Source organism: Erpetoichthys calabaricus, chromosome 8 (assembly GCF_900747795.2).
Source record: "Erpetoichthys calabaricus chromosome 8, fErpCal1.3, whole genome shotgun sequence".
Lineage (NCBI taxonomy): Eukaryota > Metazoa > Chordata > Cladistia > Polypteriformes > Polypteridae > Erpetoichthys > Erpetoichthys calabaricus.
Window position 1 is genome coordinate 168,349,285 of NC_041401.2, and position 144,179 is coordinate 168,493,463.

The window sequence follows — 144,179 nt, forward strand, 5'->3', positions numbered from 1 at the left end:
ATAGAAAAATACAAAGAAAGGCTCACAAGAGCATAAAGAATCAGAGAAGAGTTGCCTGAAAGGAAATCTGCAGAAAACAAGTCCCAGTACAATATCTGAAAATCTGAAAGAAAGATACAGAAATGCAGAAAATTCAACCCAGAAAACACAGCACTCACTGAAATTTCAGTAAATGAATGATTCCAACTCCTGAGCCTTCACAGTCCTTTTAAATAGCCTGAGGAAGGACTGAGGTGTGGTGATGTCAGGGTGGTCCCGCCTCCTACAGTACACCATTACAAGATTGCATAAGAAATTTTATAAAAAATAAAATTTATACATGAAAAGTAATAAATCAAAATGAACATAAACCCCAACAAAACAGAAAATACACATAATTGTGAAAAGATACATAGCAGAGCTTTTTCACTCTACTGAATTGGCATCACTTCTTTAACATTTAATATGTTGATTTCTTTGGTTATTGATTTATTGATCTGATTTAGACCCTTAATGTTGTTTTTGTCACTTTTTTCTTGTGGTATCTTTCCAGAGCTTTATTCTTCTTCTTCTTCTTACATAACTTGCCAGTGGCTTCTTTATTTCAATTCTACAAGACAACATATTTACAAAATTATTATAATCAAAAATGCCTCATACAACAGTGTATGACAGAGCAGATTTCTGAACAAACAAAAAAAAAAAAGACAGAACGAAAAACTGGAGAAATAGAGGAGAGCTGAAAATGAGAAGAGTCTGAATTGGGAACTTGGAGAATGCTGCCAACTCAAACACAACAATATGATTTTGCTCTGTTGTCCTAGGAATCCAATTGCAGAAGTCTGATCAGGCAGGCTGGATGACTGGCATGCAGGCCTGGAGAACAGGCTGCTTTACAGATGATGACAGAAACTGAAGACCTGTAGAAGTATGAGCTAACAGGGTGTCACAATGTCACTTCAAGATTTAATTTAACTTTGCAGAGTTCTTACATACTGTGCAATAGACTAAATAAACCATCATTACCAAAAAATGGAATTGAATTATACATATTTGCTCAGGATTTATAACACTATGCAGTGTAAATTGAATTGTAGAAAGCAAAACTCCAAAACTGCCCAGTTGTCAAGCATGCTGACATTCTTCTGAACAAACTAAAGAGCTGCATGCAGGCAACACCTAAGGAGACTGTTATTCATAGAGAAAGAAGTAATGACTTTGATTAAAGACCTAGGTTCTTTTAAATGAATGTAATCCTGAAACGTTAACTTGATTTTTCTGACAATATGGTCAAGTGATTAACACATTGGACTTCGGTATCCGAGTATGTCAGTTTAATTGCCAGTTGCTTTGTGATCCCAAAAAAATCACTCACCCTACCTGTACACCAAATTTTAAAAAATATGCAGTCCCTTGAGGGTGATGGACAGGTGGCCCTGCCTCCTGAGGAACTAATAAAAAACAAAGAACAATGCAAATAATGAACATAACTTAGAATATCATTATAAATACGAACCCTGACTGAAACATAACAGAAACATGTCCTTTTGGGCTCTATAATAAGTCAGTGAAAGAACGTTTTTGTTTCACAGGCTATTATATGGGTCAGAAAAAGTGTATGCTTTTTGGTACTTTACCACTCTTTTCCTAAGAGGTTCCATTGGCATGTTTAGTAGTTTCCGAAGGTAATATTTCATTTTTAGTTTACTCATGCCAAGTGACTTCCTCCTTATTATTTGCCCATGCTTGCCGCTCTTGTTTTATATTATCCTTACAGCAAACTCGGAAATATTGCAATTAACCAGTCCAGGAGAGGCTCGTAGACATTTCATTATTACTCTGGGGTTCTTATTGACTTGCTCTTGATGTGAGGTTTTGTTTGAAGTCTGCTCTCTAGAAGAACCACAATAGCGATGAATGTTCTTCATTTATACACTACTATGATTTTACAGCCTAATGAATTTACAATTCATTATTTGAGCTCCTTGGAAATCTGCTTTGATTGGAGTATGATTCACTTCTCAATTTTTTTTAATTGTGGAGTGCCCCTCAAACCTACACCTGAGGGTGCAATCAGTATGATTTTAATCATTTTGATTACACCATCTGATTCAAATTACTTCTGTGATTATACCAAAGGCTCACACACATTTTAAACAAAGACTATGATTTTTTTTGTCTTTCCCAGGATTCATGTACCATTCGTTGTGCCCAGCTACAGCCATTGATACTCCTGCTTTATAGACCAAAGGTATAAATATTAAGAGGATCACTTTAAGATCCTATCAACTTAAGGACAAACCAAAACTGGATGTATTTTGGAAAATTTATTTTTAAATTAACAATTTTAGTCATTATTATTAAATCATAGACCTCACTGACACTTTCCCTCATTCTTAATTGAGTTTGGAAATATTCTATCTGAAGTATTGTAAACTCTCTGTGATGAGAATTGCCAGGATTGAGAAAGTTATTTTACCTGATTATGTTATGTTCTTGATGTTGGTTTTATTATTTACACTTTTATAGTTTAAGAAAAATCTTCAGTCTTGTATTGTCGTAGGTTTATTGTAGGATTATCTTATTGTGCAGGTAAAATGTTCTGGTGCTGATGCTTTAGATGCTCTGAGCCACCAGGTGGCATAGTCATTCAAACTGTATTGAAATGGAAAACATAAAACAGACCAAAGGTACCTCCAGGGTCAAAACATGAGGTTCCAAAGTAGTCTGTGGTCTCTTTCTGACAAATTGGAATGTATATTCAAAATTTTGTGACTGGAGATTGGACCAAGGCTTACACCTCCTCCAGACCACGAGGGGGCAACCGCCCTGATGGCTTTGGGGACCACGGGAACAGAGCTTAGAAGCTCAACCCTATAGGGGCCCGTGGTCACCAACAGGGGATGCACCGGTTGCCTGAAGAGCCCTGGCCCCCAGCACTTCTGCCACACCCAGAAGTGCAGGGGGGACAAAGACCAGGGACACCCGGAGTGCATCCGGGTGCGCAGCCGGTACTTCCGCCACACCAGGAAGGGTCGGCGGAAGCTCATTGGGAGGCACCTGGAGCACATCCGGGTGAGCTTAAATGAGGCTGCCTCCCTCCATTTGATGGCTGGAGTCAGGTGGAAGAAGGACGGAGCTCGGAGGAGTGGAGGCAGTGAAGAAAGGCATTGAGGAAAGAGGCCTGGACTTTGGGGTGATTGGTGCTGTGGCACTGGATTGTGTGTGTCATATTTGTAAATATTAGTTGTAAATAAACGTGTGTGGTGATTAAAATAATGTCTACCTATCTGTGTCCGGGCTGTTCCCCACAATATGTATATATACTAAGGGGCAAAGCCACTTCACGCTGTGAAGAGGGGGGCTGAACGCACACTAAGGAGATGCGGATGGATCAGCTGCTGGTTTGCTGCTGCTGCTACCGAGTTGCGTGATCTGCATGTCATGCTGTGCATCGATCATTTAAAAGCCTGTACAGTAGCTGCTGCTGCCGTGCTGCATGATCTGCATGTTGCACTGAGCATCGATCATTTAAAAGCCTGTGCAGCAGCTGTCCTTTTGTCTCACTTCCTTGTCTCGTGGGACGTTAAAGTGTCTCAGAGAAACTGTTTGTAAGTAGGGCGTGATGTGCAAGTAGTCTCGCGGGACTACTCGACCCAAGATTTTTTTATATAACAGATATACACATACAGTACTGTGCAAAAGTTTTAGGCAGGTGTGAAAAAATGCTGTAAACAAAGAATGCTTTCAAAAATGGAAGTATTAATCATTTATTTTCATCAATCAACAAAATGCAGTGAATGAACAAAAGAGAAATCTAAATTAAATCAATATTTGGTGTGGCCACCCTTTGCCTTCAAAACAGCATCAATTCTTCTGGGTACACTTGCACACAGTTTTTGAAGGAACTCGGCTGGTAGGTTGTTCCAAACATCTTGGAGAACTAACCACAGATCTTTTGTGGATGTAGGCTTCCTCACATCCTTCTGTCTCTTCATGTAATCCCAGACACACTCGATGATGTTGAGATCAGGGCTCTGTGGGGGCCATACTATCACTTCCAGGACTTCTTGTTCTTCTTTACGCTGAAGATAGTTCTTAATGACTTTGGCTGCATGTTTGGGGTTGTCCTGCTGCAGAATAAATTTGGGGCCAATCATACACCTCCCTGATGGTATTGCATGATGGATAAGTATCTGCCTGTATTTCTCAGCATTGAGAACACCATTAATCCTGACCAAATCTCCAACTCCATTTGCAGAACGTTCAAGGAACCTCCACCATGCTTCACTGTTGCCTGCAGACACTCATTATCCAGCCCTTCGACGAACAATCTGCCTTCTGCTACAGCCAAGTATTTCAAATTTTGACTCATCAGTCCAGAGCACCTGCTGCCATTTTTCTGTACCCCAGTTCCTATGTTTTTGTGTATACTTGAGTCACTTGGCCTTGTTTCCAGATCGGAGGTATGGCTTTTTGGCTGCAACTCTTCCATGAAGACGACTTCTGGCCAGACTTCTCCGGACAGTAGATGGGTGTACCTGGGTGCCACTGGTTTCTGTCAGTTCTGAGCTGATGGCACTGCTGGACATCTTCTGATTTCGAAGGGTAATAAGCTTGATGTGTCTTTCATCTGCTGCACTAAGTTTCCTTGGCTGACCACTGCGTCTACGATCCTCAACGTTGCCCGTTTCTTTGTGCTTCTTCAAAAGAGCTTGAACAGCACATCTTGAAACCCCAGTCTGCATTGAAATCTTTGCCTGGGAGAGACCTTGCTGATGCAGTAGAACTACCTTGTGTCTTGTTGCTGTGCTCAATCTTGCCATGACATGAAACTGTCTTCCACAACCTCACCTTGGTAGTAGAGTTTGGCTGTTCCTCACCCAGTTTTAAGCCTCCTACACAGCTGTTTCTGTTTCAGTTAATGACTGTGTTTCAAACTATGTGTGGCATTGATGATCATTAGCACCTGTTTGGTAGAATTGGTTGATCATACACTGGACTATAATCCTACAAAATCCCTGACTTTGTGCAAGTGTACCTATAAGAATTGATGCTGTTTTGAAGGCAAAAGGTAGTAACACCAAATATTGATTTGATTTAGATTTTTCTTTTGTTCGCTCACTTTGCATTTTGTAAATTGATAACAATAAACAAATCATTATTTATTCTGAAAGCATTCTTTGTACACAGTATATATATATATATATATATATATATATATATATATATATATATATATATATATATATATATATATATATATATATATGTATATATATATATATATACACAGTATATATATATATATAGTATACATAAATATATATATTGTAAGACACTAGGGGTCATTGTTGCCCCTTTCAACCTAACAGACAGACACACTGAACACAGGGTAAAATGACTAAGCATGCTTTTAATTCTAGTTCTTCTTGTTACAGTGCCCAGAAGCTCCTCTGCCACCATAAACAGGCAAAACTAATAATAATAACCCAATCAACCAATACAAATCTCTCCTCCACACCTTCCAGCAAGCACAAGCAAACCACAGTATATATACCATTTTTACTTGTGTACCACGCGCCCTTGTGTAAGACGCGCACCCTAATTTTTACAAAGAAAATCGCGAAAACCGTTTTGCCCCGTGTACGACGCGCGTTGTGATTGTATAGGAAGCGTTTAGGGCACGTTTTCTGTTTTTGTTGCATGACGAATGTTTTTCTTTCTTCCGGCAAGCGAGAGAGAGAGAGAGAGCACGAGCGAGCGTGAGAGCCCAAGCAGAAGAAGTAAACATTATAGAAAAAAATTTCCTTGTGTATGACGTGCACCTGATTTTCTAATGCTAATTTTCGGGAAAATGTGCGCGTGATACATAGGTCTGAATCACAATCTGATTGTTTTGGTGGTCACCTACCAGGTAACACTTGTGTTTGGTTGGCCAGACTGCAAACATCACCACACACTGTCATCTGGGAGAAGCAGATTATAGATATGTTATATAATACCTGACAGATAATACAAAGAATACATGACACGTTTCACCCTACTTGGGTCTTGTCAGGTGTACAAACTTTTGCTTCCCCTTTCAGGGATCAAACCTCAGATGTCAGCACCTGAGGCAGAATTTCAGTTGATGCGCCACAGTAGCTGCTTTGCTTACTTGACTTGATGATTGGAGTATTGTGTCTATAGGTCGTAATCACAATCTGATTGTTTGGGTGGTCACCTACCATGTAACGCTTGTGGTTGGTAGGGCAAAACACATGTCATTTCAGTTATTTTATTTTTATTAAATTTGCACAAGATGCTCAATGAGGGAAAAAATGAATTTAAATGATTTAGCACAAGACTGCAAAATAACAAAATAAGAAAACTTGAAGCCATCTGAATACTTTTTGTATTCATAGTACTGTGTAAAGGTCTTAGCATTTGTGAAAAAAAATGCTGTAAAGTGGGAATACTTTAAAAACAATGCCATGGATACTTTTTATTAATCAATAAACTTCCTAGAAGTTGTAGTAAACAGACAGAAATGTACATGAAATCAATATCTTCTATGACCACTCTTAGCCAGTTCTCTTAGATTCACTGTCATGCAGTTTCTGAAGGTCCTCACATGGTCAGTTATTCATTTGCCACAGCTCCACTGACCTTCTTCTAATCCCAGACTGGCTCAGTGATGTTGAGTTATGGGCTCTGTGGAGGTCGTGCCAGCGATTACAGGTTTCCCAGTTCCTCTTTTCACTGCAAGTATTTGTTATGATTTTGACATATGTTTGGGGTCATTTTTTTTCTGCATAATGAAGTTGGGACCAATCAGATGCCTCCCTGATGGTACTGTATGAAGGCTCAGAAGCCTTTCTGTTGGTAATGCAGGATGGGTAAGAATCTGCCTGTACTCTTCGGCAGTGAGAGATCCATCAATATTGATCGAATCACATACTCTGTTTATGAAAATACAGACCCTCAAACCTGCAAGGAAAATCCACCGTTCTTCACTGTTGCCTGCAGACATTCAATCATATATCATTCTCTAGCCATTCAGTGGACTGTTAGAGACCACAATGTTGACTCATCAGTCCAGAGCAACTGCTACAATTTTTCTGCACAGCTGTCCTTGTCTTTTTGCACCTTAAAGTAATAGCTTTTTTTGGTCACAATTCTTTTATGAAGACCACTTCTGATAAATCTGTAGATGAGTGTACCAGGGTCTCTGTTCTTCCTTTCAAGTCTGAGTTGATAGCGGGTTGAGACATCTTCTGATTTTGACAGGAAGCAAACTTCATGTTTTTCTCATTTGCTGCACTCAATTTTCGTGACCAACCACTGCATTTTCAGTCCTCAGCCTGAAAACCCAAAAACCATTAGGACTGATTGAGATCATTTATGTTAAGTAGAATGTCCAGTTTGGGGCTGATTGGTCTCGTGGCCTCAGAAACCCTGCAGATTTTGTTTTTTTTCTCAAGCCCTTGGAGTTTTTTTTTTTGTTTGTTTTTTTGTCCTCCTGGCCATTGGACCTTACTTTATTCTTTGTTACTTAGTAGCTTAATCTTATTCTTATAATTTTTCTTTCTTCATCTTGTAAAGCACTTTGAGCTACATCATTTGAATGAAAATGTGTTATAGAAATGAATGTTGTTGTCTGTTTGCCGTGCTTCTGTACAAGAGCTTAGACAGGACATCTGGAACAACCTGTCAGCTTGGGGCAGACCATGATGATGCAGGATGGCCTCCTTCAACCTTCAATCTTCAATCTGAGCCTGGAACAGGGGAGAGTCCCAAGGCTTTGGAAAACATCTTGCATCATCCCAGTCCCAAAGGTATCACGTCCTAGTGAGCTGAATGACTTTCGGCCTGTCGCTCTGACATCACATGTGATGAAGACCATGGAGAGGCTGCTGCTTCACCACCTTAGGCCACAGGTTCAACACACCCTTGACCCTCTGCAGTTTGCATATCAGGAGAAGGTGGGAGCGGAGGATGCCATCATCTATATGCTACACCGATCCCTCTCTCACTTGGACAGAGGCAGTGGTGCTGTAAGAATTATGTTTCTAGACTTCTCTAGCGCCTTCAACACAATCCAACCTCTGCTCCTTAGGGACAAGCTGACAGAGATGGGATTAGATTCATACCTAGTGGCATGGATCATACTATCTTAAAGACAGACCTCAGTATGTGCGTCTTGAGAACTGCACGTCTGACATTGTGGTCAGCAACACAGGAGCGCCACAAGGGACTGTACTTTCTCCGGTCCTGTTCAGTCTATCTACATCGGACTTCCAATACAACTCGGAGTCCTGCCACTTGCAAAAGTTCGCTGATGACACTGCTATCGTGGGCTGCATCAGGAGTGGGCAGGAGGAGGAGTATAGGGACCTAATCAATGACTTTGTTAAATGGTGCGACTCAAACCACCTACAACTGAACACCAGCAAAACCAAGGAGCTGGTGGTGGATTTTAGGAGGTCCAGACCACTCATGGACCCCGTGATCATCAAAGGTGACTGTGTGCAGATGGTGCAGACCTATAAATATCTGGGAGTGCAGCTGGATGATAAATTAGACTGGACTACCAATACTGATGCTCTGTGCAAGAAAGGACAGAGCCGACTATATTTCCTTAGAAGACTGCCGTCCTTCAACATCTGCAATAAGATGCTGCAGATGTTCTATCAGACAATTGTGGCGAGCGCCCTCTTCTACGCGGTGGTGTGCTGAGGAGGCAGCATTAAGAGGAAAGACGCCTCACGCCTGGACAAACTGGTGAGGAAGGCAGGCTCTATTGTTGGCATGGAGCTGGAAAGTTTAACATTTGTGGCAGAGCGAAGGGCGCTCAGCAGGCTCCTATCAATTATGGAGAATCCACTGCATCCACTAAATAGTATCATCTCCAGACAGAAGAGCAGCTTCGGCGACAGACTGCTGTCACTGTCCTGCTCCACTGACAGATTGAGGATATCGTTCCTCCCCCAATCTATGCGACTCTTCAATTCCACCCGGGGGGGGGGGGGGGGTGTAAACGTTAACATTTAACAATCTATCTATCTATCTATCTATCTATCTATCTATCTATCTATCTATCTATCTATCTATCTATCTATCTATCTATCTATCTATCTCCTGTCCTTATTTTTGCTGTGGTGTAAGATTTCCAGGTTATACCACTGTATCTACCTGCCCTTTTTAATATGGTTGCCCCGTCCCAGTTTTATTCCTTCTACACTGCTGCTTCTGTTTCAGTCAATCATTTTGGCTCACTCTTCACTTGATGTCATTGATATTTAGCACCTGTTTGTTACATTTACTTAATCAAGCACTGGGCTTCTCTCACGTTTTTTAACTGGAAAGTCGTCTACTACTGTGTTAGTTTCATTCTTTGAGAGCATTCAGATATCTTTTTGTATTGCTTCACTTTTTGCAAAAATAATGATCGGAACTCGAAAATACACTTTTTTCTATCAACTTACTATTCCAGAATACCTCAAATAAGAATCTAGGCCAAATATTTTTGTGAACTATCTGAAGTGCCTGAGACTTTTAAACTTCTGACAATTAATGAATGAATCAGAATTAGTGAATTAGTGAATCCACCTTTATTTATTTATAGGCTGTAGGCTTACAATATAAGAAAGACAAAAACTTAAGCAACACATTTTGATTCTCAAATGGTCTCTTATAATCTCAAAATCTTTTCATGACACTCTCAGACATGTTTGAAGATTTTCAATAATTACAAGCATGTTGTTGGTTGTTTTCAGTAAGAGTATATGTTGGAAGGTGTGAACGACATGCTCATTTGTCTGAAAATAATAATAATAATACATTTTATTTATATGGTGCCTTTCCCATGCCCAAAGTGTATTTAGATAAAATTACAAATCAGAATCATACACTTATCTTGTTTCAGTGTAGGTGTTTGTGTAAGATAGTGTTTAGCTGATTGAATGCTACCAAAATAGAAAACTCTGAACTGATCCATATCTGTCTCGAGCAAACTTTGAGTGTGCGCTGTGTCACCTCTGCTTCATCACAGTGTCCTTTAGGAGATCTCACTCAAAAAAGTTGGCTTGACTAACTTCCCCAATACAGGATTCAACTTCACAACAATATGCTTTTGGCAAGTTGTATTTCACGTTGCTAGACAACACTCAGAACAGCGTAATAGCTCACTTTGCAAAAAATAACTATTTGAAACAAGGCTCACATTTACCAAGTGTTCTGTTTTGAAATAGTTTTGAAGTCTAATTCCAGTCTTCAAGGACCTTTCAGCGTTTCTCATGCTATTAACCTAAATTCTTTATGTCCAGAATATGAGTGGGATGTTATGCATAGTATAAATACCATGACCTTTGTGGTTGATGATGCCCCTGCTCTTTTCAATTTCTGTCCCTCCCTAGTGCTGACAGAACACTGAAGCTGTGCTGCAGTCATTATTGGTTGATCGTCACTGTCACAGTTCATCTCGCCTGGCTCAACATGTTTCTGCTGTTGCTCAGACCTGTTGATTACTGTTCATTTCAGGGTGGGCAGATTTACCAAGAAGGCATTCTGGGTGCGTGCCAAGGGGACTTTTTACCAAAAATCCCAAGCTTGTTTAAATAAATGAATATTCGTGAGTCAAAATGAACAAGGGGGATACTCCCTCTCTCACTCGATGAAATGATTGAGTAACCACAAGTCAAATTGAAAAAAGTGATAAATAACATGTTGGGATTAAACAATTGCGTGTTCATGCAGTTTTGTAAGATCAACACTCTGTTAAGGAGCTAAGTCACCCTTGGGCCAGTGGGGGTCTTAATCTGGCCCTGGCCAAAACATAGACCACAATGCAGGGGTTCATGCTAAGTTTTTTAACTTTGAAGAAAACATTTATTTATATGGATTTCACCAATTCAGATGCTAGCTAATCCCATAATGCCATTACATACGAAGGGGTACCCAAAAATAAGCGGAATCTGTACCTGGTGTGCAATCTCGACTTAGTTGCAAATTTCACCGCTTGGTGTAGCATACTTACAGCATTCTGTGGCACACTGCCAAGTGGTGTTGCTCTGTATTGTTTGTGTTCGCCATCCTGTGTCGGTTTTTCTTGGTGCTTATTAAACATTTTATATGACTTTTGTGATGGGTGATCTTAAAGAACAGCAAGTCTGCATTAAATTTTGTTTTCTCTTAGGGAAAACAGCTGCTGGAACTGTAATGATGTTTGAAACTGCTTTTAAAGAGAAAGCTTTAAGTAAAACACAAAAATACGAGTGGTTTTTGCGTTTCAAACGAGGGGAAATGTCATTTCAAGACCAACCAAGATCTGGCCGACCTTCCACAATTAGGAGTGACGAAAATCTTGAAAAAGTTTGTAATGCAATTTACAAAGATCATCGTCAGACTATCGAAGAAGATTTCTAAATTGACTTGTGTGTCTTGGAGTTCTTGCCACCCTCCCTACTCACCTGATCTTTGCTCCATGTGACTTTTTCTTGTTCCCGCCTTAGAAAAAAGAATTCAAAGGAAAGCATTTTTGTACCATGGAAGAAGTCAAAGAAAAATTGCTGCAGACATGGGACGAAGTTCCTCTTCAGCAATTCCAACGATGTTTCCACCAGTGGGAAAACTTTTGAGACAAGTGCATTCATTCGCATGGCGAGTATTTTGAAGGAGACTAAGGTTTCAGTGAGTAAAAATTATTAAAACCATTTTTTTTTTCAGTTCCAGTTATTTTTGGTTACTCCCTCGTATGTGAATATAAGCTTTATGATTTCTAAAAAATAAAAATACAAACTGTAATTTGGGAGACATACTTCTCAATTAGTGTACTTTGAAGATGTTGTCAACATTCCAGAAAGCTACTGCAAAGTTGAAAATAATAATAGTGGCAATCCCTTATGGTCAATAGCAGAGGAAGGTGCAACAGAGCATACCAATTGACTGGCATTCCATTTGGGATGAATGGTTCCTTTCCAGTTCAGAGAATTTCATAATAGATGGTTCCCATGGATGGATGGGCATCCTTTTCCCATTTTGGATAATACTTTAATGGAAGGACTAAAAGTGACTGCCTACTTAGGCCATGAGTTTCTTCAACAGGGTGAGTGAGAGAATCCCACTGGTGGACCTCCCAGGGCTGATTGGGAGTTGTAGTTCTGATGGACAGCCCTGCTGGATTCCTTGCGAGCCAGTTGGGGAGGGGGGAGTCTGTTTTAAGAAGGTTCTGCCTGACTGGAAAATGGGCTTCTTGATGGCAATATTGGTGACACTGGAAGTATTCCTGGTTTCAGTATAAAAGAAAATTAGTTTGCCTCGTCCAAGAGATTTGGAGTTAGGAAAGGAGGAAGAGGATAGTACTTGTCTGGGGAAGCAGAAGAGGATTGCAGTGTGGAAAGAAGAAGCCTTGTGTAAAGTATAAAGGAAACATAAATAAGTCTTTTGTGGTGTGAAAGAAAATTTAACTGCTTGCAAGCTACTAAGGGTTAAAAGCTGATATATCTGTTTTGCTATAACGGCAGGTTATTCATACAGGCCTCTGTCATAAGACAGGGTGCAATAAGCTGACCTAGGACAACTTCTTTATTTAGCATGCATCCGTTAGACACCAGAAAGATGACTTTTCCTTCTTTGGGGCCCCTCTTGATATGTACACAAAAAAGAAACGTTTGGGCGATTTGTGTAATATAAGATGAAATGCTTAGATGCTGTTTCATACGTAAGGGAAGAGAGAAAAATTAATATTAAAAGCCAATTGAAACAGGGAAACTTTGCTCTTCTGCCTTGCAACGTGGAATCCATGTACTCATCTGTGACTGAATAAAGACTGACTGACTGACTGACTGAATTATTCCTGTCTTCCACAGTGCCCAGAACTGCTGTGTTTAGGGTCTGGAGGTCCAAGATTTCCTCCCAGTGGTCACAAAGGCCATTGTGCTTGAGGATGTCATACATACAAAGGCTGAACAACTGAATTGCTTGCACTGTCACTACCAACTCCCCATAAGAATCAGGCATTCAAAAATCGTGACCTTAGCTCTCCAATCCACCCACTAATTTCTCTCGGCAACAAACTTGTTTATATTTTGTGAGGACATATGTGAGTAAAAAACACTCATCTATGACCAAAGATCATTTTCTTACTCACACAGCAGTTTTACTTCTAGACTGAGGTCCTGAGGTTCTCAAGTTCAGTCCTAGGGTGCCACTTAGGGTGATGGTTTCAAAATCAACGGGTCAGACTTTCTTCACTAATTACACTGGTCAACAAGCATTTTGCTACTGGTTGCTTTAACAGGTCACTGTTACTTTAACAGGTTTCACTTGCTGACTCCAAATCTGAAAACCGTTTTCATCGAGCACGTCCCATTTTTTAGTTATGATGTTCCAGGTCTTGGACAACTAGGGTGACTGGACAGTAAAGGCGGGTAACCATTTTGATAAATAATCGTAATTCCACTAGGGATGCCATTGAGATAAAAGAATTCGCCACACCTTACTAACAGCTGTGAGTTGTTTACCTTGTCATTATTCATTTTATTTAAAAATTGTTCATTTTTAATTAGCAGAAAAAATATTTGTTACTGATTACCAGGTCTTACATAACTCTAAAGCATAATGACACAACTCAGACATGACAGTGCATTAGGTAGAGGTTTTACTGTTAAACATAACATTGCATTTCAGGACATTTTGTTTGTTAGATTCACCATTACTTTGAAAATTTTGTCAAGGCGATGGACAGAGACGGCAATACTTTTCAGCATTTAGGAAATAAGTTTGGTCTCAAGAAAAGTGAAGCCAAAATTAAGGAAGGTGTTTTTGTTGTTCCTGAAATCCGTGAATTGATGCTTGACGATGAGTTCAAAATGAAACTGAAGCCCACTGAATCAGCAGCATGGGAAGCATTTGTGTGGGTTGTCCAGAATTTTCTTGCCAGTCACAGAGCAGAGAATAATGCTGTGCTTGTGGAGAACCTGCTGAAAGCATATCAGCTTATGGGAGCCAGAATGTCACTGAAGATGCATTTTTTACATTCTCATCTCGACTTTTTTCCACCAAATCTAAGCGATGTTAGAGATGAGTATAGGGAAAGATTTCATCAAGATATAAAGGTGATGGAAAACTGATATCGGGAAAAATTCACTCCGAACATGATGGGTGGCTACTGTTGGTTCTTGCAGTACAAGTGCAAAAGCGAGTGCCTCCAACATTTTTGGGCATGCTGACCTCATTTTCATATTGAAGTAAATTGAAATAAATATGTTTTAACGTGTCTCTGGTATCGTCTTCTGGTTTGTTTTCAGAATAAACACATAAAAAAAACTGTGGTGGGACATAGTCCAAACTCCAGTTATCGTGTTGATATATTATATTGATATTCAAAAGTGTCAAAATGTCAATGATGTGTATTTCAAAAACCTGACGTGCTAGCTTAATTCCGATTTCATATATGAAATCAGTGTAAAAAACTTAATAGAGAGCTGCTCCAAAGTTCCCAGTAGAAAATAAAAAATTTTTTTTGTAGACCAGTGTTATCAGTAACTGGACACAATTAAAATATCGAACTTCACAGAAAAAAGGTGTATTAAAAACAGAATGTCAAAATAAATTCAAGGTATAGAAAAAAATACAAATTTCTGATAATGTAAATGTAAATATTATAATACTGCATTTTTCTCAAAGAAAAAATGCTATCTAATTAAACAACTACAGTCGTGTTTCCGTATTCATGGGATCTGTATTTGCGGATTTGAGTATTCCCAGAAGGCAGCTGATGAGTTGACATCACTTCCTCAACACCAAAACCCTGCAAAAAGAAGAAGCAAAGAAACTTGGGTAGGATGCCAAACGCCTGGCAGACTTCTTTTATGAATATGACAAAAACTTAATTCGAGCAACGAATTTCAAGGAGAATCTGAAAGACATTTTAACACCTTACACAGCTTTGTTGAATGAATTAACAAAAGAAAAGTCAACTTCTTTTCATGATGTTTCTGCATTGTTATAAAAATACACCAACCGTGCAACTAGATATCTCAGCCTCGACTGATCCTTCTTCATCTACAGGAACACAAACTCCTACAGCAAGCAAAAAACCTTGGTGCGCTACATCAGGGTTTTCTCTGTTCATTCAAACTGTATATGTGTAATTTTTAGGAGCGTTAAATTGCATTTTCAATTCAGAAGAATTACTTATGTACGCTTTGAAATCAGTTACATTAAACATCAAGATTTTTGGGGTTCCTCTATATTTATGGCTCTGTAGACCCCAAAAGCCCTAACTTTTAGGCCATTTTTGAATCATGTTTTGTGCAGGAAATTACAACCTTAAGATAATGAGTAGCCCAATAGGTGTCTTCAGCAAAAAATGATCAGAAGGATTTAAAGTTCTGCATGTCACATTAACCAACCTAGGGGTTCACACCTTAAACGGATACGAGGGCTCAGAGTTACTCCTTTGCATGAAATTCAGAAAAATAGGGATCACTAAAATGGGCACATGGAGTGACTGTTTTACGCTGTTTCAAAATTGCTGATCATGAATATGATGATACTTTTGATATTTAAATAAAACATATCAAAATCAAATCTTTACCAGTGGTACTAGACTTCTAACAGTCTCTCCCAGAAGTCTAACAATGACTAATTTGGAACATGAGCATGTAGGGTATCACTTTAGTGTATTTCAAATTTATTGATTAAGAATATAATGGTTATTTTTGATTTTTGATCCCCTACTAGGAATCTAGCCCTCCATGGACCTCTATCAGAGGGTGAAAAATGTGAAATTTCTATTAGAATCGAGAATATTTAGACTTTTTCAATTGAAGCACAAATTTTAATATTTCAAATACATGGTGCAACTATTCTTGTTTATTATGTACTTATACCTCATGAAGTAAAGCAACATATTTCATATGAAAATCCTTAATTAATGCGACTTATTATTTGATTTTTTTGTTTTGTAAAATCTAAACGTTTAAACCTATTAAAAATGATTATTTCAAACACATCTATTAACTATGAATCTATATCTCTTTTACATAACTACAGTTCTTGTTTATCTCCTGTATACTAGTTGAATTCACTTTCGTGAAAATTTTTTAAAGTATAGTATAGTATTCACGGATTTCAGCTTTTTGCAGGTGCTACTGGCACATAACCTCTGCAAGGATGAACCCTTACTGTATAAGTAAGACTGACGCACTGATTTGAGAAACAGGTTGGAATTAAAAACCTTCAGCCTCAGTGGTACCCCAGAACTGAACTTGAGAACCAGTGCTTTAGACAGTGCTGATCTGAGCAAGTACATTTGTTACACCAAAGATACACTTGTTAGTTGTAATTTCATGAGGAAAAACATGATTTAAGACACCACACAAAACGAACAAAATCTGTTTATATCCAACTGTGCCATGAATGCTTGAAGCTACAGTACAGGAGACAAAAAAACAGTAATGTAGATCAGGTATGACATTCATGTAATAGGAATATTCAGTTCATACACAAAAGCATTCCACATGACTGGGTCACATGTTCTGGGCCTGCACCAAACTAACATCATTTTGGACAAAAATTTTTAAGTGCCTCTCAGACAGCCTTAGTATCACAATCCCTCCTAACCCACTAACAGCTGTGTTTGGTATTCTTCCAGATGGACTTGAATTGGAGAAGGACAAGCAAACGGTGATTGCATTCACTACACTTTTGGCACGCAGACTTATTTTGTTAAATTGGAAGAATCCTAATCCTCCTCTTATAAGTCAGTGGGAAACCGATGTTTTATATTATTTGAAATTGGAAAAAAATTTAATTCTCAGTTAGAGGATCTGTACAAAATTTTTTCAAAACCTGGCAGGATTTAATCAATATTATTTTAGAATAACAGAAATAACTATTACTGCATTTAACTCCCTTCTCCATCTCTTATTTACATAGATATTTGCTTCTCCCTTTCTTTTGTTTAATGTTGCCTTATTAAAAAGCCTTAAGCAATTTTCCTTTAGCTAAGCTCTCCTTCTCAGGGGTGGGGTTCGATTTGTCTTCAAATTTGTTGGGTTATAAATTGATCTGTTTGTATGGAATGATTACAATGAAAATTAATAAAAAAAAAAAAAGCATTCCACATGACTTCCACTTTACAATTTTATATATATATATATATATATATATATATATATATATATATAGAGTGATGGACGGCCTGCAGCTCAACCCGGCCGGGATGCCCCTGGAGTAAAAGGACGGGGGAAGGCAGCAACTTGCCAACACTGCTTCCCTCAAGACGATAGATGGCAGCTTCCCTGGACTGCAGTGGTGCCCCGGATGCCCACAGGACACTATGGGACTTGGAGTTCGGCAGCACAGCCCTCCGGGGTACCGTGGATGCCGCCAGGAGACGCTGTGAGAAGTTGGTGGGAAAATAAATTCTCCCCTAGCCCGGAAGTACTAATGGACTATGACAACGGAAACCCCGAAGTACTTCCGGGCTGATTGAAAACCTGACTTCTCCAGCTGACCCGGAAGTGCTAGTAAGTCACGTGGGAGGAAGAACAGAAGTACTTCCGGGTCAAGAACTATATATAGGACTGATGGGAACCCAGCAAGCAAGCCGGAGTTGGGAGGGAGTGTGACGGAACTGCTGGGAGGAGAGGAGGAGAATTATTGTATTTAGTATTGTGAAATTATTAGAATTATTACTTGTTTATGGTGGTGGAGGTGCTTTGGGGCACATTAAGGAAGAAAATTAAAATACTTCTGGGTGCTTTCAAACCTGTGTCTGCATCTGTCTGTTGGGTTTCACGGGGCAACAGAGCCCTCAAGCGTCCGTTTATTGACTATATATATTTTAAATAAGAATAGAATGTTATTCAATATTATCTGGATGAACTGTTAAACACCCACACACAAGTCACCCTTATCCGTTATAGCATATTCAAGGTCTTTCCCTATAGTACTGGGAATGAGGCAGGGCTCAACTCACCAGTCCATTGCAGGGCATATTCACTCACACCATCATACTCACTCATGCCAGAATGATTTTGCCCTGCCAATGAAACAAACACTCACATATTTAAATATGAGAGGAAACCAAAGTACCTAAAGAAAACGCATGTGGACATGGGGAGAAAATGCAAACTCTACACAGACAGCAATTAGTCTGGGATTCATCCCCAAGAGTCTGGACCTGTGAGAAAGCAGTAGCAACCAATGTACCACCATGCTGCCTCCTACAAATACTTACACAATTACATCAGTTCAGGTCTTAAAGGTTGGTCGGCGAGGAATCCTGACCACGTTGTATGTGTTGAGTCCTGGAGCATCAAAGCCAGGAGACAATCCCTTCTTATCAAAAGGATAAAAGTTGAACAGCTGCCCATCCTGAGCCTCCAGTGAGACAGAGGCCGTGCTGACACGTAACACACAGGGGTACTCTTTCTCAAATACCACTTGGAAGACCCTGTCTGCTAAGTAGTTGAGCCTAATAGTCCTGTACCTCTCAGGGATCAGGTCCTCAATATGTGGGCCAAACTGCTGCATGATGAGAACACCATCAGCACCCGATTTGATCTCATAGAAAGTTATGTTGCCATAAGTGTAGTATCCTGTATATGGGTTTGAATTGGGAGGAGGAGAAAGGATGCGATTTGCCTCACGAAAAGCAGCTTCCATGGCTGGGATAAGGTAGCTGTAAGCCTTCATTACCACATCCTCATTCTGAGGTCGCGATCCAGACATCAGAACAATGAAGCCAAGTTTAAGACGAGGGATAAGAGAGAAGGTGGCTGAGTAACCATCCAGGTCACCATCTTTGCGGATCACCTCATAGTTTAACTGGTCATTGATCTCCCAGGGGGTGCCAGTCCTATTGGCAAAATAATCTTTGGAGCAGCGGAAAACAGGAGTTAGCATGATTTTCACTGTATCGGGCTCAAGAAAGCGCCGGTGGTAAGACCCTAAAAAGATCATTGCCAGCTTGGCCAGGTCAGCTGCTGTGGAATACATCTGTCCAGAGGGTCGATACCAGCCTAAGTCATACAGTGGGGCAGGCTGTCCATTGCTGTAGAAACCAATAGCCATTTGGGCCCGAACAGCTGAAGTTATGTCAAATCCTGTATCTTCCATTCCTAAGCGATCCAGAATGTTTTCTGACACCCATCGCTGGTAGTTGGAGTTTGACACCTTCTCAGCCAAAACATGCGCTAACAGGGAAAATGCCAGATTGCTGTAATGGCATCTGAAATGCAGAAAGAGACAGTTGATGCTAAATGAGTGATTACATTTCTGTGTAACACATGCTATTTTTCTAGGTGTATAAATGCACAAACGTAATACAATTTCATTTTGCAAGTCCTGATTTTTGGCTGTAATTGAATAAGCGATTAGAACATTAGAAGAATCTACATCACAACAGGCCTTTCAGTTCAACAAAGCTTACCAGTCCTATCCACTTAATTCTTCTAAATAAACATCAAGTTGAGTTTTGAAAGTCCCTAAAGTCCTATTGTCTACCACGATACTCCGTCGCTAATTCCAAGTGTCTGTGGTTCTGTGTGTGAAGAAAAACCTCCTAATGTTTGTGCATAATTTATCCTTAACAAGTTTCCAACTGTTTCCCCGGGTTCTTGATGAACTCATTTTAAAATTACAGTCCTGATACACTGGACTAGCTCCCTTTATAATTTTAAACACTTCAATCAGATCTGCTCTGAATCTTCTTTTGCTTAAACTTCTCTTTTAATCTTTCCTCATCATTCATCCCCTGTAAATCAGCCTAGTTGTACTTCTGAGGACTTTTTCTAGTGCTGCTATGTCCATTTTATAGCCTGAACTGTGCCCAGTACTCCAGATGAGGCCTTCACCAGTGCCTTATAAAGTTTCAGCATAACCTCCTTGGACTTGTACTCTACACATCAAGGTGCTATATGACCTCGCGTTTTGATAGCCTTTTTAATGGCTTCTGAACACTCTCTGGAGGGTGATAGGTTCGAGTTCACTATGACTCCTAAATCCTTCTCATAAGGTGTACTTTGATTTTCAGACCTCCCACTGTGTATTCAAACCTAACGTTTTGTAACCAGTGAACATGCTGTACATCTATTTCATTACTTTGCTATTGGAACATTATTTAATTTATATTTAACTATTGCTAAAATACCACTACTCTTTTTTCAGTGTTTAAATTTTCAAAGGTAGCAATATTTTTGAGCAAAAAATGAAAACACACCACAATTATGGTACACCCAGAGGGCTACTTATTGGAAAACTGTGAATCATGAGAAGTTAGATGTTATTATGTGGTATGGCCAGTTTAGGCCATTTTTATATATTTTGTTTTCTGGATGACATCATACTTATTTTGTTTAAGTTTTAGACATCTTAGTACTGTTACTTCATTTATTAGTTACTTTTTCATTTTTATGTGTCATTATTGGGTCATCATTTTGTTTGCTATTTTCCAGTGGGTGCCACCATTTTTTTGATTGCATGGGTGCTGTCAGATAGTTTATAGGAAAGACAGTCCATTAATAGCAATGTGATTGGTGAGCTGTTATATCATCACACTTCCACTGTAAAAAAATTTGAGGCACTCAGTAGTTTACCTTGTTATGAACTGGTTTTATGTTTGAATTTTCTGAGAGGTTCCCTGCAATCTGTTTGTGGTTTTCTATCTATGTGCATAGCTATTGATGGCTCCTTTTATTTATGGTTGTCAGGGTGTTGCTACTCAAGGATTGCTGGGACACAAACACACCCAGCACACACTAAGGCCAATTTAGAATTGCCAATCCACCTAACCTGCATGTCTTTGGACTGTGGGATGAAACCGGAGCGCCCGGAGGAAACCCACACAGACACGGGGAGAACATGCAAACTCCACGCAGGGAGGACCCGGGAAGCGAACCCAGGTCTCCTAACTGCGAGACAGCAGCGCTACCACTGCACCACCGTGCTGCCTCTATTATACCACAAAGTGTATTATATTCGATAAATACTGAAGAAGACCTTGAAAAATTAGAAGATTCACAAGAGACTGTGATTATGGGATCACAGTCAAATCTTACACAAGAGGACATTCCGTTATCCCCTGCTTCTACAGAATCACCTATAGAAATACAAGAATTTATCGATAGTATATTGATTGAGGATACAGTTATGAAGAATATTCAGTTACCCTGCACCTCCAAGGAATCACCTCTGCATGTTGAAGAAGTCATCACTGAGTTACCCTCAACTTCAACAGAATCGCCATCACAGTTTCGTACAGAGCCTATAAAAAGGACTATACAAGACATGGTCTGTATTGTTTGCTCAAAAGCAGCATCAGGTGCTCACATGTGTAAATCGTGTGATATGTTTGTTCACTTAATTTGTGGTGAAATAGATCCTAAAGAGGAAGGGTATGGTAAGAATGTATTGTGCAACATCTGTAAAAAGAATATGGATCAGAAAATGCAGCGTGATGAAGCCAAGAAAGGTTTAGAAAAGCAAGCAAAGAAAATGTTAGCAGTTTCTAATGCAAAGCACCCAAATGTCGATAAAAGTGTCACTGTGAGAATTAAAGTACCCGAAGTAGACAGAGCAAAAACTGATGCCCGCTCGATTTTAGCTGTGGTTCTTAGTAAAACAGAGGATGGCTTTTATAAACTTGGTACTAAAACGGGTATTTTAAAACAATTGTATGCAAAATCTGAATTCAGTGTTTGCAAAGAAAGATTTTTAACGAAAGAAGATGTCCCTGCTGTAGAAATATCTTTACGTCAAACAGCAATAAAACAATCCCTTGGTACCGGGCAGGGTTTCAGAAAATGTGACTGCAAATCTAAATGTACCACAAATAGGTGTGCTTGTCGCAAAAACCAGTTGCTATGTAATTCAAAGTGTCACCAATCTTTAGATTGCACTAATAAGTAAGCATAATTTTATCATATGTTTTGCAAATTCATTTCCTTAATTGTAATAATATTTTAAACCGTTTGATTCTTTGTATTATAGTTTTTTAATTGATTGATGATTGATTCTATCAACTAATTTGTTGATTGTTTGATTGTATTGACTTGATTCTTTACATATCGAAAAATAAATAAATAACATTATGTTAATTTAAGCATACAGAAACGTTGCTGTTGTTCCAGCAAAGATCTTATTTTCACTCTAACAAGTGCCTAGTAGGTAATGTGCAGATTACCTAGGTAATTTGAGAAATGAAACAATTTTCAGCACTTTAACGGATCACCCTAGTTAATCTGCACATTACCTAGATAATCTGTAGAATAACTGATTTCTGCACTTTAGCGGTAACATATACAGCATAAATAACGAGTTATCTCTGCTTCTTGCCAAGTGTGCAGGTCGATCTTCAACTTCCACATCAGTATAAGAGAAGGAGGCATGTGCCCTATGCATGCATAATTAGTCACACACAGATAAAAAAACAAATTTTGAAGGCACCTGATGATCCCCCCCTATGGACTCTATGAAATAATAATAACAAAAGATTTATTACTATTTACAAGACCTTTCTATATTTTTGATAGAAGAAAAAATGCAACGCATCAACACAGACAGTTTGAGAGCTTTAAGTGCGACTTCAAAAAAACAGAATGAGCCAGCGGCTTTAATCATGACATGCCATTTTGAATTTTCTACTTTTAAAAGACCTACATTTTTTATGACTTTTGACTATGATTTTGGCATTTCTGCTTTGTTTTGATGAAATATATGATTGTGCATCTTTGACTGAGTTCTTTCTTCTTTGATCTCATGGAGGCAGTGGTTGGCAAAGCTGCCACACAGCTCAGGTCACCTTTGTGGACACAATAACCGCAGACATTTCCCTACCCCTCAGGGACACTTTAAAGATGATTGCACCATTATAATCCAGTCAAATCTAGCTCAGTTAGTCCTTCCCAATTGAATTAATTGCATTTCGCAGAGTTTGACGATATTCACAAACTCTTCTGTGATTTGTGAAGGAGAAGTGAACACCGTGGAGTTCGCTCATAACTAATAATCAAGTTTCTATGAAAGGAGGTTGAAATTTTTGAAATATTAAAATCTGAAAGTGTTGAAAGGGCTGATATTATTTTAGAACGTATTGCAAATTTTGGCTTCTCTTTGCGCCAATAAAAGATTTTCTCACTTGCAAAGAGGGTAACATTTCTATCTCCTGAGATTGGACATGAGCGAAGTTTGAATGATATCCACTTTCATTACTTGGCTTTCCTTCTTCAATTTGGGTTTTCTTGTACCGTCTACAGCAGTGTTTCTTAAATTTTTTTTTTCTCGTAACTCAGTTTTGCCTTCTTTATGTCTTCAAGACCCATAATTGGAGAATCGCCACCACAGGTCCTAGCGAGACAATGCCATTTGTTTAAACTGCCTGCAATGGCTTGTCGTGAGACATTCCACAAACTGTAGGTAACTCTTTCCAATTGAGTATGACTCTGTGCTACCCAAATTCAGACAACACACAACCTATAGTTTTAGAACCTACAATGTAAAAAAATGCTGTTAAGTTACTGGCTTTGGAGTGGATGTGCACATGACTTTGTGTCATGAAGACTAAAGCCCAGTGGATGCTCTACTTCCAACAATGCCGATCAACAAAATGGGATTTAAAAATAAATGGTTAATGCTAAGATTATTTTAAATTCCTATAATGTACACATTATAACAATAATTTATTTAAGATCTGCATGCCTTTACCTGGTGCCAGGATCAGCGACTAAAACATCATCTTGCAGTAAGTTGATGGCAATTTGGGTCTTGCCTTTCCAAAGCAAATTGGTCGCTCTCAGTCGTCTGGGAAAACCTGTATAACAGAAGTTAAACAAACCCATAAGTAAAAGACAAATTACAACAATATAAACATCTAAGCAGATTATCATGGGCAGATATCTTCTATAATGTGTGGTCAAGAATGTAAATCATTGCTTGTAATAAAGCAAATGTAGAGTATTGACAGCCACTGAGTTTCCACAGGGATGAGAGTAAAATGTGAGCTAAGCCCTGAATAAATTGCATATTTTAAGGATTCTTTGTAGGTGCCTTTAAATAGAGCAGAGGTACTGTGTATCGATTGATTTCTTGATTAGCAGACAGATTGATAGATTACGTTCTACCTCAACTTCCAGATCAAATGTACGTATTCAGGCCAAGGATAACTTTCCACACAAGTAAGTGAGCATGACTCTTGAATACCACACTGCCCGAACTCCCTCCAACTAGTTTGACCAGGAATTATCACTTGTGGATAGTCAGCCTGATATAAATGTTTATGAGCTGGAAAAAATGGTGAAGAGGTGAAGAAGTGTCCTAAAACAAAGCAACACCAAAGAAATTTGACCTAAAGAAGCCATTTAGAAATGAAAAGGGATAACATTTGCCTTGCCATATCTCTGATAAATGTATTAAGATCTATGGTATATTGATGTTGTGGATATGTATCAGACAGACAGACAGACAGACAGATGGCTGAGGTGGACTGGCCCCATTTCAGCTGCCACAATATTGCCTCCAGGAAACACTTCCAGGTGTGTCAGGCAGAATTTTAACAGAACAGGGGAGCCTCCTAAGAACAGTGTTCTCTGGCAGCACCCAAATACCCTTATCAGGGCTGATCTCCAGAACTGCAACTCCCATGCTGTCCTATGGGTGTCCAAACTGGAGCCATGCCAGAAGAACACTGACACTTAGTGCACTGGGGAAACACCTTGAGTGGCAGCCTGCCTTTGTCCATCTATTATCACAGCCCACCAGCTGAGGCAGGGAACTGCACCCTTCCTGGTCAGAATGCCCATCCAGCCATATTGTCCTTCCAAGGTGGCCTTCATTCCCAGACAGTGAGAGGCATACCTCTTGTTCAGGATGCTCATCCAACTCAGTTGTCCATCATAATCCATCATGGTCTCCCAAGTAGTTAAGGGGATCCTTTCCAAACAAGCTTTTCATTCACAACAGACAGATAGATGGTATTAAATGTTACTTGAGTACATGTTATTCCTTTAAGGTTTGGTTGTGTTTTTCATTTACACAAGAATGTCATCAGTCTGAGTCTTTCTGCACAAATAACATTACCAGTTATAAAGAAGCCATTTTTGTTTAAGTTGCTAACATTCAATATTTTAGAATCAGGGTTATCCCTTTATTGTCAATAATTTAGTTTAGGGCACTTCCTCAAATGATCAATACTGATTTTAAAATCCAGCATAAAAAGCATTCATGTGCATGAAAATTTGAAACACTTCAGAAATGCAATGCTTTTAACAAAATGACATCCCAAAAGTTTGCAGCACATACATAACACACGTGTGCACATGCATACACATGGATGGAGGAATGTTCATGAGAATACACACACATATTGTAAAACCTCTCACAATCTTTACACCGATCAGCCACAATATTAAAACCAGTGACAGATGATGTGAATAGCATTGATTGTCTCGTTGCAATGGCACTTGTCAAAATAGTGGGATGTACAGTATTAGGCCATAAGTGAACAGTCAGTTCTTGAAAGTGATGTATTGGAAGCAGGAATAATGGGCAAGGGTAAAAATCTGAGTGACTTTGACAAGAGCCATATTGTGTTGGCTAGTAAATTGGGTTAAAGCATCTCCAAAAACGGCAGGTCTTGTGGGGTGTTCCTGGTAAGCAGTCTGTTGAAAAAATTAACTACAATGGGCACATAAGCATCAGAACTGGACCATGGATCAATGGAAGAAGGTGGCCATGTCTGATGAATCATATTTTCTTTTAGATCTTGTGGATGGCTGGGAGTGTGTCGATTATTTACCTGGGGAAGAGATGGCAGTAGGATGCACTATGTGAAGAAGACAAGCCGACAGAGGCAGTGGGATGATCTGGACAATGTTAAGGATGGACAACCATAGGTGCTCAGACCATTCTGGCATCATTGGCTATAAGGAAGGAACCAAATCTAGAGACATTGCTGGTCTATCACAGGGCTTACTCATCCCCACAAGGGGAGCTCATTCTCAGTAATCAGCACATCACTAGGAAGCCTCCAGAGAAAATCTCCCAGAAGCATAAGGACAGTGGTTATACCAGGGTTTGAACACAGGACTCCAGGTCTGTAAGGTAGTAGTGCTAACTACAAAGTCATGTTGTTTTTATTATTAGTAATGTTACCACTTTCACTACTATTACTATTTATGGAGTTCATTAATTCACATTGTCATTGACAGTTACCATAAGAATCCTTTTAGCATTCAGTTCTCTTTCTGTGAGTCAGCTCATTGAATGCAATCAAATCATTGCATGCAAATTTGAAAGATTTTACATTTTAATATTCCCAGGATTTACATCTCTCACGTCTTTGTCTAATCTTGAATAATGTAGCAAATTAAACCCTCTTGTGTTTATTTTTCAAACATAAGTAGTTCATTAATTTTACATTGTGCTGTAAAAACCATCCTGTAGCTAAGAAGTTGTTCATTATGCTGATAAGAAGGATATGGGAAAGAATGGAACTTATACTGAAATGTAAGAAGTGGGCAGTGTGCCCTTGTGGCAAAGATATGAACTGTCCATAAGAGGGCTGTTGATTTAATCCTTACCACTGACTCAACAGACAACACTGAGACTACAGTATATGTTTTACCAAAGTAGGGTTCTAGAGTGATCCTATTCTCATACTATTTCCAGAATTTGTTATGGGTTGGCCTACTCGTGCACCCTAAACTCAAACACAGTCACTCATACAGACACAGACCCTCTCCACTTAAGCACCGTCAAAGAGTGATACCTGAACAGCCTATCACTCATACGTACTTCACAAAGGGACTCACTAGCTTTGGTGAGAACAACATACAATCACCAACACACATGAAGGCTTATGCACTCTCTGTTTTAAAATGTTTTCGCTCAACCTGCTAAACACTGTGGGCAAGAAGGAAGCAATCCTCTCACACCAGGTGCAACATAACTATTTACACACACATAGAGGCACACAAACTGGCAAACACTCAATCCACTTGAGAACTGATTATGAGTGATACAAACACTGCCAGTCACTCGTCAATACTCCACATATGGACTCACTAGCATCAGCATGAACAATACACTGGTGTCCCAGAGACACATGGATTCCAATACACCCTATGGTAGATTGTCTCCTTCAGCCTGCTAACCCCATAAGTAAAAGCAAATGGCAACCTCCCTTACACTTGTTGCCCAATAACCACTTAATACACACACACACATAGTCATTAAAACAACATTCACAAGCGGGCTGTACAACATGGTTACCCCAAAATCCTGCCGACTACACCAAGTGTTTTGTCGTGGTAGGGTTCTAACGTGACTCTGTTCTCACCTTTATATTTTTATGATGTAGACCTGATCTAATCGTCCCCCAATCCCAGTATATTCCTCATACATTAAACTACCTTTCATATCTATGACCTTAGGCAACCAGATAGAGTACCAGAACAGGCAGAAGGAAAAGTTAGACATATATTTATGTATTACAGATAGCATGTTTTAATTCTTAAGAAATTATAACTGGTGCCATAAGCAAAAGCAAATAGATTGTGGCTTTTCAAACCATACAACCTGATAGTCCGAACTGTGTAGCTTCAGTTGGTGCATAAACTTGTACTTACTCTCAACTCTCCTGGATCAGTTCATCTCTGGTCAGGTCATCTAGTCTGCTCTCTTCTTAGCCAGTTCACTGTCTGACTTTATATAACTTTTTTCCATAGTGGCCTGTTGCTGTCACATTTTCTGGGCTTAAAAATCTAAAATTTGTTTTAACTTCTTCAATCTTTCTTCCTGGACAGAGTGGCTCAAAGAAGTGTCCCTGGCCTACTCTCTCAATTCTTCCCTTTATAAAATGTTTTCGTCCGATCTGGTAAATCCTAAATGTCTCAAAGCAAGGACTAGCTAATACAGCTTCCTTGCAATTAAAAATTAGACATTGACTTTCCTGCCTGTGTAAACATTTTGAAATATGGTATTGTTGGTAATAAATGATAATATATAAAATATTATTAACCTATATATAAAAATATTATTGACATATGAATGCCATTACACTACTATAATCTACCAAGGTTTCACTTGAAAACATCTGGAATAATTGGATTTATAAGTCTCTTTGGATCAATTCCTCACTTAACTGCATTCAAGGTATTCATAACAATTGTCCTGTTAATGCACAAGACACTTTTAAATCAAATTGAAGCATCTATTTGTTTAAAATTTTGGAAAATCTACACTGGCCTTTGTTTCACAGGTCTAATGAGGGAAACAGGACTGACTTGACTAAGGTCAGCGTCATTTCTGTTGGCTTTTTAAGTCAGTGTGGGATCTTAGGATGAAATTGAAACTGCCACATAATGAGGCCCGTCAGTTTCTCCTAATTGTGAACTGTCAGTGGGTCTTTAGATATGTTACAATTTCTTTTTTTCTATTTCTGTGAGGTCTGAATATATCACATCTGAAGTTGAGTGATTATTGGGTTTCCTGTTGAGTCAGTCTAGCCCGCGATTAATAAAGTTGTAGGAGGCAGAAACATCAGAGAGGGTGAAATGGTCGGGTTTATCTCATTAGTTGCACAAATAAAGCACAAACAACTGGGATCGTACAAGAAATTTCTAAACAGAGCTTTCCTATTCTCAATAAAATATTCCTCTTCATCATACAAGATGTAGCATATAGTAGAATATAAAGAACACATTGATATATACTTTGCATATAATGGATTCTCACAAGCCATTCTCAAACCTAAAGAAAGCTAAACATATATCAACAACAACTGATTTATTATTGGGAAGGTTAAAATGTAAAATACAGCAGAAAAGGGGAAACCATAACGTAGCGTAGCTCTGGTCAGGTCATCTAGTCTGCTCTCTTCTTAGCCAGCTCACTGTCTGATTTTATATAACTATTTTCCATAGTGGCGTAGCTAGGGTTTTCAGCGCCCGGGGACAACTGAAGATTTCGCGCCCCCTCCTGTTTGCCAAAATGCAATGGGGAACATCAATTCGGCGCCCCCTGGATACTGCGCCCGGGGACAGATGTCCCCTCTTGCCCTCTCCTAGCTACGCCACTGGCTGTGTACCAATAATTCTCTTTCTGATCAGCTGCTGTAGATCTGCGATTCCCCACTCAGATACAGTGATATAAATACTCCGAGTGGTGCAGTGAGAGTAATATGGAAAAAGATGATCTGCTGTGGCAACCCCTAATGGGAACACCTGAAAGAAGAGGAAGAACGTGCAGTGAGAATAACAATGCTAAAGCAGCTATGGTATTTAGAATAGTTTGACCATTCTGTGGACCATTATATTGTTATAGGTTAATTACAATCAGATGCATTAAACTAATAAACAATATGCAGCTAATTTCAGTGTATTTATAAAGCCGCGTCAGGGATGTGGATCTAAAAAAGAAAGAGTAACCACACTGGAACAGTAGCAGTGCTTTGATGCTGGGTGCCGAGCGCAGACCTTGTGTATGCCAGTGTATGAGCTACTGTAGAAATGTGCGTGGCTTTATGCCAAGTTTAGGTTTCATACATCGCAATTTGAACGTGGAAATGTTCTTACGCAACATTTTTGTGCGTATGCACCGTTTATACATGAGACCCCAGGGTGCTCACACTGGGACTTCAACTTCCCAAGACTCTGACTCCAGCTGCCTTTTGTGGCCTTATGCGGCGAGCCAAACACCTTATGGTTGTTCCTGCACCTCTTAAGCACTCTGCAGGAGTGACCACTTCTTTCTTCCCCGAGTGTCAGCCGAACACTCTACTAAGGGGCTCTTCTCTCAGCTGCCTGTCGTTATTACATCGAGCCTGCTCACGCACCGGCTCCTTTGCATTCTGCCTTCTTCTCCCTTAACCTCCACTCTGCTCTTTTCTTTGTTCTCCCCTTAACCTCCATTATTTATTTATTTATTTATTTATTTTCTTTCTCCTCTGCACTTGCGCTTCTTCTATTTATAATGGGGACGTGGCACAGGTGTGGCGATTAGCAGCTCCCAGCATCAATCATGGACATGGGTGATCCCACACCTGTGTTCTTTAGTGTGAAAATGCCCAAGCCCGCATTGCGCCCAGGAACCGCTCTGGCCACACTATCACACCCCCACTTTAAGCTGCGAGTGTAGCGATTATTTATTTAAAAACTGGCCTTTTATTCTGAGCTGTGGACCTGCTATACCACACAGGTGTTCTGTTTTTTAATCCATTATTGACTAATGAGCATGTTACTGGATCTGATGCTGAAGAATTCACAGCCTTTCAGCATTCAGTGTCTGCTCTTCACATATTTATTATTCGGATACAATTAAGCGGGCAAACTACCTTGATAAAAGGCAAATTGATTGGAAAATAACAAAAAAGAGTTAAGTATTTAAATATGTTTACTTTATCAGTTTTTGGGTAGGCTGGTGGAGATTCTGACACCTACTGTTGCTTTCCATAATAGAATGATTTAGTACCATGCATGATCAGTCGATTTAATGTTTTTGCTTATTTTATTAGCTTCTGTTGTAATTTTATAGAATTCTTGGCTTATACTTTAGAACAGTGTTTCCTAAACTCGGTCCTGGGGACCCCCTGTGGCTGCAGGTTTTTGTTCCAACCAGCTTCTGTTTTTAATTGAACTCCTGGGCTAGTTAAGTGAACTGATATTTCCCAAGTTCTGTGTTTAGGGAACAATATAGAAATTAGAAAACTATATTTGCTAAAAAAAAATATTAAAATGTACCAAGCAGTTACATAGGAATAATGTATTTTTTTCTTTTTAACAGTATTTTCATCTTGATTTTCATTTTACTTTTCTAGGTCTTCTAATTATGTAATTAATCAGTTATTTACTAATTAGTGGGTCTGACTCGAAAGTAGTTGCAGCCTTTGATTATTCAATGTTCTTTGCTTGGGTGTCTGCTCTGCTCGTTTTAAATTGTCATTATTAAGATACAACAAAGGGGGAAAATCTGCACAGAGAAAGGGCAAAGTATAATGAAATAAACAAAAGAGAGTTAAGCATTTAAATCTATAGCAAAAGCAGAAATATTTCTAAATGTCTTATAAATGTAAAAATCATGCTGCTGTGCTTTTCTGAATGTTGAATAAAAGAAAAAAAAAACAGCTAATTAAATGAGATCAGTGTTATCAGGTGTTAGGAATCTGGTTGGAACAAAAACCTGCAGTCATAGTGGGTCCCCAGGACCGAGTTTGGGAAACACTGCTTTAGAGCATACTATACTCAAACAAATTAAACTGAAATGAACTAAAACATTTAATTTACATATATTTTTATTGATGACTTGCTTTAAAGTAAATAATCTATAAGCACTATCATCAATGAAGTGTGACAAGAAGAGTTCCCACAAACCTTCATTTGAAAGCAGAGAATTCCTATGTGGAGTGGGCTGCACGTAATGGAGCAGATAGTATTAGACCCTCTAAGGGTGGTCCTTCAGCTGTGCATTGGCGCTCAGAAATGCAAAGGATGACTGGGGTTGACATTTGTAGATGGGGCTTAAAGCTTACTCCATGCTAGAGGCCCAATAATTTTAGAGTTTTGAACAAATTGGAGCAGAAATAGAGAAAGTAGAGAATGATTAGTTTGGTCCTTGTGGCTCTCTCGTATTTTGGACAGTGTGTGTGCCACCCTTTGTCATGGCTAGGGGCCAGATTCTCTTTGGTTAGACCTAGTTGTACAGATAACATTTGCTCTTCTGGTTGTTTCCTTGTTACATACCAAATCCCCTCATTGACCATGATAAGAATTTATTCAGTTTCACTTGTTCACAAATTAAATGGAAAGGATCAGAAGATGAGATGTAGACAGAATAACAAGCCAAACGTCAGTCCCCAAAAGTCAATTCTATTTTACACCAGAGCTCGAAGATAATCATAGTCAAAATTTCATAGAAAGAAGTTTCTTTAACGGTAAGTCTTAAATGAAAAACAAAAGCACACACAAAGAAGTTTTGTTTACATCCACAATCTTGGATAATCAGGATGTGCACACTGCAAGCCATTTAAACCATCAGGTAGATAACATCACACACCACATACTCCTGCTCATCTCTGGGAACCAAAGCCATTGCAACTATAAAAATTACAAACAATTCAGTGGGTTCACTCATGGTAAACAATCATGGCATTCTGGTAGAAGGTCAAAGTCTTTATATACACTTCAAAAAAGTCACAGTAATAAATTCCCAAAATAAGAAAACCCTTAAGGAAGGAAATAAGGTCTAGACCAGTGGTCTCAAACTCCAGCCCTGGAGGGCCACAGTGGCTGCAGGTTTTCATTCTAACCCTTTTCTTAATTGGTGACCAGTTGTTGCTGCTAATTAACTCTTTTTCCTTTCATTTTAATTGACTTTGTTTCCTTGAATTTCTTCATTGTTCCTCTGAATTGCTTCATTTCTTTCCTTAAGTGGCACCCAAACAGAAATGACATGAGTGAGCCAACAGAAGACCAACTAAGTCAGGGCCTTAAATTCCAACCAATTTCACTTCAACCAGTTGCTTAATTATGGGCCGAGTCTTGTTGTTAATTAAACCCGCTCTTTAATTCCATGGCTTGTTGTTGCTCTCATTGTGCAGTAAAATACATTTCTGAAATTGTTGATTTTCTCTTTTCTAAGAGCACTGGTCAAATGTTTTGTCAACCGGAGCAGATCAACATTTCTGAGACCTTCACCTTTCTTTATTTTCAGATATTATATGATAGACACATTTTGCTGGTCATGTTTTGGCTTATTTTGGATCTCATTATTGTTTGGCTGCTAGTTTAGTAAAAAGAAACAATTAAGGGGTCTGAGTTTTCAAGAGCAAGTCAATTAAAATTAATTCAAAAGAAGTTAATTAGCAGCAAAAATGGGACACTAATTAAGAAAAGGGTTAGAATGAAAACCTGCAGCCACTGTGGTCCTCCAGGACTGGAGTTGGAGACCACTGGTCTAGACAGATGGAGAAAAGCAGTATAAAAAATAAAATAACTCCAGATAATTGAGTTGGTAGTATTCAAGCACAAAAGTCTTAGAAAAGTATCTATAGCTATTGACTGCACGATTTTATTTTTGTCTAGAATTTGAGTGGTGTAATGCACGTGCATTGGAGGATCACCTTCTAGGTGCGTCAAGGATATGTACTCCCACTCTGGGACAGGAGGGGCACTGTCACTAACAGTATCATTAATTTTCTCATGCACAGAACTGAGGAGATGTCCATCCAATCAGAGTCCTCGGAAAGAGGGCTACCCCCAAAAGACGAGGCCTGCTTTGGAACAGAGCTCCACCAAGCCAGACTTGCTCTATTCAGCCATTTTGAACCTGGTAGATGCCAACTATTGCCTTTTCATTTTGTGTTGTTTTTGTGCCATCGTGTACCTGTTTTCTTTTGTGCCAAGGCCAACAAATTAAATGGGATGAGCAGTCTGTCACCTCATCCAGTTTTGGACTTTCTTGTGTCTTCACTCAACTACAGTGGGCAGCAATGGTTGAGCGTTATGCCTAGTCTTTGTATTTATTATAATTAGCATTTTTGCACAGTATAGTCAAATCACAAATACTTGAGTTATAAAGTGCAAAACAGTAACGCCGCACACAAAGCTACCTGTTATCATCTTAGAAAGCTAACAGGGTTTTACCTTTCCTAAGATGTGACCCCAAAGACCCCACCTCAATCTCATAACAGATTGGTTTTAATAATGCTTTGCCTTTGCTCACACACATAACAATGCAGGGCGTTCCTCACAGTCATAGTGGGTTTTGACCTTGGAAGCTTCAGAATTTATAGAATAACCATGTAGAATAGCCAGTCTGTATGACTTGTATGACTGGATCTCTATAGTATCCCTTTTAGCTTTTCACTATTTTTAATGAAGATTTTGTTTTGGTGACTTTTGCTGTGTACAAGGGTGGAACACCATGGTAGTCCTATCTCAGAATATAAAGTGACTTCAGAATGTAGTCAGACCCCTCCTCCTTTTTTTCACATTTTATTATGTTGTAGCCTTGAGCAAAAATCATTTACATTTATAAAGCAACATTCAATACCCAACAAGCTCCACACACCTGGATTTGGGGATTTTCTGCCATTGCTCTCTGCAGATCCTCTCAACCTCTTTCAGGTTGGATGGAGGCCACTGGCAGACAGCTATTTTCAGGTCTCTCCAGAGATTGTGTTAAATTCTGGGCTCTGGGTAGGCAACCAAAGGACATACCCAGAGTTGTGTCTAAGCCACTCCTGGTTGTCTTTACTTTGTGCTTAAGGTCATTATCCTGTTAGAAGCTAAACCTTCAGCTCAGTCAGAGGTCCAGAATTTTCCATGCCAGTGAAACACAAACACGCAGCATGATACTACTACCCCTGTGTTTCACGCTGGAATGATATTGAGCAGGTGATGAGAGGTGCCTGGTTTTCTGCAGATGTGATGCTTAGAACTGACGCCAAACAACTCAGTCTTGGTTTCATCACACCAGCGCCCAGATCTAAGGAGTAGTGCAGTAATGATTGTCCTTCTGGAAGTTTCTCCCACCCCAACACAGTTTCTCTGGATTTCATCCAGAGTGACCATCGGGTTCTTGGTTGACTCTCTTACCAAGACCCTTTTCTACTAATTGCTCAGTTTGGCTGGGCAGCCAACTCTGCAAAGTAAAGTGATTGGTCCAAATATTATCCATGAAGAGTTATGGAAGCCTTCAATGCTGCAATTCTCCAGATCTGTGCTTTGACACAATGCTGTCTCCAAGCTCTGCAGGCACATCCTTCGTGTTCAAGACTTGGTTTTGGTTTAATACTCATTGTTAACTGTGGGACCTTCTACAGACAGCTATGTGTGCCTTTCCTGCTCACTTCCAATCCACTGAATTGATTACAGGTGGACTCCAAACAAGTTGCAGAAACATCTCAATGATCAGGAGTATGAGATGAACTAAAAGTGCTATAGCAAAGAGTCAGTATGCTTATGTAATTGTGATAATTCAGTTTTTTATTTTTAGCTGATTTTCAAAAATCCTGTTTTTGCTCTACCAGTTTGGGGTATTGACTGTTGCTTCATAAGAGAAAAACAATTAAATTTTTTTAGCATAAGGATGCAATACAACAAAGTGTGTAAAAAGTGAAAGAGTCTCAGTACTGAAGTCACTGTATATATGTATGTATGAATACAGGGAAAGAGTGAGAGAGATGCCAGCTGTAAAGTCCTCTTTTCCTGAAAGTTTGTTCAGACAGGGGTTTCTGTCTCCATACCTGAGAGCTGACTTGCCATTCGACGTAATGTGACAGAAGAGGATCACACTGGCATTTCTGCACTGTCTAGGAAGATGAGGCCATCTGTAATGTATTTGTGCTCTGAGTCTTTGGCCTTCCCCAGAGGATTCTTGATAGTGAAGTTCTCCACATACTTCTCTAGAGGGTCGTCTAAAGATGTCACTTTGCCTTCTTCCCATAACCGATACAGCATCAGAGTTGGGAAGATCTTGGACAGACTTGCAATCCTAGAAAACACCATAATGAAAGAAATTCAAGAAGCATTTTCTGTGCCACCAAATTCCACTTACACCAAACGCTGTTCTAGGATATCTACATCAAGCTATATTGGCTGTAATATGATTTTGTATAACTGTTTTACTTTCTCATATACATAGTATAGAGAAAGTACAGGAATTGTGAAAAAAATCGATTTTGATGAATCTTGACGTTTTAGACCTTCCTGAGTTTGAAAATACCATTTCTGAAATGATGTCTGTCTGTCTGTAAACACGATAACTCAAAAATGTTTTGTCCTTGGTCAATGAGATTTTGTACACCTGCTTCATACCAAAAATAAGGAACCCTGTCAACTTTTGGGCCACTTCCGCCAACCGGCAGTGGTGCTTTAACTGAATACTTTTGTGAATTTTCTAGTAAACTATGGTTATACAGATAGATGATTCAAATTTTGTATAGATATTTCTAATGATAAAAAGCAAACAGATATGAAATGTGAGAAAAATTACTCAACCGGAAGTAGTATTTTATTTAAACAACCATCTGAATTTTTTGTATCATGGAAATATAAAAGTGTACACAATATTAAAAACTGTTTTTAATATAATGCATATTCTTTCAATAACTATTATTAATTTTATTTTAATTTATACATCATCAATTTAACAATAACATTGAACATGCCATGTAAACATAAAGATGTAATGGGAAGAATAAGCTGCTACGTCCCCATCGTGTTTCTGGTCATACATTTAATTTTATGATTATTAATATTTTTTTATTTCTGCCATCATTATCATAATTAAATGTTGCTAAATGCAGTTTTACCTCTAGCAAATTATTGCAACAAATATTATATAATACTAACACTTTTTCCATGTTTTTAGGTGACTATAACTCTTTGTATTTTGCATATAATGCGTATGTAATCATGAAAAAATTCCACTACTGTTTTTGACCTGTGCGAAAATATAATTTTAATATAAAGTTTGATTATAAATAAAGATAAATGATTGTGTATCGATATTATCAATTAGTTATGTTGAAAAACAAAGAGATATGATATTTGAGAAATATTCTTAAACCTGTTTAATTCATTTAATAGACATTAAGCCAAGAGTCCATCATGGCAGTTCTCTGACATAGATAAGAGAGGTTCTGATTTAATGTCACACATTGATTAGCAGTTTGTCTTTTGATTTCATATAAAGTTGGCATCTTTTGCTGCTCTCCCCTTACATGCACATTCCAGGTTATTCACAGACAGGGTGGTGCCAGTTTATCCAAAGCTTGTAAAGATGTATGGTCTGAAGACACATCAAAGTTGATTGCAAATGGTGTGTGCTGTTATACCCATATCTTATCCCATCACTGACCAATAAACGTGTGTCCCTTTGATGAGTGGCATCTCTAATGCAAAAAGCTGGGGTATCTGGTTCATTTTTCCAAGTGGACCACCTGGAGAGAATTTCTAACAATTGGAGTAATTGGCTCCAACATCACAGATACCCATTAAGTTGAAAGATTGCAGATGCTGGAAATAAATTGAGAGATTTTAAAAATGGGATATGGACATGAAGCTCTTTTCATATTCTTGGAGGTGGATGTTGGAGTCAGTGGATGAGCAAAGGATGGTTAATTTCAGCTTTCTAATTGTGAACATTTTAAAAGTGATTCTTTTATTTTATTTTTTTCAATTTTTTTTTTTTATTGGCTACTGAATTTCCCTTGTCTTCGGGAATCAAAATTGGCCAAAATGGTGTGAGAACCTGACAATGATCATGTGAGTCTAAGTGTTATGCTATGGAAGGTGTTTTTCTTCTATGGAACTATTGAATGTCTGCATTAGAAACAATCTACAAAAGGAAAACACTGAAAAAAGTTAGAGAGGTAATGTTTGGGTGTATAGCCTTCATTAGGTGCGTAATAAGCACTGTACATCTGAAATGCTGTGTCTCTGAACCACAGCAGGGCAAACTGTGGTTGTTTAAGCAGATTCTGGTGAATCAACAAGTAATCATTATTTTTAAACTATACGCCAAAACCAAAATAAGCACTTCAAAAGAAAAAAAAAAGAACAATCAGACAACTTTTCTGGGATGTTCTTCAATGATAATGTGTGAGGCTTGAAGACTAAGCACCTGCAAGTGTTCACACACTTCCTTTTATTCCACAGAAAATCAGACAGACGGAAGTGCGGGAAAGTAAAATCCAGCTGTTACCTAGCAACAAGGCATACTGGGCAGTCTGAACCTGGCAATCAGGAAGTTGCTTGGAATCTCTTATGTATGATTGGAAGTAGAGTGGAAAGTAGAGACATGCAACAGACTTTAGGAAAAAAGTAAACTCCAAAAGTAGCCAGACACCCCAATTTAGACAGATCCCCTACTTGCAACACTTTATAATAAAATGCTACAATTTTTTTTGAATATATTTCATGTGCAGTTCTTGGAAGGATTTTTTGTCTCCGAAATATTTCCTCTTGAACTGATATTTAGAGTAGTGCAAAACACTAAAGGGTCCAATTTCAAGTGTCTTCATTATGTAGACACACATACAAGATTAGGTTACAGGCTCTTATCACCAAACCAATTGAATGACCGAGATAGATAGATAGATAGATAGATAGATAGATAGATAGATAGATAGATAGATAGATAGATAGATAGATAGATAGATAGATAGATAGATATGAAAGACACTATATAATAGATAGATAGATAGCTAGATATGAAAGACACTATATGATAGATAGATAGATAGATAGATAGATAGATAGATAGATAGATAGATAGATAGATAGATAGATAGATAGATAGATAGATAGATAGATAGTGTGAAAAATATTTATGTAAGTACATAATAAGCTTAACATACATACTGTATTGTGGAAGCTAAATTGGACAAATATTAAATTGTTCACATTTCATGTAAGCATACATGAAAGTATTGATAAGTATTGATTGATACATATTTGAGATAAGGAAACCCTCATTTTATTACTTTGCAGTTCACAGCTTTTTTTCAAAAGAGAGTAATCAAATGTCTTGTTCAAAATTCTCGATCTGGTTCAGTTTTAATGCCCGCTGGATTTTCTCCAGATACTACAGTCTCATTCTTGCGCTGTGCCCCTTAAGTCGACTCTAGACTGGCACAGTGTGGTGAGTAGATGAGCGCCTACTTTGAACTGGGTGTCCTTGCAGTCAAAGCTGCCTAAATAGGCTCTGGCCCACTTTAAAAATGAAATAAGATTCTATCCAAATTTCATGGACTCACTCAGGAGAGAATAATAAAAACACCCCTCCATATAATTGCAATGCATTACATAGGAAAGTTAGACTCTGAAAAGCAGTGGAGGGAAAACAAACCATTGAGTCTTTCTGACTGAGGGAAAACCATCCATTTATAATAATGATGTATTCAATTAGAACTTGAGCCATTTGATTGAAAAAAAAATCAGTTGAGGAAAAAGGCAGCTGACACTAATGGTTAAGAAACAAATGTGCTAAATCACTTACTGCTAAAGCTTCAGAACATGTCAATCTTTATTTTATAAAGTGATTATATTAATCCACATCTCCAATGTAAAACTCTTTAGGGAATTTCAGTATTGCAAATTATGTCACATGTCAAATGAAGGCTTGCAGCTCAATAAATAATTCTGCAAAGACTGACGTTACTTAAGAGCAAAGCACTTTCTAAATGATTAAATAAATCAATGTGGGTCACCAGGTGGGTGAAGATAGCACGCTCACTGCCATAATAATTATTACCAATAGCAGGTAAGAGCACTGGTACAGCGCAACTGACCATGACAGCACTGGTGCCATGCTTATATTAGTGCCTAGCATGGCATGACCAGACTGTCACCAAGATCGAGCCAAACAGGCATGGAGTTTACATTTTTGCTAGTGCTCTATTATCTCTGATGATGCAAGCTTTCAAGTAATTGTAGCAGGGATATGTTTACAATAATTGAAAGGATTCTTTCTCTCTACTGATCAGAGCAGATGGAAATGAAGCTAATGAGATGCTGACTACTTCTGCGCTGAATAAAAGTGTCAACAAAGCACAGCTGAGCGGTTGTGTGTCATTTTTAAAGCCATTATGCCTGTATTTATGGCCCTTACACCTGTAAGGATTACTAAGGGTATTGATATTACTTTTGTTATGTGATGTGGCCTGTAAGAGACTCTCACAAGACCCTCACCAGGCCAAATATTCATAAAAAGAAAGGGATTTAATGCAATAAAAAATAAACAGGAGGGTATAGGGTTTAAGAGATACAGATACAAATATAGTGATGACAATTTAATTAATGTCACAGTTAGTGATGAGTGAAGCAGCCCAGTTTTGTTGTTGCAATTTTACAAAATTGCCTCTCAAGTTCATTTTACAAGTAATTTCACAATTGCAAAATACAAAAAATGTAATTGTCATGGAGGGTTTTAAAGTTTTTTTTTGGTTAGAAAGCAAAGAACATTGCTTTCCATGGCCAGTGGCAGACTTGAACTGCTATGGGGTCCCCTTCACTATCAGCAACAAGGTGTGCATAACCAGCGTTATCTTCTTCGATGGGGTTGTTCCACGGCAGATCACCACCCTAACCCTAACCTTAATTTTTTTTTTATATTTTCACAACTGTTTCATTTTTATTTTAACTATTATTTTGTATTGAATTACACTACATTTTAATATTATTATTTTTAAAACCCATTCTCATATAGTAGACACCCAAAATCTTATTAATCATGCGTGCGGGGCCCATCCAGGATTAGGGACACTGAAATTTAACCTTCATTAGTTTAATGGTAGATCCACTCTGCATATGGGTGTTATGTCAGTGTGCTGAGTGAACCAGGATATGACCGTCTATTAAACAGGTTAAGGACAAAGCCCCGTATTTGTGAAATCCCAAATAAAAAACAAAAGTCGTAGTCAAAAATTTCTATTGCTAAAGTCCAGAAGAACGTTAAATAAATGAAGATAACAGTAAAGTGCTTTAAAAAAGGGTTTGTTATCTAAAACTCAGATGAAAAAATTAAAACTTGACCAATATTTTAACCAGTTGTGTCACGATTAAAATGTCACGGCCTACACGGACAGACCCCTGATGACCTGAAGCGTTACCTCAACAATGGGAACCCAAAAGGACAGCAATTCCAATATTCCAAAATGGCAGCCAATATGCACCAAAATAATCAATATCAAAAAAATTTAAAGGACACTCCCAAAATAAACATCAGAATCACATTCCATTACCCCAAAAACATAAAAAGGAGTACTATATCGAATTGTAAAAAATACAGAGAATTATAAAGTAAAAATAGAAGCCAGTTCACAACAGTGACGTATTCCGGATCTTTGATCACCAGCCTTGAATTGCTGCTGCCACTGCCCTGATCTTTAATGACCCCTTCTGTCCAGCTCCATGGATTGTTATCCAGCACATTCTTCCCACTTCATGCCACTCATTTGTCATCACAGTTAACATCATCTACACTCACATTCCCCAGCTCTGTTGGCTGATCCAAGCCAGGATCCTTCAATAATGATAAATAAATTTACTAATAACCGTAGAAAAAAGCTAGAGCTCTTCGCTTTCGTTTTCTTTCTTGGGTTTTTGAACTCTTAGCAGTCCTTCCTGACTTCTGTCTCATGATTCACAGCTTTGGTTACCATATTGTTTGTCTCCCGTTTCTGATGCACACTTTGTTTATTGATTACGTCCTTTTCTTCAAGTCGTCCTCTGGAATCTTGTGCCCAGAATACATACTTCCCCCTAACAACAATGACATGTTGTCCACTTAGACATCCTCCGGTTTGATTTCTGTCCTTAACTATTGCCGTATCACTGAAATTTTAGGCCCTGTACAGAACAGTAGTGCTGTGTTTCCAAATTCTTCCCTTGTCCGTGTTTGTTTTCTCCCACATTCCAATGACTTGAAGTGAGACTTTTGACCATACTGTATTGTCTGTGCATGAGTGGATGTTGATGTATTCATCAGTGTTTATCATCCTGTCCATGTTCAGCTCCCAAATAAGAACAGGTTCCCTGAAAACTTGTGATGAAGATGCCGGGCCCATAAAAATGGATGGATGGTATCACTGTGTTCCCGAATTATTTTTTACCTATTTTTATATCTATTTTAAAAGCAGAAATTAGTGTTTTTTATATGCTCTGGCTCCCAGCAACCCAGTAACGGAAAATGAATGGGTAAATGGATTATCTGTCATTTTAAAGTATTACAAATCCATGCAATTCTTCCAGATGCCTCATGAGTCATCACTATTGAACACTAACTCCCTTATTATTTCCCAGCCATTATACTAATAATGAGCATTATTCTACCTTATTACAATAATTATATCTACAGATATCAGGGGTCATTTTAGAAAGTATCTGATGTATGAGATAACAATCAAGTGGAAAACTGCTGCCACAGATCACCTTGTTCATGATCTATAAAAGACCAGGAAGGATGAAAGAAAGAGATGACATGTCAGTCTTCTTTGAGTTTTTGCAATAAAAAAAATGTATGGTCATGAAAGTACAGGGTTTATAGCTTTATAACTGATGCAGCGGGTGACGCTTTAGCTTTTCGAATATAATATTCTTTTATTAATTTTACAAAACAGTTTTGTTATTCTGACATCCCCAAACTATGTGTGTTGGGTTATTTGAGGGCTAATCATCCATGAATAAAAGACGATTTCTGCTGCTGTGAGCACTACTAAGAATTGGCCTTCCGTCCTTGCCTTTGAACTGATGAGAGTTTGATAGACTCTGGCTCTCCATGACTGCCTGATGACAAAAGATGGATTCAGAAAATAGAATGATGAATACTGTTTATTTAATGCAGCACAGTGGGTAGAGTGCCTGGTTTACAGACCTTGAACTCAACAATCGTATTCTGACCTGAAATACCTTCTGTGAAAGAACCGATTAAGACCCCCATGTGCAACAGGGTTTTGAAGTTCAAACTCCTAACATCCCTAACCTCATTACCCCCACTAGGCACACACATCTTCACACACTATGAACAACACATATGTCAATAATAAATCAGACACAGGGTATCAAGTGGAATAAAACCCATTTAAATTGTGTTAACTTTATTTTCCTTTTTTGTTCATGACTGTATTACAATGAATGAAACAAATGAAGTAATAGGTGCAAAATTGCATCTTTTTTCTAACAGCACAGTTACCGAATATCAATTAAAACTTTTTAAAATGGTTGCACCACTTTGTAGCAAAAAGGTGATATGTAACCAAGAGTTTTGGCATTGTATTCTTACACCAAATAAATAAAAGAATGAAAATGTGATCTTATGTTCAGGTTTAGTGTTTGATGTGTATATCCCCTGCGGTGGTTTCGTTCTCTACTGTAAACAATGCATTCTATGAAAATTCAATTATATTTTTATATATATATATTTATATTTATACATACATAAATATATTTATATATATATATATATATATATTGTGGAAGCAGGCCTGGACACAGACAGGCGGAAAACCGATGGTTCACCCACAACGCGCTTATTAAAAATATTTACAAGTGCACAACAACACACAGTGCCTTTTCCTTCTCTTCAGGCCGCCTCTTTCCTCTCTTCCCGAGCTCTGTCCACTTCCACGTCCGACTCCAGCCCCCAAACGGAGGGATGCGGCCCCTTTTATAATCACCCGGATGTGCTCCAGGTGCTTCCCAGCAATCTTCCACCGGCACTCCCCAGTGTGGCGGAAGTGCCGGCAGCGCACCCGGAAGCACTCCGGGTGGCCCCGCTTCTCTTCCCCCCAGGATTTCCTGGTGTGGCAGAAGTGCAGAGGTCCAGGGCTCCAAAGGCATTGGGGCGCCCCCTGGCAGTGATCGCGGGCCCCTACAGGGTTGAGCTTCAAAGCTCTGTACCTGTGGTCCCCATAGGTACCAGGGCGGTCACCCCCACGTGGTCTGGGGAAGGCGTATGCCCTCTTCCGGTCCTCCGGGGTGTCCTGGCCGGGTCACCCCCCAGCCACCTGCGACAATATATATACATAATCCAACGTCTGTCTGTATGTCTGTCCGCTTTTCACCAGAGAACTACTTAACGGATTTACATTGGTTTTTTTTTCTATAATTTGCTTGAACATTCCAGTTGATTTTGCGCTTTGTATCATAGTTCACTTGTAGTACCGATACTCAGTGGGCCAAGGGGAGGGGGCCGGGACCCTCCTCTCAAGCACCAGCCTCGGGGAGTACCTTACCTCCGCTTAGCTAGCGAACGACAGAACTACTTAACAGAGTTAGATCGGGGTTTTTTTTACAGTTTGATTGAACATTCCAGTTGATTTTGTGACTTCTCACTAAGTATCATAGTTTGCTTGCAGGAGAGATTTATTTATGTGAACCTGAGAGACATGCAGTACGAGGAAAGTTCGAAGAAAGAAAAAACAATTACAACGTTTCTGTATGGGGATCGTTGTGCACAACTGAGCTGCGACCACAGAACTAACTGCTCTGTGAATGATTCATTCAGGCATTTCAAGGTGTTTTGCGCACTTCATTGTAATGAAAGCATCTGCTGAATGTATTTCGTAGTAATGAGATTTCTATAGACTTGTGTCATAAGGGGAAACTGTCAGGACCATAAAAATACTTCAGGTAATGAAAATTTCGTTGTTAAGATATTCATTGTAACGGAATTTTACCTGTAGTAATATTTGTTTTGATCACAACTTTCCTCTATGCACAGCTACAGTATTTCTCTCAATTTTTAAAAAGTAGTATACAAATGCACTGGACAAATCCTTAATTTTTTGGGTTTACTTCCCTTACCAAAGTTCTGCCTGAGGTGATCACCTCATCGACTGGCTCCATGTTTGACATAATATTTGAGGTTAAATGACCCCCTAGAGCCTGGCCTGCTGACATGGTCTGGTGATCAGCAACTGCGGTTGGCAATTCTGAAATACCCCAAAACTAGAAGTTGCATAATGGGACATTGGCTTAAAGCTGCTAGAAGAGTTGATATCAGGCCTCTCCTGACAATCTGTAAGGTCACTTCAGTTAGTCTCAACTGCAGTATCTATGGCATGTTCATCTCATCATTTGGATTCAGTTTTTGGAAATGTCGGGTATACTGCAGTTTGCAGAAAAACAGTGTGTTTTATTCAACAGTTTTATTTAGAATCAAAATTTCTATTTTTTGCACAGCTATTTTAACACACATGCACACACACACATACACACCAGTATAATCTCAAATGACTGCGCTACAGTACCTGTAGATGGTGTACTCATTTGGAGGAGGTGACAGCGGGTCTGACCCATTCCTCTTCCCAAAGTTGCCAGTCCACAGGACGGTGTCATTGTAAACTACTATTGCCGACAATGATGGCAGGCTGGTGGCATGAATGGTGTGCCGCAACAGATTATCTACCTGTTCAAAGAGAAATAACAGAAAAAAAAGATTTCTTTCAGAAAGACAGCAAGCATCATTTGATAAAAGTTTTATAAAACCCTAGCTGTGCAAATGACAGATTTTATATGATGCAGAATAAAGGCATTGAAGTAAACAACTTCAGAAAATAAAATGGCTCAAAGAAAGTCAGCAGGTACATGGGTACTGGACTAGTGTTGAAAACACCTTTTTGAGCTTGTTGAGAATCTGATTACTGATTACTTGAATACAGTAGATAGATAGATAGATAGATAGATAGATAGATAGATAGATAGATAGATAGATAGATAGATAGATAGATAGATAGATAGATAGATAGATAGATAGATAGATAGATAGATAGATAGTACTGTACTTGTCCCATTAACCAGGCAAATTATATATTTGTTTTATCTTAATACAATACATATCCTAAATATTGTTGTTTGTTGATTTAAATTAAAAGATTGAGAAAACAAGTTTGTGATGCATTCAATGAGCATGGAGATGCCGTTAACAACTAAAACTCTTTGTCACATATGGTATTTTTTTCTTTTTCTTTTACATATTGGTGTTGCCTCCACTATTGTCTGCTTCTCAATTAATGTGTTCATTTATATTAAGAAATAAAGTGACAACACTTCAAGTTGACATCCCTAACTAGTCATAGTCACCTTCCATCATTATATATCATTGTATATAGTCTGATGTATCAGGACCTTAGATTTTCAGCCGCAGTGCTAAACTCAGCAGGGTCATCACAACAGACAGGAATGATGGGAAGGTGATATGAATGTTGAATGCAAATCTGCTGCCCACTTAGCTGTTTAAAGTATGAAAGGTCCTTAAGAGAAGGAACATATGGGTGCTGGTTGTGTTGTGATGTGTTATGTTGTATTTTTCCTCATTTCCCCCAATGGTAGTCCTCTCTGTTTGCTAAAAATAAAAAGATATTGCATATATTTTTTTTGTTGGTGTCTTGTGGAGTCACTGTACCATACATCTATTTATTTTGTTTTCTCACTTCACAGAGAACTGGAGCCTCTTCTGGCAGCACAAAGCACAACTTAGAATGGAATGCCAGGGCAGTCAGTACTCTATTAGATATGTGTATATATCCATATATTATCACATTTCATTTGAAAAAAATGCTCATTCAAGGTTGTTAGACTCAGATTTCACTTGGTGTTTAGCTTTCTTACAGAGGTCTGTACCTCCTTTCTGTGCTGCCCTCCTCTGCATGTCTTCTCTGCATGTATGTCTGCCTATTCAGCAGTCAACACCCCTAAATTGTCATAGTCACCTTCCATCATCATATACACTTTATTAGCTGCATAAAAATGCTTAAATGATGGTGCCACGACCCTACAGAGATCTTGGATGCTATTAGCTTTTGGGATTAATTGCCCATAAAGGCTAAACAAATGCATTAAAAAGTTAAAATAATAGATTTCAATTGGAAAAAAGGAGTGGAAGGTAGCAGAGCAGAGAATTCACTCGAATTCTATATGCGCAAAGCATAGAATTATTCAACTAAAAATTATATATTGAGCTCATCTGTCTCGCTTAAAACTGTCCAAAATGTTTCCAGGGCAGGATCCAACCTGCGAACACTGCAACCAAGCTCCTGCCTCTCTGGGTCACATGTTCTGGGCCTGCACCAAACTAACATCATTTTGGACAAAAATTTTTAAGTGCCTTTCAGACAGCTTTGGTATCACAATCCCTCCTAACCCATTAACTGCTGTGTTCGGTGTTCTTCCAGATGGACTTGAATTGGAGAAGGACAAGCAAACGGTGATTGCATTCACTACACTTTTGGCACGCAGACTCCATCCATCCATCCATTGTCTCCCGCTTATCCGAGGTCGGGTCGCGGGGGCAGCAGCTTGAGCAGAGATGCCCAGACTTCCCTCTCCCCGGCCACTTCTTCTAGCTCTTCCGGGAGAATCCCAAGGCGTTCCCAGGCCAGTCGAGAGACATAGTCCCTCCAGCGTGTCCTGGGTCTTCCCCGGGGCCTCCTCCCGGTTGGACGTGCCCGGAACACCTCACCAGGGAGGCGTCCAGGAGGCATCCTGATCAGATGCCCGAGCCACCTCATCTGACTCCTCTCGATGCGGAGGAGCAGCGGCTCTACTCTGAGCCCCTCCCGGATGACTGAGCTTCTCACCCTATCTTTAAGGGAAAGCCCAGACACCCTGCGGAGGAAACTCATTTCAGCCGCTTGTATTCGCGATCTCGTTCTTTCGGTCACTACCCATAGTTCATGACCATAGGTGAGGGTAGGAACATAGATCGACTGGTAAATTGAGAGCTTCGCCTTGCGGCTCAGCTCCTTTTTCACCACGACAGACCGATGCAGCGCCCGCATTACTGCGGAAGCCGCACCGATCCGCCTGTCGATCTCACGCTCCATTCTTCCCTCACTCGTGAACAAGATCCCGAGATACTTGAACTCCTCCACTTGAAGCAGGATCTCGCTACCAACCCTGAGAGGGCACTCCACCCTTTTCCGGCTGAGGACCATGGTCTCGGATTTGGAGGTGCTGATTCTCATTCCAGCCGCTTCACACTCGGCTGCGAACCGATCCAGAGAGAGCTGAAGATCACGGCCTGATGAAGCAAACAGGACAACATCATCTGCAAAAAGCAGTGACCCAATCCTGAGCCCACCAAACCGGACCCCCTCAACGCCCTGGCTGCGCCTAGAAATTCTGTCCATAAAAGTTATGAACAGAATCGGTGACAAAGGGCAGCCCTGGCGGAGTCCAACTCTCACTGGAAACGGGTTCGACTTACTGCCGGCAATGCGGACCAAGCTCTGGCACCGATCGTACAGGGACCAAACAGCCCTTATCAGGGGGGCCGGTACCCCATACTCTCGGAGTACCCCCCACAGGATTCCCCGAGGGACACGGTCGAAAACCACACTGTTCCTCCTGAATCCGAGGCTCGACTATCCGACGGACCCTCCTCTCCAGGACCCCTGAATAAACTTTTCCAGGGAGGCTGAGGAGTGTGATCCCTCTGTAGTTGGAACACACCCTCCGGTCCCCCTTCTTAAAGAGGGGGACCACCACCCCAGTCTGCCAATCCAGAGGCACTGTCCCTGATGTCCATGCGATGTTGCAGAGGCGTGTCAACCAAGACAGTCCTACAACATCCAGAGCCTTGAGGAACTCCGGGCGTATCTCATCCACCCCCGGGGCCCTGCCACCAAGGAGATTTTTGACCACCTCGGTGACCTCAGTCCCAGAGATGGGGGAGCCCACCTCTGAGTCCCCAGGCTCTGCTTCCTCATTGGAAGGCATGTTAATGGGATTGAGGAGGTCTTCGAAGTACTCCCCCCACCGACCCACAACGTCCCGAGTCGAGGTCAGCAGCGCACCATCCCCACCATATACAGTGTTGACACTGCACTGCTTCCCCTTCCTGAGACGCCGGATGGTGGACCAGAATCTCCTCGAAGCCGTCCGAAAGTCGTTCTCCATGGCCTCCCCAAACTCCTCCCACGCCCGAGTTTTTGCCTCAGCAACCACCAAAGCCGCATTCCGCTTGGCCTGCCGGTACCTATCAGCTGCCTCCAGGGTCCCACAGGACAAAAGGGTCCTGTAGGACTCCTTCTTCAGCTTGACGGCATCCTTCACCACCGGTGTCCACCAACGGGTTCGGGGATTGCCGCCACGACAGGCACCGACCACCTTACGGCCACAGCTCCGGTCAGCCGCCTCAACAATAGAGGCACGGAACATGGCCCATTCGGACTCGATGTCCCCCACCTCCCTCGGGACATGGTCGAAGTTCTGCCGGAGGTGGGAGTTGAAGCTACTTCTGACAGGGGGCTCTGCCAGACGTTCCCAGCAGACCCTCACAACACGTTTGGGCCTACCACGCCTGACCGGCATCCTCCCCCACCATCGAAGCCAACTCACCACCAGGTGGTGATCAGTTGACAGCTCCGCCCCTCTCTTCACCCGAGTGTCCAAGACATGTGGCCGCAAGTCAGACGACACGACCACAAAGTCGATCATCGAACTCAGGCCTAGGGTGTCCTGGTGCCAAGTGCACATATGAACACCCCTATGCTTGAACATGGTGTTCGTTATGGACAATCCGTGACGAGCACAGAAGTCCAATAACAAAACACCGCTCGGGTTCAGATCGGGGGGGCCATTTCTCCCAATCACGCCCTTCCAGGTCTCACTGTCATTGCCCACGTGAGCATTGAAGTCTCCCAGCAGAATGAGGGAGTCCCCAGAAGGTATGCCCTCTAGAACCCCCTCCAGGGACTCCAAAAAGGGTGGGTACTCCGAACTGCTGTTCAGTGCATACGCACAAACAACAGTTAGGACCCGTCCCCCCACCCGAAGGCGAAGGGAGGCTACCTTCTCGTCCACCGGGGTAAACCCCAATGTACAGGCTCCAAGTCGGGGGGCAATAAGTATACCCACACCCGCTCGGCGCCTCTCACCGGGGGCAACTCCAGAGTGGTACAGAGTCCAGCCCCTCTCAAGGAGATTGGTTCCAGAGTCCAAGCTGTGCGTCGAGGTGAGTCCGACTATATCTAGCCGGAACCTCTCAACTTCGCACACTAGCTCAGGCTCCTTCCCCTTCAGAGAGGTGACATTCCACGTCCCAAGAGCCAGCTTCTGTAGCCGAGGATCGGACCGCCAAGGTCCCCGCCTTCGGCCACCACCCAACTCACACTGCACCCGACCTCCTTGGCCCCTCCCATAGGTGGTGAGTCCATGGGAAGGGGGACCCACGTTGCCTCTTCGGGCTGTGCCCGGCCGAGCCCCATGGGTGCAGGCCCGGCCACCAGGCGCTCGCCATCGAGCCCCACCTCCAGGCCTGGCTCCAGAGTGGGGCCCCGGTGACCCGCGTCCGGGCAAGGGGAAACGGCGTCCAAAGTTTTCATTCATCATAGAAGGTTTGAACCGCTCTTTGTCTCATCCCTCACCTAGGACCAGTTTGCCTTGGGTGGCCCTACCAGGGGCATAAAGCCCCGGACAACAGAGCTCCTAGGATCATTGGGACACGCAAACCCCTCCACCACGCAGACTTATTTTGTTAAATTGGAAGAATCCTAATTCTCCTCTGATAAGTCAGTGGGAAACCGATGTTTTATATTATTTGAAATTGGAAAAAATCAAATTCTCAGTTAGAGGATCTGTACAAAATTTTTTCAAAACCTGGCAGGATTTAATCAATATTATTTTAGAATAAGAGAAATAACTATAACCACATTTAACTCCCTTCTCCATCTCTTATTTACATAGATATTTACTTCTCCCTTTCTTTTGTTTAATGTTGCCTTATTAAAAAGCCTTAAGCAATTTTCCTTTAGCTAAGCTCTCCTTCTCTGGGGTGGGGTTGGATTTGTCTTCAATTTTGTTGTGTTATAAATTGATCTGTTTGTATGGAATGATTACAATGAAAATTAATAAAATAAAAATATAAAAAAAAAAATAAAAACTAAAAAAAAAAAGATTTCAATTGGAAATAGTGAGGGTGGCAAACCAACACTAAGCCCCAAAACAAAGATAACATAAATATGGTATCTTCAAACTACAGTGTATTGCACAGCCTCCATAAAGGTTGGGGGACAGTAAAATAAAAACAGAACTCCAGAACTAAGTCAAGATCTTGTACCTTTTCCAATGCCTCCTTGAGGAAAGGGATGGGGTGTTCCAGTGGTGCTGGCTCTGGATATCTTGGACACATTGGCTCCTTATTATTTTCACTCTCTGATGTTGTGCCTGTGAGGAAATTCCATTTATATTTACTGAAAACATGAAGCCAGAAAAACAGACCCATCTGCTGGGTTACACAGTAACACAAAGTGTACCATTTTGCTGCCTTATAGTCTTGGAAGTGCAGTTTTGTTTTTTTGTTTTTTAAGTCAGTGGCGTCAATGAATTATTTGCATGTTCTTCCCACGTTCTTGCGTATTTCAATGACAAACGTGCCATCAAGCCATCTGGCCTCTCCAAACTCTCCTATTGAGTTGTTTTTTGACTGTGTGGGACTATCGAATCCATGTCTGATAAAATAAGGGGCTGAAACATATGGCTCTATACCTATACACTTTATTTCTGTTCTCGTGTGACTCCATATCAAACATGTTCATAAACATCACAACTCTATTCATTTCAAAGTAAATTGATGTCACTTAACCTACCAGAGAAATTTTGACCCTGAAGTGAACTGATTGTGAGGTAATGGAAGTAAGAACAGAATATTACTTATTATATATTTACAAAAAATCGGAAATTTCAGAATGGTACTAATGAGTAACTTTAATGGGTATTGAGAAGTGTTTAGGGTATGTGTTGCAAATATAAGCACCCATATGGTAAAAGCTGTACTGTAAGCCTGATGACATATGCATAAATGTAGGACAGTTCTTGATGCACCAGACCTCGGCAATGGCAATGGGATTTCAGATGTAACTACACTGGTATGGAGAGAGCCAAAATTCATGCAGGAGCTTAAAAGAATTGCCTGGACCTAGCCAGACTTCGTAATGCATGCGACATCCTTCTGGGATTGAAGCTTTAGCGATCGACAATGGTCTCTCTTCTACTCTGAAGTTCCTGCTCAGGTAGATATGGTGGCAACTCCTAAGCCCCTAGTAGATATTGTACAGTTTAAAGATTGCACCAGAGGATGTGCTGGTCACCTCAATGCCAGTTTAGGTGACAAAGGGAAAACATTGACAGCTGTTTGCATGTGTGTACCTAGCAAGTATTTAGAGTGTTTAGTCTGTTTAGTGGCAGTTGGTGTAGTCTTTGGAAGGGTTCTACTTGTGCACTTTGTCGTCCTCCTGTAGGGCTTAAACACTCACATTATAGTGGCAGTCCTCAAACCCGTGATAAATGATTTCATTAGTGTGAGAAGGAGAGCTTCTGTGTGATATTAGTAAGAGGATGGATTCCTAAATGTGAGAGCATTTTAGTTAAGGACAACCAAAGACCAGTTGACGACTCAATGCACAGAAAAGACATCACCAAAGCCACTGGTTTCCAATGCCAGTCCTGGTGGACCCCTATGACAATAACAAATATTCATATTTTTAAATTTCATATGAATGTAAATCTCACAAAACAACTGCTCTCTAAATGCAAAATGAAAAGAAATAAAAGACAAGCCAATTAAGCAATGAGAATAATTTCCAGGTGAATACAGAACTGAAATTGGAAACTGTTGACATATTTTATTTTAAAGAAGGGTGGGAAACATTTACTTTGACAGGGGATACTGATTTTCTTAAGAAATGGAAGGAGGATTTTTGAGAATCACCGGCAACACGCTATCAGTGCATGCTCCCAACCTAAACCTTGTGGATTCAGCCCTTTGGAAGCACTGAATTGTGGGATATCTTGGTTGGTGCACCTCTTGGTAGGAACAGCAGTTTTAAGAAAGGCAGAGTGAGTGATGGACCTCATTTCTAAAACTGGAAATAAGTGGGTTTGTTCTTACTATTCAGCGATCGTGTTCTGCATTTTCCCCGGGAAAGTCTAATCAAGGGTATTAAAATGAGAACAATGGCTAATACAGTACCTACACCTTTTGTGGAGGTGGTAATGCAGAATTACTGCCATGATGATCCGGCCTTTGTTTTTATTCATTTTTTTACAGTCATTTTCCTTGGCATCTAAAAATAATGTTTGAGGTTTTTAGAGATCAAGGAATTAAGTGGTGTGTTCTCTTTTTTTTTTTGGATTTAGGACATATTTGAAGACATTAATTTTGAAGTTTAGCAAATCGTCATTTTGTTTTTTGTTTTGGTAGTGCCATTGTTTGCTGTTTTATAATGTAGGGTTGCCAGGCTTCTCATATATTTTAATGAGATTGTAAGTCAAATTTGCCAGACTATAATTTATATGAAACCTTATGGGGCTCACCTTCCATAATCTCAACAATCCGGGTGGACTACTGTGGTGATTATAGAAATAAAAATTCATAGCTGACCACCCTTGTCACTTCACATAAAGCTGCATTATTATGAAGATAGCCAAAGACCCAAAGCAGAAGGGAGTGGAAGGAGTGGACAGGAACCATTGCTAACTGCCTAGGTCTGTGGCTTTGTTGAATACTCTTTCAAGAAGAGGCGTTAAATGTTTAATCATTTGTGTTGACATGTTTAAAGCTGGTTGCTAGTGTTGGTCAGAAATGTGACACTTAATTCTTTGATCAAGTTCTCCAAGACCATTCTGAATAAGAGGAGATATAGGCGACTGTCTGACATCCATTTTGTGTACAGATTGTGGCACCCGGCTGGGGTTCATGCCCGTCCGGGATGCCCAGGAGGACCGGAGGAGGGCTTGTGCCTCCTCCAGAACACGAGGGGGAGACCGCCCTGGTTGCTTTGGGGGCCACGGGTACAGAGCATGGAAGCTCTACCCTGTAGGGTCCCATGGCCACCGCCAGGGGGCGCCCCAATGCCTTGGGAGCCCTGGACCTCAGCACTTCTGCCACACCCGGTAGTGCTGGGGGGAAGAGGAGCAGGGACATCTGGAGTCCTTCCAGTTGCACAGCCGGCACTTCCGCCACACAAGGGAGTGTCAGCGGAAGAGTGTCGGGAAGCACCTGGAGCCCATCCGGGGTGTATAAAAGGGGCCGCCTCCCTCCAGTCAATGGGAAGAGTCGGGTGGAAGTAGGACGGAGCTCGGTGGAGAGGGGTGGAGGCGGCCCAGAGGCTGAGAAGGCATTGTGTTGTGTGGCCAAGGACTGAAGGGGTGATTGGTGCCGAGGCACTGGGTTTGTGCACTTCGAACTTGTAAATAATAATATATAATAAACGTGTGTTTGGTGGAACCATCATGTCTACCTGTCTGTGTCCGGGCTGTTCCCCACAAGATACATGAAGCCATTCAGGCTAGGGAGTCCAAGAAAGCCTAGACCAGTGGTTCCCAAAAATTTCTATGCTCCTCACAGAAAATGTTTAATTTAAGTTCGCACCCCCTACAAAAGTAATATCATATTTGAAGATGAAGAAGTTATATTTCTATATTTTGAACCACAAATTGAATCGCATGCAGTATTGCGGATGAACGAATTAAACTCAAGAAAATAAGTTTTTAATTCAGAGAATACAATTTAAATATAAACTGAGCAATTTACCTTTAAAAATCTCAATAATCTCATTAGTCTGTCTCCCGTGAACCTTAGACACTTGAGTGACAATCCAGGGTTTTGTGGTATCCTGCAAGCATCACAAGGAAATGACACACAAGCAATGATTTAGGGGTTTGGGGGATTGGAGACTTTGTCCCCAAGCTTTGTCCCTGATGACACCAGCACAGTTACAATTGTTGTGCGACTGCCAGGACCACCAGCAGGAGAGATGAACCGAGTGTAAGCAGCAGGTGTTGCATTCAATTCAGTCCCCCTTGAATGGGCAAAAATGTCAACCAAGCTTCAAAAACAGTGACTTCATGATCAGGGCTTGCTCAGAAAGCAATACTAGACCTTACCCTTCTCTACAGATCATTGCAAGGTCCACATTCCATTCTCTTAAAAAAAGTTATTCACATTTAAGAAAGCCCCGCATACAGCCAGGAACCCACGAGAACACACATTTCTATGGCTCATTCACAGGTGACAATTGTGTGTGCAATGCTTGATTTTTTTCATATCATAGAGCTGGGACACTAACTAATAAAAGACCTACAAATAACGGCACACTGCAAGACTCCAATTGCACCAGGATAATATCGGACAAAGCACCTCACTCAGTTTTAGTGAATGCTGACTCAGTCTTCCTCTTTGTGGCACCACCTGGGGATGCAGGCACCCCAGGCTGGGAACCCTTGGCTTAGAGCAGGGGTGTCCAACTCCTACCCTATCCTATGCAGCTAATTAACTTCTTTTGCCTTAGTTTAAACTAACTTGACCCCTCAGACCCCTTGTTGTTTCTTTTTTCTTAATTACTATATATACTCGCGGATAAGTTCTCCTGTGGATAAGTTGGGACTTGATTTTAACGTATAATTTCTGATATTTTATAATGTTGGTCGTATGAGTCGAATGCGGAAAACTCACGCAATTGGTCCAAGAGATTATGATATGCTATACACCCACCTGAGAGAGTAACCACGGGGCACACAGCCTTTTTTTTCTATGTGGGTGCAGCAATGTGCTCTATCAGCGTGTGCTCCTAATCTCTCTGTCTCTCTGTTGTGCCAACGTGACCACACGGTAATACCCAAACTACTCCGAAGCGACGTTTGCACTGTTTTGTGTTTTTTGTATCTCACACCCTTATACACATTTATCATAACAGCATCCCTTATCTACGATGGAGCATTTGATCAGAAGAAAATATGAAGCTGGATTTAAATTAAAAGTCATTGAAGTGGCGAAAGAAGTTGGTAACTGCGCTGCTGCAACAAAATTTGATGCGCCTGAGAAACTGATGCGAGATTGGAGGTTGCAAGAAGATGTAAAAAAAAAAATAAATGTAACTGTCGCATTTTTGAACAGGCGTATTTTATCAAATTTATGATCGATTCTTTCGGGTTTCAAGACCCGACTTATGCTTGAGTATATACGGTAGCAGCCAAACAACAATGAGACACAAAACAAACCACCACATGAGCAGCTAACCACAGTATCTGAAAATAAAGAAAGGTGAAGGTCTCAGTAAGGTTGATCTGTTCAGGTCACCAAAACATTTTGAGTTCAACAGTTTTGGAAATGTCTGCTGTGGCAGAATGAGAGCAGCAGCAAGACATGGAATTAAATAACGGGGTTAATTCACAGCAAGAATTGGCTTCTCATGAAGAAACTGGTTGGAGTGAAATTGATTGGAGTTAGAAGCCGTGATTTAGCTGGTCATCTGTTGGCTTGTTTCATGTCTCATTTCTGTTTTCCTGCCATTTAATGAAGAAAAGAATCAATTCAGTGGACTGAATCCCTTAAAAAGGGCTATTAAAATGAAGGGAAAAGAAGTTAATTAGCAGTGAAAACTGGTCACTGATTAGGAAAAGGGTTACAATGAAAACCTGCAGCCACTGCAGTCCTCCAGGCCTGGAGTTAAGAACCCCTTGTTTAGAGGGTAAATGTGAGCTCACCATGGGGTCCAGTAAGTGAGCCAGCAGCTCTTAGGGGAGACTGAGAATGAAAACAATTGTTGTGATATATATTTAGCCCCAAATGTAAAAGAATGATTTAAGTCATGGTAGCCTTGAAGCAGAGTCATTACTCCCAACGATTGAGGAGGGCCATTTGAGATGTTTTGGCCATCTAGTGATGATAGGCCCAGAGTGCCTCTTTGGATAGTGTAGATGCTAAATGGGCTGGACGGGCATCCCGGCCAGGAGAGGGAGCCAGAGTCGGGTAGAAGGTAGATGAAGCTTGCTGAGGAGGAGTACAGGAGAAAAGAAAAGAGAAGACAAGGAAAGTAAAGTATTGTGGGCTGTTATCGCTTTGGACTGTGTTGTACTTGTGGGAACAGGGAAGACTTTGCCCACAAGTGAAGAAACAAAAATAAAAAAAAACATTTGTGTTTTTTATTAGTGTGCCTCCTGTGTCTGTCTGTATCGGGTTGGGTGGTTGGCACACCCCCGTAGAGTTATCACAATAATTTATCAAATGTCCCAAGAAACAGTCGAGGGGTTTACGTCTGTCACATGACCTGAACTGTTCAAGGTAGACTGTTGTTGAGATTTGAGAAATTTTCCAGCTGAGGGTCATGGCGATAACCCTGTCACAGACCAGGAAAAGGAGAGGAAAATTTTTTTTTTAATATTTTACTACATACATTGTGAGAATTAATGCATATGTGTAAGCTTTAAAGAATAAAGCTAATTAGAGTAATGTTTATTGCTTTTGTAATTATAAATAAAATTTATTAAAAATGATGTGACTTCACAGCATTATGTGTATAATGAACCCTGAACCCTGCAGGCCTGATGTAAGCAAACCTCATCCACACAGAACTTATTATATCCAGTCCAGGATAGCAAAGTCTGTTTTAATGCTTTTTTTATTTTAATTTCCAATTTTTTTTTTAATTGTTAGTTTTTAAGTCTAACAAATGTCACTAATTCTAAGATTTACAGTATGGCTTCTACACAATAATAATGTAGCGAGGTGACTTGGGGGCAGCGTAAATTCCACAAGATGTTTACAGGTGAACCTGAACGTAACAACTTGCTAATCCGATTATTGATCACTGGAGAACCTTTCACAACGTGTTATATATGTCAGAATTGTCTATGGTTCAGAAACTAATAACAGAACAATTCATAAATCAGTCGTCAGTGTATTTGAAAGGAATCATCCAAATTCAAAATGTTCTTGTTAAACACAACAGAATTTCCCATGGCCTTTCTTATTAAACACCACAAACACTTACCACACATTCAGTTCGCACAGACGTCTAATGAATTTCTATTTGCAGGCTAAAGTAATCTGCCAACAGCAAATGAAACCGATTAATTTAAGAGGACGGAAAATCTCAGGAGCTAAATACTGCTTTGTGCTATAGATGTAGTGCCCAGGAGAAATCCCCCTAGAAATAGCTCTGGGATATTTATTATGATTGGTGACCTCTCCTGTCTTACATCTGTAATGTGCCAGTTAAAAAGCAGGCTTATCTTCCAGATCAGAGACCCATGCAGCCCCTGCGTGCGGGGTGATAACTCTTGAAGGACTGGCACGTAATGCTAAACTACCAGGGGGATTTAAACCAATACATTAAAAATAACACATATGGGATCTCATCCAATATCCCATTCTTAGGAATGTTATGTTCATCAGCCAGCACTGTGAGCAGGAAGTGGATAAGGCATTACACTCGGATCACTTGTCCCACTGGACCTCCATTAGCAGAAAAACAGAAACCCTGGCACCCTTTGAATTGTAATGTGCTCTTCGTAAAAGATTCAGTCAAATAAGTACATTTTTTGAATTGTATGGTTAATATGAAGTTAAATTCTGTATATTCACATATTTATAATGCAGTTTTAGGATTCCCAGAAGCTGGAGCCTATCCTGGTGCTTTGAATACAAAGCAAGAACCAACTCTGGACAGGGTATTACTTTTCACAGGGCACACATGACGTGACCTTAGAGTCACCAATTGCCTTAACCTGCATATCTTTGTTATGTGGAAGAAAAACATCCAACAAACTATAAATAAAACATGAACAGATTAAATATGAAGTCTCCTAGAGCTCGGAGGCAGCATTGCTGTTTCTGTACTCACCCTTGGACTATACTGTGAAATTGATTTTATTTTAGATTTTTTTAGTTACATTAGATCAGTGGTCACAGCTTTTCTACCAATTTTCTTAATTAGTGACCAGTTTTTGTTGCTAATTAACTTCATTTAATTGATTTGCTATACTTAGGAGATCAATTAATTTGTGTTTTATATATGTAATTAATTTGGACCATTTGGCACTAGATCTGTTTTCACTTTGACGTTAGAGTTTTTTTCTGTTGATCAGTGTCAAAAAAGCCAAATTAAATGTAATGAAATTCAGTGTTGTATAATATAATATAATACTTCCAAGGGGTTGAATACTTTTTTAAAAGTACTTCAGGTTATAAAAAAATTGAAAATTTGCACTTAATCTTACCTGCTAGATATGTCTCCATATAAATGTAGCTATTTGACCCTGGTTAACTGACTGACCCAAATTTCTTGGCTATTTGTAGACAATTTAAAGAATGGATGGATCAATCTAATGTCCCCGAGGCCCAGAAAAATCCACTCACCTAATAATTAATTTAATTGTGAAAAAATAAAATCTGAGAAAATTACAAGGATGTTTCACATTTAATCCTGTCTATGGCAACTGCAGAATAGTGCAGATGCAATCAGATCTGATTGCATTGAGGTTTTACTGCTGCCTGTATCCCATTTTTATTTTGATTTTACGTATATTTTGTGTAAAAAGACATAAACATAAGAATAATTATAAATGTTGTGCAAGCGATTTCAACAATTGATCCTTCATTACTATAAAATGATCTCCTAACATAGCAAAAAAATTGCCTGACATTTGTTCTAAAAAAAAGTAAGCTGTTCACATCAATCAGTCTTCTCTTTTATCTGTTTCTTATGTGTTAAGATGTGCACTTATTTTATATTATTTCATTGTTTGGAAGTATTATTATAGTGATTTCCTTTGAATTTCTCTCAAGTTCTATACTCTGTAATTTAAACTGATTCCATTTCCAGTGTCCTTTAGGAAATCATGACCATCGCTCTCGTAATTTATCCCACATTCTCCTTTATCAGTTCTCATGTCTGACTTGCTCCTGCATAATTATTTAAGTGGGAGTTTAGTAGTATCACTTTAGAACATGAGGGGGTGCCAGAGAGACCCAAACCCAAGACACAATAAAATAGCAAGAGTTTTTAGAATAAAATAAAAGTTATTAATTCCTCCAAAGCACTTTCCACAATCACCTCTCCAAATTGAAGTCATTATTATACAGAACTCAAACAATAAACTAAGAATTCTTTTTGTTCTTACTACCTCCCACTGAGTGTTGCCTGCTGCATCCCGACTCTGACTTAATGATATAAGGTAGCAGGCTCCTTTTAAGTTGGAACTGGGAATGCTTCCATTGTAATGCACTTCTGGGCCATACAGAAAGTAAGAAGGTCCTCCCCTGACAGCACCCTCTATCAGCACCCAGGGACCCGACAGGTTTGCTCTTCTGGACTTCAATTCCCAAGCACCCCTGCTGGTGTCTTGATTGGGTTACTATATTAGGACCACTGCCACTCAGCGTTTAGGGGATGGAATGAATCCTGATCCCCTGTTCTCTTCAGTCCGTCTCTTAAGACATTCCGACCGGGTACAAATTCATTTTGATGTCTCGCTGGCCAAACTGTGTGCATCATTGTACTGGTCTCCCATCCGGATAATGAAACATCTTCTGTCCCAGCCAGGGAGCCCATTCTCCTCCTACATACTCCAGTTGATAAGTGTTATGCAGCGTTACTGTTCTGGAAATTTCTCTCTTCCTATATGCATTATCATGATAACTGAGAAAAAGGAAATGCCTTGAACTCTTTGTCATTTTCCTCATATCATTCCTGAATGATTTTTGCAGTGTGGCAGGGCACATTATTTAGCTAAAAGAGGTCACAGCCGTCATGGAATACCATGAAGGGGCGTACAGGGTCTGCAATAATCTTTAAGTTGGTGGTACATATCAATGTAACACCCACATGAATTCCAGGTCCCAAAGTCTCCCAGCAGAAATTGTGTAAAGCATCAAACCTTCTCTGTAAGCTTTCCTTCTTCCAATAGTACATCCTGCCACCTTTGCTTTCTAAGGAAATCAACACACACACTTGTCTATATCTAAAAGAAAATGTGATTCATCAGACCAGGGCACCTTCTCTCTTTGTTCCATGGCCCAGTTCTGATGCTCAGGTTCCAATTGTAGGCACTTTTGGTAGTAAAAAGAGGTCATCAATGGCCACACAACATTGTGTGTTCTGACACCTTCATCTCATGGCCAACATTAAGTTTTTCATCAATTTGTGCAACAGTAGCTCCTCTATGGGATTGGACCAGATGGTCTAGCCTTTTACTTCCTTGATCCCTTGGGAGGGCATGTGGGGGGTGGGCTTGGGCCTGGTTTACAGGAGCTTTGGGTGCCCATGACCCTATTGTCGGTTTACCAGGTGTCATTCCTTGGACCACTTTTGGTAGATACTGACCACTGCATACTGGGAATACCCCACAAGACCTGCCATTTTGGTGATGCTCTGACCCAGTTATCTAGCCATCACAATCTGGCCCTTGTCAAAGTCATCTTATGCTTGCCCATTGTTCCTGCTTCCAACACATCACCTTCAAGAACTGATTGTTCACTTGCTGCCTAACATATTCCACCCCTTGACAGGAGCCATTGCACCAAGATAATCAATATTATTCACTTCACCTCTTACTGGTTTGAATGTTGTGGTTGACTGGTGTATTTTGTATAGAGGGACTGGCATCTGGGCTGAGATGGACTCCTGCTCCCTTGCTTGGTCGGGAGGCTAATATAATGGATGGTCTTGAAGAAAGGAAGCTAGAATGTGATTCCAGAACTGGTAAAAGAAACAGAGAAACTGGTGTCCCTGTGGCAATGGATTGAAGATCCTTACCTGGCCGGTAAAACAGATGGACTGTATAACGAATGGGGCATCCAGGCAGGGTGGTTAACATTCTCTGTCCTCACCAGGAGTCCAAAAGAAGTGGGGGCAAAGTGAGACTGCCAATCATCTGCATGTCATTCCTCATTTATGGATTTCAGCATCACTTTTGGAGCGCCCCATTTGGACCCAAGCAGGGCAGCATGGGAGTTGTGCTTCCATAGAGCTGCCCTGTAAGATTCTATGGGTTCTGCCAGGGAGAGCTGTTGGAAGGAGGATCCCCTATCCCAGGGTGTTTTCATGCTTACTGGAAACTATGGTGTGGAATCGGAAGTACTCCCAGATTAAGTGCACCATGTCTGACCCAGGGCATCAAAAACAGGAAAGGAGAACAACAAGACATGCATGATAGAAGTGAAGGAAAAAAAAGAAATTGAATTCTTTATTGTCAGAGAAAGACATTCTGCATGAGGTATTGTTATGAGATTTTAACTTTGAAAAATTATTTCTTGAAGAATACATTCATCTAAGCAAAAGTATGTGTGGGTGTATTTATGTTTGAAATGTTTTGTGCTGGTCCTTTTGTAGTATAATATATTCTAATCACAGTGATTATAAATTTCATGGTGCCAAAAACATTATTTTGCTGTGGCATATGGGTGCCTCAATATTATTTCCATTACCGGGATGCTGCTCCAGGTTCTCATACGCACCACCAGCACGACCCCTTAAATTCTGGTGCAACAATTCGTTCATATCAGTGATTTGGATAAAAACCTCAAATGAATGTAGTGTGTAGTTCTGTCTCACAGTTCTGGTTTCTGAACTTTTTCCCTCTGACCTTCAATTAGGCTTTGGTGCAATAGGGTTCATCTCCTCAGTTTCGACTTTTTTCTGGTTTTGGTTACGTTTCATCTAGTGGTCCTCTTCCAACTTTCGGGCAGAAAAGGTATTTGGAAGAAAATAAACAGCTGAGACTGTTGATGTGTCATTGTATCTGGGGTTTGAGAATCGGTGACACCTCCTAGCAGCCAGGAAATATATATAAAAATGCAACAGACCTATTATATAACATTCTATGAGTTGAATCAGTGTCCAGTAGTGATTATTAATGGCAGCACTACAGTACATAATATCATACAAACAATCAACACTACAAACTTTGCTCCAAGCAATGATGTCCCGAAGAATAAAGAAAAGTGAAATAGAGAGGTTTGACTCACCACTTTCTATTTTAGGGAGCCTGTATTGCCAAAGAAAGCACCCAGTCATGACAATGGAAAGAAAAAGGAAGAACACCATTCCCAGCTGTGTCCACTTTACTTCCATCTTGATATTTTTGGTAACACCCTGAGGGCTCCCAGCACAAGTCGGCTTGAAGAAAAAGATGATAAAAAAAAATTTTAATTTGTTTTTTCTGAATAAGGAGGCGACTAAATAGAACAATTTCTCAGTGTTAAGTGTCTATTAAATACATGGTTGCTGTAAATTCCCTTTAAGGAAGCTAACATGGACTTCCATTCCCTCACTTGAATTATACACACACACACACCCGTGTTCTTCTTCTTCTGCCGTCTTTTTGCAGCTTCTCTCTCCTTATACAGATGAGGCAGGCCGTAAAATAAATTTGACTTGGTATTCTTGTGATGCCTTAGGGACTAGGCTGTTTTATATAAACATGCTGTACTTAAACAGGCTGCATTTTGCAAAATAGTTTAGTGCTGTGTTAGTACATAAAATATGATGTCTCATTCTCAAAAACAATAATCAAAAGTGCACTGATGCCTCTTAAACTTTGTGAATTCTTAAACCTTTCTAAATGCACATGAGCGTTCTTCTCATTTAATCACAGATGATAAATATTCGTAAACCTCTGGTTGGCTCAGTAGAGACCTACTGCCCCATTCTTCTGGGTCAAATGAACACTGATGTGCGTTTAACAAACTGCTAAAAACACATTGGCTGGTTATTCAGAGGAATGAGCCTGATTGTAACTAATCTCTCTGCTTAATCTGCTGTCTTGTCTCTGTTCTCAGTTTATGATTTCAATTTTTTTTTTTTAATTAAGCAAAGATGAGCAATGATAAAGTCCTGCCTTTAAATTATGATTTTAGAGCAAGAATCGGGTGCAAGAGATCAGATGGGCCCTAAAGCTGTTCCACCTGCAGGCCTGTAATTCTAATGGAGTCACACATGTTGATCAAGTTTAGAAGGACACTTCAGACAAACAGTGATCCAGCTCTTATAGGACATAAAACAGGTGAAGCTGTGTCTAAATGATGGTGATGTCAGAAGAACATTGCAGCAAAACAGTTATCTCTCGTGATGGTGGCCTTCAGTTCCACCTAATCAAGTTCATAAACCCTAAATTAACCTTTCACTAACCCTGTCTGCACCCTGGCTTCTACATGTTAACAGATATCAGATTATTAAAACTCCCATCCATTACCTCTCCCTCAAATCCTGCTGTGATAAATCAGTAGCAAAAGAACTGAATCTTGGATATGGCAGATCCTTCTTATGAATCTAAACATATACTAGCACTAGAAGACAATCTGGGTCTTGGGCTAATACAGGAGTGTGATTTGTGCATCCATGTCTAATCAGTTCTTTTCAGGAATCACCATATAGGAAAAGGGACCTTGAAAAGTTGTTCTACATTTAGGTAGAACTCTTCTTGAACTTCTATTGAGCTTGTTCTGCTGTTCACATCAATAGCACTTAGATCTGATGATCATTACCTATTAGTACTGTTATGTTGTGTTATGTTGTGTCTGCTCCAGCAGACCCCCATGACCGTGTTCGGATTCAGCGGGTTGGAAAATGGATGGATGGATGGATGGATGGATGGATGGATGGATGGATGGATGGATGGATGGATGGATGTTGTGTTACTAATGTTATTAATTTTGGACAGTAGGTGGCACTGCACAAAAATGATATACCTGTATAAAGAACTGGAAGAGGGATGGGAGAAGAGTTCCTAGAGGGAGAGTGTGAGATGGAGATTTTGCTGTAATAAAGAAGGTATTTGGAAATTATAACCAGGAGATTTCTTCATGTATTGATCAATACAAGTACCACACTATGTAATCTGGTCTTGATCCACAGTGTCAGTAGCTGGATTTGTACCTGCAGCCTTAGGGTTTGAAGTCCAAAGTCTTAACCACATTGAATGATGATTGCAGTTGACAGAAAGCTCTTCAATCTTCACTGCCTTAAGTCTAAGGCAAAGATAACTAAGATGATAATCATCAACCTTCAGTATGAAGATGATCTTAGCTACTCTGAGAAGGAACTCCAAACTACGCTGAACCACTTTGCTGAGGCCTATAAAATTCTATGATGGTACCTTCATTCTCTATCTGTCATAGCTTTTTATGTGGATCTCAGCCCCAGGTCTTTATTTCTTTTTATTCTGTATTTATATTGTGTTTTGTTTCCTTTACTTTTTCTAACTTGCTTACCTTTTGTTGTTTGTTGCTTATTGTTTTATTTCTATTTGTCACCTATTATCAGTTTCTGTCAGTCAGTCAGTCATTGTCCAACCCACTATATCCTAACACAGGGTCATGGGGGTCTGCTGGAGCCAATCCCAGCCAACACAGAGCGCAAGGCAGGAACAAATCCCGGGCAGGGTGCCATCCCACCACAGGGCAATCAGTTTCTGTTTTTGGTTTAATTATTTCCATCCATGCTTTGTTAGTTATTTAATCCTGAAGTATGTGCTCTATTTTTATAATTCTTGCTTATACCGTAAACAGACTTCAAGCTTAGTTTCATCTTCTAGAGTTGCAGCTTTTTTTTTTCTATGAATGCACAAAAGCATTCCTATAACTACAATACTAGAGTTATTTTTGTTTTTCTTTGTTTTTTTTTCCTTTGTAAAATTGTTCTTATTAGCACTGCCATATTTTTCATCTGTTCCATGTCATTTCCAATTCACCTTCCGACAGCACGATGGTGTGATATTTTTATAGTGTATCATAACCCCTGTTAATGCCTCACTCTGCAAGGCATTTCTTCTTTGGCCCTCTATGACTTCTTTTGCCCTTTACCTTTTTTTATGATACGTTTTTAAAAGTAATCATTTCTTTTGTGGACGGAGCCCAACCATACAAGTCATGTCTCACTCACCTTTTCTGTGATCCTTTTAACTCCCCATAACATCTTTTCTAATATCTAAGCTTGTTCTACCTCAAATCCACCTCTGCATCTTCATATCCATCCCCTCCAGGTATCACCTCTTCCTTTATTCTTGGTACCAACACCCCATCTATAAAGCAGTGTTATACTTAAGACAAATTTGCAATTTTTTACTTTTTGATGCAAGGACATTTTCTGTCAAACATCTCCTCCCATTTAGCCTAAGCCATGTTTATCTGGGCTTTCACTGCTTCCTTAAAAAGAACCAACTTGCTTCATTGTCTTCCCCTACAAGTGACAAGTATTATTATGTCTTCATTTTTTGATCATGCCATCACTTCAGTTTCATCTGTGTTGCCTTTTAATTCATTGCTTTTCTACACCAAGCTAGGAACTCAATCTGGAAATCATCCTCCCTCTCCAATCTGATAAGCATGTCTCAAGGCAAGTCTCCTCTTACATCTTCACTTACAGCATCCCTCTTTCGTTTGTATAAAAGTACAAACGTGGACAAATTTGTTGGTGAAAAAGAACTCACAATTGTTCCTGAAATAACCTGAAGCTGACAAAAGTAATTGGCACCCATCATTGTTTATTCCGTATTCAACAAAAATCGGACTTTGCTTTAGAGTTTTGATTCAACAGAACATTTTCAATAATAACACAAATAAAAATGGCATGGACACAAATGATGAGACCCTTAATCTATTATTTTCTCGGGCAACCTTTAGAGGCAATCACTGCAAACAAGTGATTCCTAGAGCTTTCCATGAGACTTCTGCACCTGTCAATGGGTAGTTTGGTCCACTCTTCCTGGTAAAGTACTTCACCAGTGTCAGGTTTGAAGAGGGCCTTCTCCAGACTGAATGTTTCAGTTCTTTCTGTGATGTTTGATAGGATTCAAATCAGGGCTCATAGGAAAACTCCAATGTTTTGTTCTTAGCCATTCTTGGTGCTTTTAGATATGTGTTTTGGCTCATTATCCTGTTGGAGGATCCATGACATGAGACTGAGACAGAGCTTTCTGACTCTGGGCAGTACATTTCACTCCAGAATGTCTTGATGGTCTTGAGATTTCATTGTTCCCTGCATAGACTCAAGGCACATCCGTGCCAGACACAGCAAAGCAGCCCTAAAACATAACCTGAACCACCACCATGTTTCACAGAAGGTTTGGTGTTCTTTTCTTTGAAAGCTTCATTATTTCATCTGTGGATATTGAGCAATGGTCAACTTTCTGAAAAAGCTCCAATTTTGTCTCAACAGTCGAAAGGGCATTCTACCAGAAGTGTTGTGGTTTGTAAATAGGTAATTTAACAAATTCCAGTCAGGAATTTTTATGTTTTCCTTTAAACAGTAGGGCAGAGTGGTGGCTCTGAAGCTAGGGATCTGCGCACACTGGCAATCGGAAGGTTGCTGGTTCAGATCCCATAAATGCCATAAGTGACTCTACTCCATTGGGCCCTTGAGCAAGGCCCTTAACCTGCAATTGCTTTGCCCTGGGTATGACATTAGCCTGCATCAAGCCCTTCAAGCAGGTCCTCCAACTTACAGGGAAAACCTGCAATCCAGCCACCGTAAAAAACCTCACACTGTTCCAGTGTGGTGCTGAGGTGTCACCCACTGCACTCAGGTCCCAATCCAGGTGGTTCATTGTGTGGTGGGTGCAACAACGTGCTATTAGTGCCTGCTCCAAACCTCTCTCTATCTCTTCCAACAGTGGAGTTCTCCTGGGTCTTCATCCATTAAGCACAATGGATGGTGCGATCAGACATTGATGAACCTTGACCTTGGAGTTCAGCTTACTGTATATCTCTTTGGAAGTTGTCCTTGGCTTTTAATCTACCATTCTCACTGTCCTATTTATACTGGGGTCAATTTTCCTCTTGTGGCCACAGTCCCATAGAACTCAAAGTTCTAATAATATTTTCAACTTTTGTCACAGGAACATCAAGCTGTTTGGCGATGGTCTTCTAGCCTTTGCCTTTAACATGTTTGTCTATTATTTTCTTTCTGATCTCCTCAGACGACTCTCTCCTTTGCTTTCTCCAGTCCATATTCAGTCGGGGACACACTATGATACCAAAAAGCAAAGTGACAACTTTTCTCCATTTAAATCAGCTGAATGATTGGTTGCACAATTGAAGACATGTGTGATATGAATTCAAGAAAACAGCTAGTTTGAAAAATCCAGTTATTTAGGATATTTTCTCTGGTGCCATCAAATGTGTCCAGGCCATTTTATAATATCTTTGTAGAATAAGCACTACTTGATTTCTTTTCACACTTGCTTTTCTTCACTCAATGACATATCAAAAGGTATGAAGGTATACAGGTGACAATTATTTTTCATGTAATCACTTTTCAGGAGGCCTACAGCACTTTTTCATTGAGCTGTAAGGGCACCAACAGATATGTCCATTTCTGTATTTGCTACACTGGAGGATGACTAAATGCATGAAAAAAAAACACTGGGGGTCAGCATTTTGTTGTTTCTTTTTTTAACTAAATTTTGAATTAAACTGAAGTTATTTTAAAACTCTTGAGACTTTCTAAAAGTGACCTGGTGATCTAAACTGTCTTACAATATCAATTTGAATTCCCTTTCACTCACACAAAACATGAGCCACCATGCATGATCACACACCATCTTGTGTTAGTGGTGTTACTTCAGGTTTGCTCCCAGTAAATGAAGTAAAAACCTTTTAGCAATACCATGATCTTTAATGATTTCTGAATTTCTGAATTGCTGCTAAGGGATTGTGGGCATGAAGTCATTCGCTTCTACTGATTGCTCCTTTCAGGTGATGAAGTGAAAAATGCATTGCAATGGTTTGTTATTATTGTTAGGTTTATTGGCCTGTTCCACGTCTGATGCATTATTTTTTGGTACCATATTCAATGTTTCTGTAACACAGGGATGAAAAAATATACTTTCCATTTTATAGTAAGCTACAATGAAAATACATTTAAATCAATGTATCTATATTGAGTTTGCATTATTCATTGCACACATCTCTACTACAGAAAGTCCACAGGGGAATGACAAGGCAGATTCCTGGACTGAGAGGTGGGACCCATGAGGAGAGATTAAAACAGATGAACATCTTCAGTTTAAACAAACAGAGATTATCAAGTGACATGATCAAAGTGTTTCAAATTCTTAATAGACTTAGTATGACAGATTCCATTTGTTATTTTAAAATAAATCATGCAACATAAACTTGGGGACAGGGTTGGAACCATAGAGACAAGTAGTGTGTGGAGAGTAGGACTTTAGGAACCTTCAAATCTTGACTTGATGTCATTATGGACAATGTAAGTGAATAGGATGGACAAGCTTATTGGGCTGAATGGCCTGTTCTTGTTACAATTGTTCTAATGTTACCTTTCAATAGACTTCAGATCTTTGGTTTGAATTCTGACTGCATAGTAGACTTTGTGGTGAGGCTAATACTGGGACCGAGACATGAGCTATGAAGAGAGATTGAAGGAGTTGAAGCTTTTCAGTTTATGCACATTTAGATTATGATGTGATGACATGACTGAACTGTTTAAATTTTTTTGTTGGAAATTCTCAATAAATAATAGATCACAACAAAACCATGAAGGGAATTAGTACAGTGAATCCCTTATCTGTTATTTTAAAACAAATTCTTCAACAAGGACATGGTTGGAAACTTGTTAAGAGCAGATTTCGCACAAATGTTAGAAATATTTTCTTCACCCAAAGAACTATTGAAAGATGGAATAAATTATCAAGTAGTGTGGTTGACTTTCAGGACCTTCAAATCTCAACTTAATTTTATTTTGGACAATCTATGTGAATAGGAAAGACAAGCTTGTTGAGCTGGATGGCCTATTCTCATCACAATTGTTCTAATGTTCTGAGGTTGCCTTTTGGTAGATCTCAAGGCTTGGGTTGAAATCCTGACTGCCTGGTTGAGTTTGCACATTCTCTTACAGTACTCTACATGTACTCCAGTTTTGCTCCCACATTCAAAAGATGTGCATATTAGGTTAACTGGCAATTCTACATTAGTCAAATTTAACTCTTTCAGGGTGGATGTTGACTTTTGTCGAAATTCAGGGGTAGAGAATGGTAATCAGCTGTAAACTGCAACATTTTAGTTTGACTCTCTTAGCTAGAAGGAAAGTTAGCTTCGTTGATTTAACCTTGGTTTCCAGCACGTGCATAACTAGCAAAGAGCAAACAACCTCTAAAATGGCACCAACATCTGGTGAGAGACCAAAGCGAATGCGCAAAGTAAAATACTCTGTGAACAACACATTGCACATTTTCGCTGAATCGCACTCAGACTTGTCGGACTCTGATTTTGATGCAAGTGATCTGGAGATGGAGATTGAAAACAAAAGTGAGGTACCAGAATTAGCTTGACTGACCCCCAGTTGATTGCAGTACTGGACATATTCATGCAGCTGATGTACCTACGCAATGTTCATCTGGTAGGTCCACCACTTATGATGGCAAAAGATACAAAACAAATTGTGTCACACTGCAACTGCCATGCAAAAACAACCAAGCAGCCGTCTCACCACGTATTTCTGCTGGCCATCGAGTCACCCCCATTAGTAGCCACTGCTGCCAGAGACATCGAACAGGCACTGACAGAAGCCACAGCACACAACATTTATGTTGATTTATGTGTGAAACTGTTGCTTTGTGTACTTTTCAGAAAACTGAGTTTTTTGAAAAAAATATTCAGCCTTCAAAGAGTTAAAGTGGGTGTAGATGTGCACATCAATGTGCCCTGTGAAGGCCTGATGCACCATCTATAATTGCATCCAATGTGGCTAAAATAAATATGATTTGTGAGTCACAACCTTTATTTGTTCACCTTGTTTTCTTAGGTAAAATAATTGAAGATCAGATCAATATTTGCTAGCCCTCCACGATGGTTTTTGACCATTTGAAGAACAAACTGTTTCTGTTCCTCATCCTTTGTCATTTTGTCACTGTACTTTTCGATGAAACGTATTCCTTTTTCATCTGCCCTCCATAGCCACAGTAATAGTAGTAGTATTATCACACGGTCAGAGGTCCCAGAAATGTTTACTGGCATGTCCAAGTAGCACTCAACACATGGTCATGATAAACAACTCCAAAGACTCCTATGTGCTCTAAATGTTTACAGCACCAAACTGATGCCAAGTTGTATTTAATTTCCTTATGCAAGCACACACAGGCAGAAAACAGACAGGTCATCTGAGTTATTAATACTTTAGACCAGGAAATCTCAAAGTAACAACACTTTCTCTTTATCAAACAGTATAGACGAAAAAGCAGAGAGCATCTAAAATCAAATGTATGCACAAAACTAAGTTGAGAGGCTGGGGTGGCCCAACTAAACTAACAGATTCATGTTCTCCACAAAGCTAGTTTTACTCTTCAACATATTTATAACAAACACACAAAATTTTAATGAAAATAAACAACATTTAGAGGTCACTCTATTTGGCAGGTTTTATAACATCTGAGCTGAAGAGCAGACAACTGTTCCAGACTTGTAGGTGTACGACATTAGCTCCTGTCATGTTTTGTGATTATTTGAAGAATAAACTGTTTCTGTTCTTCATCCATTGTCAGTATGTTGCTGTACTTTTTGATGAGACTTCATCTTTCATCAACGGTGTTCACTACCACCATGTGTGCAGACAGTTCACTTCATTGAAGACTGGATCATTTGTTCACTGTTCTGGTTTCTTGAGAAACAACTGAGACTTTTCTTTGTCTTTTCCATCAGGACATCAACAAAGGAAGTTGTTCTTTCTGTTACCAGATCCTCCAACTTCAGCTGTTCAGATTCATTTGTCAGCTAAAGACCTCGAGGGATGTCTGGTAATTTATCTGACTTGCTCTTGTGATAAGAGGTCTGTGGCGAAGCGTGATTTTTAAGCGTGATACAGTAATCAGGTCCCAAAGCGCTCAGGTTTCGAACGGGTCTGGGGTTGATTGGGGTGCTTGGCTGATCGTGCATTCACGTGCAAATGTGAGTGGGTCAGTGAGGTGCCTCATTCACATCTTGGAGAAGGTGGAGGATAGCATCTGCATCCAGTCAGTGTGGTAAAAGAAGCCTGCACAACAGAACAAGGGAAGTAAATAAAGAAACGGAAGACACAGAGATTAAAGGAAAGGAGAGGAGAAAAGGGAAGGAATGGGACAGATGATGGTGTGATTTGTGAGAGGAAGCAGGCAGATGGGAAAGTTAGCTCCGTGGACAGAGTATGTAGCCAGACGCTCCGGAAGGGGGCAGAGGGGCCATGTGTGTTGAGCATTTTTTGGAGCAGAATTGACCAAGTGCTTTGGAATGTACTAACTAACTAAGATTAACTAAGCCTCGTGCAGCTGTATGACCAGAACACCATTATCATGATAGCAGTAATTTCGGGATTCTGTGACCAACACTTGTCCTGTTTATCCCACTCATCACATGTCTCAAATCAGCACTCAATATAAAGCAGTAAAGAAATGAAAAAGTATATTACAGACAAGACAACAAACTTTTTGACGTAACTCCCCCCCATGCAAGAAAAATATCACTAACATAAAGTCGGAAATTAGGAAATTAGGATGTGAGATGCAACCTCTATACCTGTAAATGATCCGTTTCACAAAAATCTCATGGTCTGGTTTTACTGTCCTTATAGATGTAAGAGTGCAATGATATGCTAGAAGCAAAGTGGAATTCACGGTCAGCCGATGCCAACAATCGTTCTGTCATACCGGTCAACACATTGGTTGTTCCAGAATAGATACAAAAAAAATCATTTTCCTCTCTCTTGTAGCAGCAGGTGGCTCCCATTGTGAACTTTCCATGCTAAGACGTTGTAGCTCATCACTTCCAAGTCTGATGTCACTCTCTCTCCTCCTCCTTTTCTGGGTTAAATCTTCTTCATGAAATAAGTACAATCCAGGCTGTACCGCCTCCTTAAAGGTGTAGACCCCCATCATGGGGCAAACCCACAGCAACCCATTTTTTCTGGTATACATTAAGGGGAGGCAAACTAACAAATAAACAATAGTACATGTGGCACCCATTGCAGGAAAGATCCCATGGAAGCTTGGCTTGGTGGGAACAAGGAGCAAAGCTCAGCACGGTGCCCTGTGAATGTCAATAGACTGGGAACAGGGGTCTAAGCTGGATTAAAGGGCTGTCTACAGCTGCTGGGGGATGTCTCCTCATGCTGAGGAATCCACAAAGGGTACGCCGAGGAGACGTTGCTTTTAGAAAGACGCACCAAGGCTTGTGGTTTTAAGACAATATGTTTGCCCTTGATTTTAACCTCATTTTTTATGGAATATATTTATTTGAATATTTTAACCTCCACATTTTATTTTATGGATTATTTACAGTCATATGAAAAAGTGTGGGAATCCATCTAAGCCTGCATAATAATTTACTCTACTTTCAACAAAAAAGATAACAGTGGTATGTCTTTCATTTCCTAGGAGCATCTGAGTACTGGGGTGTTTTCCGAACAAAGATTTTTAGTGAAGCAGTATTTAGTTGTATAAAATTAAATCAAATGTGAAAAACTGGCTGTGCACAAATGTGGGTCCCCATGTCATTTTGCTGATTTGAATGCCTGTCACTGCTCAATGCTGATTACTTGCAACAGCAAATTGGTTGGATTAGCTCGTTAAGCCTTGAACTTTGTAGACAGGTGTGTCCAATCATGAGATATAAAGATATTTAAGGTGGTTAATTACAAGTTGTACTTCCCTTTGACTCTCCTCTGAAGAGTGACAGCATGGGATCCTCAAAGCAACTCTCTAAAGATCTGAAAACAAAAATTGTTCAGTCTCATGGTTTAGGGGAAGGCTCCAAAAAGCTATCTCAGAGGTTTAAACTGTCAGTTTCAACTGTAAGGAATGAAATCAGGAAATGGAAGGCCACAGGCACAGTTACTGTTAAACCCAGCAGGTCTGGCAGGCCAAGAAAAATACAGGAGTGGCATATGAGCAGGATTGCGATAATGGTGACAGACAACCCACCGATCACCTCCAAAGACCTGCAAGAACATCTTGCTGCAGATGGTGTATCTATACATCGTTCTACAATTCAGAGCAATTTGCACAAAGAACATCTGTATGGCAGGGTTGTGAGAAAGAAGCCCTTTCTGCACTCACGCCACAAACAGAGTCGCTTGTTGTATGCCAATGCTCTTTTAGACAAGCCAGATTCATTTTGCAACAAAGTGCTTTGGACTAATGAGACAAAAATTGTACAGAAAAATTGGTCAGAGTTATTTGGTCAGAACAAAAAGCACTTTGCATGGTGGAAGAAGAACACCACATTCCAAAAAAAACACCTGCTACCTACTGTCAAATTTGGTGGAGGTTCCATCATGCTGTGGGGCTGTGTGGCTAGTTCAGGGACTGGGGCCCATGTTAAAGTCGAGGGTCAGATGAATTCAACCCAATATCAACAAATTCTTCAGGATAATGTTCAAGCATCAATCACAAAGTTGAAGTTACGCAGGGGTTGGATATTCCAACAAGACAATAACCCAAAACACAGTTCGAAATCTACAACGGCATTCATTCAGAGGGAGAAGTACAATGTTCTGGAATGGCCGTCACAGTCCCCTGACTTGAATATCATTGAACATCTATGGGATGATTTGAAGCAGGCTGTCCATGCTCGGCAGTCATCAAATTTAACTGAACTGGAGAGATTTTGTATGGAAGAATGGTCAAAATTCCTCCATCCAGAATCCAGACACTCATCAAACGCTATAGGAGGCGTCTAGAGGCTGTTATATTTGCAAAAGGAGGCTCAACTAAGTACTGATGTAATATCTCTGTTGGGGTGCCCAAATTTATACACCTGTCTAATTTTGTTATGATGCATATTGCATATTTTCTGTTAATCCAATAAGCTTAATGTCACTGCTGAAATACTACTGTTTCCATATGGCATGTCATATATTAAAAGGAAGTTGCTACTTTGAAAGCTCAGCCAATGATAAACAAAAATCCAAAGAATTAAGAGGGGTTCCCAAACTTTTTCATATGACTGTATTTATTGATGATCTGCACAATGGACTTTGAAGACTCCATCCATCCATCCATTGTCTCCCGCTTATCCGAGGTCGGGTCGCGGGGGCAGCAGCTTGAGCAGAGATGCCCAGACTTCCCTCTCCCCAGCCACTTCTTCTAGCTCTTCCGGGAGAATCCCGAGGCGTTCCCAGGCCAGCCGGGAGACATAGTCCCTCCAGCGTGTCCTGGGTCTTCCCCGGGGCCTCCTCTCGGTTAGACATGCCCGGAACACCTCACCAGGGAAGCGTCCAGGAGGCATCCTGATCAGATGCCTGAGCCACCTCATCTGACTCCTCTCGATGCGGAGGAGCAGCCAGCTCTACTCTGAGCCCCTCCCGGATGACTGAGCTTCTCACCCTATCTTTAAGGGAAAGCCCAGACACCCTGCGGAGGAAACTCATTTCAGCCGCTTGTATTCGCAATCTTCTTCTTTCGGTCACTACCCATAGCTCATGACCATAGGTGAGGGTAGGAACATAGATTGACTGGTAAATTGAGAGCTTTGCCTTGCGGCTCAGCTCCTTTTTCACCACGACAGACCGAAGCAACGCCCGCATTACTGCGGATGCCGCAACGATCCGCCTATCGATCTCACGCTCCATTCTTCCCTCACTCGTGAACAAGACCCCGAGATACTTGAACTCCTCCACTTGAGGCAGGATCTCGCTCCCAACCCTGAGAGGGCACTCCACCCTTTTCCTGCTGAGGACCATGGTCTCGGATTTGGAGGTGCTGATTCTCATCCCAGCCGCTTCACACTCGGCTGCGAACCGATCCAGAGAGAGCTGAAGATCACGGCCTGATGAAGCAAATAGGACAACATCATCTGCAAAAAGCAGTGACCCAATCCTGACCCCACCAAACCGGACCCCCTCAACGCCCTGGCTGTGCCTAGAAATTCTGTCCATTGAAGACTACTTGGTTTTTATTAAAAACACTCGGCCCTGACTGACTGTGTGTGTCCTCATTTGCCCAGCTCATCTCAGTTTATGACTATTGACAGTTCCAAGTTCAAGAGGCTCCCAGAAGCAAGCAGGGAGAGTAAAGCCAACTTGGACCATCAGAGAGTCCTTCAGCGTTTGGGCTTAAGAGAGGAACCAATCTTTCTAGGATACTAAAAAATGTGTGTAAATAAATAAATAAATCATGTGTATGATGTTTTTGAAAGTAAGAATATTTATCTTACAAAAAAGGTAAAGACTCCATTGAATCTATGTGAACATTTTATCATCTTAAACCTGAAGAACTAGCAAATCAATAAGTGCACTTCATGTAGAGTGCCAGATAAGGCAGCAATTTAGAGCCTCGACTAAGGTACACTGTTCAATACAAAGTGTTCACCTTAAACATATAAAAAGGGCAGGCACAAATCAATGTGTTACTTTTTTTTTATCGATTTCCCTTGATGGCATGCCATACTTTTCAAGTTTTCGTTGTACTTTTGACATGTCGCAAAATGTATTTTGAAATCATTAAATCTGGAAAAGAAGTACAGTACTTGGTGATAAAAGACAAAATGATTGCCAGGTATTATTCTGACTGATTCGGATAAACCTGAAGTAGCACATTATTTTGAACCATGAGTGAGACAGCAGTTGTCACCTTTGTCCATGCTGCCTGGCTGGCCGGCTGCCATGCACATCGTCCCCCACATGTCCCACCGCCTTCTTTTCTTGTTGTACTCCACAGGTACCATTTTTTTTCTTGTATTTCAATCATCAGGTGAACTTTGCTAAATGTCAAATGAGTGTAAAAAAACAGAATCGAGTGACTCTCCCCAGCTATGCAAAAGTAATTAGTTATTTTTAGAAATAATGCTTCTCTCTTCTTGTTTTCGACAGGGACCGGGTAAATTACAGCTTGGTGCTCGAATAAGCCTTTCCTGTTTGTGAGGTTGTTCGCTAACTTTCCCAGCAAGTGATTTAAAAATAACAGGTTTTAAAAACCAATGTTTAAAAGAGCACATTTTTTAAAAACAGCTAAGAAAAGCTGATAATATAAAATGTATTTCTGTAATTTTACTTAACAGACATTTTAAGTAAGAGACAACGAGTAGGGATTAGACTGCGGCGAGGGAATAAAGTTCCCTACAGCTAAAATGTTGGAAAAGTATTTGAAATACTTTGAATCATGAAAAATCAATTAAATTACAAAGCAATGACTTTGATTTTTCATCTAACATATAATTTTGTTAGCAATATCTTTTTTTTTGTTGTAGCATGCATGTGTGGACTCTTTGTTAAGTGTGTGTTCATTTGTTTTGTGTTCATTGCTCTTATGTGACTTTAGCTTAAATGACACTTTTTGACAACATGTGAAGTTTTACTAAAAGGGTCCTCATAAACTTAACTGCAAGTCTGCAGTTATAAAAGTGTATAAAAGTTCCAGTATCCCTATCATCAGTGACTGATTTTAAGTTGATGATACTATCAGGTTTTTCTTTTCTGATTTTACACTAACACTGAAAACATTTGTTGTGTTTCAGCAACACCATAGCAGACCTCAAAATAAATTAAAGATCAGGACTCTGCTAGATCAATGCCTCAAGAGCAGGCCTCATCCCAGGCAGCCTAACCCCAAACTCAAATTGAAGGCTTTCAGGTTCAGGATAGGTCAAGGTTCTTGCCTGATGATCATTATAAGCAAAATAATCACCACATCCATAAACCTTCTCTTAGGCCTTCCTCTTTTCCTCTTGTCTGGCAGCTCCATCTTTAACATCCTTCTCCCAATATACCCAGCATCTCTCCTCTGCACATGTCCAAAACAACGCAATCTCGCCTCTCTGACTTTATATCCAAACTGTCCAACCTGACCTGACCCTCTGATGTCCTCATTTATAATCCTGTCCATCCTCGTCACACCCAATTCAAATCTTAGCATCTTTAACTCTGCCACCTCCAGCTCTGTCTCCTGCTTTCTGGTCAGACCCCACCGGGTGTAACATGTGCTCTTACCAGAACTTACAAAAATCTTTTAACCCCTAGGAAAGGAGATGCTATCAGAGTTTAGAATTTCCTTTGTCCTCATGGAGTATCCACCTTCCAGGCTTAGAATCACTTGTACAACAGCCGACTCTGCTTAAACTACATGTATAGTATCATGCACAGTAGGATGAGAGACATTGAAGCTGCTGCTCCACATCCTGTGGAAACTTTGGATTGCATCTGTTTTAAATTCTACTCAGCTTTTAATTTGTCCGCCATATCTGTTATTTACTGTTATGATTAGCTACTTTTTAAATTTTTCTGATCTTTCCTTGGTAGTTGGTGGCAGGATTGCCACTCCAGCCCATGTAAAAAACCTCACACTGTTCCACTCCATTAAAACTAGTGTGCTGCTGAGGTGTCACCCATTGCATGGCTGTGCTTGGGTCCTAATTTGGGATCCTCAGGTAGTTTGTCATGTGGTGGATGCGCTAACATGCTGTGTCAGTGCATAGTTCCAATTCTTTCCTTGGGGTTTTCCCAAAGATTCCCCAGGAACAACAAAGTTTTGAAGCCTGATGAATGGTATTTCTTGCAAGTTTTCACATTATTAAAATTCTTCTTCTTTGCCAACATTTTGAAGAATTTCTATTGACGGTTGCTTGCCGGTATTAGATAAGATCAATCAAAAGTGTTCTGTGCGTGATATCACTTAGTCAAAGGTGTAAAGATCAGAATTATATACTTCCTGGTTGTCCGAGATTACCGATATAATTTAATAAGACTTGTCGGTGCAATGTTTCTATGCTTGTTTTTCCTGCTTAACATAAGAGTGTTTTCATAAGAACTTTGATTTAGAGTTTTTGGGTTAGTTATCATAATTTATTGACTTTTTAGTTTCAAACTGGGCCAGGCTTTTAGAGAACATTTTATCTTTCATTCAAAAAATATGTATACATCTGCTTGTTCCTTTGAGTTTTGCCACATTTAGGGAACAAAATCTCTCTTATGAAATTCAAAGAAAACTTTTAATTTCACATGACCTTCTAAATGTTTAACTATATTATTATTCCTCTTTACATTGATGTTCTTTTACAAATCAGTTCTCAGTGGAGAAAAAGCACAGTATTAACTCATGTTAACATATTTATCAGCAGTATCTTTAGAAGGCCCTGTCAGTGACAATATCATTAAAAACATATTATCGGTTTGTGATACTTCTTTAGTGCTTTAGAAATAAAAGGAGAATTATATTTCAACTACAAGACAAAGGTTATTAAAGAAAAATAATTCAGAAGTATAAAGAAGCTTTCAGGGAGAGGACACAGTACATAAAACTGTAGAATGGGATAACTAATGCTATATACGTAGCAGTGTAATCAAATTAAAGTGGTGTAGTCGGCAAGAATTCTTAAAATAATAGTGTTACAGTTATGATATTCCCACTAACTCAACGGTAATGTAGAGCTCTCACAAGCACTTGATTAGAAACAAATCTGTTCAGTCAGTCATTTTCTAAACTGCTAAGTCCCAAACAGGGTTGTGGCGGGTGGGAGTGGGGGGGTTCTGGAACCTATCCTAGCTAGCAGAGTGTACAAGACAGGAACAAATCCTGGACAGGGTGCCAGTCCATCACAGGGTGGACACACACACACAACCCCAACCTCTCACTAGGGCTAGTTTAGTATTGCCAATTCACCTAACCTGTCATTGGACTGTGGGAGGAAACCCCTGCAGACACGTGGAGAACATGCAAACTCCACGCAGGGGGAACCTGGGACACGACCCCTGGTCTTTTTACTGTGCAGCAGCAGCGCTACCACTACGTTACCGAACTGCCCATCAAAAACAAATCTAAATTAAAATTATACTTAACGTCTATATAGAGTGGTAAAGTGAGTTTGCCACACAACTTCAGTAAAATGGGTTTGAATCTGATATCTTTCAAGGTATGTGTGCATTTTGTCCATACTCCTCATGTCTACATATTTTTTCTTTATTTAAGTTCTCTCATTTTCCTTCCCTATTTCAAAGATATGAATGCACGGTTAATTGGCAAGACTAATTTTTCGTTGTATGAACTAGGGGGCTTCGGTTGTCAACCCCGCCCCCCAGCCTGCACTACGTGCCAGCCACTTCACGTCTCTTCCGGTCGCGTATGTGGATTTCACTTTCACCAAACAACAAATCTTTTAATTCTCACGGATACGCCTCTTCATTGGGAAGAAACACTACTTTTCCCTGACTTCTCCGACTTAAAGTTTAAATCCAAACAATATATATTTGATCTGTTTTCGCTGTTCCGTTATTTCACTGAGTAATAATTTCCGTTTGTTTGTGTTAATGCGATCTTTACTATAATTTTTTTGAGACTTTCGAATTTTCGTACTTTCATTATCTCTAACCTGCTCTGCATGTGTATTGCGCCAACGTTTTTAAATTCTTTATGACGTTCTACTTTGTCATTTACTCTTTGTCTTTTATTTCCGGCCCCAGGTGTGGATAAATCTCTTGGCACAAAGTCTCGTATGACTGGACGTGAAAGTATCTCTCTGAAAAAGTCACGCCTCGTCCCAGGCTAAAACGTTTCGTCCCATCCCAGGATTTTTTTATTATTATCTCTCAATAGAGAGATGAGTGCGGGAGCATGCTTCTGAAGTTGCTGGAGTCGTCTCCAGCTCCACACGACCTAAGTCTGGATTAAGTAGAAACATTTAGGGGTTGATGGATGGGATCAGTAAGTAAATTGAGCAATATAACCACACTGAGCACTGATTTAGAAAGAGAATGACATGGTTATGAAGATACAAATATATTGATTGCTTGCTTGCTTACAGCTTAATAATAAAGATAACCGTTTGATGAATGTTGGAATAGGAGGGTGAAACCCATGTTGTCACTGCTTTGCTTACACAAGCCACTAATACGAATTTGAGTATATAATCTATCATGTTTATTGAAAAAAAAAACAGAATAACGAAACATTGTAATCTATTTAGTGTTATTAAAATCTGATTTTTTTTCTCTCTACCCATAAGTTATGAAAAAGGCTCCCTCCTTTTACAGTTGAATACCAATTGGTGGAAATTGTTTTTTATTTTAGAATAGTCACCTGTAAAGACGTAGTCTGCTTTGTGTGGTGCGGCCCTCTGCTGGGTGGATAGTAAGCAGCATGACTAACTGAGTTAAGAGAACATATCTTACCACCACTTAAGATGTCTGCTTAGAGGAGCACGAGCACCCTTATATTCCCTAAAAATCCGTTCAGATATATCTTTAAACTGAATATCATTGTATAGTAAGACAGTTGATATCTTTGCTATAATGACCCTTTCGTTTTGAACGCCTTCAGAATGGCTTTATTGAGTTTTATATTGTTTACTTTATGTCACTCTCATCGGCCAGAAATCGCTCAGGCTCTTGCCATTCTCCCTTTCTTGTTCTCATACAGAAGGTCTGGCCACTAAACCAGGGCCTTGGAGCCAGAAGTTAAAGCTTATCCAGAAACTTTCCACCAAACTAAACAAGACATCTTCTAAACTGCAGCTATCAGGGCTTTACGATACACCGCGACACTCTCTGTCTCTCATCTTAGCCTTGCTCCCCTCATCCCCACAGCAATAAAGGTGAGACATTTTGTTTAGCAAGACAAAGACAACAAATGTGTAATTAGGCACAAAGAAAGAGAATAAAACAAAAAGGAAACCTGCTAGCAAGAAATAGTGGGTTCAAACCCAGTTTTGCTATTATTTTTTACAATAATAGAGTACTGTACATTGAAAATGTTAAACATCCAAATGTACATTGAATATGCTAATTAAACATCCAGATGTATATGCAATCACAAACCCATTACATGTTGAGGTCAGTAGCAGCACAAATCTACAGTACAGTGACTAATAAAAGTATTCACCCCCTTGGAAGTGACCACATTTTACTTTTTCACAACATTGTGTCTTTAATTTTAATTTGGCTTTTTTGACACTGATCAATAAAAATAGACTATTTCATGTCAAAGTGAAAACAGATCTCTGTAAAGAGCTCTACATTAATTACAAATACAAAACACTAATTATTTAATCAGTATTCACTCCTTTAATAAGACACCCCTAAATGATCACTGGTGCAGCCATTTGGTTTTAGAAGTCACAGAATTATTGATTATGGAGATCACCGGTGGCGCAGTGGGTAGCACTGCTGCCTCACAGTTGGGAGACCTAGGGACCTGGGTTCGCTTCCCGGGTCCTCCCTACGTGGAGTTTGCATGTTCTCCCCGTGTCTGCGTGGGTTTCCTCCGGGCGCTCTGGTTTCCTCCCACAGTCCAAAGACATGCAGGTTAGGTGGATTGGCGATTCTAAATTGGGCTTGGTGTGTGGGTGTGTTTGTGTGTGTCCTGCGGTGGGTTGGCACCCTGCCCGGGATTGGTTCCTGCCTTGTGCCCTGTGTTGGCTGGGATTGGCTTCAGCAGACCTCCGTGACCCTGTGTTCGGATTCAGCGAGTTGGAAAATGGATGGATGGATGGAGATCACTGGTCTAGGGTTTCCATCGATTGTAGTATAAATGGTCAACTTCTTTTGAATCAGTATGGTGGCCTACCTTACTCAATCAAGATAAAAGAAAAGCAACTCCGTGAAAAGGGGATTGAAAGCACAAGTCAGAGGATGGAGACAAGAAAATATCCAAGGCAATGAATATCCCTTGGAGTCCAGTTAAATGAGTCATTAAGAAATGGAAAGAGCACAGCACAGCTGTAAATCTGCACAGAGCAGGCCCCCTACAAAGTGATCATGCAAGAAGTCAACTAATAAGGGAGGCCACCAACAGAGCTATGGGAACTCACAAGGAGTATACAAGCTACAGAGGCTGGCATTGGAGAGATTGTGCAGAAAACAACGGTCGACTTGATGCTTCAAGAGTCAGAGATTCATGGACAGAGTGGCAAAGTGAAAGAAAATACAAAATGACATCTTGCCTAGGTTTTGCCAGAAGGCACCTGGAAGAATGTGCGGTGCTAATGTCTGATGAGACCTCGATTGAGCTTTTTGGTCATCACACTTAATGCCACGTCTGACATTGCATATTATCAAAAGCACACTATCCCCACCATTAAGCAATTTACTGGCAGCGTCATACTGTGAGGAGTCTTCTCTGCAGCAGACCCCTGGAATGCTTGTGCGGGTAAAATGAATGTGTAAAAAAAAAAATAATGAAACCCTGGAGTAAAACCCAATCAAGTCTGCAGGAAATGTTAGCCCTGGGAGAAGATTTGGTTTCCAGCAAGAAAACGACCCTAAGCATAAAGCCAAAGTTATAAAGGTATTTTAAAGTCATGAAGTGGTCAAGTCAGAGTCCACATCTCAAACCAACAGAGAATCCAGCTGTTCACTCATGATTCTTCATGCAACCTGACCGAGCTTGAGCAGTTTTGTAAAGAAGAATGGTGAACAATTGCAGTGTGGAGATGTGCAAAGCTGATAAGAGACCTGTGCACACAGACTGAAGGCCGTTATGGCTGCCAAAGGTGCGTCTACTGGATGCTGACATAAGGAGGATGAATACTTATGCAATTAATTATTATGTGTTTTAGATTTGTAATTATTTACACCTCTTTGCAGAGACCTGTCATCAGTATGACATTAAAGAATCTTTACCATTGATCAGTGTTAAAAAAAAAAAAATCGGGAGCAGTCTCCCCTAGATTTTCTCGTATATTCAGATACGGGGATGGATATTTGAAGGGTAAACCGCAAGACAATGATTTCATTTTTATATTATGTACATTAAAGAACCATCAACAACAAATCAAATCAAATTAGTAATATATTGAACAATTATTATAAAAGTAAAGTTGAATAAATCGGACTCTGTAGCTGCATGAATAAAAGGTAAAGTACCACTTCTGGTTAATGGAAATAGTCCAAAAGTTGATAGAAATCTACATTCGTACCTGATACTTGCATGCAAAATTTGGTTTACCTAAGTGAAAGCGTACTCAGGTTACAGTGTTTAACACACACACCCACAGACATAATTCCAAATATGGTATTTATGGACTCAGGGAGGTCTAAAATGTCGAGATTCATCAAAATCTCGAAATGGAATTTTTGGAAGATTCCAATACTTTCCCATTTCGAGAAAGCCAGGGAGGTCTAAAACGTGGAGATTAATCAAAATCTCGACATCGAATCTTTGGACGATTACAATACTTTCTCTATACTTCGTACAGTATACGAAAAAGTAAAAAACATATTAAATCCATTGTGTTGCAATGCTGTCTGATACCAAAATGTGAAAACTTTTTATAGGCATAGTATATACTAAAATGCTAAGAGGCAACATTTTAATTTTGAGTTTGCTTACTTACATTCAACCATAGATATTTGAAAAAATTCTTATCTAAAATCAATGAGAAAAGTACAGTAAAAGAACCTGAATTACAATAATAGTATTAAGGCAATTAATAAAATAAAAATCTTTTTTGACATCTGCACTCCATCTGCCAGTGACTGTGAAAATTACAATACCTAAATAACACGATTGCAAAGTAGGGTGGGCAGCCAAACAAAAATACCATTGGGTTGGGGCTGATGTGTGATTTTAATCCATCCATCCATCCATCCATCCATTATCCAACCCACTATAACCTAACTACAGGGTCACGGGGGTCTGCTGGATCCAATCCCAGCCAACACAGGGTGCAAGGCAGGAAACAAACCCCGGGCAGGGCGTTAGCTCACCACAGGGCGCACACACACACACACCCAGCACACACTAGGGACATTTTAGAATCACCAATGTACCTAACCTCCATGCCTTTGGACTGTGGGAGAAAACCGGAGTACCCAGAGAAAACCCACACAGACACGGAGAGAACATGCAAAATCCACGCAGGGAGGACCCGAGAAGCAAACCCGGATCTCCTAACTGTGAGGCAGCAGTGCTACCAATGCACCACTGTGTCGTCTGTGATTTTAATACAAAAAAAATGCCTGAATGTGCATATGCAACAAATGACAGCAAACAGATCTTCATCCGACACAACGCTGTGCCACAGGATTGCACTGTTAAAAGCCAAGGCAGGGTTCATCAATCAAAAATCAAAAGGAGTAGTGTCACACTCACAGAGCAAACCAAACCAACACATAGCACTGAATAAAAACTGATTTTGCAAAGAAAAACTACATAGTTATTGAATGTTTAAGATAAAGTTTTGGAAATGTTGGCATATTTTCATGTAACCTAACCTGTGGCAGGCACCATGTCAAGGCCTCAGTGATTTAAAGAAGTAAGAATTTAACTTGTGCAAAGAAATTCATTTAGCATAGCAAGGTGTGAGGGATGGCCGGTCATATATTCCGGCCCACACCTCCAAACCGCCAGGTGGAGCCCTCCCAGCAGTATGGAGGCTCCCCGAATTCCAGCAGGGTCTCATGGACCATGTAGTTTTTATAAACAGCCTTGCTGGATACCATGGGGACCACCAGGAGCCGCTGTAGGGAGGCTTCCGGAATGCTACGTGCCCTATAACCCAGAAGTACGTCCTGATCACATGACCAGAAGGAATGACGTGCTTGAGGGATGAAAAAAAGGACTTTTAACCTGACCCGGAAGTGATAACGAACCATGGACTGCAGGGTTGGAACCACTTCTGGGTCAGGGGATATAAAAGGACTTTGGGAAAGCCGAGACGTTGAGCTGAGCTGGGAGGAAGGGTGGCTAAGTGTCTGGGAGTGGAGGATTGAGAATTGTGTTATTGAGTATTGTTGAAAAGTATTGTATGAGTAGTGTGGAGTTGAGGGTGATAAGTGCACATTATTATAATAAAAAGAAGAAGTATTGCACTTTTACCTGGTGTTTGGCATGGTACCTGAGGGTTCAAGGGAGCAATAGCACCCCCTACTGTTACACTGGGGTAGTCGGCAGGATTCTCTGGCCGTCGGTTTGGCAGAGGACCTGTTTTAAAAATATTTTGTGTACAGAAAACCCTAAGAAGGTCGCGTCAAAGTACACGGAGGTAGAAACACCAGTGTAATTTGGGTGAAGATGAATATGTAAAAATGTGCCCAGAAAAATGTAGAAATTCTACCCAGTCACATCTTTTACAAAGGAAGCCTGAGACTGGAGCCAGTTGGCCTGACAATTGGTAGAACAGTGTCTGAGTGAACTGCTGTGTAAAGATCATCACTGCCTCATAGTAATTTAAAGATGATGCTGTCCTCCACCAGTTTACTATTACTATTAATTAGATTGTACTTCATTCGCTCAAAATACGGAGACAAAGATCAACACACTTGAAAGAAAGGACAAGTGCTTTCCACTGCTCTGTTAAAGGATAATTTCCCCCAGTTACACACTATCACATGGAAGACATTTGGTGTCTCAACCTTTAGAGATCTGATACCACCTTTTAATCAGGTTTATTGTAAATATGTAATTCCTTCAATGCACTTTGTGAATAAGAATTTGTCTCCAGTGAAGAGTACTTTTAATGCTACAACATATAAAGATATTTTGGACAATTATGTGCTTCCGACTTTGTGGTGACAGCTTGTGTTCCAGCATAACTGTGCACTTGTATACAATGTCAGGTCAATGAAGACATGGTTTGTAGAGTTTAGTTTGGAAGTGGCCTTCACAGAGCAGTGACCTCAGCCCTATTGAACACCTTTGGGATGAATAGGAGTGGAGTGCTGATTGCAAGCCAGGCCTTCTCATCCAACATCAGTACCTGACCTCACAAATGCTCCTTTGACTTTATGGGCACAAATTCCCATAAACACACTCCAAAATCTTGTGGAAAGTCTTCACAAAAGAGTAGCGGCTGTTATAGCCACAAAGGGGAAGACCAACTCCATATTAATGCCCATGGTCTTGGAGTGGTATATCCAATAACAAACGTTTGGCCATGTCGAATATGGGACTGATTATATTCCTCATTGAATGTTTGATCACGGTGGCGCAGTGGTAGCGCTGCTGCCTCACAGTAAGGAGACCCGAGTTCACTTCCTGGGTCCTCCCTGTGTGGAGTTTGCATGTTCTCCCAGCATCTGCGTGGGTTTCCTCCCACAGTCCAGAGACATGCAGGTTAGGTGTATTGGCGATCCTAAATTGTCCCTAGTGTGTGTGTGTGTGTTCCTGGGGTTTGTTCCTGCCTTGCGCCCTGTGCTGGCTGGGATTGGCTCCAGTGGACCTCCGTGACCCTGTTTTAGGATATAGTGGGTTGGATAATGACTGACTGAATGTTTGATTGTCATATTATAATATTTCTTTTATAATGCTTATTTTGGGAACCAATAAATCATTTAAAAAAATAACAAAGATGATATCATCATTTTAGTTACTTCTTCTAAGCCATAGAGTCCTGGGTTCTAATCCTGGCCTAATCACATTCTCTGTGGAGTTTGCATTTTCCCCTAATGTCCACAGTGAATTCCTCCAAATCCTGATTGATGACTTTAAATTATCCCTGCATATATGATTGTGCCCCACAATGGCCTGATGTTCCTTCTAGAGTTCATTCCAGCTTTGTAGCTGATGATGGCAGCCCCCATTACCTAGTCCTGTAATAAACCGGTTCATGGATGGATAATTAATTGATTCACTGAAGGCATCAATATTTCTTACTAGAATTTTAGCAGTAGAATTTTTCTCCCACAGCTTTCATGAAAGGATTTCCCACAATCTCTTTAAAAGTTATCAAAGGTGTAATGTAAAAGCTATCTAATTGCAATGGAGCCTGGAATTAGGTTGCGGAAAAGAAAAGGGAAATCAATATCGGATTACAATTTAGGAAATGAGAATAACTGACAGTGTCCACAAAACACAATACACCTCATACAAGTACAATTTACTTGCCAGTGTGATCCGTAGAGTAAGCGATTATCTCTAATCGCTGTGAATCACATTCTCTAGTTTCTGTGAGACATCTGGCCTGCCACACTAATGAGTGACAAGCAAAGCCTCTTAATACACCAGGATGCCACACTGATGAAGCTCACATTTCTGTTCAAATGGAAGTAAATTGCTATTGATCATCTACCGAACAGGCACGTTTAGCTGCGGAATTCCTTGCATGAGACCCCCATTTGTTTAGACACTCTTTCTAAAGGATTCTGATGCAATGACTTACATTGCACAATACTGCTTAAACTCACAAAGTGTTACAAGTTGAATAACTTGCATGAAATATTGCAGGAATAAAAGTCTCCTAACAAACAGTAGGCAAATATGTGGTTTCTAACTTTCTCTTATTTTTTACAGTTGAAATCTATTTCAAGCAGTATGGCATCAGAGTGGGTAACACTACATCATCACCATGCTTGAATTTCAGGTTTTGCTGTGTGGCTTGCATTTCTCCCTGAATACCAAGTTGTCACCCATACTTCAAAATACGAGCTTAGGATGAATGATTTAAAATGTGCAACCTGTGGTGCACTGGCCTACCGTCCAGGATTAGCTGAACTCTGAATAGGCTCTGGCAGCAAGTTGATACTGGAGGGGAGTCTTCCCTGGGGGGATTGGAATTATTATTTACCCTTCATAATTTAAATATCTAAAGGAATACAATTTCATTTCAATATTAATTTTACGTATAACAATCTATTAATAACACAGATATTTCCATGCTGAAAAAAGTGTACAAAATGGTAAATGACATATTTTGGACATAGAGATGCTTTCTTAACATGACTGAGCAGTCATAAAAGATAGATAGATAGATAGATAGATAGATAGATAGATAGATAGATAGATAGATAGATAGATAGATAGATAGATAGATAGATAGATAGATAGATAGAAAAGGCACTATATAATAGATAGATAGATAGATAGATAGATAGATAGATAGATAGATAGATAGATAGATAGATAGATAGATAGATAGATAGATAGATAGATAGATAGATAGATAGATAGATAGATAGATAGATAGATAGATAGATAGAGCATTTGGAGATGCAGTTAACAACTAAAACTCTTTGTCACATATGGTATTTTTTTCTTTTTCTTTTACATATTGGTGTTGCCTTCACTATTGTCTGCTTCTGAAATTATTTGTTCATTTATATTAAGAAATAAAGCGACAACACTTCAAGTTGACACCCCTAACTAGTCATAGTCACCTTCCATCATTATATATCATTGTATATAGTCTGATGTATCAGGACCTTAGATTTTCAGCCCCAGAACTAAACTCAGCAGACAGGAATGATGGGAAGGTGATATGAATGTTGAATGCAAATCTGCTGCCCACTTAGCTGTTTAAAGTATGAAAGACCCTTAAGAGAAGGAACATATGGGTGCTGGTTGTGTTGTGATGTGTTATGTTGTATTTTTCATCATTTCCCCCAATGGTAGTCCTCTCTGTTTGCTAAAAATAAAAAGATATTGCATATACTTTTTTTTTTGTTAGTGTCTTGTGGAGTCACTGTACCATACATCTATTTATTTTGTTCTGGCAGCACAGAGCACAACTTAGAATGGAATGCCAGTGCAGTCAGTACTCTATTAGATATGTGTATACAGTATATCCATATACTATATTACCACATTGCCTTTGAAAAAATGCTCACTCAAGGTTGTTAGACTCAGATTTCACTTGGTGTTTAGCTTTCTTACAGAGGTCTGTACTTCCTTTCTGTGTTGCCCCCCTCTGCATGTCCTCTCTGCATGTATGTCTGCCTGTTCATTATTTTCTAAGGAAGTTTCCCCCTCGTTGGGATCAATGGGACAGCTACTCAGAAAGTACAGAGTGTACTAATCTGCACACAACACACCAGGGCTATGTTTGCATTAATGATTTCCTCAGAGACAAATCATCTTTGACTGCTGAGAGTAAGCTTACATTCTCAGAATGAATCCTTACCAACATGGAGAGAACATGCAATCCACACACACACATATAATTAAGTTAAAGATTGAATTCCAAAAAGGTAAATCAGTTCTACCCTTTCCAGACCACACATTCCAGTCTCTAATCCTGCCACCAGCTGGCAGTAAATTGTGTCCAGAACAGATTAAATTCTGCTTCAGTTCCAAAAAAATCATTAGGGAAGCTAAGCTTGCGGAGAGTCACTCACCATCAGGGCTTTCTCACAAAACTTCCCTCAGCGCTTTTGTGTCTTCCCTGCCTCTAGTCCAAGTAGGTGATGTGTTCAAAGAAATTCGGCCAGGTGCTTGGTTTGCTCTCGAGGGGAGCATCGCAGCAAAGACTACAGCTGCACCAGGACATGGTTTAGAATTCATCTTCCCGGCCACATCACGATGCACTCCAGCTACTGCCAACAATTCAATCTCCCATCTCTTGTTCCCTTTCTCCCTCATTCTCCCTCCCTTCTATTCATACGTCATAAAGCCCAGATTTACTCTGCTAAAACTCATCAGAGCAGAAACCTAATCTGTAATCCTTTCACTTTAATTCATTTGTAGCCATTGCGACAGTTTTTACTCAACAAATTTTGCTTGTTTTTTGGCAAGAAACCTGGAAATATCTTTTTGCTTGCCAAGTGCTTTGCAGAATATGCCGATCTTTATTTTATATACAGTATCACCTATCATACTGTACTAGAAAGAAAGAATAATTTGGTAGAGATATTTGTATAATATGCACAATTTATAAGAGATGTCAAATATTTCATGTACAGTGCATCCGTAAAGTATTCATAGCGCATCACTTTTTCCACATTTTGTTATGTTACAGCCTTATTCCAAAATGGATTAAATTCATTTTTTCCACAGAATTCTACACACAACACCCCATAATTACAACATGAAAAAAGTTTACTTGAGGTTTTTGCAAATTTATTAAAAATAAAAAAATTGAGAAAGCACATGTACATAAGTATTCACAGCCTTTGCCATGAAGCTCATAATTGAGCTCAGGTGCATCCTGTTTCCCCTGATCATCCTTGAGATGTTTCTGCAGCTTAATTGGAGTCCACCTGTGGTAAATTCAGTTGATTGGACATGATTTGGAAAGGCACACACCTGCCTATATAAGGTCCCACAGTTGACAGTTCATGTCAGATCACAAACCAAGCATGAAGTCAAAGGAATTGTCTGTAGACCTCCAAGACAGGATTGTCTCGAGGCACAAATCTGGGGAAGGTTACAGAAAAATTTCTGCTGCTTTGAAGGTCCCAATGAGCACAGTGGCCTCCATGATCCGTAAGTGGAAGAAGTTCGAAACCACCAGGACTCTTCCTAGAGCTGGCCGGCCATCTAAACTGAGCGATCGGGGGAGAAGGGCCTTAGTCAAGGAGGTGACCAAGAACCCAATGGTCACTCTGTCAGAGCTCCAGAGGTCCTCTGTGGAGAGAGGAGAACCTTCCAGAAGGACAACGATCTCTGCAGCAATCCACCAATCAGGCCTGTATGGTAGAGTGGCCAGACGGAAGCCACTCCTTAGTGAAAGGCACATGGCAGCCCGCCTGGAGTTTGCCAAAAGGCATCTGAAGGACTCTCAGACCATGAGAAAGAAAATTCTCTGGTCTGATGAGACAAAGATTGAACTCTTTGGTGTGAATGCCAAGCGTCATGTTTGGAGGAAACCAGGCACTGCTCATCACCAGGCCAATACCATCCCTACAGTGAAGCATGGTGGTGGCAGCATCATGCTGTGGGGATGTTTTTCAGCGGCAGGGACTGGGAGACTAGTCAGGATAAAGGGAAAGATGACTGCAGCAATGTACAGGGACATCCTGGATGAAAACTTGCTCCAGAGCGCTCTTGACCTCAGACTGGGGCGACGGTTCTTTCAGCAGGATAACGACCCTAAGCACACAGCCAAGATATCAAAGGAGTGGCTTCAGGACAACTTTGTGAATGTTCTTGAGTGGCCCAGCCAGAGGCCAGACTTGAATCCGATTGAACATCTCTGGAGAGATCTTAAAATGGCTGTGCACCGACGCTTCCCATCCAACCTGATGGAGCTTGAGAGGTGCTGCAAAGAGGAATGGGCGAAACTGGCCAAGGATAGGTGTGCCAAGCTTGTGGCATCATATTCAACAAGACTTGAGGCTGTAATTGCTGCCAAAGGTGCATCGACAAAGTATTGAGCAAAGGCTGTGAATACTTATGTACATGGGATTTCTCAGTTTTTTTATTTTTAATAAATTTGCAAAAACCTCAAGTAAACTTTCTTCACATTGTCATTATGGGGTGTTGTGTGTAGAATTCTGAGGAAAAAAACGAATTTAATCCATTTTGGAATAAAGCTGTAACATAACAAAATGTGGAAAAAGTGATGCGCTGTGAATACTTTCCGGATGCACTGTACATCAATCTAAAAATGTCACAAGACACCAACTGGTAATTATTTTACATTTCTTTTTTTTTTTGGTATGGTGGCACACTTCTTAATATCAGTACCTCATAGTTCCAAACTCTTGTGTTTGAAGCTTTTACCTGGATACTGCCTGTTAGGATTTTGTTTTCCATATTTCTACATAATACTCTGGTTTTCCTGCCACAGCAGCAGTGCTACTACCTCGCAGTAAGGAGATCCTGGGTTCGCATCACGGGCTCTCCCTGTGTGGTAGTGCTTTGAGTATTTAGAAGAGTGTTATATAAATGTAATGAATTATTATTATTACAAATCTGATCCCAAACATGTTAGGTTAATTTCAGCTCCAAATTAGCCCCAGTCTGAGTGTTGGTGAATGTGTCATATAATAAAACGGTGCCCTCAATGGGGCAGACCCACGATGCTGACAGGATAGGCTCCCTCTCACTCTCAACTGGATATGTTAGTTAGAAAAGGGAGGAATGGATGGATATATATGTACAATGAACAATTTACACAATTCAATTTTTTTTTACATAGCATATACAGTATTATAGTGAGTAGGCAGCAAGGTCATCAGTGTTAAATTAAAACTTACAAAGTGTATCTATGGAAACACTATTTTCATATATTAAGAATCTGCACTGGTATCTGGTAGGTTGCCAGTTCAAATCCCGGTACTGCCAGAAGGATCCTACTCCGTTGAGCCCTTGAGCAAGCCCCTTAACCTTAACATTGCTCCAGGGGCACGGTGCAATAGCTGACCCTGCCCTCTGACCTCCAAAAGTCACGCGAAAAGACAATTTCCCCTCAAGGATTAATAGAGTTTACCAAAAAAAATACTTAATTTTTTAATAACTGTTACTTAATTCTCATTGTCAAGCACATAAGATTAAGATGTGTCTAATGGCGACAGGTTTGTTGCATAGGTAACAAGGTAAAGGTAGAGGTAAAGATACTCAGTCTTTACCTTATATATTGTTTTTCATTGGCATTTTGCAGAATTAACTAATCATTATTTCATAATGGGTGGCGCAGTGGTAGCGCTGCTGCCTTACACGAAGGAGAAATGGGTTCATGTCTCGGGTCCTCCTCGCTTGGAGTTTGCATGTTCTCCCCATGCCTGTGTGTCCTCCCACAGTCCAAAGACATACAGGTTTAGTTGATTGGTGATGTTAAATTGGTGCATGTAATCGTGTGTATACTTGCCCTGTGATGGACTGGCACCCTCTCCAGGGTTTTGTTCCTGCCATGCGCCCTCTGCTAGCTGGGATAGACTCCAGCAACCCCCACGACCCTGCTCAGGACAAATGGGGTTAGAAAATGACAGACTGATTATTTCATAAAGGGGAGGGCACCTTCTCCAGGTTTGATTCCTATCTTGTTATGTCTTTTCATCAGAAATTGAATAAATGGAATGACAGACCTCTCACAGACATGGTATTAAGGCAGAGTTGTTGAGATAATTCTTGCTATTTTATATGTTATATTTTATTGCCCTTGCATAATTTACTGGATCCCCAAGCAAATACAAAAACAATTAGTTTATATAATTCCTTAAATATTACACATTTATCAAGCGTATCTGTTACAGTGAGCAGAATTAACAAGGACTTCATAATCCATTGGCTTATTTTAACAACATTTATGATTCAATTGGTTGCACTTCTTTTTTCAGGTTTCAATTTGGAGCACAGGCCGCTCAAGCGACTTGTTCATGGTCACACAAAGTCAGTAGCAGGACTCAAATCCACAACCTCAGGGTTTAAAATCCAAAGACTTAATCACTACACCACATTGTATTTCAGTACAGCCTGTATTTCATTTTAAACAACTCTCTACACAGCGTGCAGTATCACAAAGTACCTTGCAGAATTAATGTTTTCTATAGCAGCATTTGTAGCGACAACTATGACAAAGGCCCACAAGGACAAACAAAGCTGAAAATGACAAGCTGAACATTTTCCATTGTCCACAAAGCTGTTTTTCTTCCTTTTTTGTACAACTGATACAGCAAAGGCAGAACACACATCCCAGACAATAAAGACTGCGTGATTCATGGGTCGACACGTGCTTCTGTTTCGTCTTTCCATATCAACTTTATCTCTTTGGGAACTGCACTCACTTTGTACTTAACAAAAACTGTAAGATGTACCCACTGCCAAAATTTCATAATTCAGTAGAAAACAGAAAACACATTTAGATAAGTGCCTCTGCATGGAGCTCGGCTTTATACCAAAACTGCATCAACACAGAAGACTCAAACACATCTAGAGCTACGCAGCACTCCACTTTCTGAGACAGCTTAAAAAATTACAAACTGTAATTGCATAAAGCAAGCCGCATATATTCAACATCTGCTACGATTGCTTCCAGCAGCATCTGTGATAAGCCTATATTTTACGATATTTTGATTTTATTATATCATCAAATTATCGACCTGCAGTTTCATCATATTTCTCAAAGAGCCCCCATGGGTGCAACTAAATAGAATCTTTCATTGAAATAAAAAGCAGGTTGACGGTGGTTTTATTTATTTAATTTTATGGGTGACACATGTAAGAAAGCAAACACTTAAATTAGAATCATAAGAGAGTCAAGTTTCGCTCCATTACCAAACTTTCTTACAATGCTTTTTTGATATTTATCAATGGAAAAAGGCTCTTTAATGTCAAAGAGAAAGCAGATCTCTGTAAAGTGATCCAAATCAATTACAAATATAAAACACCAACCAGCTGATCGTGTATGTATTCACCCCATTTAAGTCAGTATTTAAAAGACGCAGCCATGCCATTCTTCTTTATAAAACTGCTCGAGCGTAATCAGGTTGCATGTTGATCGCGAGTAAACAGCCTTTATCAAGTCCAGCCACTAATTCTCAGTTGGATTGAGATCTGTGTTCTGATTTGGCCATTCCCAAACATTTACTTTGTTGTTTTTAATCCATTCTTGTGTAACTTTAGCTTTACACTGCTGAAAACAAATCTTCCCCCAACGCATGGTCTTTTTTTGTAGACTTCCTCTGGATTTTCTCCAGATTTCCTCATATTTTTCTTCATTCACTTTACTCTCTACCCTCCAGGACCTGCTGCAGAGAATCATCGCCAAGTCATGATGCTGCCGCCACCATCTACTGATGATAATGTGCAGTATTCAAAAATGGTGTTTAGTCTGATTGTCAAAAAGCTCAATTTTGGTCTCATCAGACAACAGAACCCTCTTCCAGGTGACTTCAGAGTCTCCAATGTTCCTTCTGGTGAACTCTAGTCACGATGTTATGTGCATATTTTTTAACAGTGGCTTTCTTGTTGCCACTCTGTCATAAAGCTGCAACTGGTGAAGCATCCAAACAACAACAGCTGTCTGAACAGTCTCTGAATTTTATACACTGTAGCTTGTAACTCCTTTGTAGATCTCAAAAGTCTCGTTGGTCTCTCTCAGTCATTATTTTCTTGCAGGATCACTCAGTCTGCCCAAGGCAGATCTACCATCCTGCCATACCCTTTCCATTTCTTAATGACTGATTTAGCTGGACTCCGAGGGATATTCAGTAACTTGGATATTTTCTTGTCTCCATCTCCCTACTTGTGCTTTTCAAGTGCCTTTTCACATAGACACTTGGAGTCTGCACTGTGTTGGTTAGGCCATCATACTTATTCACCACAAGTTGGCCCTTCTAGATACAGGAGCATTTATACTACAATCAACTGGAACCCCAGACAAGTGATCTCCAGTTACCTAATTCTGTGACTTCCAAAACCCAAGTGGCTGCACCAATGAGGATTTCAGTGTTTCATATTAAATGGCAAAATACTTATTTTATCAATAATATTGTGTTTTTTATTTGCAAATAATTTAGTCCTTGATATGACGCTAATCTGCATCCAGCCCTGCAAGCAGGTCCTCCAACTTGCAGGGAAAACTTGGTGGTTAGTGTCAGGATTGGCACTCCAGCCACTGTAAAAAAAAACATCACATTGTTCCAGTGTGGTGCTGAAGTGTCACCCGCTGCACAGCTGCACTCGGGTCCCAATCCGGGTGGTTCATCATGTGGTGGGTGCAGCAACATGCTATATCAACGCATGCTCCCAACCTCTCTCTCTCTCTCTTTTAGTATACTTTGCAGAGATCTGTTTTTACTTTAATATAAAATAATCCCTTTTTGTTGATTAGCTTAAAAAAGCCAAATAAAATCCACTGAGATTCAATGTTATAAAATAATCTATCTATCCATCTTCCTAATCTGCCTATCCATGACAAGGTTGTGGGGCATCTTGTAGCCAATCCCAGCAATCTTTGGGTACAAGGCAGGAACAATACCTGGATGGGGTGCCAGTCTGCCACAGTGTGAACCCACTCACACAGCCCAATTGTGCCATGCCAGTTTAGTGTTTAGACTGTGAGAGGAAACTGGAGCACCCAGACACAGGAAGAACATGCAAACTTCATGTAGGGAATACCCAGGAAGCAAACTTTGGTCTCTTTATTGAGAGGCATGGAGTTGTTTGGAGTCTTCATTTGTTTTCAATGTGTTGGTTGGGACATTATACTGAATTAGCTCAAGTTGGACCGTTCAGATACAGGAGCATTTACATTAGAGCCATCAACCATTTTTACAGTAAAGGTAGTTAATCCATCCCAACGTTTTACAACCAACCAATCATTAGAAAGGGAATATACTATTGTCAATTTTTCTTTCATGCTATCTATTTTCTCTATGCCTTTACATGGGTGGGAATACATTTTAGACTACCAATTGTGTTCATCCCTTGTAACCTTTCTCTTTAAAAGAGCTGCCTGCTCCATGGCTGGTTCTTTAAGAATTTAAATATTAGAACAATTGTGGCAAGAACGGGCCATTCGGCTCATCAAGCTCATCTATCCTGTTCACCTAGATTGTCCAAAATAACATCAAGTTGTGTTCTGAAGGTCCCTGCTCTCCATTGCACTACTTAGTAATTTATTCTATAGGTCTGTTGTTCTTTACATAACGAAAAACCTAACATTTGTGCTAAGTCAGCCCTTAACATGTGTTCCGGTGTTCTTGCTGAACTCATTTTAAAGTAACTATCTAGATCCATAGTTCTAATTCTCTTCATAATCATTTTTCTTTTTGTGATCTATTACTTATTGAGAACTTCCAATATAGTAATTAAACAGAATTGTACAGATCATTTTTAACAGAACCCCTACCCCCTTCCTAACTTCAGTCATATCACCTCTGAATCTCCGTTTGCTTAAACTAATAAGATTCAACTCCTTCAATGTCTCCTCATATCTCATACCTCTTAGTCCTGGAATCAGCATAGTCACTCTCCTCTGGACTTTCTCTACAGCTGTTATGTCTTTTTAGCAATACAGTATGGAGACCAAATCTGCCCACAGTGCTCCAAGTGAGTCGTTACATAAAGCAACCCTTTGACGTCAGCCTCATTTTTGTTTGATTTAACTGGCTATAATTTCACCATCCTTCTCTCAATATTCATGTTCTACCCCTCAAAATTTCTCTTTCAGAATTTTTACACCTCAAGAATATAAGTCTGTAGCACCCATATGTTGCAGCAGAATAAGTTGCAAAATTCAGTAACTTTTTAACCAAAAAATACATTTTGAATGTTATCCTTATTTCCATACATCCAAACACTATAGAAGTGTCAGTGACTGTGTCAGGAACACCAAGAAAAAATGATTATGAAATATTAACATGTAGTATGTGTAGACTTACTGTTTTGAAGCAGCACAAAAAACAGGATTATTTTTTCTCCGCTTTTACTGTTTTCGAATAATTGTTCATAGCATACGTGTCCATTATTGATGACCAATGGCATGGTATCATTTTGAAGGGCAAATCCTACTGTCAGAGTATATATGGTTGGTAAAGAAATGATACTGGGTATCCAAATTACAACACTAATAGTTGCAAGATTCAAAAAGATATTTACAAAAAAAAAAAAATACCTGAAATATAGAAAGTGGATTGTGTTGTCATTTGAAAGTTGAAACACCTCTCTCATTTAGCAGACAATATAGTCTGTCCATTAAATTGTACATATTTGAAACAGGATGTTCAAGAAAGCCATTGGGAGGAAATTTGGCCATCTTTGAGGGAAAAAACAAAATACTGCAAAATGGTAACATGGCATTTTAATGGCAAAACAAGTCAAGTCAAGTTGGGGAGCATGCACTGGTACAGCACATTGCCACACCCATTACATGACGAAAGCGCTCGGAATCCCGGTTGGCAACCCCCCAGGCAGACACGCAGTCCAGTCCCACCCTCCAGAAATTACCTTCTATCTGTCACAGCCAGCTGTTAAGTGGGTGACCCCTTGGCCTGGTCCAGCCACTCGGGTCCCCAACAATAAGGATCCTACGGGCCGGATCACCATTGGGGAAATGCGCCACATGGAGTTTATGCAGCTCCTCTGACAGCAAAGGAAGATGATCATCATGCCGGAGAGGCAAGACGTTCCATGCACCTACCTGGATGGGTCAAATTGGTCCCGTGAAGCAGGTGATGCCTCAGCACTACACCAGTTCTGATTCCCCAACAAGCCTGACCCAATTGGCTCTCCAACAGTTTTGACTCTTCCAGGGATGGGGCTCCCGAGGGTGTTCTTCTATGCCCTTCATGATGAGCAGCTGACCTACTACCGCGAAGAGCAGAAAAGAGTCCTGTCTGTCATCTTAGAGCTGTGTGAAGTTTTTTCCACGGTGGCCAGAGTGCCAATCCTGCCACCAACCCCCATGATTTCCCTGCAAGCTGCAGAACCGCTTACAGGGCTGAATGCAGTTTAACGTCATACCCAGGACAAAATGGAAAAATGGCAAAACACTGTACCTTAATTATATCAATGCAGAAATTAATGATTTTATGCAGTTTTTAAAAAATTTGGCATCATTGTTTGGTTCCACCAGCAGGTCCAACACAATGGGGCTGAGCTTATAGGGTTAAGCATAACATCCTTTGACTTGTACTCTACACATCGTGATAGATAACTGAATGTCTTACTGGCTTCTGCACACTGCTTGGATGTGTGATAAGATGGTGTATGATCTCGCCCTCTGTCACGGTCAAAGTTAACCCTTCTCTTAAGCTCATGAAACACCGGTTGTTCTTTTATTTTAGGGCAACAACTCTGATTAGATCTTTTTCACTTTTTGTTTAATTTATTGCTCAATTAAGTGCTGCTAAAAGAGGTTCAACAAATAAAGGTGACCCAGTGACAACTTGTGATCTGTGCTACTGCAGATTTAAAGGCTTCTTTTTAATATTTCAAATTTTCCTGATAAACTAATTTGTTAATTTATAACATTTTACTAATAAATCAAAAGGAATTCACTTTTAGTTTTAATCTTCTACCTGTGAAACCAAAACAGGTTAATCTGTAATGACATTCCTGTAATAATTCACTGCTGTTTCTTTCCATACAGCATATTTTTTTTACAATCTGTTCACAATGTTTTAACCTTCCACAGTAGAAGAAGGACAAAGAGTAATCAGTGAGGGCAGGGTGAGTAACTGTGGAGAAAAGTCTTCTTCATCCATTTATTCTTAATCAGAAACAGCATGGAGTACAAGTTAGGAAGCAGCCTTGGACAGGATACAAATCCATGACGTATATCAATCTATCTATTCTGTTCCCGAACGCCGTATTAGCAAGGCTTCTCTTCCAAGACCCAGTCTGTACGGAGTGTGCGTCGCCCCACTGTTTGTAGTGAATGTGGACAGATAGTTTACTCACCAAGAAGTCAAGGCTGTGAAGCCGTATACTTTAATGTAGATTTCTTGCCAGAAGTAATACAAGTATTAGGACGTAAAACCATTGATAACTTGAAGGTAAAAGGACGATAATTTCCTTAACCTAAATACAATACGGTGGGAACTAAAGTAAAAACAAAAGCAGCGCCAATAGCAAAAAGGGAGCTAGGGACATACCAAATGTATTAATTAAATGGGGGTGGATGTAGGAATGTACCAAACAGTTTAATAACAATATTAACACAGGCTGCTGTAGCAGCACACTATCCATATACAGAAAGAATCCCAGCAGCAGCAGTACTGAGAAAACATGTTGTCCATTTGTCGATAATCCTTGAGTTCTGCAGCTGTCAGTATCCATCCATCCAGCCATCCATCCATCTAATTATCAAACCTTCTTAAACTACTTCAGGTTAACAGTACTCAAACCTATCAGACACATCCTGTGTAATATAGAAACCAACTCTGGGGCTCCATCACAGAGCAAACCTTGAAGGTTTAAAACAAGAAAGGCACAACAATAAAACAAGAAAAATGGAAGTGCCATCTGTATAACTAAAACGCAAACCGATGTGATAAAAAAACATCGAAACAATTAGAAAGAATGCAGGCAAAGATGCCACAGGTCTAGCTTGCTGTCATTATGCTGTTTTAAAAAGTTCAAAACTGACATCCCATCCAGGGTTGGTTCCCACCTTTCAGCCCACACAACTGGGTTAAGAGTTTGAAAATTAATTAATTCATGGATGTATGGATGGACAAAATTCTTATGAACATATACTAGCCTCTGATTTCATTAAACAATACCAGAATAATAATATTGTGTTCATAAGAATTATTTATGAATACTCTCAGATCATTTCAGTTTTTTGTTTTTGACATCACCCGACTCTCCAATACAAGAAAATCCCCACATACAGTATGATGTACCATTTGACTTGTCTTGAAGTCAAGTTATGTGAGACATTGAGCTTTTTGAGGTTTCACACTATTTTAGGCCCTATAGCCCAGAAAAAAAACCTTTATCCATAGGCCATTTTTTGGACCATATTATGTGCTGGTAGTCGCAGCCTTATGATTAAGAGTAAATCAATAGGTGTCTTCAGCAAAAATAATCAGAAAGACCTGAAGTTGTGCATGCTACATCAAATGACCCCAGGGTTCAAATATGAAGGGTCAATGTTACTCCTTTTCACAAAACTTTGAAAAAACAGGAATCAGTATAATAGGACTGTGAAGTGTTGGTGTTTGCTATTTTGAGGTTGCTGATCATGAATATGGTAATATTGTTGATATTTGATTATTTACATGTTGTTCTTGCCCTCTAAGAGCCACTCTCAGAAGCTTAAAAATGACAAATTTTAAAACATACGCATGTGGGGTACTGTTATACACTATTTCAAGGTCAGTGATTACGAATATGATGTTAGTTTTCATCTTTTACTGGGGTCTATTAAAGGTATGAAAAATGAGTAATTTGTCAATTGAGAATAGTTAGACTTTAAACATTTAATTGAAGCACAGATTTTAATATTTTAAATATCTGATACAACTATTCTTGTTTTATTATATATATTGACATCATGAAGTAAATCATTACATTTCTTATGAATGCCTCAAATTAGGACAGCTTACACTAATTCAGACATTTTATCAAATTTAATACCGTTAATAATGCCATTATTATTATTATTATTATGAAGTTATGGGAAAGAGTAGTGGGAGCTAGGCTGTAGCGGATGCCACATGTGCTATTATTCCGTGGGCAGTTTGCTGCCTCTTTGGGTGCATTGCAGGGAAGAAGGATGCTGTAAATACACCTTTAAGGGGGAGGTCATAACTCGGTCAGGGCGGTTGGTGTTGAAAACTTAAAAACCGGAAAAGAAGGGGAGAAAGAGAGACATCTTGTGGTGAAGCAAAGAGAAGAGACGAGGTAGCGCCAAGGAAAAGTATCTGCTGGAACAAGTTCTTTTTTAAAGACTCAGCAACACAAGGGAGACGCATCTCTGAAGATGGACTTTTTTTCTTTGATTTCGCTGATGAATACTTGGACCGGTAGGATTGAACTTTGTTGTTATCGGCTCGACGGCTGGCGTATTCCAGTAGGGTTTCTCTTTGCCCTGAACAATAAGGACAGTAATCCCATTTGGTCGAGCTGGTTTCTCTTATTTATGAACATCGCGCGTTTAAACCAGGAAGGGGAGTTTCGATTGTTATGTACTTGTTTGTTTGTTTTTTTATATGTAAAATAATATATGTGTTATTCTTTTGCTTCTTCTTTATTTTGTAATATGGCTTGTTGTTAATGCTAAGCTGGGACTGGTGGTGGGGGAATCAATAAAAGGACGAGCGTTGGTCACGTTGCCCGATAGATTTTAGATATTGAACTGCTTTACACTAGCAGTTTTCTATTCATGCTGTAACCCGGGGTTTAGTTGTTCTCCCGGGGCAGCGGTACAAGGTTGAGAAGTGAGGTGATGATTAGTGAGCAGCAGTATGCTTTCTTGCCAAGAAAGAGAACCACAGATGCAATGTTTGCTCTGAGGATGTTGATGGAGAAGTTTAGAGAAGGCCAGAAGGAGTTGCATTGTGTCTTTGTGGACCTGGAGAAAGCATATGACAGGGTGCCTCGAAAGGAGTTGTGGTATTGTATGAGGAAATCGGGAGTGGCAGAGAAGTACTTAAGAGTTGTACAGGATATGTACGAGGGAAGTGTGACTGGTGAGGTCTGCGGTAGGAATGACGGATGCATTCAAGGTGGAGGTGCGATTACATCATGGATCGGCTCTGAGCCCTTTCTTATTTGCAATGGTGATGTACAGGTTGACAGACGAGATTAGACAGGAGTCCCCGTGGACTATGATGTTTGCAGATGACATTGTGATCTGTAGCGATAGTAGTGAGCAGGTTGAGGAGACCCTAGAGAGGTGGAGATATGCTCTAGAGAAGAGAGGAACGAAGGTCAGTAGGAATAAGACAGAATACATGTGTGTAAATAAAGAGGGAGGTCAGTGGAATGGTGAGGATGCAGGGAGTAGAGTTGGCGAAGGTGGATGAGTTTAAGTACTTGGGATCAACAATACAGAGTAATGGGGATTGTGGAGGAGAGGTGAAAAAGAGAGTGCAGGCAGGGTGGAATGGGTGGAGAAGAGTGTCAGGAGTGATTTGTGACAGACGGGTATAAGCAAGAGTGAAAGAGAAGGTCTACAAGACGGTAGTGAGACCATCCATGTTATATGGGTTGGAGATGGTGGCACTGACCAGAAAGCAGGAGACAGAGCTAGAGGTAGCAGAGTTAAAGATGCTAAGATTTGCATTGGGTGTGACGAGGATGGACAGGATTAGAAATGAGGACATTAGAGGATCAGCTCAAATTGGGCAGTTTGGAGACAAAGTCACAGAAGTGAGATTGCGTTGGTTTGGACATGTGTAGAGGAGAGATGCTGGGTATATTGGGAGAAGGATGCTAAGGACAGAGCTGCCAGGTAAGAGGAAAAGAGGAAGGCCTAAGAGGAGGTTTATGGATGTGGCGAGAGAGGACATGCAGGTGATGGGTTTAACAGAACAAGATGAAGAGGACAGAAAGATATGGAAGAAGATGATCCGCTGTGGCAACCCCTAACAGAAGCAGCCAAAAGAAGAAGAAGAAAAGAAGAAGAAGAAGAATAATGGCATTATTATTATTATTATTATTATTATTATTATTATTATTATTATTATTATTATCATCTAATGAAAAAGGTTACATTTTGCTTCAACATTTCAACATAATGGTGAGCGTATTTAGTCAGCAATAGGTGGAAAGCTCGAACTACCCCTTAATGGACCACCAGTTCAATTCATTCACTTGAACATTGGTAGATTCACAGGCCATTCATTTGTCTTTGTTTTACTTTCTTTATGGCTTTTTCTGATGGTTTTCTTGACTGTGCACCTTTTCCCTTTTCATCGACTGTCAAACCCAACAGAACTGCACAAGTTTGCTTTACCTCAGACCCTCTAGAATTATCATTTTTTGTTTATGCCATCAGGAATAATAAAGCAAAATCCCAGTTACTATAAGTTAAACAGTGTCTTCTTACCTGGGGTTGTATTCCATCCATTGCTGTCTCTCTCAGTACTTTTGTCCCACAGTGACCCATTAGAAGAAAAGTTGCTGTAGATAAAGACAAAATTTATTCTAAATTTTCATTCCGGCAGAATAATTCTTGACATCATATCCTTTACCCCTCACTCATCCCCACAATCAACCTACGATATTCTTGACTTAACATGGCTAGAAGATGTTTCACCCAATTTATACAAAACAGCAATCAGTTTTACCACCTGTTTCAAACTTAGTAGAATGCAGACCCAGATTTAGGCCATAGGTCTTAGGATCTTCCTTCCTGAAGCCCACTTAGGAGTTGCTACCAAACGAGCACATCAGACATTCTAGACTCATAACTTTTACAGTATCTCAGTGTAACTGGGGTCTACTGCTCTCATTTAGCCTCTATTCACTTTATCTTAATTTACCATCCTTCTCGCTTTGGCTTCTTGTATGCTTACTAGGGATTTGTTACACTTCCTGCTCCCAAAATCAACACTCTACTATTCTTTACAAAGAGTAAACTATTTTTTACACTTACTTGAGATCTTCTCTAAAGCCCTGCAGACACTTTTGAACTAGTGGTGTTTCCAGTCCCGTATACATGCAGAGTCAAACCTACTTAATCCAACTCAGAGTCATGGTGGGGTGGACCCCTTTCCAAAAGGACTAAGCATAGGACCAGGGTACAGCTCTAGACAGGGTGTCAGTTTGTCACAGGGCACACACATACAGAGACATACATTCACACTAGGACAAATTTAGAGTCACGAGTAAACATACTTGCCATATCTTTAAGCTATGTGAGGTATATTAGTGTACCTGGGAGACAATACAAACTACTGCAAAATACACACAGAACATACTTTGGTGGAATATTTGAACCCATTAGGCAACAAGGCTAACCAGTGTTCCACCACGTCACTATCTGGATTGCATTGTACACGTAACTTCCAACTACTTTTAAAGGAAAGAATGTTTTAAAGGGTAAACCAAATTATCACGAAGTCAATGGAGGCTCTGATCGAGAGACTGAGCGAGGAGTCTGAGTGTCTGGGCTTGTGAGTGTCCTGGATAAAAACCAAGATCCAGGCCTTTAATGACCTCTTGGGCACAGCCATCAGCAGTGTGTTTGTTTGCGGAGAGAGTGTTGACCTTGTTGAGAGGTTTACTTACCTTGGCAGTGACATTCATGTCTCTGGTGACTCTTCCTATGAAGTCAGTAGATTTGGAGAGCATGGGCAGTCATGAGGTCACTGTAAAGGGGTGTGTGGCGCTTCTGATATCAATGCAAAAGGATGAAGGTCCAAGTCTTTAGAGTCCTGGTGCTTCCTGTCTTGCTATATGGTTGTGAGACATGGACGCTATTCAGTGACCTGAGACGAAGACTGGACTCCTTTGGTACTGTGTCTCTCTGGAAAATCCTTGGGTACCGTTGGTTTGACTTTGTGTCAAATGAGCGGTTGTTCATGGAGTCCCGAATGAGGCACATTACCCGCATTGTGAGGGAGAGTCAGTTACGGCACTACGGCCATGTGGCGCGTTTCCCCGTGGATGATCCAGCTCGTAAGATCTTCATTGTTGGGGACCCGAGTGGCTGGACCAGACCAAGGGGTCGTCCACGTAACACCTGGCTGCGGCAGATAGAGCGTATTTTGCGGAGGGTGGGACTGGATCACGTGTCTGCCTGAGGGGTTGCAAACTAGGATCCCGAGTTGTTTAGTTGTGTAGTGGGTGTGGCAACACACTAGACCACTGCATGCTCCCCAACTTGACTTGACTTGACTTGAATAGACCTCCACGGTGCATCCCATTGAAAGGTAAATTTAGATGTGATTCCTGCAAAAGGAACTTGATTTCATCTTATGCTGATGTTTCCTTGCAATAACACAGAAATAGTTGCAAGAAGGTACGCAATGTGCTAATCCATCCTTTCCTTGCTTTACATTTTTAATTTTTATTGAGGTCTCCATTCCAGACATACAATTATACTCAGAAGAGCCACTTGCAATTAGCAGATCCCAATGTCTCAAGCACATTATTAACAGTCCCCAATGCCTAACACTAAAACCAATGACAAAGCCATGTTTCCATTGAGTTCTGGTATTGAATTCTATGGCTGAATTCTGGTATTGTCCCTAATTATAAGTGTCTTTAATGAGAATATACTGTCAGAAAAAGTGTCCATCACTGTAAGGACCCTTCTTCTTCTAAAGTTTTTTTTCCTATTTTCATGTAAGGTCACTATATTTGAGCAGCCTTCTCAGCTGTTATTTGTTGTACACTTCCTCTCCTGATACCCCTTTCTCCTTTAAATCCTCCTTCTTTTCATTCACTTTCTCTTTGGCCATCTTCTTCTCCTCTCTTCCAACACCTTCATATCCATGATTCTTCTTCCCATGTTGCTTACCTCTCTTCTCAGTACATGCCTGGACCACTTTAACCTTCTTTCCTGTATTTACTTTGAGACTTTAACTGTACTGTTGATTCCCTAATCTTGATCTTATCAAGCATTGTTATTTCACAACTCCTTCACACCTTCCTTATTTCTGTAGCATCCCATTTTCTTCCCATGCACCTTTTTAACTGTTCAGGTCTCTGATCTATACAACAATATTGATCTGACCACTCTTTTATATTAAACACTTTACCTTTCACTATTAACAATAACACTCCCAACACATTTTTCCAGTTTTTAACACCAGATTGCATTGTATAATTTATTTCTAGATCTAGCTCTCCTGTCATTGTTATTGTTAACCCATTGTTAATTCTACTCCGTTATCTGGCAGGAAAGCCATGAGTCATGAGAAACAACAGAAGAGTGATACACTAGGTTAGACATCCCAGCAACAGTGGATGGGAGTTGTGAACGCAACTAGGATGCCAACTTACAGGATGGACAAAATGGATGCATCCTGACCAGGAAAAATAAAGTCCCTTACCCAGTTGGAAGGCCATACATATGGGACAATGGGAGACTGCCTTACATGTGCAGATTGTTCCTCCATATGTTGGGTGGCAGCCTCCCTTATAAGATGGAATCATGGTCCTGTAGAGCTGTCCCATTGGGCTGCCAGGGGGGAGCCAGTGGAAGGTGGGGGTTTAAGTTTCTGCCCAACCCAAAACTGCTTCCTGAAGACGAGGCTTTGACAGCAGACGTACTTCTGGATTGGGTTGAAAAGGAGGCCCTCATCTTCACATGGAGTGGACGAGGGCATAACTCGTCTGGGAGGAATGGAGGTGCATGGGAAGAAAGGAGGATTATTTACTGTGCTGTGCTGTGTCATAAAAGAGAAACAGAACCTATTAAAGGTATTTGATATGTAATGATTTGAATCCAGGATTGTGTTTGGGGCATAGGGCTCAGTGGAGATTATTACTTTGGGGGTTGGGGCGGTGGTCCCCCTTACACATTCGCTGCCAGGGCAACAATTGGTGGCAATTGTTTAAGGGAGATGGATTCCCTGGGTGACACTCTGCTGAGAGTGAGGGTTGTGAAGACACACAAAAGACAAAAATTTAAGAACCATTGCTATGTACAACTGGCATGATGAGGTCATGCTATTGACTTCACTCCACATGACCAACAAACAACATAGCCGGAGCTTCAGAAGTATGATTTTTTTTTCCACCTTGAAGAATCACTGCCAATCGTCTCGTTGTCTGTTGGGGTGTTGCATTACAAGACATTCTAAAATCTTATAGCGACCCTTTCTTATTCAGTACTATTGATGTTGACGACTCATGGCTACCCATAGTTTAAGAAACACAGCTATATAGAATGGCTACAAAGATGGATAGACATGCTGGTCTTGGAATAAAAGCTGCAAAAACCAAACTTTAGCAGTAGTAATTGTATTAGATCCACATATACTTAAGCTTTTAATCTTCAGCTGTGCTTTTTGAACATTTCTGTTGTTTAATGTTTTTTGGGTTTCAAAGACCTTTCTGCTCCTTTTTTGGTATCTTCACTTTTGATATGCCTTATGGCAATTACTCCTCTCTGTGATCATCATTTGAGCAGCTGATGGCGACCAGATTTGAACTCTCACTAGAGAAGGCATCCTTGGATCCGTTAAGGCTGCAGTTTCTTGTTTTGTTTTTTATGTTGGGTTTGTTGGGAGAAGGATGTTAAGGATAGAGCTGACAGGCAAAAGGAAAAGAGGAAGGCCTAAGAGAAGGTTTATGGATGATGTGAGAGAACACATGCAGGTGATGGGGGTAACAGAGCAAGTTGTAGAGGACAGGAAGATATGGAACAAGATGATCTGCTGTGGTGACCCCTAACGGGAGCAGCCGAAAACAGATATCATATTAGTGCTTCAGAAATTAAGATAAGATAAGCAAGGTGGAATATCTTATCTGCAAGAGGTTATCCAATTCCACCCTATGTTTGGGAGTTGCACATGAAAACCTCTTTCACACTTCTCTAGAAGCCCTTGAAAGGTACAACAGAATATTATAAGCTGTTACAATATTTGCTTCTAATCTTCAAACTTTAGCCAAATGGTCAGAACTGCAGAAAAACAGCCAGAATTCCCACGAGTCACTCACTTGTATGTTGGATCCTGCTGGATGTGTAGAATTTCACTGGATACACCAAGAATGCTGTAGAAGTGATCAGTTCTGGTTACTGGCAGTTGCTGCAAACAGAAAGCATGATCATTAAGTTCAAGCCATGTCTTTTACATTATACTATTGCAAAAGATGCTTTTAATTACTGCGTTTTAAAGTAGCTAGACCAGTTTATGATAAACCAACAGTCTGGTGGTTAAGTCTCATTGCAGAAGCATCTTTGTGATACGAACACTCAGGTACATGAAGGCTAATGTGAGGTTTAAAGGGACCAGGAGATGAACTTACAAAGCCCCACAGCAACGTCAGAGAGGCAAAGGTTGAAACCAGGATGACAATAGTACAACCCCAATTCCAAAAAAGTTGGGAATGTAATTATTTGTAAACCACATAAACCCATATTTTAATCAAAATAGAACATAGAAAACATATCAAATGTTGAAATTGGGACACTTGCCTCAAAGCATGCGCCCAAGACAACGATAACCGACAACCAAGCAATGCTGTGATACGCAACCATCTCCAAGGATCAACCTTCACATTTTGCATTATCCCCTGATATGCTTTCCTCGCCAACAAATGGGCTACTGTGCTCTTTACACCAACTTAAACATTTTATTGAACCCAGGCATTCCCATCAAATCAGCAAGTTTCAGAATCCACTCACCATCGATATTCCTGGTACCAAAGTTAAAGGCCCCATGACCTCCTCCATAACAATCAGCAATGGTTTCAGCATTCTACTTCAAGTTACCTCCTCCGGCACAAACCAAACATGATTTCCAACCCATCCCAGAACTGGTTTCCCTGGCAGAAAACCTTCTACCCTCCTCTATTCTCATTTGTGCAACTTTACCTTTCCATCTTGTCTCCTGTACTCAGCACAATTGTACTCTCATTTTGTTCAGTACTTCCACCACTTTCCCAAATTTTCTCATCATACTTCCATTATTCCAAGTTCTATCCTTTCTCCTTCACACTTCTTACTCATTGCTTCTCCTTCATTGTTCTTGACACCAATATCAAAAGTGCACAGTGCACCAAATTTATGGCCATCATAAATTGAGTTTCCTTTGTTTGTGGACTGGCCAGGATCCCTGGTTTTCTACCTGTTTCATCCTCTCTGATTCTGGCCTCCCAATATACCACCTGTATTCTTTCACCTGTATATCTGTTCTGCCCTTTTTCAATTTTGGCACTGAGCAAAAAACTAACAAAGGCCAAAACATTGTGCTAATAATTTTGTTTTTATTTTTTAATGTACAATTAACTTTTAACTACTTTCCTCACATACATACAGACATATATACATTTAAACCTATAGATTGTCACACACATGCGATTAGGAGGAAGCTGAATGGACAAAGTGGAGGTAATTACCTGCCAGGCCAGGGGGTGGTGGGGTGCACTAAACCTACTTCTGTTGTCTCTGCAGGCCAAATACAGGAAAACCTACCTGATTCAACATCAACGACGCCACTTCCAGCACCCAGACTGATGTCACTTCCGGTTCCAGCCCTCGATGACATCACTTCCAGTTTTGGCTTTTAAACCCCCCCTCTCTTGTCACTAATAATTCAGTTCAGTCTTGGAACTCAAAAAGAGCGCTTCTACATTTATTTAAATACCCTTTTGCAGCCAGGGACAATATAAGCATGACTGTCCCAAACCTTTTTTTGTGTGTTGAGACTCATTCTTTCACAAGGTATATACAGAAGAACTTGAGATCACAAATGCCTCCAGAGTCGAACAATTCAGTACACGAATGGGTCGCTCAATTTTTTTTTTGCCCCCCAACCTGGAACAAAAACACAAACATCCTGCTTAAACTTGTACAGATCAAGACGCAACCAAGAGCAGCCGAGACAAAGCCAAACATGCTTACAAACACTGTATATGCTGTTAACACACGTTACACAAGGGCTTAACTGGGAGTAAGATACAGAGCCAGGAGTTGATGAATGGTACTAATGCCTATTCTCCCTCTCCACAGACCACCAGAAAAGAAACCCACCTTAGACTTGGCCCACATCCTCCACTATATCACGCCCTTCTGCAGAACTCATTTCCAGCTGAAATCCCACCCCTTCCTGTCCTTCACCTGAGATAACCTAAGCCTTCACTCTGTTAGTCAGTTGATGTTTGACTCTTATCAGAAACTTATCAGTTTGTTGCTACACTACCTGTATACGGGGTAGACTCCCCAAATCTTTATCTGTGTTTCTGTGCTTTCTTCACAATGCCTATGACAAACTAAGCCTCAGTATCACCACAGATCTCCTGTTGTAAAGACGTGCAGATACTGTGTTCTATGAATGTGTTACAATTGAGCTAAAAAAGGAAATAACAACAATAAAAAAACATAAAAGTGATTCACGTGTGTCAACTCTTGCAGAAGAGTATGGGTTGGCCAAGTCTGGATTGATTTCAGTGGTGTAATTTTAATGATTTTTATCATAGGTAGGTAGGCTAGATAGGTTTATGTAAATGTAGGCTGTCATTTGGTTGCCATCACCTCACCTCGATGCAGTTAAATTGTCATTTCTGTTTCTTTTCTTTTATGTGTTTATCTCATCTGTTCTTTGATTTCAATGGTTTTAATTGATTTCTATCATTAGTTATGTATGTATATCGGTATAAATAAGCAATCATTTGGGGGTCTGGATCAAATGGATCCATACTAATTACATTATTTCTTATCAAGAAATTCGTTTCGAAACGCAACCAAATCAAAACTCAACCAGTCTACTAGAGCGGATCAAGTTCGTGTTCCACGGTATCACTGTATTTGCATCCTCCTGTGATGATGCGGGTTCGGCTCCCTGCTCCCCTTGTTGGTCTGGGAGCCCTTGAACCCAACACCATCAGTAATGTCACCGATGAGCTAGACAGTGAGGCAATAATAATGAGCAAGGGGATGGTGTAACAAAGTGCAAAGTGCTTTTATTAAAAGATAAATCAAATGTTCAAACAAAGTGCAGTAGCGCATTCAAATGTCTTCATTAAATAAATAATCCATAAAAAGAAATGTGTGGAGGTTAAAAATACACAAAAACAAAACAATCCTTTAAAACTAGCTAAAAGGTTCTTTCAGGAAACAGTCATTTAAAACAAATGACAAGCCCGGTACTTCTTTCCTGCTAGCGTTAGCGTCTCACCTGCTTCTCCCATGCGGGCCCTGCAACAGGCGAGACGCTCTCAGTGCAGCTGACCTTCTGCCTACTCCTCCAGCTACTACTGTCAGTCACCTTTCCAATCCTTGGCTCCGGTCGGTTCCCCCTGACAGCGACTTGGGAATTCCTCCCACTCTCACGTGCAGGACACCACATCCCAAATCCTGACTCCCGCTGCCATCCGCGGCCCAATGCGGAGAGTCACCCATCTCCCGGTCACTCCCGTCCTTCCTGAAAAACTCTGCGGGAGCGACAACTACTACGCCCTGGGTGTCGGCCTAACACCCAGGCTGTCTGCTCAGCTGCCACGAGCCTGCTCTCGCTCGCTCACTCTCTCGTACCGGCGTATGCTCTCTCTCTTGCTTGCTTCCTCCCATAACCTCCGTCTTTCTTTCTTTCTTTCTTTCTTTCTTTCTTTCTTTCTTTCTTTCTTTCTTTCTTTCTTTCTCTTTCTTTCTTTCTTTCTTTCTTTCTTTCTTTCTTTCTTTCTTTCTTTCTTTCTTTCTTTCTTTTTTCTCGTTCTCTTTTTCTTCTTTTTCCCTAACCGTCTCGGGCTTCTCTAAATAGGCAAAGAGGACATGGCAGTTGCAGCACATTAGCCCCAGGAACAATCACGGATGTTGGCAGTCTCTCACCTGTGCACTTAGGTGAGAAACGCCCACACCGCAGATCGCCCTGAGACACTACAGCCACCACGCCCCCTCACTAAGCCGCAAGCACAGCGATTATTTATTCAATTGGCTTTTGCTGGAAGAGCTGTAGACCCATATCACTACACCTCCCTAAACACGTACAGACAGTCATATGAAAAAGTTTTGGAACCCCTCTCAGCCTGCATAATAATTTACTCTACTTTCAACAAAAAAGATAACAGTGGTATGTCTTTCATTTCCTAGGAACATCTGAGTACTGAGGTGTTTTCCAAACAAAGATTTTTTAGTGAAGCAGTAATTAATTCAAATGTGAAAAACTGGCTGTGCAAAAATTTGGGTCCCCTTGTAATTTTGCTGATTTGAATGCATGTAACTGCTCAATGCTGATTACTTGCAACACCAAATTGGTTGGATTAGCTCGTTAAGCCTTGAACTTCATAGACAGGTGTGTCCAATCATGAGAAAGGGTATTTAAGGTGGTCAGATGCAAGTTGTGCTTCCCTTTGACTCTCCTCTGAAGAGTGACAGCATGGGATCCTCAAAGCAACTCTCAAAAGATCTGAAAACAAAGATTGTTCAGTATCATGGTTTAGGGGAAGGCTGCAAAAAGCTATCTCAGAGGTTTAAACTGTCAGCTTCAACTGTAAGGAATGTAATCAGGAAATGGAAGGCCATAGGCACAGTTGCTGTTAAACCCAGCAGGTCTGGCAGGCCAAGAAAAATACAGGAGCGGCATATGTGCAGGATTGTGAGAATGGCTACAGACAACCCATAGATCACCTCCAAAGACCTGCAAGAACATCTTGCTGCAGATGGTGTATCTGTACATCATTCTACAATTCAGCGTAATTTGCACAAAGAACATCTGTATGGCAGGGTGATGAGAAAGAAGCCCTTTCTGCACTCACACCACAAACAGAGTCACTTGTTGTATGCAAATGCTCATTTAGACAAGCCAGATTCATTTTGGAACAAAGTGCTTTGGACTGATGAGACAAAAATGGAGTTATTTGGTCAGAACAAAAAGCGCTTTGCATGGCGGAAGAAAAACACCGCATTCCAAGATAAACACCTGCTACCTACTGTCAAATTTGGTGGAGGTTCCATCATGCTGTGGGGCTGTGTGGCTAGTTCAGTGACTGGGGTCCTTGTTAAAGTCGAGGGTCAGATGAATTCAACCCATTTCTTCAGGATAATGTTCAAGCATCAGTCACAAAGTTGAAGTTGCGCAGGGATTGGATATTTCAACAAGACAATGACCCAAAACACAGTTCGAAATCTACAAAGGTATTCATGCAGAATGAGAAGTACAATGATCTGGAATGGCCGTCACAGTCCCCTGAATTGAATATCATCAAAAATCTATGGGATGGTTTGAAGCAGGCTGTCCATGCTCGGCAGCCATCAAATTTAACTGAACTGGAGAGATTTTGTATGGAAGAATGGTCAAAAATACCTCCATTCAGAATCCAGACACTCATCAAAGGCTATAGGAGGTGTCTAGAGGCTGTTATATTTGCAAAAGGAAGCTCAACTAAGTACTGATGTAATATCTCTGTTGGGGTGCCCAAATTTATGCACCTGTCTAATTTTGTTATGATGCATATTGCATATTTTCTGTTAATCCAATAAACTTAATGTCACTGCTGAAATACTACTGTTTCCATAAGGCATGTCATATATTAAAAGGAAGTTGCTACTTTGAAAGCTCAGCAAAAATCCAAGGAATTAAGAGGGGTTCCCAAACTTTTTCATATGACTGTATATGTAGCCTGTTTCTATATACATTCACATACAGTGGAATCAGAAAGTATTTAGACCTCTTCATTTCCTGCACACTTTATTGTGTTGTAGATCTAATTTTGGTAACACTTTAGTTTAGGTACTGCAGAAACACATCTTTTACTCCTTTACTCTTATGTAACAAGACCTTAACAAAGACTCTTTTTGGTTGTAATGACTCAAACAAAGCAACAGTAAAGTGGTTATTCATCTCTGTGCAGTGTGGCCTATTCAAATAACTTAACTTATTTCTTAAGTGAGACAGATTTCTTCTAATATTGCATACTTCAATATATGACCTGTGAATCAGCAAATCCAATGCCACATTGCACAGAGGTGAATAACCACTTTACTGATGCTCTCTAAGTGTCATCAACACCAAAAGAAGCCTTTGTTATGACTAAATGAGTAGTAGACACATTTATACAGTACCTAAATTAAAGTGAAACCTTAATTTTAGTTTCCCATAAATTTACACTCAATAGCCCATAATGACAAAGTGAAAACACATTTTCAGAAAAGTCCACAAGTTGAATAAAAACCAAAAATTGAAATTTCTTATTCATTTAAGTATTCAGACCTTTGCTGTGGTACTCCAAATTGTGGTCAGGTGCATCCTGTCTCACATGCAATGGAAAAACCTAGTAACTGCCATTTTTTTTACAAAACTGTTTTTTTAGTTTTTGGAGTTACTAGCTCTTTCCTGATGTTATAAGGTAGTGGTGATGGCCAACTATGTCTTCATTCCTGTCATAGCACGATGGAAGAAGCTAATATGTACACAGTATTTTAAACACTGCAGGACAAAAACCTAGCAATCTACTGACCAATGAGGAAACACCACATATCAATGAAAATATAGGATTACGATCATGTGATTTAAATCCTGCGATTGTGTGATTTAAATGGTAGGTGTTGTTGATTCATGAAAAAAAACAATATTGTGTACGTGAAGCTCAGGAAAAATGAAATCTAGAGATCGTTAATTATAGGGGTGACATCATTTTCTCAATTTGCCAAAAACTTGAAAGAGGTGGCATATGAAGTTTTTCCATAGTTGGTGAGCTGTTTCCTTTCATTCTCCTTGATATGTGTCTAGATCTTGATTGGAATCCACCTGTGGCAAACTTAATTGACTGGACAGTTTAGAAAGGCCCACACCTGTGTACAGAAGGTCCCACAATTCACACTCTATATCAGGAAGAAAAACAAGCCATGAAGTCCAAAGAACTCTCTATAGACCTCCACAGTCAAATTGTGGTGAGGCACATATCAGGGCAAGGGGATAAAACTATGTATAAAGCTTTGAGTGTTCCCACAAGCCACGTGACCACTATAATTTGATACCAACCAGAAGTGTTACTAGATTAACCAGGTATTAAATGTTGTGGTCAAGGATGTGACCAAGAACCCAATGGTCACTCTAACAGAGCTTCAGAAGTCCTCTGCTGAAATGGGATGGAGTGGAGCAGCACTCCATCAATCTGGTGTTTATGGCAGAGTGGTTAGATGGAAGTCACTCTTGAATAAAAAGACATATTAGAGCCTGCTTGGACTCTGAGAGCATGAAGGGAAGGATTCTCTGGTCTGATGAGATGATGAACTTAACATTGAAATATGTCTGGCTAAGACCAAGCACTGTTCAGCCAAATCCAGGTATGCAATACTTGTTGAGACTTACCGAAGAAGACTCAAAGTTTTAATTGCTGTCATAGGATTGCCTAATGAATTAAGGATTTGAATACTTATATAAATTAGAGATTTCATCTTTTGATTTTTAATTAATTTGCAAACCTTTCTGAAATGATGTTTTCACTTTGTCATTGTGAGTTATTAAGTGTTGACTGATGGACAAAAATGCCAAATGTATACATTTTAAATTAAATCTACAACACAATAAAATGTGCAGAAACTGAAGACGTCTGTATACTTTCTGAATATACGCCACGTCATAGTTATTTTTAACATCCATCCATTACCAACGCCTTTACTTAGTCAGATGTCTGATGGCAGCTCGCATTTCTTTATTTGTTTTCATAAACCTCTAAAGTAGCGCAGTGGAGCCCACCCTCACTGGTACGGCAACTGTTCAAGATTATCAAGCCCTGCAGAGGGTGGTGTTATGTAGCACAGAATATTACAGGCCATCAGCAGACATATATTCAGGACATATACAGTACAACACTTACTGCCTTAGACTCTTCAGCCGTGACTTGAAAAAGTATTTTTAATTGTGGACACTGCTCATTCCCAAAATGCTCAGCCTGCTCCACCATTAAACCAGCACTACCACCACACAGGTCATAGCTGCATTCATGCTCAGGCTCATTGAATGCATCACAAACTTATTTTCTCAATCTTTTAATCTAAATCAACAAACAACAATATTTAGGATATGTATTATATTAAGATAAAACAAATATATAATTTGCCTGGTTATTGGGACAAGTACAGTACTATCTATCTATCTATCTATCTATCTATCTATCTATCTATCTATCTATCTATCTATCTATCTATCTATCTATCTATCTATCTATCTATCTATCTATCTGTTATATAGTGCCTTCCTATCTATCTATTATATAGTGACCTTTCATATCTATCTATCTATCTATCTATCTTCTAGTGTGTTACAGATTAAGGTCTCCGTGACCCCTTGAACCCTCAGACTAGACGTCAGACACCAGATAAAAGTCCAAATAATGATTTATTAATAATAATAATTGTGCACAAAGCACCCTCCTCTCCACAATACTCAATAATCAATCAATAATAAACACAATAATCCTCCACACTCCCAGACGCATTGCCACCCTTCCACCCAGCTCAGCTCAACGTCTGGGATTTCCCATCGTCCTTTTATACACCCTGACCCGGAGGTGTTCCTGTCCAATCCGTCCACAGTTCCTTATCCCTTCCGGGTCAGGGTAAACAGTCCTTTTCTATCAACCCGGGAGCACATCGTATCTTCCTGTCACGTGACTATGACGTACTCCCTGGTTATAGGGCACATAAGAGCCTCCGAGTCCTCCTACAGTGACTCCTGGTGGCCCCCAAGGTATCCAGCAGGGCTGCGTATAAAAACTACATAGTCCATGAGGCCCTGCTGGAACTCGGGGGACGTTCATGCTGTTGGGAGAGCTCCTCCTGGCGGCCTGGGGGTGAGAACCGGCATCGAAAGCCGGCAATCCACCACAAGTGCTATATGTAGTAAACTATAAAAATTACCAAGAATAAAGGCTGGTAAGTTTTGTGTTTAAATATTTTTACACATGCATTATTATGACATTCTCAAAAATCATGAATTTTTCATATTTACTACTGATTTTTGTTAACATCAGATCAATATTGTTTTATAAATTTCCTTTAACCTATGTATCCAATTCAGGGAGGATTTCAAGCCTATCCTGGTAGCATCAAGCTCAAAACAAGAACCAACTCAACCTATAGGAATGAAAAGTCCAACAAGATACTCCTTAATATGTTTTTGGTTTCTCCTAAACAACAATGAGATCAGAATGAAATAAAATGAAGACATTTTCATTTCAATACCACAGCATTCTCACAATTTCTCCCCTTGAGTTTTAGCAGAGATCTCAGCAAAGTCAGCAATGGGTTCAGATATTCAAAATAGTTTCTTGACATTTTTGTTTGCAATTTTTGAAAATTATTTGCATTATGTGCTCAGCAATATAATGTGAAATGTATTGACAGTTGTCTTTGGTAATAAAACATGTTCTTATAATTACTAATCTGTAGTCCTTGCTTCTGAATAATACTAATAAATTAGTTGCTCTAATTTAAATTGTTGTGCTCCAATTAGATATAAAAATGTGGTCTAGTGTTTAAGACTTTGGACTGTGAGGTTGTGGGTTCAAATCCCACTACTAACACCATGTGAACATGAGAAAGTCATTTTTTCTGCTTATGCTCCAACTGGAAAAACTAAAGAAATTTAACCAATCATATCTCAAATGTCATAACAAAAGAAATGTAACTAATCATATCTCAGATATTGTAAGTCACCTTGGATAATAGCATCAGTCAAATAATAAGTTAAAAATATGAAGTCTTGAAACAGATTAAAACAAGACTAGAAAGAGATCTCAGAAAATATAATACACTTTTCAAACCAAATTCTGAATTTTGACTCCTTTTAACCCCAGCTGTACCTCATGTGTCCTTTTTGTCTAAAGCTATTTCTTTCTTCTAGGAGAAACATCTGTGGCAAAGTTGATTTTTAAATGAAACATAAATGATAAGACTCATGAGCCATCAAAGATCAACCTTTGAGTAGTAAAAGTTTCCTATAGGAAGATAGAGTACCAAGTCTAACGATTAGCACTGAATTAAAATACTTGCAAGAGATACAAGCTACGGACCATAAATTGTGCGTAAATTCTCTCCAATCCTCCATTTGATCATTATAATTTAGTTCTCATAATCCTTTACTCCTGTTCTTTTTAATAAGTGGATTCCTCTGAAGGCCTCTGAAGAGTTTTGTGGCAGTCCTTAATATTAAAGGATCTATATTAAATAAAGAAAGATTATTTTTAAACAGTACGGGTAGGCTCGGTCTGATTGAGTATTGTGTATATTTATTCCTAATTCCTTTACCTGCATCTCCAATTTCCTATTGCTTAGAAATCGCATCATTATAAAGGTGACCTTGTTATTTCCTGTTTCCCTTTCCATGTTTGAACTCTCAATATGGATCATCTTGGTTTGTAATTCTGCTAAACTCCTACTGCTGCTGCTCTTAAATGATAAAACCTATCCCCACCACCCTTCACCAAGGTCCGGAGACACTTACCCGCTATCTCCATCCTCATTTGGAGCTGCCAGAAGAGTCGTGTGATCAGTTTGCCTTTCCTTGGCCAGTTTCAGACTGCAGTCTCCTGGCAGATGTTGATAGCACAATGGCAGTTTAATCCCACTCATATCAGAGCTCAGATTATCTCTGGCACTCATCTGTGGCAGCTGCCAAGATGGACGATTGACAGAATCCTGAAGGCAGCAGGATCTGCCTTTCCCTGGAATGGGCAGCCCTGTGAAACGGGCAAATAGAAAATATTTGACAGCCAGCAATAGATTGGGGCAGAGAGCAAAAATTAAAGCACATTGTTTATAAGTTTTTACACACTTAAACAGATCTATTTTTTATGATATGTGCTCAGACTACACAGGAGATTCAGCATTTACTACAAATCCATTAAAACACATGATCCTTTATGATTTGCCATAATGCGGCCTAATCCTAAGTCTGGTCTCTCATAACTGACAGCTGATCCACAGAAGCACTCTTTTGGGGAAAAGATAGCAACAAAAAGTGAGCAAAATAAAAATACCCATCAGGCATTCTGAGCCATTAAACCAGGCTGTGAGTGACGTGAAGTGCCCTGGCATGTGTGTTTTATACAGTTTAGTTCATTCTTGCCAATCTTATCAGTGGGTCTTAAGGAAATCCATTGTCTGCAGAGGCAAATGTGCTGTCTAGGTGTCACCCAACATGACAAGCCACCATCTGCATTATGTATTTTATAGTACCTTCAACATTTTGTTTTCAACTAACAACATGAGAGCAACTTACTATGGGTTACTTATTTGAGGCCATGGGGACTGAGCCTTCTTTGCTAAAGACACATATTAAAGACTAGGGGGCTCTGCCTCCTGCTCGTTTCGCTCACCAACCCCCGTGTATGGGGAAGCAGTTGTACAATTTAAACAGATTGTTATTTTCATGGAAATTGTTACATATGCATGATAGAACTAACTATTTTACATTACAGCGAGTAATTAACCATAGTAAAACTTAATAAACTGAAAGAAAATTAGATTTCATGTTGCGTTAGAGGTATTCGTTGCTTCTTCTATAAAAGAGAGAAAAGGATTATGAAAAAAATTAAGAAAGAGATTCTGATGTTCGGATGCACAAAGTTATGTGCCACCATCTTAAATAGGCAGCAACAGATGTCACACATCATTCAACTGGCATTGGGCATAGTAACTATAAGTAATAAAACTGTGACCATACCAAATATAAGAGCCATTCTTAGGAAGTTAATGTTAAAGTTGAAAGTCATGTTTCACTAATATGCTGGAATTCTATGAAGAAGCAATAAAAGGATATGATCAGAGAGGTGCAAATGATAAAATTTGTCTTGATTTTCAGAAGGTTTTTGATATGATACCACATAAGAGGTTAGCGATCAATTTAAAAAAGTAGAAATTCAGGGTGCAGTCTCTAGGTAGGTACAAAACTGACACCAACACAGGAAGCAAAGGGTCACAGTGAAGGTAACTTTTTAAGAATTAAGTGATGTCCCTCAGGGTCCAGTGCTCTGGTCATTGCTCTTTGCAATATACATAAACGATCTGGACAAGAATATAACCGATAAGCTGCTTAAGTCTGCAGATGATACCAAACTTGGTGGAAGGGCAGATAATGTAGGATCAGTTAAATTGTTGAAGAGGGACTTGGACAGCATAGAGGCTTGAGCAAATTTGTGGTGGATGCAATTTAATGTAAGTAAACGTGGCAACACTTTAGTTTAGGTTTTGCAGAAATGCATCTACTGTATGCCTCAGTTACTCTTACGTAATAAGACCTTAACAGTGGCTGCTTTGGTTTTTAATAACACTTACAAAGCATCAATAAAGTGTTTCTTCATCTCTGCAATGTGGCCTTCTAACAGAAATTCACTTTGGAGTGGTGTGGTCTGAGGTGGCTTCACTGAGACACATTTCTCTTGATATCACATATTTAGTATAAGATCTGTGAATCCTTCATATTAACAAGTCATTTTACCATCATGTCAATACTCCACACTGCACAGACATGAATAACCAATCCACTGATGTTCCATATACGTCATGATGACCAAACAAAACCTTTGTTAAGGTCTGGTTACATAAGAGTAAACATGTAATAGATGCACTCAAAGTATTGCACATAGAAAGTAGAAATAATGGATTTGAATACACAGTGGGGGGTCTGAAACTTGAAAGTACTCCTTAAGAAGGACCTGGAAGTCACAGTGGAGTCATCAGGAGCTACATCCAGACTGGGTACAGAAGTGATCAAGAAAGCTATCAGGATGTTAGGTTTTATAGCACTATGTGTGCATCTCTAATTTCTTATAAAATGTATCCTGATTAAATTCCTGGCAATATATATACAGTATGGAATCTAGGGTGTTCATACATATGTAAGGAATTCAAATATTTGGGAAGAAATGGCATATCTTGCTTATTTTAGAAATATGTAAGTTGTTAACATGTTGTTGCAGTGCCACTTTGTTTGCCCCATAAGCACTGCTAGAGCCAGTTTAAAGATCATCTTCGGCATGGCTGGTGTATACAAGTTTGACGGATAAACCCTCTTTTCAATGTAAAAAAGAATGTTACTCTTTGCTTTTCTCGGTTTCTGAATTTCTGCTCTTGTTTTTTGGCTTTAATTTGTGGGTCTTGTTTTGGCTGTCATAATCGATCGTTTTGACTTTTTGCCCGCTGTCTGACACCGATTCTCTGTGTCTTTTTTAAATTTTTCTTTCCTTTATTGGTTCTTGCAAGTCAGTACAGTGTATAGTACAAAGTGAGGATATGCTTATGTTATATTGCACATTAGTGAGGCCTCACCTAGAGTACTATGTGCAGTTTTGGTCTCCAGGCTACAACAAAAGACACAGCAGTTCTACAAAAACTCCAGAGAAGAGCAACTAGGCCGATTCCAGGACTAAGAGGTGTGAGCCATCAGGAGTTGACCCTTTTCTGTTTAAGCTAGATTAAATGTGGCAAATGTGATTGAAGGGTTTAAAATTGTGAAAGGAATCAGTACTGTAGATGGCAGTTATCTCTCTATTATATTAAAAAAGTTGTCCATCGTGTCCACAATATTCAGTCTTGACCACTCTACTCTTGCCACTCTTGCCCAATCGTTACTTCTACTGCACACATCCTCTTGCCGTAGCACCCCGTGACACTCTCAGTGCTGCTAACTCACCCTTCAATGAAGTCAGTTATAATGGCAAAGCAGAAAAGCAAATTATCTATTCAAGGATGTTAAATTTTAGATTGTAATAGAAAAAGAGTGGCAAGAGCTGATAAAGAATGTAGGAAAAAATAAAATGAACAAAAAAGAGCTGCATATAATAAAAATCAAGAACAAAGAGAATCATTCAATGCATGAAAAAAGAGAAAAACATCCCGAGCAATATGCAAACAGAAATGCAAAAAAGCAACATTATAGAATGTAAGTTAGAAGATAAAGCAATTATAATGTTTTTGATGAGATGTTAATGAAATTTAACTTTTATTTACTTTTTATTACATTTTATTATGTTTTATTATTTTACTACTTTTACTTTTTACTATGTTTTATCATTCAAAGGTATTTAAAATAGACAGTTGTAGTGAAATACTCAAGTAACTCATTTTCTATATGTAACTAGCTGATTACCCAGTGGCTTCGCTCACTGAGAGCAAGGGAAAAAAATAAAATGTAGTCTATAAGTTATTAAACAGTAACACATTAACATTTTAAAAAGTAAAGATAAATTGAGCACTACTGGAGTGGTTTCGGGTAAACTACATTTTAAAGGCGGTATAATACAACAGGTAAGTAATACTAACAGCAGCTAAAATGTATTTGGATCATCTCTCGGTAGTAGATCCCTTTTGAAAGGTGCTACACGACGGCTGTGGTATAGAAATTACATTTTCTGCCTGTGGTAATGTGCCTTACTGGCATTACCGCAATTAAAGAAAATTATTTTTGTGTCCTCTGCAGTGTTAAGAGAGAAAGGCTTTGGTTTGGGATATAAGGAAAAGGGTATAAGGGTATAAAGAAAGGAAACTTGCCTTTTTCTTTTATATAGTGTAGAGAGACGTTTTCACTGATGATATGAGCGCCTTTTGGGGAGCGTCGCGGCGGGTCTCGTGTAGACTGGAGAGACAGCCATGCCATTAACCAGCCGGGATGGCACTGTCGGTCCTCCACTCCTGTGCATGCCTCCAGTGACCTCATAACCGTATACATGCAAAAGAAAGTGCCTTAATATTAGTTTGCCGTGGTCTAGAAAAGGGATCCTGTGTTTGCAGTTGTCTGGGCTGTAGCTCAGGTAAAGGAGTAAAAAAATGAAAAGTGCTTACTTTCACTTAAGGCAGAAGCACAATCACCGTCTCAAAGGCCGGCACAGCTACGTGCGCGCACACCGGCTTCTCGACTTTTATAGTATTTTTGCAGGACAGGAGACGCCACTTTTTGCAGACACGTTTACGTCATTGTGTGCCTACGGAGGGATGACGTGAACAGGTTAACTGTAGGCGCGAGGGCACCGAATACAAAAAGGAATTACAGCGCCTGACAACCTTGCACTATGTGCCTGTGATTCAAGAGAAAAATAATTCTGATAAATGTGGACGCTGCCCTAACGTGCTTAACGGGCAGAAGATCCAAACAATTCCCAAGTCCAACACTTTACATGAAGAAGTCTGTACATCTTCTTAGATGTAAACTCTCCATCTTCTTAAAATAATTGATTACAAAAGCAACCTTGAATGTTGCGGGGGTTTAGTGACCCGAACTCACCTTAAGGGACAGTAAGTAGTCATGCAGGGCAATTTACAAACAAAGTCCTGCTTCGATGGTGCAGATTACACTCATTTGCAAAGATTTCCACTCTCCCAGGAACCGACAGGGCACTTGAAGTGTCACAAACAGTGCGAGAAGAGAGGACGCTGCCCGAAACTGTGAAGCTCTCGACCCGGCAGAGCAGCCCGACATTCTGTGCCTCCCAGCGTCCGCTTTGTTCTCAACGTAATTTCCATATCGCGTGGTCATACGTCATTTCCGTTTCAAACGCGAAAAGAATCTATACTAATAAAAGGCAAAGCCCTCACTGACTGACTGACTGACTGACTGACTGACTGACACTCACTCACTCACTCACTCACTCACTCACTCACTCACTCACTCACTCACTCATCACTAATTCTCCAACTTCCCATGTAGGTAGAAGGCTGAAATTTGGCAGGGCACACACACACACCCGGCACACACTAGGGACAATTTAGAATCACCAATGCACCTAACCTGCATGTCTTTTGACTGTGGGAGGAAACCTGAGTACCTGGAGGAAACCCACGCAGACACGGGGAGAACATGCAAACTCCACACAGGGAGGACCCCGGAAGTGAACCCAGGTCTCCTAACTACGAGGCAGCAGTGCTACCACTGTTCCACCCCTCTTTAAAAATCAATAAAAATAAAAAATATATATAAAAATTTGAATTGAGAAGAATTTATATTGATAGCTTTCATATCCAAGGGCCTCTTGATATACAATATTTTTGTTTTTGCTATCGGGTGCAAGAATGTAGCTGTGATATCTTTGCCAAAAATTTAAAAAGTTGGTAAGGTATCTCTGGCCAAGCAGAAGGTGGGTATGCTGCAACGTCAAGTGTTGCCACTGTATCTATCTCTGACAGGAGATCATCCCCCAGGTGGGGAGAAAAGACAAAGGCCATGATACCTCTGTCAATGAGCAGGTACCGTCTAAAACACACGTAGCTCTGATCTCTCTCTCTCAAAAACGTCAAATATTACTCTTTAACAATCTCTAGATGCTGCGGTGGGTTGGCACCCTGCCCGGGATTGGTTCCCTGCCTTGTGCCCTGTGTTGGCTGGGATTGGCTCCAGCAGACCCCCGTGACCCTGTGTTCGGATTCGACGGGTTGGATAATGGATGGATGGATGGAATCTCTAGATGATAATGTCTACTGAACAAACAGGTATGGCTAGCTAAGTGGAGGCAAGGTGCGCTCCAACACGTGGCAAGAGGGAGAGCGACTCGAACACAGGCTGGCATGAGAGTGATGAGGGCTCCGCCCCGCCCCCTACTCCTGAGGTCCCGCCTCCCCTCAGCCCACAGCCTCTCTCTCAGATTTGCACAAATAAATCGCTGCCGCAACTGATCTATGATACTTAGTGCAATGTGAGATGTCACAAAATGAACCGGAATGTTCAAATTATAGAAAAAACCCGATCTAAATCCATTAAGTAGTTCTCTCGTGAAAAGCAAATAGACAGACAGACTGACGTTGGATTTTTTTATAAATAGAGATTAGAAAAAATGTAATTCTATAAAAAAAGATATGTCCAAAACATTTTTAAAACATGGCAAGAAATCATTAATATAGTTTTGGAATAAGCATGTCGAGTCAGTATTAACTTTCTTATGCTATTTACTGTTATATTTAAAAAAGGAGATTTTTTTTGTCTGCTTGCATCTTTTTCTTTTTTCCCAGGGTTGAGTCCTGTTTGTTTGTTCTTTTTGTCTCTGCATTTTTATGTTTCCTCTGTTTTCACATAAATTATTTTGAAGTCACTCTTGAAGTAGTTTGATTGAGTAGTATGAACTTGTAATGTTGTGCATTTTTTAAATAAAATGCAAACTTTTTAAAATAGAAAAAAGAAAAGAAAGGATTAGACCAAAGACCACCTGTTGTCTAAGAGCTGGGTACGTTTGAACCTCAGGACATGCCAGAGGCAGTACTGACAGGCAAATGCAAGCACACAAGGCACCAGCTGCATGGCCTGGCACAGGGTGGCGGTGCCTGTGTTGTACACAACATCCTCAAACCTCAAAGGTTACATGGTGCGTCTCATCTTTTCAGACACTTCCAGCAGATATTTACATTTTATAAGAGAAACCAGATAACAAGCATGGGAACTGGCCTGCTCTTAGAAGAGGTCACTTACAAACCGCTGGCAAAGCGAGCTGCCAGGCAGTGGGACCTGGTGGTTTTGTGGTTAGGCTTTAAAGAACAAACTTGTAGATTAAATATGCTACACCGAGTAGAATGATGAGAAATTATGATAATGCGAAAATTGAGCTGCAATTATGTAAAGTTCACTATTAACAGGACTACATAAAATCAGAGACTAAAGTGTATTGGGGGTGACAAATCATGACTTAGAGTGCTGTCAGAAATTATTCAGACCCCTTTCACTTTTTTCACATTTTGCTGTGTTGCAGTCTTCTGCTAAAATCATTAACATTTATTTTTTTCCATATCAATCAACACTCAATACCACCAAATGACGAAGTGAAAACAGGATTTTAGAATTTTTTGAAAGTGTATTATAAATAAAAAAATCACATTGACACAAGTATTGAGGCCCTTTGCTATGACACTTGAAAGTTGCTTCAGGTGCCTCCCATTCTATTGATCATCGTTGAGATGTTTCTGTGCCATGTGTGGAGACTACCTGTGGTCAGTTCAATTTATTGGGCATGATTAGGAATGGCACACACCTACCTGTAGAAGGTCCACAGCTGACAATGTGTATCACAAAACCCAAGCCTTGAGGGTGAAAGGAGTTATCTGTAGAGCTTAGAGACTGCATTTGTGTCAAGGCACATATCTTCAAATGAAGCACTGAAAGTTCCCAAGATCACAGTTCATAATTCTTAAATGGAAGAAGTTTGGAACAATTATGAGTCTTCCTAGAGCTGGCCATCTGGCCAAACCAAGCAATTGTGGCCACTGTAAGAAAAGTGACTAAGAAGCCAATGGTCAACATGACTGAGCTCTAGAGAACCTGTGTGGAGATGAAAGAAACTTCCAGAAGGACAACCATCACTACAACACTCCACCAATCTGGGCTTTAAGAAGAGTTGAGAACAGAAGCCTCACGTCAGTAAAAGACGCATGGAAGCCCAATTGGAATTTGCAAAAAAAAAAAAAGCAGGTAAAGGACTCTCAGACTGTAAAAAACAAATTTAAAATTAAATTTTCATAATTAAAATTTAAATTTAAAATCAAAATTAGCATCTTTATTGGAGGAAATCAGGCACCGTTCATCACCTACGCAATGCCATCCCAATGGTGAAGCATGGTGGTGGCAGCATTATCCTGTGGGGTGGTTTCCCAGAGTCTGTGACTGGGAGACTAGACAGGGTTGAGAGAAAGCTGAGTGGAACAAAATACAGAGAAATCCTAAATGAAAACCTGCTCCTGGACATCACATTGGACTTAAGGTTCACCTTCTAATGGGACAATTGCCCTAACCACAAAGCAAAGACAGTGCAGGAGTGGCTTAGGGACAACTCTGGCAATGTTCTTTGGTTGCCAACCCAGAGCCCGAAATTGGACATAATCGCAAATCCCTGGGAAGAACTGGAAACAGCGGATCTCCAACAGCCTCCATCCAACCTGACAGAGCTTGAAATGATCTGCAGAGAAGAGTGGCAGAAAATCCCCCAATCCAGGTGTGTGAAAAGCTTGTCATGTCATATCTAAATCCATGCTGGAATCGGCTCCTTGTGTTAATGAGTCATTTCACTTTGCCATTCCAGTATATTAAGTGTTGCTTGATGTGGGGAATAAAATAATTTAAATGATTTTAGCATAAGGCTGCACTATAGCAAAAGGTGAAAAAGTGAGGGGGTCTGAATACATTTCTGGTGTGTGGGAGGAAAATCGAAATTCTCAAAGACACACCCATAGAGACATGAAGCAAATGTACTAACTCTATGTAGGCAGTGTCTGGGCAAGGGAATAAACCCAGAAATCTAGATACAGGAAGCAGCAAAGCTATTCGCTGCACCGCCATGCCACCAAATGCTAGGATGTAGCAGTTTCCTTGTGATGTGCAAGACTTTGCCTCTGTAAAGGCCAGCACTGACACAGACAGACATAGGACACGGGTTCAAAGCACACAAATGCCTTCCCTGTTCCCACAAGCTCAACACAGTTCCAAACCACACAGCACACAATTCTCTTCTTTATTCTTTCTTTTCTCTTTCTTCTTTCTTTCTCCTCCCCTCTCCCTCCGGCAAGCTTCGTCCTCCTCCTCCCGACTCCGGCTCCTGGAGTAGTGGCTGCTGGCTCCTTTTATAACGCACCCGGAAGTGCTGCAGGTGCCTGATGACTTATTTCCGGCAGCAGTTCTTGGTGTGGCGGAAGGGCTGCTCTTTAGGGCTCAGCAGGGCTGCACCGAACTCCAACTCCCATGAAGCCTTGCGGGTGTCTTAGGCACTGCTGCAACCCAGGGGGAGGTAACACTTTGAATAGGCTGGCTCCCCCGGTTCTCCCAGCGTGGAGGCATCCTGGCCAGGCAAGGGCCCCGGCCATCCGCCACACTGCTCATTTGAATTTCTATGAATTCCTCCTTTCCGTCACTGTGTAAAGAGTATACATGCTCTGCTTTGTTGCTTTTGTCATCTCATCCATGTTTGAGGACCTCCTCACGGGCTCATTTGAGGCATGCTGATGCTACCAGTTTTTTCCTCCTTCTCTCCCCACAGCACCAAGAAATGCCCAGTGAGGGCACCCAGCCCTGCACCTTCCAGTCCTGGTAACATAAAAAGCCTGGAAGCCTGGATGGAGGCATCTTTTCACAAGCAGAGATGACTACTGGACAGAGCTCCTCTGAAAAAGACCTGACTACAAACAGCACTGGATTGATTGTGCAATTTAATTTTGCCCAAAAGGACTGTTTATTGAAGGGTTTATTTTGTTGGGCTTGCACATTAAACAGGATGATCCGATTGGTGTCCCAAATATTCTTAGACCTGTCATTCCTACACCTGGCTGTACTGGGCATTAGTTCAGAGTCAGGTGAGATCTCGATACATTCATTTTAAGGATTATTCATATAGGAACCCCCTGTCAAAGCCTCTGTACAAAGGCAGGTGGCCTCTATAGCTCACTCATTTAGTTGGGCACCTGGAGGGTTGAAATCCTAGTTTAAAATTAAAAAAATGGCTCATTGCCTCCAGTGCCTTTCCCACGATATTTCATCGCAACTTTTTTATGCAGGATATTAATAGTTAACATCAAGAGCTCATGTCTGGCATATTCTCTGCTCATAAGAGACTGTGCACAATTCAAAACACTCATAAATGGGACAAGAGTGGGATAGTCTGGGGGAAAGGTTAAAGCACTTAGCAGCCCGTCCTCAGTTGTGGTAATAATTACAAACAATCTGATTGTATGTGCCTCCTCATGCACTCTGCGACACAGGCAGACATTTCACAAGAACCTCGGTTTGTTTTACTAACATTACTGGGTCACAGAAAGCTGGAACAATCAGATACAAGAAGGAAGCCAAGCCAGGAATGACTGTTCATTATAGGAAACACTCACACTCCTATAATGACTCCCACCCAGCAGGTCATTTTTAGTTTACCAATCAAGCTAAAGAAACACATCTTTAGAATTTAGGAGAAAAACAGAGGAACCATAGAAAACCTAAGCAAACACATGGAGAAGGTGGAAACTCCACAGCCGGTGGCCAGATCAGAATTTGAACCCAGGACCCAGGAGAAGGAGACTGACCGCTCCCATTATAAAAATGTATTGTGAAGGACAGCCGGGTCCCATGCCCGGCAGGGACGCCCCTACTGCATCTGTTCCGGGGGAGCTACCATGGACAGCTCAATACCTCCCCCGGGACACTTGGTGACAGCCTCCCTGGCAGATGATGATTCCCCAACCTGGCGCATGGCTCCATGGGAGATGGAGTCCTCCACAGCCTGGTTGGGGGCTCGGATGGCCACCAGGGGGAGCTGCATGGAGTCTGCAGTCCGGCTGGTCAAATCTTCAGCCCCACCTGGAAATGCAATTAAGGCCAGGTGATCAAGCACCTGGAATTGCTTCCGGGTCAGGTATAAAAAAGGTCAGCCACCACCACTCGAGAGAGCCAGAGTTGGGAGGAAGGAGACGAAGCTTGCGGAGGAGTGGTGGGAGAGAAGAGTGTGTTATTGTGTGGTGTAGAAAGAGGTGCTTTTGGGACTGTGTATTGCCTGTGGGTCACAGGGAAGACATGCGCCCACGGGTGAAGAAGAAAATAAAGCGCTTGTGTTTTATACGTGCCTCTGTGTCATTCTGTGCCGGGTTGGGCGCTATATAGCGCCTTTTCTACAGTATTCATACACTGACGTGATGTGTAATGATACATCGTGCAGTGTTAAATCAGTAACTCTTTAGGACAATATTCTGCTGCCATTTAAAGGGGGAAATATCATGCTGCCAAAAAAATATGTTTTTCTGCCACTTTATGGTAACACTAAGGCACAATCAGTTCCTTAAACTATGGGTTATAGCCGTAGGTCACATAGGATCAGGACACACTGTGTACTCCTGTTTAATGTGAATTGGTCGCACACAGTGTGATGGTGCGGGTCCCCTCCAGGTTCCTCCTTCCATATGGGTGCCTCTAGAACCCAACACCGTTGAAAGTTATGACCAAGATGAGCTGACAAATGGGGACAAATCTCAGATGAAGCAGCTGGGATGGTGGAAAATGCTCAGGTGCTTTTATTATAAACAGTCAAAAACAAAACCAAAAGTATCCACTGTGCAGTGTTCCAAATAAACAGTACATAAATAAATCCATAAAAACCAAGTGAAAGTGGGGATAAAAATCCATAAGTAAATCTGTTAAAATCCGCGGTTAAAATGGAGTCTCTAACTCCTCCTGATCTCAGTACACCTCCTTTGTCTCCTCGGCTCACCCATCACTCACGTAGCTGGCGGAGACTCAGTAGCCACAAACTCCTTTCTGTCGACCCCGTCTTAGCTGCCTCCAAATTGCACAGTCAGACCGTCCGAGGTTGGCTCTCCTCCTGTTTTCCTTCACGCATCACTCAATTGCACCTTGGATCCCTAGAGAGGTCATCTGCCTTGCTCGCCCCACTCCACCCAAATATTCAGTGGGGCGAACTAGCCCCAAGAGCGCCACAGCATACGCTCCTTCGTGGGGCCCCAGCTCGTAATGCCTTCTCCTTCTAGGTTGCCAGATCGTCATCCCAAGACTGCCTTTCATGTTCTTTAACCTCCTTCTCTTTCTTTCAATCTTTTTTTTCTTCCTGATCCCCTGTGGTGGCCCGTATTTATACAGATCCATGGATGCAGCACCTTAATCACATTCTGCAGGAAGCTGATGAAGCAATTGAGAACGATCGCACCCCAATTACCCCATTAACTCCCCACGGTCTTGCAATCGCACCCAAGGAGACTGACACAGCCGTCTGGATTTAAAACTGGCCATATTTTTGAAGCCACTGACCCGCTATACCACACACAGTTTGCAAAGTATCTTATGATTGGTTGCTGGGGGTGATTTAAGCAATCTATAATGCTCTGCATGCTGTCGGCCACAACTGCCAGTGGTAATTCTCCAAAGGGGACACAATGTGAATTATTATTATATATGAATTATATAATTATTACAGTCCTGCGGTGGGTTGGCACCCTGCCCAGGATTGGTTCCCTGCCTTGTTCCCTGTGTTGGCTGGGATTGGCTCCAGCAGACCCCCGTGACCCTGTGTTCTGATTCAGTGGGTTGGATAATGGATGGATGGATGGGATAATTATTACATATGAATTATGTGAATTTCCCCTTGGGATTAATAAAGTATCTATCTATCTATCTATCTATCTATCTATCTATCTATCTATCTATCTATCTATCTATCTATCTATCTATCTATCTATCTATCTATCTATCTATCTATCTATCTATCTATCTATCTATGACTGTTGGCAGTGATTCACACAGGAACCACCCCACCATGACTGTCATTGACTGAGGTTTGAAGATACTAAGATTGGTTAACAAGAAAAAAAAACCTGCTCTAAGGTAACTCTTCAATATTAATGAGTGGGGCGGAGCCTCAATCTAAAAACACAATGACAAATAAAAAAGCTGTAAAGGCAGTTTTAGAAACTGAACCATCACTCGAATCGAGTGATACTGATGACAATATGAATTGGTCATCAGAGGCTGACATGGTGAGTAAAACTGATGCATGATACAGCACTGTATGAGCAAACTGCCATGATATGCCAGTGAATTTGTAATCAAGTGTACGGACAGTCAAGACATTAGGCCCCTAAGCACTGTTCATGATGTGGCAATTGTCAATGTTTGTGTCAGAGGAAATGTGGAGGTCCCTAAGTCTTGTGATGTAGTAGCCTATAATAACACAATGGACATGTCGATCATGTGAATCAGGCAATGACATTCTACTCTCTCATGTGAAAAAACATAAGAGGAGTGTGCAAAAAACACACTTCTACTGACCCGATTGCAACATTGGGCTGTGCGTTAGTGACTGTCTCAAAACGTATTACACAAAGGATATGTGCTAAATATGCATCAGTACAGCAATGGACACTGGACAGAGCTTTTCTACTGTATTTATTCTGACATTTTGGTATTGACATGTTTCTGCTACAAATAATAAAAAAAAATTCCTGTTAGATAGATAGATAGATAGATAGATAGATAGATAGATAGATAGATAGATAGATAGATAGATAGATAGATAGATAGATAGATAGATAGATAGATACTTTATTAATCCCCAAGGGGAAATTCACATACTCCAATAGCAGCATTCTGATAAAAACAATGTTCATTAAAGAGTGATAAAAACACAGTGCAAGTTAAAGAGTGCGAGGCAGGTATAACAGACAGTAACTTTGTATAATGTTAACGTTTACCCCCCCGGGTGGAATTGAAGAGTCGCATAGTGTGGGGGAGGAACGATCTCCTCAGTCTGTCAGTGGAGCAGGACAGTGACAGCAGTCTGTCACTGAAGCTGCTCCTCTGTCTGGAGATGATACTGTTCAGTGGATGCAGTGGATTCTCCATAACTGACAGGAGCCTGCTCAGTGCCTATCGCTCTGCCACAGTTGTCAAACTGTCCAGCTCCATGCCTACAATAGAGCCTGCCTTCCTCACCACTTTGTCCAGGCAATTCTTTTGTTGAAAAGAATTAAAATTTTTGGCTTGTTTTTTCTGGAGTAAACATAACACTAAGGAGGCTATAGAAGGGAAAAGCCGGTAATATTCACTTATGTGGGGATTTTTTTTTTGATGCATAGTGGATATTTTTTCTACTCATTTACAAAGACTAATGTAGCACAAGTGTATTTAAAAACAGACATAGAGAAATCTTCAAAGACAGTTTTTTTGGTATAATCGTCTTGCTTTTGGTATTGCTCCAGCTCCTGCCATTTCACAAAGAGTAATAAATCAGATATTTCAGGGAATACCCAGTAGTGTACACAGTGCTACCTTGATAATATTCTAGTAACAAATATGAATTACAATGACCACCTAAATAATTTAAAAGCAGTCCTTGACAGGCTTAAAACGAAATAGGATTAGAGTTAATAAAAATGAATATCAATCTGTCAAGGATGAAATTTCACATCACGCACTTGTAATCAATTGAAAATGAATTACACAAATCTCAAGACAAGACGGAACGCATCAGAACAGCAAAATGCGTCTCAGTTGAGATGTCATCTAGGACTACTACAAGCTACTCCTAAACCTTTCTATTCTGCTAAACCTACTGAATGCTCTTTTATAGGCTGTAGAAAAATGAAGAGGCCTAAGAGTTGTGAACAACCTTCCAGGACACTAAGAAAATGGTAACATCAGAAGAGGTGCTTAAAACACTTTGGTCCATCACTAAGGTTGACATGTGATTCATCATCATATGGAATATGGTTTCATAATAGCTGACTGTGGCTCAAAGTAATTATACATAAAACTTGTAAGCCCATACTGTAAAAATCCTGGAGTCCTAGAAACTATTGAAATCGTCAGAAGAAAAATTGAAATGTAGAGATGTCAGGTAATTGAAAGGAACTACTCTGGGCATCTCTCTCCTAGGAGGATTCATTTTGCCGACGTGCTTGCATCACTTGTGCATTAGCGGGATACTGTTTTGTTGATGTTAGTGGCTAAATGACTTTGTCTTTCTTCTGAGGTTTCATTTTGCCAACGTGCTCGCCTCGTTTGTGTATTAGTGGCAGGAGGAAAAGTAAAAGGAATACCGTTTTGCCAATGTTAGCGGCTAAGCGACTTTGTCTTGTTTCTGAGGTTTTGTTCTGCTGATGTGCTGGCCTCGCTTGTGTTATTAGCAGCTAAGCGAGTTTTCTGTTTCCTCGGAGGTGGAGCCCTTCCCTCGACTCCACCTCTCACTTCCGGGCCGGACAGACAGACATACACACTTCCACGCATAGATGTTTATATATAAGATTAATCGAGAAGTTCTTAGCCTTGTATGGGGTATGAAGAAATTTCACCTGGACCTTCAGGTCAGAAGGTTCACACTGGTGATAGATCACCCACATTTACTGTCAACTTTAAACCCAAAAAGGGGTGTTTCACTGGTCACTACAAAATATCTACGTACAGTAGGTGGTCACATTTTGTAGGTGCTCGGGTGAGATTACATGAGATTAGGTGTAGGTGAGATTAAATCAAGGGAAAAAAAGAACATGCCAGTCATGATGCATTATCACATTTACCATCAAAGACAAAGGAAGAACAAATATCCGTAGAACCATCGGATGTATACATCTGTTACAAATCTCATTATCCAAAGAGAGACAAGGAATGACCCAGGACTATCAAGGCTCTGTGATACTGTTATGGAGGGATGGCCAAAATAGGGAATGCCTCTTTACCCAGAATTTGCAGTTGTAAAGAAGCAATTATTTATTCGTCATGGGGCCTGTAGTAATTCCTTCGAAATTGTGTACTAAAGGCACTGAAAGAAGGACACTTGGGGCCTATAAAAATGAAGGAACTTGCCCATACTTATGTGTGGTGGCCTGATGCTAATGAACAGATTGAAGAACTCACAAAGAACTGTACATGATATCAACTGGTATAGAAATCTTAACAACAAACACCTTTGCAGACACAAAAAAATGAGTTGAGGAAGTATGGCAATGCATGCATACTTTGATTTTGTAGAGTTGTTTTTGAGCTCTGTGTTCTCCATTGAAGTTGATGCAAATTTCAAATGGCCTGAGGTGATTCTCTTTAAGTCAACAACTTCAGAAAGAAAAAAAATATCTCTGTACTGAGAACAACATCCTCAAGAAAAAGAGCGAGTCAGCAGTGACAATGCATGACAGGTCACTTCAGAGGTATTCAAAACGTTAATGAGGAAAAATGGCGTGAAACACATCACATCTGCTCCTCATCATTCAGCTGCAGATGATTTAGCTAAGAGCTTTACCCAAGCCTTGGGAAGGCCATCAAGGTCATGGATAAAGAAAATATACCACTACAACCCATATGTGATCATTTTCTTTTCTGCATACAGAAATGCAGATCATACAACAACATTCACCACACCTGACTTAATGTTTTTAAAATATAAATTTGAGATCTCACATGGAATTCATGAAACCAGATGTTCGGGGTTCAGCACAAAGTAAACAGTTGAAACACATGTACAGGTGTTTCATTCCTGGAACAGAAATAATAAGTGTTAACTGGGGAAAATATTACTAGAATAGGACCTTTGATGTACGTACATGTAGATGTAGATATCAGAGGCACTTCATTAGATTAGATTAGATTAGATTAGATTAGAGAGAGGTTGGGAGCATGTATTGATAGATTAGATAAGCTTTTAAAATCTCATAAAGAAATTCAGATGCATACAGCAGCAAAAACATAAAAAGGCAAGGATATAGACTCATATCACAAATAATGCAGCAAATTAATCAATCAATCCAATCAATAAATATATAACATATATTGTGCAGATATTTCAAAGTGAACTTAAAGAGTAGCCTGACAGCATTGGGTAGAGAAGACTCCCAGAGGCACTTCTTAGCACACCATGGTGGAATGAGCCTGTAATTAAAAATGCTCCAAGAGGACACCTGCCGGAGGAGATGGAGGGGATTTTTCATAACGGCGTCACATTTTGCCACCATCTCTTCTCCACAGCAGCTGAGTTTATTCAGGCATTGTGCTTCCTTTGAGCTCAAGTTGCTTCTCCAGGAGACCACAGCACCCAACACCACACTGACTACTATGGACTGATAGAACGTTTCCATCAGCTTACTGCATACGTCAAAAGAGTTGAGTCTCCTTAGAAAGTCCAGTCTGCTCTGGCCTCTCTTGTACAGCACCACTGTGTTGTCAGACCAGTCCAGCGTGTTGTTTACATGAACCCCCAAGTACTTGTTGCTTTGCTCAAATTCCATGTCCTCCCCCTGAATGGTAAGTACCCTCAGAGGGTCCTTGGCACACAGGAAGTCCACCACCAGCTCTTTTTTCTTGTTGATGTTGAGTTGTTGTCCCTGTGCCACAAGACGAAGTCCTCCACAACCTTCCTGTACTCTGACTCTTCTCCTTTATTGATACACCCCGTGATGAAGGAGTCATTTAAAAATGTCTGTAGGTGGTGATCACTGGTATTGTACTGGAAGTTTGTTGTGTAGAGGGTAAACTGAAAGGGAGACAGGACAGTCCCTGAGATGCTGTAGTAATGCACACCACCATTTTTGACACAATGTCCCTCACAAACTGCTGTCTGTTGGTCAGGTAGTCCATGATCTAGGAGGTTGTGGGGGCATCGAGATGCAAAGCCTCGAGCTTTATCCACTGTCAGTGAGGCAGAATGGTGTTGAAGTCCCCGGAAAAATCAAAGAACGTTCTTATCATGACTGTGGTGCTTATTTGAAGACATGTGGATCTAAATGCTAAAACACAGGAAGGTTCAATTACCTCAGGCTCATCACAGGTGGACGACACAAATGAAAATCAAGCAGGAAATAGTTTTTTTCAGAAGTACAAGCAGTTGACCAACACCAACAAGAGACTGAAGACCACCTTACTGGGTATGTTTCACTGATGTGTCACATTATTTGGTTTGTAGTAGTATGGCATGTCTGTCTTGTCGACTGGAGTTGCTGATCTTGTAGCCAGACCATGTCAATTTACACAACTCCAAATCACTGGACATGTCAAATGTATCGACTATGTGCTGACCTTCCAGTATAGTTGTCCTCGCCCCTTTTTGTGTGCTGCTTTAAGGAGAAAGAGCTGTATGAAAGGTTAACAGTTGAGTTCAACCACAATCTCTGCCCTTTTTTTATTTAATTTGTTCCATTCCACTCCGTTGGGTCCCTTAACCTGCAATTGCTTCATCCTGGATATAACGTTAATCTGCATCCAGCCTTCCAAAGAGGTCCTCCAACTTATAGGGAAAACTTGGAGGTTGGTGGCAGGATTTTCACTCCAGCCACCGGTAAAAAAAAAACCTCACACAATTCCAAGGGTGGTGCAAAATTGTCTCCCAATGCACGGCTGTACTTGGGACCAAATCTGTGTGGTTTGTGGTGTGGTGGGTGCGGTAACACACTGTAAAATGCCCCCAACCTGTTGTGGTACATAAAACACAAGACATTGGACAGACAAGCTTCTCTTCTATTTGTAAGGCCCAAAGAACCTTCATTCCTTATTCTTTGTCGCTGCATTATATGCATTGCACTTCCAGATGAGCATTCATTGGTTGTCAGCTGCCAGGCACACAGAGAGCCCATCCCTATGACTAAAGGCGAGTCTCGGACTAGTTGGAGTGAATCACTGGGGATGTCAGACTACGTGACTGGCGGTCAAGGGAGTGCATCACTGACTGAGATTATGTAAATGAAGGCTACAACTGAAAACCGCTGGGCAAGTTGTGTAAGATGCTATGCACTTCACGTAAAAGGAAAAAAGCTGTTTGTGCTTACTGCTCATCTCCACATGTGTATTCTTTTACTTTCTCAAGTAGTAATGATAAGGCTGGGGACCTGAACACAAGTCCCTGGGCACTACTATACAACCTGTTTTAGAAGCATATAAGTTACATTTTTTTACTTTTTGTCTGTCAATAGCTATGGCCGTGTACAGGAGATGCAAAATGATAGCCGACTAGAAAAAGTGGTCAAGCTTGATTGAAATAAGAGCAATGATGCAGAAAATAAGGCGGTAGCTGATTGTCTGAATCGAGAGCACTCTATATCCGTCATTTCACCAATATATAGGAAAAAGGATCTTGTCAGACCTCAGCCATCACATCATCGCAGTGGTGATTATAATTAAGTGCTAGTAGCTGGCAAAGTGACCTTAGCTTTCCTGACAGCAGATATCATAATTTCAATAATCTTGAAAATGATCATTTCTTTGGAACAACATACTGGAGAATTTGAGAAGAAGACTGCGTGAGCAAACACTTCTGCCAGTTAAGGTAAAGGTTGCCTGCCTCTGAAAAAGCTGATTTCTCCTCACATGATAGCACCTACCACTTACTCATAATGTTACCGTGCCTTGTCAAAAGCACCACTCTCATGCTCATTTTCCAAAAGCTACAACCTGCTCAGGACACTGTGTTCTTGTGGCTTATGTGCTTGAACTCTAAAGAGCAAGAATGCCAGTTCAATTGCTGCCACTGACTGAAAGTGTGACCCTGACCAATCTAGCTAAAGTGCTGATAACTACAGTGACAGAAGATGATAAAAACAATGCTTAATATGTGACTTATTATAAACTGAAAGACTCAGCTAAGTAAATCAATAAACAGCAATATCCTCAAAGTCGAATTGAAGGTCATGGGGAGCTGGAGCCTATCCCAGCAGCATTGGATGTGAAGCACTAACTAGCCCTAAATGGAGAACCCATCCAGCATAGGGTCCGCTCATGCATGCATGTGCACCCATACTGCTCAGGAACAATTTAGAGATAGCAATTAAACTAACACACACACATGTTTAGGATGTGGGAGTTCAAAAGGGAAAACCCAAAGAAAAGTCACAAGAGTTACTTCATCTGGTCACGTCATGCAGGAGTTTCATCTTGTTTGTTTCATACAAAATGGACAAAGATGGCTTGGATTAACTCGTTATGAGTCTCACTACACCACATGGTGATACCTGAACTCATTGTTGGGCCTGACAAAATGTGTCAAGAAATTCATTTTTTTATAATATTTCAATAACTGCTATTTCACTTCTAAAGTATAAAGTGCACCAATGCCATCTGTTTCTCTAATATATTTATGCAGTGCAAAGATTTTGGCAAACTCATGCTGGATCTGCTAGGGTCTCAGATGACCACAAAGTCATGACACCATGAGGCGGTCGGGGTCATGTGATGTTGCAGTGGTGGAGATTTGTTTCAATTCGATGTTCCTGTGGCCATTTTCCTTAAAAGAGTAAGTCAGCTGTTTCAGGCACCATACCCTAATGCTTTTCCTGATAATCTAATTTTTTCATTTGATTAGATCACATATTGTTTTTTTTAGGATTTTTCCATTTCCGTTTCTCAATTTATTTTGGTTATTAATTTGTCTTCTTTGGATTCCTTATTTTTATAGCATTGTGATGTTTTTTTGTCCTTACTAGTGCTTTTTCTATGTAAAAATATTTATAGTTAAGTGAAACAAGCCCTTGCAGGTTCTACAAAATAGGGCATAATGATATACCGAATAGAGGAATTGTCAGAGTATTTTATGAAAAGACCAGGAGAAAATTGTAGCCTGGAAAGAACAAAACAAAGTTGAAACTGGAAGGTCAAAGAAAACTGATCATCAAAACCAAAATGTTAACCACAAGAATGGAAGTCAATGAGTACAAACAGGGCTCAATAACAAAGTCAAAGAGTAAATCGTATGTAATCGCTATGCTTTATGTATAAACTTGAATAGTAAAGAAACTCACACTGCAATCTTTGTATCATTCCATGTGATGACATCACCAAATGCACAATCCAAAGGATTATGGGAATTTGCCACAGCAAAAGAGAACACTAGCTTTTTAAGATATCATTATCCAATGACAAAACAACATGGCATTCATGGTAAAAAATGATCATATAAGTAGTAAATCACAAAACCGATAGCTGAATTGAATTGCTTGGGTTCAGAAACCCCTAAAACAAATCGGTTTCGATTTTTAGCTACAAGTAAAAACTCCAGGAAAAATAAAGAAATGATAACAACAGCCTAGCACCTGTTTGGAATTTTAACCTCAAAAGGCCCAAAAACTGCAAAAAAAGGCCTGAGGCCTACAGTCTCAGAAAGGTTGGCGGCATACAAAATTACTAAAAGGGAGTGGGGGGAACTAACAAAATTCCTGGTGCAAATGTAAGGAAGATACACAAAAAAGGCACTACATCCAATGAATCCATCCATCCATCCATTTTCCAACCCGCTGAATCCGAACACAGGGTCACGGGGGTCTGCTGGAGCCAATCCCAGCCAACACAGGGCACAAGGCAGGAACCGATCCCGGGCATACAGTGTCCATTTTAGGACATCCTCCTCCCTCCGAAAAAACTCCATCCTTCCTACTACCTTCGACAAAATATTCCTCCTCCCTGCGAGGAATCCCCAGTCACCCCTCCTCCCTCCTCCCTCCTCTCTCCTCCCTCCTCCCTCCTCCATCCGTTCTCAGTTCTCCGATGTCCGTTTTCCGCCATCCACCCTCCTATCTCCGTCATCCGCCTTCAGCTCTCCATCAAACCCCACACTCCCCCCCGCCCCCTCATCGACATTTTCGTTAATGAAGTGACGTAATACTTCAGCTCACCTTCTTCACAAGTTCATTAACCATGCCGCCCGCATACAACTTAAAAGGTTTAAATAAAACAGAAATATATACCTTTATTTTTAACTTCCTTAACTTGTGGAGGGTGTATCCTGTAGCAAAAGCCCTAACTTTTTTCACGAAAGCCCCTTTCAGTCAATAAGCCTTAAAAACAGGTGTAAAGATATTGACAACAAGCAACGCAAACCCACCAAGACATGGAATCGTTTAAATCAAGGCGCTGTGCTACCTTATTCCAGATCGGTCCTAAGGCGTACGTATTTTTCAAAGCAGTTCTGGTTTCCATCTGCATCTGTAGCTGAGTTGAAAAACACCATCCCATACTATTAGTTAACGATTAACACATTCTATATGTATTGTAAGCATACAATACAACTGATAATATGTTGCGCTTATTTATCTGGTGTACCGACATTTTTGCGTGGTTTGTGCCCTTCAGAATGAAAAAAGTTTGCATTTACCTTTTTAATAAAAGGCGAGCTTTTAAGCCTGAAAAATCACACCGTAAATGCACACGTTTAATTGCACATGTGTTAATATGTATGCTTAAACAATATTAAAAGACACTCAACAATTAACGTCATTTACTTTCGTTCCCACGTTTGAGTCGTGCTGTAAGATTCTTACTGTGAAATATAATTGACAAATAATTTGGTTAATGAACTTGTGAAGAAGGTGGAGCTGAAGTATTACGTCACTTCATTAACGAAAATGTCGATGAGGGGGGCGGGGTTAGTGTGGGGTTTGATGGAGAGCTGAAGGCGGATGACGGAGATAGGAGGGTGGATGGCGGAAAACGGACATCGGAGAACTGAGAGCGGATGGAGGAGGGAGGAGGGAGGAGAGAGGAGGGAGGAGAGAGGAGGGAGGAGGGAGGAGGGGTGACTGGGGATTCCTCGCAGGGAGGAGGAATATTTTGTCGAAGGTAGTAGGAAGGATGGAGTTTTTTCGGAGGGAGGAGGATGTCCTAAAATGGACACTGTACGGGCAGGGTGCCAACCCACCACAGCACCCAATGAATCATCCTAACTAAATCCAAACATTTTTAAAATGAAACCTTTAAATGGAAGAAAACAATGGCAGTCATTCAAAAGACAAGTTTAAAAACACAAAGACGTAACCAAATCAAAAGAAAAAAAAGATCATTGCAAAAAGAGTCAAATAAATCAGGAGCAAAGAGCTGAGGCCTTCAAAACGTTTGTATATATAACCAACAATGCAGTAAAAGAACACTATAAAATTTGCAAAAAAATGATAACCACTAAAAAACAAAGTCACAATCAAAACAGCACCAGGGTTGGTTTGATCCTCTTGTTGGTTTGATCCTCTCCACTCTTCGCGGAGTCAATGGAGGCGCTTGAGAGACTGAGTGAGGAGTCTGAGTGTCTGGGCTTGGGAGTGTCCTGATAAAAACCAAAGATCCAGGCCTTTAATGACCTCTTGGGCACAGCCATCAGCAGTGTGTCTGTCTGTGGAGAGAATGTCAACCGCGGTGAGAGGTTTACTTACCTCGGCAGTGACATTCATGGCTCTGGTGACTCTTCCTATAAAGTCAGTAGATGGATTGGGAGAGCATGGGGGGGTCATGAGGTCGCTGGAAAGGGGTGTGTGGCCCTCCCGATATCTATGCAAAAGGACGAAGGTCCAAGTCTTTAGAGTCCTGGTGCTTCCTGTCTTGCTATATGGTTGCAAGACATGGACTCTATCCAGTGACCTGAGACAAAGACTGGACTTCTTTGGTACTGTGTCTCTTCGGAGAATCCTTGGGTACCGTTGGTTTGACTTTGTGTCGAATGAGCGGTTGCTCGTGGAGTCCCGAATGAGGCACATTACCTGCATTGTGAAGGAGCGTCAGTAACGGCACTACGGCCATGTGGCACATTTCCCCGAGGTTGATCCAGCTCATAAGTTCCTCATTGTTGGGAACCCGAGTGGCTGGACCAGGATTGCCTGGGATCCTGAGTTGTTTCATCATGTAGTGGGTGCGGCAACGCACTGTACCAGTGAATGCTCCCCAACTTGACTTGACTTGATTGAGTCATCTGGTTACTATCACAAGTTAAGAACACCAATCACATCTACTGAATATGCAGGTCTCCTTATCCCTTGTTTTTTTTAAAAGCCATCCATATTTTTCTGAGACAATGACCTGGTGAGTTTTTCTTTTCAGCAATTTCCACCTGTGGAAGGTTACCGCAAATTAAAGACTTATTATTCTGAAAATAAAGGCAGGACTATCAATGTTTTACTAAAACATGACAGATAACTTCTCAGACGTGATTGAATTTTTAAACATTCTTTGCCTTAACTAATTAAAAATATATTTACAGAGAGTTAATTTTTTTTAAATATTGTTTTGTGGTACAGTATATTTTATGTAACAGTAATGATAGGTCCGTTATTTCTCTTCTGAGATATTCTCAGACATGTCAAATGTACCATTAAAACATTTTCTTGTTGATAGCAGAAAGGAATAAATAATTTCAGCATTTGGCAAAATGTGTGTCTTTTTATCTCCAAAAACTCCTCCAAACTGGATATCCTGGATTAGAACTATTTTATTTTACATAAAACACTGACCATATATAAAGTCTATAAAAACTCCACTCAATCCTGCTATTGCTGTGTGAGACAGACAATGATCTGCTCTGCTGCACAATGCTCGTGTTTGCATCCTCTCAGCTGTTCTGCATGCCCCTCCTAGGCAGCATGTAGGGCTCCACATGACCATATATGAACTTCTTACCTCAATGGAAAATGATCTGACGCCCCGCTGTCCAATGGCAGAACGCTTTTGAGTATATGACCTTACAATATATGAGTCAGAGCTAAAGACCTGCGAGGCTATGATACTAGCCAAAATTAGCCTGTTTTTGCGTATTCTTTGCAGGAAATCTCAAGATCTGTGCATCATAAAATGTTGTGCTTGGACTCATTTTGATCGGGATAGAACATTAGTACACTAGAATGGTTTAGATGAGAACAGGCCATTCAGCCCAACAAAGCACGCCAGTCCTATCCCCTTAATTCTTCTAAAAAAAAAACATCAAGTCAAGCTTTGAAAGTTCCTAAAGTCTTACTGTCTACCACGCTACTTGGTAGCTTAGTCCATGTGTTTGTGGTTCTCTATCCATGGCATAGTCGACTGTAAGTACTAATGTGCCAATTGTAGCTCTTTCATCAAGGCCGTTCTTAGGTTTTTGGGGGGCCCTAGGCATGGAGCATAGGTAGGGGGCCCCAGAAGGGGGGGGTCTGCCCCCCCTGGACCTGAGGATAAAACTGAATTGTGAAGTTGCAAAATGGACCTCAGACGAGAGATTTTTGTCCCTGCCAGTAGTGTTAAGGCTAGAACCTTCATCTTTGTGAGTGACAAAAGTTCAACAGAGCTCCTCCTTGCGAAGCAATAAAAGCCTGTTCAGCGGCTTTTTTCTTATGTTTAGCAGCACCAGACTGATGAGCTCGCTTCATTTTCAAACAGGGAGGACAAAATCAAGTTGCATTATTAGCTAATGATTACTCACTTGTACATACAAAAATACTGATTGTACAGTAGACCATAGACCAGTGTTCTTGATTATATTAGTGCCAGATAGAACTCGTGAACATGTATACACAGACTAATGTTAATGCGACTAGTCGACGGAAAAGATAGCCTACATGTATAATTATAGCCGAGCAGACGGAGGGACGGAGCAAACCACCCACTGTCGAGTCGCTTTGTGGAATGGTTTTTATCTTCCCAGCTTCCGCTATTTATAGCATGATCGATTTGTTGAGCAGACGCTTGGCGGCAGGCGAGGTGGATGATCAGTGCCCTCCCACTGGGGCACCACCCACCACTCTGTCACCTCGATTCTGCTTGTCGTCGTCACTGTTTCCTCTTTGCTCGCGCATAACCATATTGATAATTCCGCCACCAGAGAAAATTTTTACTTCTGAATTATATGGACCTGTAAGTTGTAGGCTTATTTAGCTAAAAATAAAAAGTGCGGGGCCCCCTTGGCAGTGGAGGCCCTAGTCGGTCGCCTAGTTTTCCTATGTCCTGCTTTCATGTTGCTTTGCGAAGTAAAATGTAAGATCGGACAGAAAAATCTGAAGTGCTTCTAACGGTGTTCCCAGTTTTCAGGCTGTTGCTTGCATACGGTAGCTCGATGTAAGGGTTAGTCACATTGCTTGCATTCTACTGATTTTGATTCTATATAACACTTGAGTATCCCCTATCTTCTTCTTCTTCTTTTGGCTGCTCCTGTTGAGTATCCCCTATACAGAATAATTATTACAATTTTTAAAAA

At 40.3% G+C, this 144,179-nt stretch overlaps 1 protein-coding gene across 1 annotated transcript; it reads right to left on the minus strand.

The window, feature by feature from the left end:
• Window positions 1-18,225: 18,225 nt before the first annotated feature.
• Window positions 18,226-118,359, minus strand: lactbl1b (lactamase, beta-like 1b). The gene is given in 9 exon segments (XM_028808392.2): window positions 18,226-19,204; window positions 23,677-23,782; window positions 35,213-35,460; window positions 44,723-44,880; window positions 50,533-50,639; window positions 62,221-62,371; window positions 103,264-103,337; window positions 107,829-107,917; window positions 118,274-118,359. Coding segments are annotated over 7 exon segments (1,809 nt in total). The 5' UTR covers window positions 103,324-103,337; window positions 107,829-107,917; window positions 118,274-118,359.
• Window positions 118,360-144,179: the final 25,820 nt, after the last annotated feature.